This window comes from Trichosurus vulpecula, chromosome 1, assembly GCF_011100635.1.
Source record: "Trichosurus vulpecula isolate mTriVul1 chromosome 1, mTriVul1.pri, whole genome shotgun sequence".
Classification (NCBI taxonomy): Eukaryota; Metazoa; Chordata; class Mammalia; order Diprotodontia; family Phalangeridae; genus Trichosurus; species Trichosurus vulpecula.
In genome coordinates, this window is record NC_050573.1 from 279,986,367 (window position 1) to 280,130,545 (window position 144,179).

At 39.0% G+C, this 144,179-nt stretch overlaps 3 pseudogenes; all 3 read left to right on the forward strand.

Annotated features, from left to right (window-relative positions):
* The first annotated feature begins 3,584 nt into the window (after positions 1–3,584).
* LOC118837113 lies at positions 3,585–72,956 on the forward strand (annotated as a pseudogene).
* An 11,904-nt stretch (positions 72,957–84,860) lies between these two features.
* Positions 84,861–86,135, forward strand: LOC118834753 (annotated as a pseudogene).
* Positions 86,136–87,530: 1,395 nt separating this feature from the next.
* LOC118837124 lies at positions 87,531–89,489 on the forward strand (annotated as a pseudogene).
* The last annotated feature ends 54,690 nt before the right edge of the window (positions 89,490–144,179 follow it).

A 144,179-nucleotide genomic window follows, 5' to 3' on the forward strand; every position in this document is an offset into this window, starting at 1 on the left:
TCCCATCCCAACCTACTTAGCAAGTCATTCCTTCTATCAACAAATAAATAAATGAATGAATAAAAAATTGAATATAGAAATGAATAAGGAAGGAGGCAGTTCTGGAAAACTAACCAGCTTCTCAACTGAGCCTGACAGTATATCCTATATTCCATATACACCTTTACTGTAGTCCCTGTCTACCTGAGGGATCTATACCATTATTCCAGACTTAGAGCACCATCCTTCTACTGAAGATTCACCAAGAGTGGAAAGAATTTAAGTGACAGAAAATTTATCTCTGACATCCACCTCAATGTCCCCCCCTGCCCCAACTATTGGAATACCATGTGACTCAGGATCAATGAAGAGAAAAATCTGGTTTTCTTCCTCCAAATTGTGGTTTTATGCTTGTCTCATCTTTGCTTCCAGGTCTGAAGCTCTCAGATAGAACCAGGAATCCCTAGGCTTGGTACACAAATTCCCCATTGCCTCCACTTAAACAATGTCAAATTCTTGCAACTCCCAACTGGGCCCAGGAACCGGGAACCATTGTTAGGCTCCTGCTCTGCTCAGCATCCTCCACCTATACCCAGCTACCATGATAGCTGTCCACTCTGTCCACTACCTTTTTCTCCTTCCTCAGGGAAGCGTTACAATTGTAACAGTGTTATAGGCCATAGCCAGACCATAGTGTTTCAGAGTCAGTTAACAATTCTCCAGCTGTCTAAGTGATCTTTTTAGTGAGGCCAATAGTCCTTCAAACTGGGAAAGGAGCCCAAACTCCTTTTGGTTGCGAACATCTCAAAACCTGCTGAATTGCCCTTCTCATCCTGAGAACTTCAGTCTTTACTTCTGACCCATGTTTTGCAGGGGTAGTAGTCTAGTTGACAGCAGCTGGTCAAAGCACCATGTTGCCTATATGTCTCTACTAAGGGTGGGCAAAGTGAGCAATCCCTTCTACTTTTGAGGTCTACATTGCAGCAAGATTCTGTGTTAAGGGCAAAACTATCATGCTGCATGCATGATGTTTCACAGATAACACACAGGAGGCACTGGAGGTTTCTGGACTCCAGCCTCTAACAGGTACACTCTTGATCTTGTCACACAGAAAAACAGCTTCAGAGGGGTTAATCATGAGCTTTCTTCTAGTCTAGTCTTCTCACAATCCTACAGCATTCCCTAATCACCCTTCTCACAGGGGCCAGTGAGAAAGGGGTGGGGCAGCTACCCCTACGTCTCGATGGGGTCAATTGAGACAGGCACAGTTTGTGCACTCCCCTAAATCCTCTCAAGCCTCAATGGGGGCCAGTTGAGGCAGGCACATGCATTCCTCTATGCATTACCCTTGGCTTCCCCAACTCACTGACCAATGCCTACCTGTTTTATAGAGCAACAGAAAAAGAAAGCATCTTGCCAACATTACACTCACAAATTAACTTTAGCAATATTATCATTCTGTGCAATAGTAAATATCAATCATGTCACTCCCATATCTCATGGTACAGCCTCAGTAAGACTGTCTGTCATTATGATTCTAAGAATTACTATTTAGGATCCTTGAAACTATTTTGGGAGCTATTTGGGAGCTAACACCTGGAAACTAGACATTCCAGTGGCCATAGATCTTGAGAAACTAAACTCTAAAAGGATAACAAAATAATCCTTACTGACACCTGGTACTCAGTTTCCCTTTTATTCAACAAGAAATGAACAATAGAAAAGAAAAAAATGTTCAGAAAGTGACAGAAATTGAGCAATTTTGTTACTACCATGTTACGTGTATATATGTATATATATAATTCCTATTTTGTTGCTACTTTTTTATAATATATGCATAACAAAAATATAGATTTATATTTGATATTGATTTATTTAATATAGAGTTTGATATATTGATATATTTGATATAGAGTTTACACTCTAATGGGTGCTTTAACGTTTGTGAAGCTAACTTATTTGATTCTCAAATATAACCAAAGTATATAAGTTTATAGTTTCTTATACTCTTTCTTGAATATTGCATATTCTTTGAATATTAAAATATTTTTGACTATTTTAAAGTTCATAATAAAAAAGAAAATTTTCAATACATATACTTCCACAAACATATACATATTTTTCAGCAAGTAGACAGTTCTGAGGGTGAGATGGAGTCGACTTCCTCTCCTGTCTCACACACACACACACACACACACACACACACATACACACACACAAGGGTTGGGGATAGGGTAAAAGGAGGCCGTTTAAACTTCACAGGAGATATGTCTCCCAGATCTGTGTAGTCATACTCTGATTTAAAGCACAGATAGTCTCTTTCTGAAGCAGAGAAATCTGATTACCCCATCTCTGGCTTTCTTGAGCTTTGCTTTGGTGATGCTATCTCTGCTTCCCTGCTCTTGAGCTGTGAGCTTTGGGGCTTCTTTGTGTCTCATTTGGCTAAAATGGGGCAGCCCTGCCTGTGCTTGATTCCTTGGGGTTGTTTTACAATTATCATGTCCAGCATATATACTGTTCCTAAATTGGTTTTATGGCATCCCTCATCTCCCCTACACAGAATGGGGTCTCATATAGTAGGCTCTTAGCACTTATTCAACCAAGTGCAGTTTGGCCTTTGTTTCCTTGATTAAATTAGGAATCTTTGATGGCCTCCTTGCCTCAAGGGAAAGCCTAATTTACATGGGTTTGAGTGACATGTTTGTGACATCTGGGGCTTTTAGACCATGTGGGTTTGAGTCTAATTTTTGTGATGATTTTAGGTCACGTGGGTGAGTCACATGTGTAACTCACCTTTGACCCTGAACAAGATATATAAACCCAGGAGTTGGCTTTCTTTTTTCAGAGCTCTGAGCTGCAGCAGTAGTGACTCGTGACTCTGAGCCAACTGTTGTCAAGCTCCCGGTTGAACTCTGATGTTGGTAAATATGAATTGTATTTGATCTGTTTATAAATGTATGTTTGTAATTTGTTTGTATTTGCTCTGAAGTTCAGCATGCTGGCTTATTCCCCTCAACTAAGTGAATGATATTTATATGCTGGATTAAAGTAAGATGGTTAACCCCTTAACGTTGCTTTCCTTAGTAAAGCAGATCAAAAGAACCTGGGCTTGCAGCATTCTGTGAGCTGGTTCTTGTTGATTTTACACCTCCACAGCAGCTGTTGCAACAAATGGCATTGTCAGCAGGATCTGCATTTTAAAAAGAAAGTATGGCATTTTTGGGGTACTGGGATGGTTGAATGCTTCCCAGTTTTTGGATTGCTCTTTGTATTTGGAGTGGCTATGTTTCTGTGGATCCCCAGGAGCAACAAAAGAGTGAAGGAAAACAGGCTGGTGGAAGTGGGGCCCAGAGCAGGAGATAATCCCTCTTTCTCTCTCCCCACCGTACTAGCACTCTGGAAGAGACAGGCCAGAGGAAAGGCTGTAGGAGAAAAAGCCCACGCATAGGGGAGGGTTGGATGGCCCGAGCTAGGGCTTGAGCTGATAAGACTGGCTCCGGAGGACTGTGCTGAAAGGGTGAATGTTTTGAGATCGTATTGTATGTGGAGTTTTGAAACAGGAGCAGGGAACTGCCTTCTTACAGACTTGAGAGAAAAATAAGAGAATGGCGTTCATGCAGATTTGGCAGGAGCGGCTGGTGAAGAGAGAGAAGAAGCGGATGGTGGCTGCCAACATATTAACCCAGACAGAGCAGAAGACTGCCTGCAAGAGAACTTTGGAAAGGTGAGAGCCGTGAGCTGCCTTCCAGCCGACTTTGGTGAGGTAAGCTCAAAGATGGAGAACTGCCTACATCGAGATCTGGATTCCAGCAGAAGCCAGGAGAGGCCAGCCGGAGCTACTGACCAGGAACCCAGAGGCTTGGAATTCAGCCCTGGGGCAAGATGGAAACTTTGCAGCAAGCAGCTAACTGTATCTCTGTGCTGCTTCCCCCCCACCCCACCCCCTGCCTGTTTGGAACCCAGAAGGGAGGGGTAGATTCATTTATGGTGGGGTGGGGGAAGTGCCTTGGATCCCCAGGGACCCCACCCTGTTGGCCTTATTGCCCAGCCGCCCCTCAAGACTTGGAAGCGGCAATTGGAACAGCTCGGAGAGGACAGACCTCTAATAGACCTTTGTTTGGACTTTTCTTTGAGTTGGGACTTTGGGTACCAAGAGGAAGCATGCAATGGCAGTGTGATGCTCAAGAAGTATTTTATTTGGACATTCTGTATTAGCTAAAGAGATTAACTTGCTTTGACCTGGGGTAGACATTTGAATTGTAAACGAGTATTTGGGAATGGCACTGAATGATATGTTTTTCCTTGTTGTGAATGATATGTTTTAGTTTCCTGCTTGATTGGATCACAATGTATAATGCTTCCATTTGTTCCAGGATCTATGGCCATTTAATTTAGATTTTTGTTAGGCCATGGAACCTGGAAAGGGGTGGAGTATATTGAGAATCAAGACGGTCTCTTAGCACTTATTCAACCAAGTGACCTTGAAGAGTTTGACCTTTGTTTCCTTGATTAAATTAGGAGTCTTTGATGGCCTCCTTGCCTCAAGGGAAAACCTAGTTTACATGGGTTTGAGTAACATGTTTGTGACATCAGAGGCTTTTATACCATGGGTTTAAGTTAATTGTTGAAACAGCATCTCACAAAGTTCAAACACATGAGTGGGATGCAAAAGTTGGAAAGAATTTTTCCCTTAGTGATCCACCCATATCTCTTAGCAGGGATCTCGCAAATAGGGGACTGTATTGGCAGATACAGCCAAAGATCTTCCCATGATTTTCCAGTGAGTTTTACTTGACTTGCTTCACCTTAATTTGGCCATTCTGAGGCATCCCAAACCTCAAGTCCATCATTTTGCAATAGCTTTGCAAAAGGCAGCAGCCATCAGACCATTTTGGGCCTTATGGCAAGCACTAAGTGGAACCATTTGGGCGATGGTGCCAATAATTATTCAAATGCACAGGATGGTCATTGCTGAGTCACACCTCTCCTGCAGCTGTTTCCAGGCTTCCTTAATCTCTTTGACACATCTTATGTTCTCATTTTCCATGCCAGAGTCTCTCAGTTTCCATTTTATTCCAGTAGTTTACCAGGGCTCCTCAAGAGTTCTTTAATTGTTGGGTGACATTTGTGAAGCCTGGAGGTATTGTCAGGCATCCAATTCACCCCATACATTTTATACCTTAGATATCAATTACTGATGGGGTAGAAAGTTCCCTCCTTGGAAGAGATTGCCTTGATAACCACTTGTTATATAAGAGTGATAACTCTCTATGATGCTATTGTGGGAAGTCAGCTCTTTGTGCTGAGTCAGTCTGAGTGACTCCATGTTAAAACCTTGTTTTTAACTTTGAACGGGCAGCAGGTAGCCTGCATAAGATGCTGGTGGCACATGCTCACTAATTCCCTCTCCTCGTGAAACTATAATGAGGGAGGAGCTGAGGCAACCCTAATCCCATCTCCTCATAAATTAGGTGGACTAATCAGAAGCTGAGGCAGCACTAACCCCATCTCCTCATTCAAAACATGGACCAATCAAAATTGTCTTTCTGCTATGTGGAAATTGCTTCCTCCTGTCTATAAAAAACAGCACACAGACTGAACCAAGGGTGGCCCACCCAACGCTTTTTGAATTTTCTGCATGTGGAATTTAATTCTTTTAATTTTCTCAGTTTGCCTCTTTAATCAGGATGAAATCCTAGACAAGGATTTTTTTTAACAATCTATCATCGTTTATACCTGGATGAATATTCCTTAGGCAGTAATAGATTGTGACTATAATAATAATTATCATATTAATCAACCAATAAACAGTTGACTGCCTACTATGTGCCAGGCACCATGCTCAGCACTGGGATTACAAAAAGAGCCAAAAGACAGCCCCTGCCCTCGAAGAGTTTACACTCTAACGGGCGCTTTAAACTAACTTAATTGATTCTCAAAACAACACTGTGGGGGAGTCATTATTGGCCCCATTTTATAGAAGGGAGGATGGAGATGAGTAACTTGCCTAAGGTCACACAGCAAGTATCTGAGGCAGGATTTGAATCTGACCTCCAATCCAGCAAGCCCAAGAGTCCAGCGAACAGTAGTACTCTCTCACCCCCAGATCACTGACCTTGTTTCTAGGGCGATCTCTCCAGTCATTATCAAGAAGCATTGTGGAGTTTTAACCTGATAACTGCTTCTGTAGGTAGATGCTATAGCCCTGCTTCCTCAGCAATCACAGTTATTGATGACCTGGAAAATAAAATTCTCACCACCCAAATCTTCGTTGGTGCCAAATGGTTCAACATTAGAAACACATATGATTTAAAAATGGGAATGCCAGTGAAGAAGATGCTTTACCATCTGCCTCGCTACTGAACGACCACAGGCTAGCCTTCCTATCTGACTTCTAACTGAAACCTCCTCTGTATGTTGTTTCCCCCATTACAATGTGTGTTCCTTGAATTCAGGGATTTCACTTTTCTATTTTTGCCCTCAGTGACTGGCACAGTATTTTGCACATAGTAAATTCTTAATAATTTTTTCCCACTCATCCATTCATCCATTTATTACTGCAACACCCGAATTTCTAGTCTCATATCTTAAACCAATCATCACCTTTATTCTTTGGGGATCAGCAAAGAGTAAAGACAGATATTCCAGATATAGCAGGTAGGTTCCAGTTGAACCATAGGTTTTTAGGGGTGCTCAGGACCCCAAAATATTGAAGCACCGAGTCCTGCCTACTGAATTTGACTCAAGACTTCTCAGCCAAAGAAAAACAAAGTTTATTAAAGATTTGCAGTAATGAGTAGATTCTTAGGGAGCCTGAGCATTTGTGACGCTAATGCCAGGGGGCTGGATTGAATCTAAGCTGAGCTAGATTGAACCTGAGCACCTTCATGGAGGCAAGATGGGATTTACATACAGAAAGATTGTGGGAGGGATTGAGGGGTGGTCAAGTAGTCTGGGGGTGACTAGAGGAGGGGTTTAAGAGAGGGCCTTGAGGAGGAGTCTAAGGAAGATCTTGATGGGATTGGGATGACTCCAGGAAACAAGAGATTGGGATTTTGATGGGATCAAGGGTGGGAAGTAGCCACAGACAATTGCAGAGGTAACAGAGATTTGGGCCTAGTGATAATGGAAGATTTACAGCCAGATCTAGTGGGAAGATTCAAGGAGAGCGCAAGGGGGTTCCCAGAAACTGCACCCCATCACAGTGGCTATCTCAGCAGATTTGGGAAGAAAAGGGTCATCCTATTCACCCATAACTCTGAATTAATGGTGTGACTATCTAACCTACCTATGGAGGATATGATAGATCAGCAATCTCTTTCACACACACACACACACACACACACACACACACACACACACACACTCCTTCCTTTCAAAATCTGTTCCCTTTCCTAATCTATGTCATTGACCACAACTATTAGGGCTTCCCCTCATCGACTTCCCTAGCCAATCTCAGGAGTCTAGTGCAGATGAATCATCATGTGGTAGCCATGATCCTGGGACCTTGAAGGTTGTGACAATAGAATACAAGCTTTAGCAAATGTCACCTAGGCTTTAAGTATGGGTATGATGAGGATGGCATACCTGCCATCCAAACATCAGCCTCATTCAGTTTGGAGAAGTTCATTTCCAGAAGTTTGACTATATATCAATTACTTTAAAAAATATTTTTTGCCCAGAAAATCTTCTTAGAGAAAAGTTCTTAAATGTTTTTTGTGTTGTAGATCCCTTTGGCATACTGGTGAAGCCTAGGGACCCTTCTCAGAATAATGTTTTTGGTAGTAATGGAAGGAAATGCAAAATTTTAATTTAAGATTAATGAAAATAAAGTTGTATTTTTTTCTAAGTTCACAGCAATCTGAAATTTATCCACAGACCCCATGGGAGGCACAGACTCCAGATTAAGAATCCTTCTACAGAGGCATGGAGGAGTTGGGACCTACATTGCTAGTGAGAATACCTCTATGTATGAAATCATTGCTCCATGGATTGAGCATACATACGTGGTTGTTCTATATTAGCAGCAGTTACATTGCATTAGGATAAAATTTTTTTTAAATATCAATTAGTAAAACAGAATTAAAATTTCATATTTTTAATTTAAATGACAAAATGTTAATTTGTGGGCCTCAGTCTCCAAAAAGTATTTTTTTTCTTATTGACTAGTTGTTAAATTATTAACCAGCAAGTTCTCTAGAACTACTTTAAAAAAAATTTTGATCCTAGAAATGTTGGTATCTAATATATCAGAGCTGCTGAGTAACCACAACTTGATTGAAGAAGATAAATATTCTAGAACACTTATTTTAGTTCTTTTTAGAATCTGTCAGTTATTTTTGTGAAGTAAAACAATGATTGTAATTATTTTATTCTAATTGACGATGCTCCTTTCTAAAACCTATATGTGTTATTCTACATCTGTGACTGGTTATGAAAGGGCTTTATCTAGAAATCCTTTCTCATAATGATCAGACCTAGAAACAACGCTGGCAGTTTTCCTTAGGCCGTGGAAAGAGAAAAAGGAGGTATTTTGAGGTTGCAATTGACTTACTTATGGATAAAATGTTATTGAAAATAAAAACTCTCATTCCTTCCAATGCTGGAATAATTTGGCCAGTAAAATCCTGCATAAATTTTCTTTGCTACTTCACTTCTATAAAACTGTTCTCCAGTTAAAATTTTGTTCAAATCTACTTGGTCCATATGATTGCAGAGGTACTGGGATATTTCCTCTATAAAGGAAGGCCTTGGGAAAAGTTTATTCCTCCAGTATCCAGCCAGAGAGGAGAGGCCATTGAGGGAGTTGAAAAAATATTAAGTATCCAAAACTGAGTCAATGTGCATGGTGGTGAGATCTCAGGTGATTGGCTTATCCTGGGGAAACCATGATGTTACCTGGAGTTCCACCAGGCAGAGTTGCTGATGGAAAATGGAGAGTGATAATGATGCCCATAGTACCTACCTTTAACAGGACTATTGTTAGCATCAAATGAGATATACAAAAAGCAGCCTGCAAACTTTAAAATGCTTTATAAATATAAGTTATTATGGCTTAGGCCCTCTTCCCAGAAAAAAAAACCATTAAAAAATTGTATTTATTTTATAGATGCTTATTTATGTACATGTTTTTTCTTCCTAACCAAATGTAAGCTTCTTAAGGCTAGGGACTATTATATTTTTGTCTTTGTGCCCCCAGTGCCTTACAAAGTATCAGGCACACAGGTGCCTAATAAATGCAGATGAGAAGACGAAGGACATAATATTAATAATATTAATTAATTAATTAATAGTAATAAAACATTTCAATAGCACATTTAGTTTGGCAAAGTACTTTACAAATGTCATCTCACTTTATACTTACCACAACCCTGGGAGGAGGTATTACTGCTTTGAGGCAGACAGATGTCAAGTGACTTGCCCAGGGTCACACAACTAGTAAGTTTTCCAGGCTGGATTTGAACTTAGATCTTCCTAACTCTAGGTCCAGCCCTCTATACACTGTGCCACCTACCTGCCTAATCTAGCACAGTTAATTGGCAGAGCTGGGATTCAAACCCTTGTGTTCCGACTCCAAGTGCATTTTGATTTTCACTATACAGTGCTGATCCCCAGCATGCTGCTGTGAAGGAATTGCTTTGTGGACCTTTAAAGTATAGCAACTTCAACTACTATGATTCCTTATGAGGAACATAAACATCCACGAATTTCACTTAAGTAGCCAGCAATGCACATATAAAATGTGGCATTATTGAGGACTCCAGCCCATTATGGAAAAGATTGACTTTGGGGCCTGAGCCTCTCTTGCTCTTGAATCATTTGCACGCTGCTGAATGACAGGTGCACTAACAAGTCCAGGGCATTCCTAGCTACAATTCTGCCACCCAGCTTCTCTATCTCTGTTCTATTTTTATTAGTGAGCATAGCTGAAGACTGACACAAATCTTAGCTTTTTTCATTGTTTCCTTTAAAAATCCTTCTATGGGCCTCAAAATTTCAGTGCTTTCTCTCCAATAAATCTCTGTCCCACTCTCCTCACCTCTTCTTTACCTCCCCCAATCTCTGCCACATTTTGGAAGGTAAATGGAATTTCTCTAGAATCACAGGGCTGGAAGAGAGCTCCTTATCTCCTCCTGCCCATCTCTCTTCCCCTAGGCTTAAAACACACTTAAAACACCCTAGACAGTTGGGCAGCTGCCCTACTTTTAAAGACTTCTAGGGAAAGAAATTGTGTAACATCCCTGTGTGGGAGTAATAAAGTGATCCCTTTTTATTTCTTGCTGTTTTTATTCTCAGTCTTCTGTTGACCCGGGACTAAAACTTCAATTTCAATTTATTCAAGAAGAGCAATATTGTTCAAAAAGAAGCAATTACTGTGGTAGAAAACATAACCTGTGGCTCCGGTGCCTGGTTGATTGAGGCGGTAAAGTGTGTGCTTTGGCTGTAACTGGCAGCCATTAGCGGCCTGGCCAAGGCTTTTTGTGGACCTCAATTTCCCCCGTTCCCTTCCTCTGGTTCAGTGTCTTTTCTTACTTGCTGATATACATTGTGAATTCAGGACACTTAGGTCAGGGATAGAGAAAACAGAGAAGCAGGAAAAAAAAGTTCTCTCTCACCACTTAAGGGTGTTAGTAATACGGTTTTTCAGGTAAAATTGCCCAAGAACAATCAGCAGAGCCTACCAATTCATTCAACAGACATTTCTTAAAGAGACTACTATGTGCAGAGCATGTAGCATACATACATATCAATCAACACACACCTACTGTGGATTAAATCTTTGCCAGGTACTGTGATAAGGGGTGGGGATACAAAGAAACACAAAAATATCCTGTCAGTTTTCAAGGACCTTACAGTCTAATGAAGAGAACATGTAAAAAATATAGGTACACACAAGATACATGCACAGGAGATGGAAAATAATTTTAGAAGAGAAGGCTTTTGCAGCTGGGGGAACAAAGAAAGGCTTACGGCAGAAAGTGGCATTTAATTTGAGTCTTGGAAAGCCAGGGTGTCTTAGAGGTGGGGATAAGGGAGAGCATTCCAAACCTAAGAGATAGTCAATACAAGTGCCTTGAGAAAGGACTTCGACGACTCTGGCAGAAAGCCACTCTGCCTCACTTAAACCCAATTCACGGACAAGTCCGCCCCATGATATCATTGGTCCTCTTTGAAAATGAAGGTTGAAGGACAGCTGGGTAATGTATTGGATAGAGCACTGGCCTTGGAGTCAGAAGGACCTTAGTTCAAATCTGGTCTCAGACACTTGACTAACTGTGTGACCCTGGGCAATTCACTTAACTCCAATTGCCTCCTCCCTGCCCCAAAAAAACAAACAATAACAGAACAACTGAGATAGGAGGTCTAGTGTCATATCTGAGGAGCAGTAAGTAGGTCAGTACATCTAGAATATGTGGAGGACAGTAAAGTGTTAGACTGGAAAGATAAGAGGAGGCCAGCTTGTAAAGAGTTTTAAATGCCTAACAAAAAATTTTCTATTTGATTCTCAAAGAAACAGGAAGAGACTGGAGCTTATTGAGCTGGCAAATAACACGGTCAGACCTGTACTTTAGGAAGACAGCTTTGGGGAAAGTAAGCAGTGTGCAATAGAGAACTATAGTTTCACAAACAATCTTCCCTTTATAATCTAATTTGTAAATGGGCAGCTAGATGATGCAATGGATACAGCACTGGGCTTGGAATCAAGAAGACTCATCTTCCTGAGTTCGAATCTGGCCTCAGACACTTAATAGCTGTGTGACCCTGGGAAAGTCACTTAACACTGTTTGTCTCAGTTCCTCATCTATTTAAAAAATGAGCTAGAGAAAGAAATGACAAACTACTCCAGTATTTTGCCAAGAAAACCCCAAATGGGGTCACAAAGAGTCAGACACAACTGAAACAACTGAACAGCAACAATTTGTAAATGGAAATGCTCCTGTTACTTGGTGTTTAAATTCAGAATTTTAAAATTAAATTAAAAACATAAACAAATGAGAAATAAATGTGAGTGTCCCTCTTAATTCTTCATGGACCTGTGTGTGGCACATAAGAAAATCCTATGTAGGATTATGATTTCCTCATGCCTTCTTTTGAGCTAAGTCTTCCAATTATAGCAATAGAGTAAAAAAATGTCTCAGCCACTGGCAAATCTTTTAAAGAAGAAATTTTCATAATTATTTCATAGAAATTGTTAGGAGAAATGCCAATAAATGTTACTATATTTCTAACAGTTGGATGCCAATTGCAAACCAATAAGTAAGTATCAGTGGCATGTTTCAGATCCAGGAAGTTGTCCATTTTTTTTCCTGAAGTATGTCTCACCTAGGAAGGAAATATAGTCTCCACTCACGGACCTGATCCAAAAACTGATCAGCTTTAATCTGTTCAGTTTTTCCAAACTGAGATGGTTTGCTGCCTTTAGACAGCCCAGTGGCTTCCACTTTCTAGCAACTAACTATAATGATGCTAAACTTAATTTAGACACAGTACAGTGAGCTTAGCTCACTGCAGCTCAGAACTCCCCAAATCAAGAGATCCACTAGCCTCTGCCTCCCTGGTAGCAGGGTTTCTAAGTGTGCACCATTATTCCTCACTTCTATTTAGTCCTGAATTTGATCGTGATGACAAAACTTCAAGGTAAAGTAGAGTAAGCAACATCTAACTAGAAATCATTATGCAATGCCATAGAATCATAAAACTATAATGATAGAAAAGACTTTAAAGGTCATCAAGTCCAACCCCTACCCTAATCATGAATGCTATCTCTAAGATTCCTGAAAAATGATCATTAATTCTCTGCTTGAAGACCTCCAGTGATGAAGAATTCACTATCACTCAGTGAAGTCTATTGCATTTTTGAATAATATTTCATTTTGGAGGAGACAAATTTCTATTTATTAACCTGTCACTGTAACTGCTACCTATTGGTCCTGACTCTTCCTTCTAGAGTCAAGCAGAAGAAGTCTAACCCCTTTTCCATGTATTTTAGGTTGACGTGATGACAAACTTTCTAATAATGAAAGCTCAATCAATAAATTGGCAAGCATTTATTAAGAATCTACTGTATGCCAGTAACTATGCTAGGTGCTGAAAAGATGAAATTATGAAAGAAGGAAAGAAAGGAAGAAAGAATGGAAGGTAGGAAGGAAGGAAGGAGGGAAGAAGAAGAAGAGGGCAAAGAAGGAAGGAAGGAGGGAAGGAAAGAAGGAAGGAAAGAAGGGAAGGAAGGAAGGAAGGAAGGAAAAAAGAAAGAAAGAAAGAAAGAAAGAAAGAAAGAAAGAAAGAAAGAAAGAAAGAAAGAAAGAAAGAAAGAAAGAAAGAAAGAAAGAGGAAGGAAGGAATAAGGAAAGAGAGAAAGAAAAAAGGAAGGAAGAAGAAAGGAAGGAACGAAAGAAAGAAGAAAGAAAGGAAGAAAGGAAGGGAGAGAGAAAGAGGGAGAGAGAGACAGAGAGAAAGAGAGAGAGAGAGAAGAAGGAGGAGGAGGAGGAGGAAGACGAGGAGGAGGAGGAAAGAGCCCTTGCTCCCCAGGAGCTTTCGTACATATGTAAATAGAAATAAAATAAGTACTACATAAACACAAGGCATTTAGGGAAAATCAGCACTAGCAGTCAGGGGAAATCAAGAAAGGCTTTGCACAAAAGGTGCAAAATTCAGCTAACTTTTGAAGAAAGTGAGAGATTCTATTAGACAGAACTGAATAGGGAGTGCATTCCAGGCACAGAGGATTGCCAGGACCAAGAAGTGGAAATGGGATGTGGAGTGTCATGTGTGAGAAAGAGAGAACAGTTAGTTTAGTAAATACAGTGAGAGAAGTAATTTATAATGAGGTCCTTCGTTGGGTCCAGGTTGTGAAGTACTGTTGCAACAATTCGGCTAGCAGCTTCTGTGGGGGTGAAAAACCAACACAAGCCCAACAACAAGAATGCTGCAAGCACAAGTTCTTTTGATCTGTTTTACTAAGGAAAGTAGCATTAAGGGGGTTAACAATCTTATTTCAATCCAACATACAAATATCATTCAGTTAGTTCAGGGGAAAAAGCCAGCACCCTGAACTTCAAAGCAAATACAAACAAATTACAAACATACATTATAAACAGACCAAATACAATCCGTAGTTACCAAGAAACCATCAACATCTGGGTGAGCTGGGAGGCTCTTAAAGCTACCCAGAGTCCTGCGCCTCCAGGAGTGAGAGCCTTTAGCAAATAGCTCTGTTCTCTCTTTTTATACAGTTTTCAGACGTCATCAAACGTCATCTGAGTGACCAGAACTTAGGCACCTACTATTGGCTCTGATCTTAACAACTCCCCTTACGACCCTGAGGACTTCATGCCGACATAGGCTTAGCATCTAGTAATTAGGGGTTTGGGCTTGGGGCTTAGCACCCAATTAGACTCAATCAAAGAGACTTCGTTAATTTATCATTCTAAAACAGTAAAAAAAAAGTCCCAACTTAATTGATATTAAAGTACTTTAAAAGAAAAACAGATATCTTTATAGTCCATCCTTAAGGCAACTGAGAGTTACTGGAGTTTAATGAATAGGAAAATGATATAGTTTGATTTTCACTGAAGGAAAGTATCTTTTGAGTAGAGGATGAATTGGGTTGGGGAGAGACTTTGGACAGGAAGGTTAACCAGGAGGCTCTTACAACAGTCCATAAAACAGGTGAAGAGGTCCTGAACTAATGTGGCAGTTGTGTGAGCAGTGAGGAGATGAATGCTAGAAATGCTGTGGACAAAAACAGGAAAATGACAAGTGTTAAAGAGGATATGAGTAGGTGGACACACTAATGCACAGGGTTTTTTAAATTGTTTTTGTTTTTTTTGATCTGTGAATTGGTGTAGCTATTTTGGAAAGCAATTCGGAACTGTACCCCAAATTTCACTAAACTGTGCAGACCCTTTGACCCAATGATGCAACTATTAGACATATATCCCCCACAAAAAATATCAAAGGAAAAGGGAGAGGACCCATATCTACAAAAAAATATACATACTGCCAATTTTTTGGTCAGAGCGAATAATTAGAAACCAAAGGGGTGCTGAGCAATTGGAGAATGGCTGAGCAAATCATGGAATATGGATGCAATATAACATTATTGCTTCATAATAAATCATGAAAGGGGTAGATTCAGAGAAATCTGAGAAGACTTATATGAACTGATGCAGAGTGAAGTGAGCACAACCAGGAAATCAATGTACACAATTGCTGGCAGCATTGTAAAGAAAAACAATTTTGAAAGATTTTAAACATCCAATTCAATGATGAATCACTAACTTATGAAACATGCTTTCCATATCTTGACAGAGCAGTGATGAACTAGAGGTGCCAAATGAGACATACATTTTCAGACATGGCCAACGTATGAACTTGTTGTTCATGACTGCTTATCTGTTACAAAAGCAATATTATTCACAGTGGGGACAGAGTTTAGGGGGAGGGTTAATGATGGTGATGCTAAAAGCAAAACAAAAAAAAGGAAAATAGATCAAGTAAAATGTTTACAAAATGTGCAGAAAGGCACAGATGAAAGTTCAGAGGAAGATGCAGACAAGTAGGTCAACTTTGGGACTAACATACTGAATTTATCATATGCTTTAAAATAAAAACAAGTTGTATCTAATAAAGATTCAAAGTTTCCTAATCAATCTTTTTTTTCTATTTTTCCTAGTTCATTGAAATATGCAAGTTTGTTAGTGTTTGTCAAGTTCAGGATAAAAAATTAAATTAAATGAAGTTGGATACTTTGTTTTTTTCTCTGAAGCCCTAGTTTTGATTTCTTCAGGGGAGAACTTAATATTTCTTTCCCTGCCTTTAGCTCCTTCCTTGAGTGAAAACCTAGGAGTATATTGTGACTACCAGCAATGGTAGCCTGAACTCTAGAGGAATTGAGGGGGCAGATGTCTCCCTCATAGCTGTTAGTAGCCCCTGTCATCTGCTTTAGGAGTACTCTGGTGCCATTGCCAAGAAATTGCAGAGAGAAAATCATAATAGCAAACAGAGCCTTCTCGGGGAGGCTCAGTCAGGTCTGGAGGAAGAAGAAGGATTTAAAGAATATTCCCTCTTTGCCATTCATTGCTTAAAGTGATGGCCAGTTGCTCACTTACAGAAAATCAGTAGATGTGTCTGTTTCCCCATGTATTTCTACACTAGTGATAGAATAGACCAGAGCCAGCAGTCAAAGATCAGGATTTTATTTTGTAACATGAGAAATCATTGACCAGAATAGAACAGAAAATGAGCACAAAATTGGGCACTGCTGCATGATCCAAGTTCCTAAATACCATATTGCATGTACTTGTATAAGCCCAAACACACACACACACACACACACACACACACACACACACATACATACACACACAGAGCTATAATTCATTTTACCATGAAAGCTATTTTTTCACCTGATGTCTAATATAGATACCATATTTTTACAACCCAGGCAACATTAAATTCAAATTAAAGCACAATTGGGGCAGCTATCTGTCTTGGACATGGGGCATCTATTTCATTTGACCTGACTCTGTTCTCCTCTCTGCCTTGAATGTAAACTCACCCAGCTTAGTATATCTAGCAAACCCATGGCCATGTGTCACATCTACCCAAACCAGACATTTCGCCATCTGCTTTACTGTCACATACTTACCCTCCTGTAATGTGACCCACTTTCTGCCTCTTGTTCAGAACTCTCTTCCCGGGACACCACTTCCCCTATTAGAATGTAAATTCCTTGAGGGCAAGAAGTATCTCACTTTTTATTTGTTTTCCCTGTACCTAGTACAATGCTTGGAGTGCAAAAAGTGCTTAATAAATGCCTTTTCTTTCAAGAAGAAAGAAAGGAAGAATGAAAGAAAGAAGAGAGAGAGAAAGAAAAAGAAAGAAAAAGGAAGAAAAGAAGGGGGGAAGGAGAGAATACTCACCTTTTTTTGTTTTGTTTTTCATTTCAGTAAAATCTAGTTGAGTAATTTCAGTAATAAGTGAAGGGATCTTACCTCACAAGATGAGATGATTTTTTAGTTATAAGTTTGGCCTTGATTGGTGCTGAAACCCTTTACAACACTGAAATGCAGTGTTTCTGTGTATTTCTAAACAGATTACCTTGTGGGTCCCTAGCCATGAGAATGGAACCAATGATGACCTTTTCCAATATTCCATGATCTGAGAGGTTCAGACTTGGCCTGGGAAATGAGGTGAAGCCAGAGTTTACCTAAGGAAGAAAGAAGAGAATAATTTGGCTTGCTCATCACTGATGTTGAAGAAACATTGATAGTAGAGTCTGATTCAATCAAAGTTAACAAGTATTTATTGTGTTTCTATTCTGACCATGGCAGTCTAAGCACATTGGAAGAATTATTTTTTTTAAATTGGAAATGAAGTTGCCACCCTCCAAGGGTTTATGGTCTACTTTGGGAAAAATAATAAATAACTATTAAATGATTCAAGGATATATATGTGACATATAATGTGGTCAAAATACTATATGTGGAAAGAATGAGATGAATTTATACCATTATAAATTCAAGGCGATCATGGAAGGCTTAATAGAGAAGCTGGACCTTGAAGTAAATTTGGATTGATGACAAGAAGGGATGAAAGACATTCCAGATAAAAGGAATGGCTCGAGTAAAAAAAAAAAGAAAAAGAAAGAAGAGTGGGCTGACTCTAGTGGCAGGTTCTTGAGACATAATAAAAGGTATGATTAGCATCCAGTATAAGGGGTTGGCAGGCTCTGGTGGGCAAGTGACTTCACTTAAGAAAGCTTCTGATAATGGTTACCTAAAATAGTATAAGAATTCTTAGGTGCAGATTGAGACAACTCTTGGGAAAAAAGGGAGGCCATTCATGAATATGGAGAGGCTGGGCCTCTTAGAGATCTCCTGAAGTAATTAATTCTAGCCTAAGGCTCTCTCAGACAAATTCCCACATATGAGTTCAAAAGATCTTCTGGTCCACAATGACCAAGGAGCCCCTGGTGATAAAAGGATCATAATAATTGTGTATCACATCCATCATCCTGAAGTTTGGGTATCCATAGCTCAACAACGTCACCTCCTTTTCTCTTTCTCTCATGGATAGCATGTTCTATGTGTCTTCGGTTCTGCCAAACCAACTTAAAGCCATTAGCCTACAATAACTGACTTTTTTTAAAAAAAATATTATTGTCTGGCATATAATTATGAGATAATCATGTTGATAATGTTGTATAATAATAATTACTATTATCATAGATAGCATTTACATAGTACTTGAAGGCTTTCAAAGTACTTTTCATATGCTGTCTCATGGACAACCCTATAGGTCAGGTGCTATTATTAACCTCATTTTATAGATGAGGAAAATGAATCTGAGAGAGGGTCCTTGACTTGCCCAGAGTCACACAGCTAATAAATGGCAGACAGAATTTGAGCTGAAGCTGTCCTGACTCCAAGTTCAACACTCAGTCCCCCTGTGCCACCTGGCAGATGGGTGTACTTTATGGTTGAAGTTCTTTTTTTCTCTTTTTGCATATCTCATTTGATCTAAATAACCACCTTGTACTGCATCCCTACATCCACATCCCATGAGATGAGTAAATTGAAAGTCAGAGAGGTGCCCATATGCCTAATAAATGTCAGAAATAGCATTTGAACCCAAGGCCTCCTGTCTCTAGGTCTAGAGCTCTTCCCAGTACTCCGTACTGCCTGTCCTAATACTTAAGTCTGTAAGAGTAGAAAGCAGGTTTACATAGGGAAACCCATTTGCCTATTGGGGGGTAGGCCATGTTTTCCTTTTCATAACTAAATTTTGCATTTACTCTATTTGAAATGTAGAGTCTGATTTTATTTATGCTACCTATTATAGTCCCACAGCCACAGAAGCAGCTAATTTTTCTAACATGTTTATAATTTCTCTCAAAGAAATAGAGGCTACCAACATATAATAAATATTAAAAATTGGCCAATAATTCACCTTAAAATATGTATGATTGCAGCAAATTCAGGCAACACAATTGTTTTCCTAGTTATTGCTTTTGTTAAGAAATACTGCTTCAGAGTCTACGACAGCCTTGGACAGCAGGCTGGTGAGCCATGTTTTAATGAGAAAGAAAGGATTTCCAACTGCCAACTTAGCTGTTGGCGCCATCTAGTGACCAATTTGTCAGCTAAAAGAAAACGGATTCAAGGTTTTAGATATTATTTTCGCTTCCATACTGGAAACTATTTATATTCTTAGCACTTTCAAAAAATTTTAAATATTTATTCTTTTGGGGGGGCATAATCTGGTTTTCCAAAGGAAATAACTGAAAAGATTAATCATTACAATAGAGAAAAGGAAAGAAAATCTGCATAAAATGTATATTCAGTTGACTTTGAGAAGATACAACTGTTAAATATGTCAACCTAAAGATAAGACTCATAAGTTCATTCAGTTTACTCTTCTCATACTGGAACTGAAATGGTGAATTCATTACAAAACATCCCATCTTTTCATCTGGTGGCCCTGGGAATAGCATAGAAAATGGATCAAGGGTACATTATTTTTAAAAAGCAAAATAAAATAAAATTCTTAATCTTCTCTGGGACACATCATGTTTCACCATCTTCAGAAACTTGTGGGACCATAGGCAGTAGTATTAAGAACAGGTAGTTCTAGAAGCTATAAAAAAGAGGGAGCCTCAATCCCTTTACTTCTTTTGAAATGCTCTTCCTAGGTTTTACAGTCAGATCACATGGAGACTCCTGATGCTATGAACCAACGTTGTATTTAAACAAGTCCCCTCCTGAATTTTGTTTGCTGATGTGGTCAACAGAATTGGTTTCATAGAATTTTTAACCACATAGGACATTATTATGTGTCTGCAAAAGAAGAGGGTGAAATTTAATGAATGAGTTACTGAAGCATACCCAAGATCACAATGGGGAAAACAGTGAGACCTTGCTAAATTGTGTCCTATAGGTGACCAGGAGCTTTACATTGAAAACTCTTCAATAGAGCCCTCTGTAGGAATGTTTTCTTCAAGTCTGGCTTTGCATCAAATGATAACACACACAGACACACAGACACAGACACAGACACAGACACACACACACACACACACACACACACACTTCTTTCCTTCCTAATGTTTTAAGCTCTCTGCTAAGGACTTTGGAGGGAAGGAGGGTCACGGTATATTAACTCAGGCCACAACAGGAAACTTTTAGGGAATTGATAAGCTGTTCCAAAAACACAACAGTTTTTCAATCCCCCCAGGAGCAATAGAGGTCAATGTACCAGTAATGGTGTAAAGTCCGGACTTTGCACTCTGTTACTTGGAGTTCTGTTCTAATGAGTTTGGTGGCACAGTTCCAATCCCTGACTAGGCCAGTTAACTTTACAGATGTATCATCCTGACCTTCATCAGTAGAGCATTTATTTTGAGTTGTTTATCTGTGTAGTAAGTGTGAGTGTCTCTCATGACCAGTGGCATATAGCATTTAGCATTGGGGCCATCCCTAGAGAGGTGGGGGTCCCAGAGCACATCCCCCTATGCTTCTCTTTTCTTCCCCCTGCCTTCAATACTGCTATAAAGGTGAAATTTGATTGTAATTAATATTGAGGGTAGGGGCAGCTAGGTGGTGCAGTGGATAGACTGCATCCTCCTGAGTTCAAATCTGGCCTCGGACACCTGCTAGCTGTGTGACCCTGGGGCAAGTCATTTAACCCTTTTAACCCCATTTGCCTTAGTTTCCTCATCTGTATGATGAACTGGAGAAGGAAATGGCAAACCACTCAGCATCTTTGTCGAGAAAACCCAAAATGGGGTCACAAAGAGTTGGACATGACTAAGCAACAACAAAATATTGAGGGTAGCCTAGATGACGTCAACATCGCCCTGAGCATAGAGAGTGGAAAAGGAAAAGTAGTCTCTCCTGCCAGTCAGCCAGCCTTGTTTCTCCTTGCTCTGAACCACTGGAGTGCTATCTTTGTATCACTCATGGAAGTACTTATCAAATCTTCATTGTCATTTGCATTTATATAGTGCTTGAAGTTTCACAAGGAATTTTATAGAGATGATCTCATTTAATCCTAGCAACAACCCTATAAGGGAGGTACTATATGTATTTTCATGTTGTAGATAAGGACACTGAGATTTAGAGGTTATATTTCTAGCCCTGGAACATTAGAATTAGGAAGCTAGTAACAATTATCGTCCTCATCACCTTCGTCCTCCTTCTCCTCATCATCATTGACATTTTATATTAGTTTACTAAGTGGTTTACATATATTACTACACTTGATCTTCACAATTCTAACCCAGGTTTTCCTAATTCCAAGTCTAAAGCCTCTTTGCATTAAGGTCTGTCTTCATTATCTCCATATCCCAAGCTCCTAACATTGTTGTTCAGTTGGATCTGACTCTTTGTGACCCCATTTGGGGTTTTCTTGGCAAAGATACTGGGGTGGGGGGCAGAGCTAAGATGGTAGCTAGAAAGCAAGGACTTGCTTAAGCTCACCCCCAGATCCCCCCAAACACCCGCAAAAAAATGACTCTGAACAAATTCTAGAACTGTAGAACCCATGAAATTGCTGAGGAAAGCAGGGTTGCAGCCCAGGAAAGCCTGGATGGTCACTGGGTAAGGTCTATTGCACAGAGCTGGGAGTGGAGCGGAGAAGAACCCAGCGTGGGCCACACCAGGACCAACCAGACCTGGAGCCAGGTGGAACAGGGCACAGTGCCCAGAATCAGTGAGCTGTGGCAGTTACCAGACTTCTCAACCCACAAATGCCAAACACAAAAGAGCAGGTTAGTGGAAAGGCGTGAAGAGTGCTCAGTCAGCCCTAGCCCCAGGGTTGCAGAAGTGGAGCAGCTCTGGGGCTGCTTCCAGGGCACCAGCTGTGTTTGCTTGGGGGCCCCAAGCCCACCAGGTGGAAGGCATTAAGCTGCAGATCAGAGCAGGAGTGCAGAGCTTGCTTGGATCTGGGTCGCAATCCAGGTTAGTGTTTCTTGGGGGAGGAGAAGTGCTGATGTGGCAGAGTTTGCTGTGTACAGGTAGCTTTGGAAACAGCAGTGCTTGGCCCCTCAAGCTTGGGACAAAGTGCTCTTTACTCTACAAGCAGTCATATGCTGACAAAAAAGCTCAAGGGTCAAGTAGTTGGCTGGGAACATGGCCAGGCAGCAAAAACGGACTCAGATTCAGACTCAGACTTTGGAATCTTTCTTTGCGACAAAGAAGACCAAAACATACAGCCAGAAGAAGTCAACAAAGTCAAAGAGCCTATATCAAAAGCCTCTAAGAAAAATATGAATTGATCTCAAGCCATGGAAGAAGTCAAAAAGGATTTGGAAAAGCAAGTTAGAGAAGCAGAGGAAAAATTGGGAAGAGAAATGAGAATGATGCAAGAAAACCATGAAAAACAAGTCAATGACTTGCTAAAGGAGACCCAAAAAATACTGAAGAAAATAACACCTTAAAAAATAGACTAACTCAAATGGCAAAAGAGCTCCAAAAAGCCAATGAGGACCATAATGCCTTGAAAGGCAGAATTAGCCAAATGGAAAAGGAGGTCCAAAAGACCACTGAAGAAAATACTACCTTAAAAATTAGACTGGAGCAAGTGGAAGCTAGTGATTTTATGAGAAATCAAGATATTATAAAAGAGAACCAAAGGAATGAAAAAATGGAAGACAATGTGAAATATCTCGTTGGAAAAACCACTGACCTGGAAAATAGATCCAGGAGAGATAATTTAAAAATTATTGGACTACCTGGAAGCCATGATCAAAAAAAAAGAGCCTGGACATCTTCTTTCAAGAAATTATCAAGGAGATCTGCCCCGATATTCTAGAGTCAGAGGGTAAAATAGAAATTGAAAGAATAGATCGATCACCTCTTGAAAAAAATCCCCAAAAGAAAACTCCTAGGAATATTGTCGCCAAATTCCAAAGTTCCCAGATCAAGGAGAAAATATTGCAAGCAGCCAGAAAGAAACAATTTGAGTATTGTGGAAACATAATCAGGATAACCCAAGATCTAGCAGCTTCCACAATAAGGGATCAAAGGGCTTGGAATATGATATTCTGGAGGTTAAAGGAGCTAGAATTAAAACCAAGAATCACCTACCCAGCAAAACTGAGTATCATGCTCCAAGGCAAAATGTGGATTTTCAATAAAATAGAGGACTTTCAAGCTTTCTCAGTGAAAAGAACAGAGCTGAATAGAAAATTTGACTTTCAAACACAAGAATCAAGAGAAGCATGGAAAGGTAAACAAGAAAGAGAAATCCTAAGGGACTTACTAAAGTGGAACTGTTTTGTTTACATTCCTACATGGAAAGATGATGTGTGTAATTCATGAGACCTTTCTTAGTATTAGGGTAGTTGAAGGGAATATACATAGATATAGTCAGAGGATACAGGGTGAGTTGAATATGAACGGATGATATCTAAAAAAAATAAAATAAAATTAAGGGATGAGAGAGGAAGGTATTGAGAGAGGGAGAAAAGGAGAGATAGAATGGGGTAAATTATCTCACATAAAAGTGGCAAGAAAAAGCAGTTCATTGGAAGCGAAGAGGGGGCAGGTGACGGTGATTGAGTGAATCTTGTTCTCATCAGATTTGACTTGAGGAGGGAATACCATACACACTCAATTGGGTATCTTACCCCACATGAAAGTAGGGGGAAGGGGATAAAAAGGGGGGACGATAGAGGGAGGGAAGATGGGGTAAGAAGTAATCAAAAGCAAACACTTTTGAAAAGGGACAGAGTCAAGGGAGAAAATTTAATAAACGGGGACAGGATAGGATGGAGGGAAATATAGTTAGTCTTTCACAACATGACTATTTATGGGAATGTTTTGCATAATGATACATGTGTGACCTATGTTGAATTGCTTGCCTTCTTAGAGAGAGTGGGTGGGGAGGGAAGAGGGTAGAGAATTTGGAACTCAACATTTTAAAATCAGATGATCAAAAGAAAAGTTGTTTTAGTATGCAACTGGGAAATAAGATAAACAGGCAATGGGGCATAGAAATCTATCTTGCCCTACAAGAAAGTAAGGGGAAAAGGGATGGGTGACGGGGAGGGGAGAGTCAGAAGGGAGGGCTGACTGGGGAAAGGGGCAATCAGAATATATGCCATCTTGGAGTGGGGGGAAGGTAGAAACGGGGAGAAAATTTGTAACTCAAAATCTTCTGGAAATCAATGCTGAAAAGTAAAAAAATATTAAATAATAAAGTATAATTTGACATAAAAAAGATACTGGGGTGGCTTGCCATTTTCTTCTCCAGCTCATTTTACAGATGAGGAAACTGAGGCAAACAGGGTTAAGTGACTTGCTCAGGGTCACACAGCTAGTAATTTTCTGAGGCTAGACTTGAACTCTTTTTATAGTATTTTGCAAATTATAGGTGTTCAATAAATGTTCAATAAATATTTATTGAATGAATGAATCTCCCCCTTCTTTCCCCCTCTATGTTGACTGCATATATTGACTATGTATTTGTGATTGTTAAATCTTCCTTTCTTCTCTCCCCTCCCCTCAAGAGAGATCCTGGAATAATGGATCTACAGCGAGAAGGCCTAGATTTGAATACTAGTTCTAGCATGTACTAGTGACATGTCCTTTGCCAAATCATTTCTCTTTTATCTAACTCTTATTTTCCTCTGCTAAGAAATGGGAAAGATGTTTGAACTACCTGCTTCACAAAGTAGTGGTGGTGATCAAAGAAGATAATGTATAGAAAGCATTATATAATCATAAATCGCTATACAAATGTAAGCAACCATTCCTATCAACAATTGCATAGGGCATCTCTTCCCCATTTATTGCCTCCCTGCCCATAACCCCAGCCACCTGGTCCTCCAAGTACCATGCAGAGCCCAAGGGTAGTTGTTCCAATTTGTCATCCTCCAGGGAGGGCTCTGATTATGGGAGACTCTGCAACCATAGAGCAGATGGTTATCCCCACAACGCCTACAGGGGGAGCAGAGACTGAACCTGTGACAGTAACCCCTCATTAGCAAACAGCTCTAAGTGACTAAACCAATAGTCCCCGACTTTACAGCTATGATGCTGCAATGAATTCAATTATTCCCTGATGGCTTGAGGAAAGTTAATGTGCCTTCCTAAAGGCCTGATTTGGCCGCCAGGAATCATCAGCCTGCTTTAGCTACAGCATTCATTGAAGATCTATGGCTATCCCAAGAGCACTGAGCAATATTGTCACCATCCATTCTGGACCCAGCTGTGAGTGGGTGAGGAAGTCCCCGTAGAAAATTAAAACTCATTATGTTTGGGCACCACTGCTGTGATAATGCTTCAGTGGTATCCTGCAGGTCCCAGACAATCCGCTTACCTCTCTAAAGCACGTAGCCTACTACCATTTTATGCCCAAGTAAAATGGAAAATGGAGGTTGATATGGGGGGCTCTAACCTTTTTTTTCATCCCAGTCCAGCAATGCCTGTCAGAGCTCATCAGGGAACATATTTAATGAAGCAATACTTTTAAAGTCACTGGAGTAAACATTCCTGAGTATGACCATGCCACACTTTCTTTTCCACAAAAGACTTGCTAACACAAATGAACAACCTGAAATAGGACTGAAATTCTTAACCTGGGGTGGAGGGGGTAGGGAGAATGAACTTTAAAAAAAAACTATATACATATATATATATATATATATATATATATATACATATATATATATAATAGTATTTAACACAATTGGTTTTCTTTGTGATCCTATACATTTTATTTTATGCATTTAAACACTTTATTCTCAGAAGAGACCTACAGGCTTTATCAGACTACAAAGGGGTCCATGTCACAAAGTAAAGTTTAAGAACCCCAAAAAGCCTCACTCTGCCCCAAATCTGTTAATTGTTTCCCTTCAGATACAACAAGTTCAAACCTCTGTTATAGTCCAGTTAGAGGACAGTTGGAAAAGAGAACTAGGCCAGAGGCCAGATGGCTTTGCTAAGGCTGCAATCTAGTCATGAAATAAGCAGGGACTCAATAATGCATGCTGACATTTTCATAGCGTTTTGCTTCTATTTTTTCTTATTTCATTCTTACAACAATTCTGCTAGGTGATTTCTACAAGTATCACTCTCCTTTTCTCAAATGAGGAAATTCCTAGAGATAAAGGAACTTTTGGCTATGATCACACACCAGCTCAAACACAGGTCTTTCACTTGTAGTTCAACACAATTTTGTCTTTGCCAAGCTGCCTCTGGAATGCAGACCTAAAGGAAATGATGTAGTTAGGTGTTTTCCTTTATATTTCTTTTTATTTGCTTTTCAGGAGTTAAAATGGACAGCAAATCTATGAGTGTATTGATACCTAAGCAGCATGGTACCCTGGAAAGAATACCTGGGTTCGAATCCCAGCTCTGCCAATTTTCCATGGGAATGAACTTCAGAAAGTCACTTAATGTCTTTAGATCTGAGTTTCCTTATCCAGAAAATGAGGAGGTGGGACTAGGTGACTTTCAAGTTTCCTTCTCACTCCACATCTCTGATTTTGATGCTAAAAGGAGCAGTAAAATGGGGCAAGGGTGATTAACAGGTCAGAAAAATAGCTAAGGTAAATTGAGGCAGGCCTAATGCACATTTTCTGGGCAATTAGAATGGGAGCCTAATGACTTTTGAAAATGATTTTTAACATTGGACATGCTTTATGGCTCCATTAAGTCCTACACTTGCCAATCAATACCTGAAATCTTAAACAAAATTGGCATCTCCTCAGGAGCGTGAATATAATGAAACCCATTATAAAATGTCTGGCTATACCATGGATTAATTTATACTGGAGGTCAAATTGTGAGCCCTAGGTGCTTAGTCATGCATACATAATTATGTACGGGACACACACACACACACACACACACACACACACATCACAGTCATAATGGGATTCAGTTGCCCAGCATTGCCAGGCAAGCATTTAAAAATACCTACTAAGCAAGGCATTGCCCTTAAGTAAGCAGCATTTTTATATTAGAGCTGGAAGGGGCCTAAGAGACCATCCACCAGGGGTTCTTAACCTGGGGTCCAGGAAATTGGTTTTTATTTTTAAAATATTTTGATAATCACATTTCAATGTAATTGTTTTCTTCTGTAACCTTATGTGTTTTATTTTATTCACCTAAACATATGACTCTGAGAAAGGGTCCCTCGGTTTCAACAGATTGTCAAAGGAGTCCATGGCTCAAAAAAAAAATTAAAATCCCCTAGCCCAATTCTACTATTTTACCAATTAGGAAACCAAAACTCAGCAAGGGGATGTGGTTCCCTTCCCCACCCCACCCCCACCACCACGGTCACACAGGAAGCTAGTGACAGAGTCAAGAATAAAATTCAGATCTCCCGACTCAGTGAAATACTTTGTTTTAGCTTTATCCTTTTGGAGGGAGAAAAAAAGCACCTCTTAATCTTGAGAGTTGTTGTTCAATCTTGCATTCTGTTTTTCTTTAGTGAAATGGTTATCCTTGAAAGATTCTGTATAATCAGTGTAGCCAGATTGAATACTCCCTGATGTGAGTTGGGTGCTTGTTTACGGGCGTAAACTAATCTATTTACACTCATATAGTTGGTGATGTTTTTGTCATAAATTTAAGAGCACAATTATCCAACATAAATATTATAGTGGCCACTAGATGGCAGACATAAGTATTAGGCTCAAAAAGTACATTTTGTGGTACATTTTAATTACATTAAGTACATTTTAATTTCTCTCCTTTACCTACACATCTTTGAATTTGTAACAATATTGTGGACCTTAAACCCTTCAGCAAGTAACATCTAGCACCCTATGACAACGTTTGTGGTAAAGTCGACACTGGGCATTCATTCTCTGTTCAGTCCTGCCCCTTTGATAAGGTTATGAGACTTGGGAAGATGGTGATCTGTATGGAGACAATATACCTCTAGCTTTCTCCACTAGCCAACAGAACTAAAACTCTTTGGGCCTTGGAAGACTGATGAGGATATAATGATTTTTTCCCCTACTCTATCTGTCCAGTGATTTTTAAGGGCTTCTGGGTTAAATGCTGTGTTTTCACTTAGTGACTTGGTCAGTGTGTCTAGTTAACAGTGGAATTAAATAAAAGCAGCAAATCCTGAATGCCAGCGAGAAGCTATACTTGGTGGTTATCATCTAAAAGGACCAGTCTCCCCAGAAGCAACTTGTATTATTGTCACCATTTAATACTGTAACTTGTCTGAAGGAAGTAACAGAGAATTCTGTTTATGTGGAAAAAAATCTCACCACTTCCTCATAGCCACCTTCTTCCAATGACACAGTGAGAATTAGAACCCACTTGATTTGTTCTCCTTGTTGACACAAGTCCAGTGGAACCATTGTGACCTGTTAGGTCTCAGTGGGTGAGGTTCACACATTTTCACCATAATTTATTCACAATAGCCTAGAAGGCTATGCTGGATTTCCCTTCCTGTTTTGTTTGTCCTCTCTTCTCTGGAAAACAACATAAAAAAGGTTCTACTTTTAAGCACCACATTGAGGTTTACTGAACTCAGTAACAAAAGGTAATGGTTTAGTCCCGTCACTGACAGACAGTTTAAACAAAGAGAAAGTCCTCAGAATTGTTGTTTATATATTGTTTATAGGAACCCTCACCCATTGCAATTCCAAGTAATGAATGTAATCAAGTGCATTTTCCCTGTTGCAGGTTGCCCAGAAAGGGTAGTCCTTCAGGAGCATAGCTGACAGTTTGTACAGAAGGGATATTTGAGTACTTTAATGGGAAACTGTAAAGGCCCGATAATACTATCTTCAGTGTTGACATTGTATTGGCCCCAGAAATGGCAATTTCAAAGTTTGAAAGTCACTGGTAGACAAAACTGCTGCTACTTTAAGTCCCACAAAGTCCAAAAGTGATTCCAAGTAACTGGCTTGGCAACAGCCAGGCTTCTTTCTTCCCTTTGCACTGAAATACCTCTAATAGCCAGTGCTACAGACTGGTTTCCAGAACAGCCAGTGATGACACCACTGCAGGAAGTCATTAAAATCCAAGTTGCCTCCTTTATTAAAGACATTTCCACTAGAGTTAGAAAATCAGGCAAATTCAAGTGCGAGTTACAAGTTTCACCCCAGGAGCTCTCCATTGTCAACTTGACAGCTGAGTCTTAAGCATCTTTACGGCCCTGAATTTGCAGCTATTCCTTTGACCTACTGTGCTCAGCCAAGTGATTGAAATGACCATGTTTGCAGTATGGCTCCTCCCTAGAAGCTTGGTCTCCAGTGCCAGATCCCTGGCAAAAGAAACCATAGTGAATGGAGTCTAGCAAAACCAAGTCTGTCTGCTGTAATGCAATGTCCACAGCCTCCCATGGGCCCTGCCCCTAGAGCGACAGGCTGCTTTGCCTCCGCAGCCAACTCCATTTGGCAAGCAATGCTTGTGACACAGCAGTGAGCCCAGCTCTATTAATGCTCTTGCCTCGAGGTCTGAGCTACTCCTCCTTTCAATTAATTGGTCCCAGATCGTTTCATTCTTCAGGGCTCTGAATGTCCGGGACAGCTAGCAGGGCTCAGAGGGCTGCATGCTCTCAGATGGCCACTGCCATCACTGCCAAAATGAGCATGCTGCAATGAAGGGTTTAAGGCAAGCATGTCCAAGCATCTTAAGAAATGGCATCTACCCATCTCCCCTTGCCCAGCATGAAGAAAATCCTAGAAACTTCTCCCAGATGATACAACAGCAGATGGATAGCCTTTCTATGGCACTGACTTTCTTAAAGCTAAGGGAATATCTTAAAAGTAGCTTATACTCAAGTGCATTCTAATTTCATATGGTAGCTGAAGAAATGTACCTCTTATGCTTGCCACCATGTCAACTAGAAAAATACATGAAACATGTTCATGCTCTCTTTCCTCTCGATCTTCTCTCTCTGTCTCTCTCTCTGTCTCTTTCTCTGTCTCTGTCTGTCTCTGTCTCTGTCTCTGTCTATCTCTCTCACACACACATACATACATACATACACACACACACACACACACACACACACACACACACCATCAGCATCAGCATAATAGCAATTAGAAACTTTCAAGGAGAAAAGAGGAGAGACTCCTGGATTTCCAGAGGTCTCTTTATGATCTCTGAACTTACAATTTAAGAAGAAACAACATTCTAGCATACAGTGTGGTAGACAACTGGCAGAGCAAAGCTTCACAAACTACATTTTAATGAAGCAAAGCTAACTTAGGCTTTGGCAAAGCTATCTCAAGCTGCCTCTAAACAAGGCCAAAACAACAGGTCAGTCTGGGCAATTTAGTAGGGGAAAAAATCAGTCAAACCAGACGTTTGCCATTGTGCAGTCCCTCAGAAGCAGTTGCTGAACTGACTTTTTAAATAGTTGTGTTGCTATTTTTTTTTAAATTGAAATTTATTTATTTAACATATTTGGTTTTCAGCATTGATTTTCACAACAGTTTGAATTACAAATTTTCTCCCCATTTCTACCCTTCCCCCCACTCCAAGATGGCTTATATTCTGGTTGCCCTGTTCCCCAGTCAGCCCTCCCCTCTATCACCTCCCTCCCCTCTCATCCCCTTTTCCCTTCCTTTCTTGTAGGGCAAGATAAATTTCTACACCCCATTGCCTGTATATCTTGTTTTCTAGTTGCATGAAAAAACTTTTTTTGTTTTTGAACATCTGATTTTAAAACTTTGAGTTCCAAATTCTCTCCCCTCTTCCCTTCCCACCCACCCTCCCTAAGAAGTCAAGCAATTCAACCTAGGCCACACATGTATCATTATGTATAACCCTTCCACAATACTCATGTTGTGAAAGGCTAACTACATTTTGCTCCTTCCCAACCCATCCCGCTTTATTGAATTTTCTCCCTTGACCCTGTCCCCTTTCCAAAGTGTTTGTTTTGATTACTTCCACCCCCATCTGCCCTCCCCTCCATCATTCCCCCCCTTTTATTTTTTTTTTATCTTTCTCCCTCTTCTTTCCTGTGGGGTAAGACACCCAACTGAGTATGTATGGTATTCCCCCTCAGGCCAAATCTGATGAGAGCAAGGTTCACTCATTCCCCCCTCACCTGCCCTCTCCCCCCCTCCCACAGAACTGCTTCCTCTTGCCACCTTTATGTGAGATAATCCACCCCATTCTATCTCTCCCTATCTCCCTCTCTGAGTATGTTGCTCTCTCATCCCTTAATTTCATTTTATTTCTTTTAGATATCTTCCCTTCATCTTCAACTCACCCTGTGTCTGCTCTCTCTCCTTTACATATATATATACACATATATATATATATATACATACATATATAAAAACACATATATATACACATACATACATAAACACATAGATATATATATATACATACACATTCACTTATATATATACATAAACATATACATATATATGCACATATATACATATATATGCATATTCCCTTCAACTACCCTAATACTGAGGTCTCATGAATCATACACATCATCTTTCCATGTAGGAATGTCAACAAAACAGTTCAACTTTAGTAAGTCCCTTGCAATTTCCGTTTCTTGATTACCTTTTCATGCTTCTCTTGATTCTTGGGTTTGAAAGTCAAATTTTCTATTCAGTTCTGGTCTTTTCACTGAGAAAGCTTGAAAGTCCTCTATTTTATTGAAAATCCATATTTTGCCTTGGAACATGATACTCAGTTTTGCTGGGTAGGTGATTCTAGGTTTTAATCCTAGCTCCATTGACCTCCGGAATATCGCATTCCAAGCCCTTCGATCTCTTAATGTAGAAGCTGCCAGATCTTGGGTTATTCTGATTGGGTTTCCATAATACTCAAATTGTTTCTTTCTGGCTGCTTGCAATATTTTCTCCTTGATCTGGGAGCTCTGGAATTTGGCAACAATATTCCTAGGAGATTTCTTTTTGGGATCTATTTGAGAAGGCGATCGATGGATTCTTTCAATTTCTATTTTGCCCTGTGGCTCTAGAATATCAGGGCAGTTCTCCTTGATAATTTCTTGAAAGATGGTATCTAGGCTCTTTTTTTGATCATGGCTTTCAGGTAGTCCAATAATTTTTAAATTCTCTCTCCTGGATCTATTTTCCAGGTCAGTGGTTTTTCCAAGGAGATATTTCACATTGTCTTCCATTTTTTCATTCCTTTGGTTCTGTTTTATAATATCCTGATTTCTCATAAAGTCACTAGCTTCCACTTGCTCCAATCTAATTTTTAAAGTAGTATTTTCTTCAGTGGTCTTTTGGACCTCCTTTTCCATTTGGCTAATTCTGCCTTTCAAGGCATTCTTCTCCTCATTGGCTTTTTGGAGCTCTTTTGCCATTTGAGTTAGTCTGTTTTTTAAGGTGTTGTTTTCTTCAGTGTATTTTTCAGTATTTTTTTGGGTCTCCTTTAGCAAGTCATTGACTTGTTTTTCATGGTTTTCTTGCATCCTTCTCATTTTTCTTCCCAATTTTTCCTCTACTTCTCTGACTTGCTTTTCCAAATCCTTTTTGAGTTCTTCTATGGCCTGGGGCCAGTTCATGTTTTTCTTGGAGGCTTTGGTTGTAGGCTCTATGACTTTGTTGTCTTCTTTAGGCTGTATGTTTTGGTCTTTTTTGTCACCAAAGAAAGAATCCAAAGTCTGAGACTGAATCTGGGTGTGCTTTCGCTGCCTGGCCATATTCCCAACCCACTAACTTGACCCTTGAGTTTTTCAGTGGGGTATGACTGCTTGTAGACTAACGAGTTCTATGTTCCACGTTTGGGGGGGAGGTGCCAGCTCTGAAAGACCCGCACTACACCTTCCCCAAGAACCCCCAGTCCAGACTGGGCTTAGATCTTCAACAGGCTGTTGCACTCCTGCTCTGATCCGCCACTTAATTCCTCCCACCAGGTGGGCCTGGAGCTGGAAGTAACAACAGCTGTAGCTGCCCCACCTCCGCTGCCCCTGGGGCTGGAAGCCGAACCGTGAACTCCTTCCACTCCTGCAGCTTTTCCCACTAACCTTCTCCGCAGTCTTTGGTGTTTGTGGGTTGAGAAGTCTTGTAACTGCCGCAGCTCACTGAATCAGGGCGCTAGGGCGCCCTCCGCCTGGCTTCTGGTCTGGATGGTCCACGCCGCTCAGGCTGGGCTCTGCTCCACTCCGTTCCCAGCTCCCAGCTCCCAGCTCCGTGTGGAATAGACCTCACCCAGAGACCATCCAGGCTGTCCTGGGCTGGAGCCCTGCTTCCCTCTGCTGTTCTGTGGGTTCTGCCGTTCTAGAATTGGTTCAGAGCCATTTTTTATAGGTTTTTGGAGGGACTCGGGTACAGAGCTCACTCTAGTCCCTGCTTACCAGCTGCCATCTTGGCTCCACCCTACCCCTATCCTGTGTTGCTATTTTATAGCAGGCCTGATTACATTTTGTGTTGGGTGAGAAGGCAATTAGCAAGAGTAATTTTGTGTTTCTATAATACATGTGTTTATATATATATTTATTTAGATTGCTTTAATACTCTAGGAATAGGCTCATTGTGTATATTTTATATGTTTATGTGTGTATGTGTATGTATAAATGTGTGTATGTATATCTATAAATAGATGTTTACACATGAACATGTAAGTCCATGAGCCTTTTGATTTGGGGATGTAAGAAAAGCAGAGAGGGAGATTCATAATTAGTAGAGTAAGAATTTTCCTTCTTTGATTTCTCCAGAAGTAACATGGGGTTCTACTTTGGCTATCTTTCCAGCTTGATTTCACCTCATTATCTCTCATATACCTAACAAATGGACTTTCTTACGTTTGCCCCACACAGCATTTCATTTCTCAATTGTGTGCCTTCTCACAAGTCATCTGCTATGACTAGAAAGAAAGTTCTTCCTCTCCACTTATACATCTTGCTATACTTTGTGATGCTCTCTAAGGATCAGGTCAAGGGCCACCTCCTACATGCAATCTTTGCCGAGTCTCTCTAGTTGTTTGTGCTTTACCTCCCCAAAAAGAAAAAATTCTTTTGTGTATGTAACCCAGAACTTCCTGATCCATAGTAGGAATTATGGAGTACTCTATAATTCTTCAAGTCTTCACACTGAGGAGCCTTTTGTGTCTTAAGTATTTCTTTTTAGTGGGGGAAAATAAATAGTATTCACTGTTCTGTGGTGAGCATTTTTGCACTCTCTTTTCTGGGAGCCCATAGACATGAGCCATACTTAAGTACTAAGCGATTGTCTTTGGGGTTCTGGATTGGAGACATAGAGATTCTGAAATGATAAGAAAAGAGCCTCGTTACTCTTTCAGAGGAGAAGCTTCTGCAAGAAAAGAATGGCATCTACAGGAATCCAGAGCAGGGGGCTTCTTAGTAAGAAAGGGCAAGTGACATTGTTCCCCTGGAACCAGTGAAATCTGTTGCTGTTTAGATAGAATAATTTGGGCGAGGGAAGGAGGCACTAACTAGGGGAAAAGATTAGGAAAAGTCTTTCTGTAGAAGGTGTTGCTTGAGCTGAGCTTTAAAGGATATAGCAAGAAGAAGATATGAGGAAGAAGAGTATTCTGGACACAGGAGATAACTTGGGCAAAGACAGAAAAGTGGGAGATGGAATGTCATGTATGGGGCAAAAGCAGGAAGGTCATTTCAGCTGGGCCATGAAGGGAACTAATGTGAAATAAGTCTAGAAATGCTAATTGGAACTACATGCCAGTTCTGTAGAAAACAACTATAATGGGAAGTATAATAGGGACAGGGATAGGCAATGAGCAAGCACAACTCACGATCCAACATGGAAGAGGCTGGGGAGTTTGTTTCTGGAAAGGCATGAAGGCATGGAAGGAAGTTCTCCACTCCCTCACATGGAACATGCACAGACATCCTGTAACTCATTTTGGTCAGCTAATGGGGTGATGAAGAGATGGATTGTTGATTGAATTCATAACCAGAACTAGGGGCCACTCAAAAGACACTAACGAACAAGATGAAGAAGAAATGGGTTGCTGATTGAATTCATAGCCAGAACTAGGGTCCACTAAAGACGCTAACAAGATGATGAAGAAATGGGTTGTTGATTGAATTCATAGCCAGAACTAGGGTACATTCAAAAGACACTAACAAGATGATGAAGAAATTGGTTGTTGATTGAATTCATAGCCAGAACTAGGGTCCACTAAAGACACTAACAAGATGATGAAGAAATGGGTTGTTGATTGAATTCATAGCCAGAACTAGGGTCCATTCAAAGGACACTAACAAGATGATGAAGAAATTGGTTGTTGATTGAATTCATAGCCAGAACTAGGGTCCACTAAAGACACTAACAAGATGATGAAGAAATGGATTGTTGATTGAATTCATAGCCAGAACTAGGATCCATTCAAAAGACACTAACTAACAAGACAAAACGTCTTCTAAGCTCCCTGCTTGGCATGGTCAGCTGAGGGAGGGGAGGGAGAGAATAAGAATTGGCAAAGTGCTTACTAAGTGCTGGATACTGAGCTAAGTGCTTTATAAATGTTGTTTCATTTGATCCTTAAAACAACCCTGTGAGATAGTCATCATTATTACCTCCATTTTGCAGTTAGGAAACAGGCAAAAAGAGGCTAAGTGACTTATTCAAGGTTTACAGCTATTAGGTGTTTGAGGCTGGATTTGAACTCAGGTGCATCATAACTCCAGGCCCAGGAATCTATCCATTGCAAGACCCAGATGCCTCAAGTGAGGGGGAAAAAAACTAAGCCTTCAGTGGGGAAAGATACCTTAGGACTTTATCTCCCTACCAGGAGTACCACATGAAGCTTGTTGTTCTTTCTCTCAATGTTGTATCTAACTTTAAGGTGATGGCAACTGGAAGGGAGGACAACAGGACAGCAAGTCCCCAGAAGAACTGGGAATGGGTCATACCAGCTTTTGTGGCTACCAGTCAAGCAATAAGTCTCTGCAGAATGATTAGAGGGAGCAAACCCATCGAGATCTGAGAAAAGGACTCATCCAGTGGCCATACTGCATCAGGAAGTAAACCTGAATAGGGTAAGAAGGTGTAAACTAGGTGTAAACTATGTAGAAAGAGTTACTACATAGAAAGAGTGGTAAGTCTGAGGGTCTTCCCCCCACAGGGACTGAGACAGTAATACAAATCTCTCATTTTACAATGAAAAAAATTGTGGCCTGAAGAGATAAAGTGACTTACATGGGCAGGTCACAGAGGTGGGACTCAAATCCAGGTCTTATGTCCTCAGAATCAGTCTTTTCACTGTTAGGTTTCCATGAAGTTTCAGCTCATAAACTTTTTTCAACATTAACAGGGTATTTTGTTTGTTTCTTTGGATTTTTTTTGGTCTACCTGTTTTTGTCTCTCTTCCATCCCCAACCCCTTTCCTCAGCTAAGTATTGTGGTTGTGTTGCTTACAGGGTTTTGGTTGAACAAAGGAAGTTTGTACCTTCCTGGAGTCCATGTTATGCATGGAAATCAATCCAGAAAGGGAGCAAAGGGCCAAGGCTAAGTATTCAATAAGGGAGATTAAAAGACCAAGAGCAAGAAGCAGAACTAAGGAATCAAGACAGAGTGGACAAAGGTCTATTAAACCTCAGAATGGGGGTTCTGATAGCTTATTTTATATGCCCAATGTTCCACAGTTTACATAGTCATTCATATGCACAAGCATTGCCCCTGCCTTAATAGTACCTATGAAGTATTCTGTTACCATACATATGGTGGGATCCAAGCAAGAATCAGCTCTTGGCTAAGCCAATAAGTAACCAGGGGCTACCGTTCTAAATTTATTACCATAAAGGAAGAAGGAACTGACAGTAATGACCCTGAATGAAGTAAAGGAGGGGACATCAATGCTGAAAGTACTCTTTAATCAACTAGAATCTTGGGAGTTCTTAGAGGAGCCATATGGCACAATGGAAAGAACTCTGACCTCAGAGTCAAATCTTGCCTTAGACACTTCCTAGTTATGTGATCATGAGAGTAAGTCATCTAACCTCTCTGATTCCTGCACAAAGTACAGTGCCTGGCACATGATAGGTACTTAATAAATGTTTATTGATTGACTGATTATCAGTTTTATCACCTATAAAATGGGGGTGATACCTGTAGCAAGAGACAGAGTGGCTTAGCGAATAGTCAACCTCAGAGCCAATAGGACATCATTTCAAGCCTTGCTTATGACCCATTGGCTATGAGATCCTAGGTAAGTATCTTAATATCTATGTGCCTCTAGCAACTTTGTAAGGCTGCAAGTTGCAGAGAAGATGATGATCATGTAGAAGAAATAACCTATAGTGATGAAATCACATATCTAATGAAAAAAATGCTAATGGTAGCTACCTTACAGCATTTCTGCAAGGATAGATAGAAAGGATAGAAATACTGTATGCTGGGGATTTTGTTTACAGAGATGAGATGAAAGCCAAAAGGTTAATAATGTATCAGAGGAGGTTACAAAACCTAAAATGGATACCCATCACCTCATTGGAGGATGCACCCCATCATAGACTAACTAGTCTGTGTGCTTTCCATGCTCCTAGGACTTAAACAGGTCGGATTAGACACATAACATAAGTTCCCAAGTTTGATAAATAGCTTCCCAATGTTCTTTAACCTCTGCTATGCTATTTCACATTGTTGTGAAACAGTTACATAATTGAGACTCCCTACAAGGCATTTTACATGAAACCAGTTTTGTTCTGCTCAGATGAAACCCAGATCTTCAGTGTATAATGATGGAGCCTCAGATCTCTTGTCTGTGGTGTTAGTAATAACAGAAATGTTTAAGCATAGTCCGTTCACCTAAGCTCAGCATTGTCCCAATCACAGAGTACCAGGCTGGGCACTTTTACATGTATCTATCTATCTATCTATCCATCCATCCATGCATCTATCTATCTATCTATCTATCTATCTATCTATCTATCTATCTATCTCCTCCACTTTGGTTCCTTTTAGTATTCTTGGGTCAAGAATGAGGTTCCATTCTCGGCTTTCAGCTTACAGCTTATCTGAGCTAAACCCTTCTGTTTGCCTTTCTTTTCCCCAGTTGCGCTTTCAAAAAGACAGGCCTTGGGACCACTCCATGTTCTGTCCCAGAAAAATTTCTTTGCTATCAAGTCTGTAAAAGGAATGTTCAAAACGTGATAACTATATTCCTTTTGGTCACACCCCACCCAGCCATATGTTGTTGTTTTTTTCAGCACACTTAGGATTTTTGCAGGATGGCAATATGTTGTTTTTTTTGTTGTCGCTTGTTTTGAAGTGCTGTTTTTTTAGTCCTCCGGTCGTGAGAAACATGCCACATTTCCTGGGGCAGCCCCCTGACCAGCTACCATGTTTTCTGGGACGAGGCTGGTATCTGTCCAGCATCTTTCAAGACAAGGGAAGATATGCCCAGGCCAAGTTATATCACGTAATCATTCCCTGGAGTCACATAAGCAGTTAGACAATCAGCTGTCATTTTGATTCCCCCCAAAAAATGAATTTGGCCAAGGCCCTGATTCCTAACTATAGCCCTTAGAAACGTGGGTGGAAAAGTCGCTCTTGCGGGTTTGCCTTAATGTTTTTATCCAGTTCTCTTCAAAGTCAAATTGTTCATTGAATCCCAGAGCTAAGCAGCACCAGCTTAAAAAAGTTTATCTTCTCTTGGATTAATCTATAAAGAGAATTATTTTTACATGCTCAAGTTGGGGATCTTTTGCCTTCAGGCCATGGGAAATCAAAAGACAGTGTGGCACAGTGGATAGAAGACCAAACTTAGAGGCAAGAAGATACGAATTCAAGTCCTACTTCAGACACGTATTAGCTATGAGGCCTTGGACAAGTGATTTAACCTCTCAGGGCCCCGTAGGCAATCCTCTAAGATGATGAGTTATTGCAGAGTTGATGATCTCCATCAAGAAAGGGACCTTCACACACTGATAAATCATAGATTGTAAACAAAATTAGAACAGCATATTTCACCACTCTCTAGAAACTCATTGGGGTGTTATATTTTGCATTGAGAACTTGTTTCTGCAGCTGATGCTCCTCGTATCACTTATTGCATATGTGACCTTGGAGAAGCTAATTTACTAATCTTGTACTTAGTTCTCCATCTATAAAATTGAGGAGCTTGGACCAGGTAGTGTTCTAGGTCTCTTGTGGGACTAGATCAATGATGCAAGAGGTAGTTGTCCTACTGTCACCATCCTGATGGTTCTTACTGCAGTCGGTCCTTACCAAAAGTTACTGTTATATAGCCTCTTGCTGGAATTGGAAAATCTACTCTACTTCTACTCTAAATTTGGGATGCTGGGGAAGCTGTATCATGGTTAGACTACACAAGTGGGAGAAGATTTAATCAGTCAATCAATTAGCAGGCATTTTTAAGGGTCTACCATGTGCCAGATACTGTACCTTCAGTCAGGGACTCCTCAGGAGTGATACTTACTTGTACCTGATGGGAAAGTCAGGTAAGGCATTGAGACCAGTGAAGATGTTACATCCCCAAACCTACTCTCTAGCTTTGATTTATTAGCACTATCTTTTTAGGAATTGAAATAGAATTTTAAGAAGGATATTGTCAAGCTAGTCCATCCAAGGGAGAGTGACCCAGATGGTGAGGGTACATAAAACCATATCATGCAGTTGAAGGAACTAGGAGTGCTTATTCTGGACAAAAAGCAACATAGAACACCATGCCTGCAATCAGGAAGAGGTTGTTGTTCAGTGATTTCAGTCACGTCCATCTCTTCATGACCCCTGTTAGGGTTTCCTTGGCAGTTTGCCATTTCCTTTTTCAGATCAATTTACAGATAAGGAAACTGAGGCAAACAGGGTTAAGTGACTTGCCCAGGAAGATGAGTCTGCTTGACTCCACGCCCCATGCTCTCTGCCCTATGGCCTCACCTAGCTGTCCTGGAGTCAGGAAGAAATGAGGTCAAATTCGGCCTCAGATACTTACATGCTGTGTGATCCTGGGCAAGTCATTTAACTTCTCTTAGTCTCCTCAGTTTCTTCAAGTGTAAAATGGGGATAATAATAGCACCTAATTCCCAGGTTGTTGTGAGGATGAAATGAGATGATTGTAAAACAGAACAATGTCTGGTAGATAGTAAGTATTATATATTGTTAGTTATATTAGTATTATTACTTAGAGGATTGTCAAGGAGAAGAAGAATCAGATATGTTCTTCTTCATCCCAGATGAATGGGTGGAAGGTAGGCTGGAGGAAAGCAGACTTTAGTTCAATATAAAGCAAAACCTTATAAACAATTAGAGTCACCCAGACAAGGGATGGACTGTTTCTAGGGGAAGGAAATGTGCTTTTGTTAGAGGTTTTCAAGTAGAAAGAAAAGAAAGAGACAGGAAGAAAGAAAAGAAGGAAGAAAGGAAGGAAGGAGGAAAGGAAGGAAGGAAGAAAGGAAGGAAGGAAGGAAGGAAGGAAGGAAGGAAGGAAGGAAGGAAGGAAGGAAGGAAGGAAGGAAGAAAGGAAGGAAGAAAAAGAAAGAAAGAAAGAGAGGGAAGGAGGGAGGGAGGAAGGAAGGAAGGAAGGAAAGGTAAGAAAGAACAATCATGGTCTGAGTGAGAGGTGGGATGGTTGAGTAGAAACAGACCTTTTCAAATATAGATCACCAGCACTGATTCCACTCCTCTTTTACCAGCTTCTTCATTGAAAGAGAGGAAAAGAGACAGAGTTGAAGAGTAAAGAGAGTAAAAAGCATAATAAGTAGAAGGAAATGCACAATTAACAATTATTACTGTAAATATAAATGAGATGAACTCACCCATAAAAAGGAAAAGGATATTCACATGGTTTAGAAAGCAGAATCTAACAATATGTTGTTTACAAGAAAAAACACTTGAAACACAAATATTCACATGGAGTTAATGTGAAAGTCTAGGGAAGAATTTATTAATGCTTCATTTGAGCTCAGAAAAGGGGAGGCAGTAATCATGATCTCAAATAAGTAACAGTAATGAGATTAAAACAGTTGAGAAAGAAATTCACACTATACTAAAATGTACAACAGATAATGAAAAAAGGTTACTATTTTGGGCACAGCATCTAAGTATTCAAAGAAAAAATAAATCAAATTACAGGGAGAAACCAATAGCAAAGCTAAAATATTTGAGATCCTCAACATACCTCATTCAGACGTAAGCAAACACTTAAAAAATTTATACAAGAAATTAAAGATCTGAATACAATTTTAGAAAAGTTAAATATGATTATTACTAATTGCTGAAAAGGAATTGAAAATTTACATATTAGTCAGCTATGTAGGTCACCTTTACAAAAACTGATAATTTGCTAGGGTATAAAAATGTCACATACAAATGTAGAAAGCCAGAAATAATAAATACATCCTTCAAGTCACACAACAGAATAAAAATTAAAATCAATAAAGCACATCTGAAGAAAGAATTCTAATTTAAGTAGAGACTAAATTATCTAATCCTAAAGATTTGGTGGCTAGAAGAACAAATTATTTAACAAAATTGAAAGTTAAAAAAATAAATTGATAAATTAAATGAAGAGCTGTTATTTAAAAAAAACTAACAGGTAATCTAATTTTTTAAATGCCAGTATAAATTTTTTTTTAAATTACAATGAATGAAAAGGAAATGATGAATGAATAAGTAAATAAAGGGAAAGCATTTATTAAATGCTTGCTATGTGTCAGACATTACTTAGTATTAGGTTTACAAATACAGAAAGAAAAACAACCCCTTTTCTCAAGGAGCTTAAATTTTAATAAGTGAAGACATCACATAAAGGGTGGTAGCCAGAGAAGTGTATCTTGGACTAGAAAGTCACAGGACTTTATGAGCAGAGCAGGGTAACTGACAGACATGTCCTTTACAAGAATGACAATGTTGATTTGGTAATTATTCCAAGATTGAAGGGTACTATTTCCAGAAAGCAGCAAGGATCCTAGTGGGTCTGTGACTAGCTTATAATGGAGAAATCTCACAAATAAGTTTCAAGCAGGCAAGATCTGGAGAATTGGATTACAGATAGTATAGGCAAAGAGGCCATTGAAATGAATAACTTATATGAAATAGATTTATATTTATAACAATATATACTAAACAGATTAATATAACAAGATATAGAGAAATTAAATAAATTGGACTCCAGAAAAAAATTGAACAACATCTAAACTAACACATAAAGGAAAAAGAAATCCCTAGGACCAGTTATATTTACAAGTGAATTTTACAAAATGTTCAAAGTACAATTGATTCCAATATTATATAAATTGATTGCAAAAAAAATAAGAAAAGAGAAGAATCTACCAAATCCTTTCTATGACACAAACACAATTTAGATACCTAATCTAGGATGAAACAAAACAGAGAATGAAAACCATAGGCCAATATCCCTTATTAATATTGAAGCAAAAACATAGAATAAAATATTAGCAAAGAGGCTACTACAACATAATTAAAAGATTATATACAATGATCAAGATGAATTAATACCAAAGATAATACTAATGGGAAGATTATTATATGATCAACTCTGACCCCTGGTTTTAGTTTCTAATCCCTTCTGTGCAAAAAGTTCAGAAAGTTTAAGACCTCCAAGAAGTATAAATACCAGAGCTCCCATCCAGCATGCACCTGGAACCTTGGAAACTCCAAATACTTTTTTTTGTTTTTAACACTGGTTTCCTATATTTCTTTAAAAAATGAGTATGTTAAGTAACAGGAAATGGAAAAAACCCATCTTTTTCCCAAAACTTTAGTAAAGTCATAAAATGAGCATTAAAGCAAGAGACAAAAGCAACATAGGGGTTTCTTGCTTCTTTCTATGATAGGAGAGAATTGTAGGTAGTTGTCTGCCTGTTATCTTAAGGATATGCAGATATACCCATGCCCAGTAGAGGTCTTAGAGTGGGAAGGTCACTTGGTGACCTCATCAGCTCCCATGAATTTAATTAACCTCTATTCAAAGTGTGTGCAGCTCTATATTCCCAGTCCCAGTCTCTCTCCTGAGCTACAGTTATTCATTACCAAATGCTTATTGGACCCTGAGCTCAGTGTCCAATACACATCAACTCAATATACCTAAAACTAAGCCTCATTGTCTTTCACACCAAAACTACTCTTCTTTTGAATGTCCCTGTTTCTGTTGAGAACATCACCATCTTTCCTTTAACTATATTCTCACAGTCAAACAACTGTTAATTAAAAATGCACTCAACAAATTCCTTTATTTTATGCTATTGACCGGGTAAGCTTTATTGATATACTTATAAGTCAAAGTAGTACTACATTAAGGAATCTGGATTTTTAAAATTTTTTTGAAGATTTTAGAGAAGCAAAGAAAAATTTGAAAAGAAATCACAACCTTTCCAGTAAAACAAAGAAAATTATGTCGAATGTTCTGTATTCTCCATAGTTACAAACATGTACAACATCAAACACTTCATTCTTCCTCTACTCTCCAGCTTTTCCCTCTATCCATTGCTAGCCCAGGGACATGAATGCCAAAAGAAAAACACAAACAAGACAACCCCTCATAGCTCACTAAATACAACTTATGCTTCTCTGAACTTAGTCGCATGAGTTTCTTTTTGCAGCTATCATTACCAGCTATTTCTACTCCTTCAATTTATCAATTCCTTAATCCTTGTGAAGGCTAATTTATGTATCTGGGTACTTGATTCTATCTCCTGTGGCCTCCTCCAGTCTCTTGCAATATTTTCTTTCATACATCTTCAATTTCTTACTCTTCATTGTTAGTAAACATATCTGAAATTCAACATTGCCTCCTCCTCTGCCAAATCCCTTTCCTTCATTCTTGTGGCCAGTAAAGCCACTTTATTATCTCTCTCTTCCTTTTCATAGCCAACTTCTTCACAAAGTTATCTCCATCCAATGCCACAACTTCCTTGCAATTTGTGCACAACCAACTGCACAGATTGCACAGACTTCTATCTTCACTTTACAGAATCTTTTCTGTCAAAGGTAACCAATGAAGAATGATGATAATGATGATGATGGTGATGATGATGGTGGTGGTGACAATGATGATGCAAGGAAGTGATGGAAACAGTGTGACCCATCACTCTGTTTGGCTTTTAAAGCCCATCATAAACTTGCCCCTTCCTACTTTTCCAGGCTTTTAAAACCTTATTTTCCTCCATGCTAAAATCCAGTGACACTGGCCTTCTTGCTGTTTCTAGCAAAAGATACTACATTCCTAGCTTTCAGAAGTCTCAGCTAAGACCTTACCTTTTACAAGAAGCTGTTTCCAATTCCCCTCAGTGTTAGTGCCTTCCTTTGGATATTATTACATCCAAATTAAGTCATATATATCTTGTCTGTACATAATTGTTTATATGTGGTCTCTTCCCATTAGATTGCTCCTTGAGGGCAGGAACTTTTTTTTTGCTTTTCTTTATATCACTAGTTCTTAGAATGGTGCCTGGCTTGTTGACTTGACTCTACTTCAAAGCAATAAAAATTTACTATCTGTGGAACACATAAGAAGACATGATCTGATGGCTAGAATTATGTATCAGAAACTTAACTCTCATGATACTGATAAACCATCAATTGCCAAGCTACAACTATAGACTTCAAAATATTTATGTTGATGGACTCAACCAACTGCACAGGAATTGAATCATTAGTACAGGTGGACCTGTTGCCCAAAATCATGTAGACATAACATTAAGTAATAAAAATTAATAAAATATTTAATAGATATTGTTATATCAAATGTTCATAATATCCAAGCTATATAGAATAAAAAATATTCAAAACATAGTGACCTACCCAAGAATTGTTTCTAGGGGAACAGGATTAGGTCTACTAATGGAGTTACGCTGAAGATGCTTTTAGTTAGTCTACAGAGGATGAGATTACATCCAAATATTTTTATTTAATCTTTAAAAGTATTTATTTTAGCCACTTGTGCAGTAGCCCATAGTACATTAAATATAAAGTAAATAGCAGCAAGTTAGTGATTTGTCCCAAGACTATTTCTGTCTGAACTGCACCACAAGTGAAAATGAGATAAATATAAAAATAATAATTAGCAGCACTTTTTAGCATTTGAGAAACATTTCAGAAATATTTTCTCTTCTGATGCTCACAACAATCTTGTGAGGAAAGCATTTATAAATATACATATATACATATATGTATATACACATACATAAAACCATCCTGTTTTACACATGAGGAAACAGTCTCAGAGAAGTTAGGTAATTTACTCATGGTTGTGTAGCTAGCAAATGTCAGACTAGGATTTGAACACTAGTCCTCCTGACTCTAAATTCAGTGCCTTACTACATCATGCTGCCTTCCTTTAACAGAACAATTATGTGAACCATCCTGTAAATTCCCATAGTCCCTTTGGAAACAAGTGTCAGATATTCAGCCTTTCTGCAGATGGTGCTACCTAGTACCAGTGTTTTAAGACAGTTAACAGTGCTGGAGAGAAGAACATTTTTGGTGAAAAACCCATCATCCAAGTCAGGATTTTAGAATTTTTTGTGGTTTTGAAGGGAACCTAAAGGGTCTTTTAGTTGACCACCTCTCATTTTACAATTGATAAAACTAAGGGAAAAATTAGTTATTTTTGTCTTTGTATTTCTGGCACAAAGTGCCTCACATACAGTAGGCATTTAATAAATGTTTGTGTAAGGTAAAGTGATTTGCCCAAACTCAAAAAGGCAGTAGGTACTAGAGTTGAACCCAGGCCCTCTGACTCCAAATTCATTGCTCTTTCCAATATGCCATAGGGTTCAGATTAAGTAAGCCATTAAGTTAGGCTAGATGAAGACAACATTTGGAAAATCAAATCCAGAAGTTAAGGTAGAAAATTGAGTTCTTAAAAGAACTTTCAAAGTCAGGGAGTCAACATGAATGTTGAAATAACAAATTACCCTATGAAGAGGAGCCTTTGACAAGACAATATTTTTGTCCCTTGGGCCTCCTCAGATCAATCAGAATTCTTCTTAGGCTGCTGGAAGAATCCACAATGATGCTTAAAACCCTTATTAAAAAGCAAAGTTTGTGGAGGGGTACAGCGCCAATGTGATACCCACAGTGGCTGCTGCTGCTATGAATATGCCAGTGTAGTTCTGAATCGCAAAATATAGCAGACCCTCTTCATTGAAGACAGAACCAAAATATTTATTCCAACACCAGAAAGCCAAATCCATAATAGCAACAAAGAAATCTATATACATTACCAATGTAGAGAGCACCGACATCCCCAAGCCTTCCATCTGTTAGGGCCTTCCCACAAAGGAACTCCCTTAAGCCAAATCACTCCCTCTCTCACATGCGCTAGTTCCTCTGCCTTCTCTCTCCTTCCCAGCTCTGACTGCTCTGTCTCACTTCCTGCTCCACCCCTTCCTGTTCCACCCATCCTGCAAGCTCCTCCCACAACATGCTCATATGACTCAGACTCATGTGACTCAGGCAGGTCACATGGGTCTATTAGCAGATGGGAAAGATCTTCCCATTGCATTAACAATAAAATAACAATACAAGGGGAGAGGACAAGAAGCTATTAGTAGTCATCTACACCTCTCCAATTTATCAAATTGCCTCATTGTTGGCTGTGCTTTACAAATATTATCTCATTTGAGCCTCACAGCAACCCTGGGTGGTAGGTGCTATTATCATCCCCACTTTAGAGTTGAAAAAACTGAGGCAGGCAGAAGTGAAGTGGTCAAGGCACGTAGCTAGTAAGCGTCTGAAGCTGGAGTTGAACTCAGGTCTTCCTGACTCCAAGGTCCAGAGTTCCATCCACTGCACCATGTAGCTGCTTCTCATTTACCTCATCACCAGGAGACTGAAGCTGCTGCCTTGCTCCTAGAACACCAGAAATTCAAGACATAGACCCGTGAGCCTAACCATCCATCTCATTCAGACTGGGAGTATTCCCATATCAACCAGGCTAAAGACTACAACTTTAGCCAAACTGCTACTCGATCACAAATTTACTTCTGGCTCCAAATAGACTAAAATATATATGTGCCACCAACTTGGAGAAAATAGAAACAGTTGAACAGAAGTAATAAAAATTGTATAGCTTCTTGGCTTCCTCGGACATATTTTTTTCAATTCATGTGCTCTCTATCCCACTGTGATGAATGCTAACTACAGTAAAAGGGTGTGTGTGTGTGTCTGTCTGTCTGTCTGTCTGTCTGTCTTTGTGTCTGTGTGTGTTTAAGCTATGTTGAGGGTGAGAGAAAGCTCAAAGAAGGGACAGAATGGCTTGGTGTTTGAGGAGGAATGGAAACAAGCAACAGAGAGAAGGAAGAACAGCTCAATTTTTATGTTCCTTCTTTTTCTGCCAAGGAAAATTATTCTTGGAATTGGAATGATAGAAAAAAAAATGATTAATGGAGAGTTGAGGTGTGACTCTGGTCAAGTCTCTTTACCTCCGTAGGCCTTTTTCTCACCTATAAAATTAGGGGTGGGGGGTGGTTGGACTACCTAGTCTCTGTGTTTCCTTTCAGCTCCAAATCTAAATCTATGATCCCAGGAGAGTGTCTAACTGTTCTCAATCCAAGTCACAGGATAAATGAGTTTGTTTACATCTTGAATGAAACACTAGTAAATGTGACTGCTGATACTATCAATGATCTTTGAAAAACCTAAGAGAAGAGGCAAGGTACCTCAGAACTAAGAAGTCAATTGTCTGCAATTCTCAAAAAGGGGAGAGAGGTCTATAAGTAGTAGGCTGCTGGTCTTGATTTCAATTCCTGTGAAATTCTAAAATACCCTATGAAAATTATACTATTAAAGGGATGGTTTTAAGTTTCAAAAAGAGAAGCAATACTTTTAAAAGGCCGATATAGCTTCATTATTTTTTCTTTTTTAAATTTATTTAATATATTTAGTTTTCAGCATTGGTTTTCACAAGAGTTTGAATTACAAATTTTCTCCCCATTTCTACCCTCCCGCCCACTCCAAGATGGTGTATATTCTGGTTGCCCCATTCCCCAGTCAGCCCTCCCATCTGTCACCCCACTCCCCTCCCATCCCCCATTCTATTCTTCTCTTGTAGGGCAAGATAAATTTCTATGCCCCGTTGCCTGTGTATCTTATTTCCTAGTTGCATGCAAAAACTTTTTTTGTTCTTGAATGTCTGTTTTTAAAACTTTGAGTTCCAAATTCTCTCACCTCTTCCCTCCCCAAGAAGGTAAGCAATTTAACATAGGCCACATGCGTATCATTATGTATAACCCTTCCACAATACTCATGTTGTGAAAGACTAACTATATTTTGCTCCTTCCCAGCCCATCCCCCTTTGTTGAATTTTCTCCCTTGGCCCTGTCCCCTTTTGAAAGTGTTTGTTTTTGATTACCTCCACCCCCATCTGCCCTCCCCTCCATCATCCCCCCGCTTTTTTTATCTTCTTCCCTCTTCTTTCCTGTGGGGTAAGATACCCAATTGGGTATGTATGGTATTCCCTCCTCAGGCCAAATCTGTTGAGAGCAAGATTCATTCATTCCCCCCTCACCTGCCCTCTCCCCTCCTCCCACAGAACTGCTTCCTCTTGCCACCTTTATGTGAGATAATCCACCCCATTCTATCTCTCCCTATCTCCCTCTCTCAATATGTTCCTCTCTCATCCCTTAATTGGATTTTATTTCTTTTAGATATCTTCCCTTCATCTTCAACTCACCCTGTGTCCTCTCTCTCTCTCTCTCTCTCTCTCTCTCTCTCTCTCTCTTTCTCTCTCTCTCTCTCTCTCTCTCTCTCTCTCTCTCTCTCTCTATATATATATATATATATATATATATATATATATATATATATATATATATACACATATATATATACATACACACACATAGATATATACATACATACACATTCACTTATATATATATATATACATAAACATATATACATATATGCATATTTCCTTCAGCTACCCTTATACTGAGGTCTCATGAATCATACATGTCATCTTTCCATGTAGGTATGTAAACAAAATATAGCTTCATTATGAACAGGCTGTATCAAGTGAACATAATTTCCTTTCTAGACAAGGCAACTAAAGTGTTAAATTAGGAGAATACAAGAGATGCTGTCCTGAAATTTTGACCAAACATTTAACAAAGCCTCCTATGCTTCCTTTCTGAACAAGATAGAAAGATGTGGACTTCAAGATGGATTTGGAACTGGTTGAATGACTGGACCCAAAGAGTAGCAATTATGCAGCCAGGCAATCATTTGGAGTGGATATGTCTCTAAATTTGCACATCTCACATTTCTTTTGAGCTACTTCAATGCTGCTTTGCCCACAGAGTACAGCACCTTCTTTGATGTGGGCACTCTCTAAAAGTCTCTGATGTCTCACAATCGATTCCGAAGTTCTTCAGAGAGACCTTGAGAATGTCCCTGTATTGCTTCTTCTGACCTCCATGTGAGCTTTTGCCTTTTGTGAGTTCTCCATCTTTTAGGCAAATGTGTGTTTCACATTTGAACAATATGGCCAACGAGAGTTGCACTCTCTGCAGCAGAGTTTGTATGCTTGGGAATTCAGCTTGAGAAAGTACTTCAGTGTCAGGTACTTTATCTTGCCAGGTGATCTTCAGAATCTTCCTAAGACAATTCAAATGGAATCAGTTCAGTTTCCTGTCCTGGCACTGGTATACTGTCCAGGTTTCACAGGAATACAACAAAGAGGTCAGTAGACCTCTGTAGACCTCCAGTTTGGTAGGCAGTCTAGTACCTCTTGTACTTCCCAAACACTGAGCTAGCTCTGGCAATGTGTGTCAACCTCATTATCAGTGTTTACATCCCTGGAAAGTATACTGCCAAGGTAAGCGAACCTAGCCACAGCATTCATGTTTTCTCCATTTGCTGTAACCAGTGGTTCCATGTATGGATGGTGTGGTGCTGGCTGGTGGAGAACCTCTGTCTTCTTGATGTTAATTGTTAGGTCAAAATTCACACAAGCAGCAGAGAATCAATCCATACTTTGTTGCATCTCAGCCTCAAAGGCTTCATTGATGGACACAAAGAGACATATTTTGGACATGTCCAACTTGAGAACTCATTGTATTTGACTATGCATGTTTATTACAAGGGTTTTGTTTTTCTTTCTTTTTTTCAGCTGGGAAAGAGTTGTGAAGAGGAATCAATAAAACCTTCTCCCTTTTCCCCTGAAAAAAGAAGATAAAGCAAAGAGGATCATTTCAAACTGTATACGGTCCAGAAAACATGGCAGTACAACAATTTGTTTGGAAAAAAAATCTCAGGGGTTTAATGGAAACTCCATGTAGGTCAATGGTATTACAAGGCACAAAAAAAATAAAAAGCCAAAGCCCCCTTAGGCTATATTAAGAGCTACATAATGTCCAGGGAGTTAGTGGTCCTGCTGAATTCTGCCTAGATCACCCCTCATTTAGAGTACTGTGTTCAGTGTATCTTAGGAAAGATATAGAAAGCCCAAAAAGTGTGATGAGGAGTCCACAAGGACAAGAGCCACAGCAGTCTTCAAATATTGGAAACACTGTCAGGTGGAAGAGGGACTGAACTTACTCTGCTTGGCCATAGAGAGTGGGAGCAATGGATAGTTTGATGTACCATAGAACTTCCTAACAATTAGTTGTTGAAAAATATGCTTAACTGCCTCAGCTAGGTGTCACAGGGAATAGAATTCAAATCCATCCTCAGACACACACTGTGTGAACCTGGGCAAATCACTTAACCCTGTTTGCCCCAGTTTCCTCATCCATAGAATGAGCTGGAGAAGGAAATGGCAAACCACTCCGGTATCTTTGCCAAGAAAATCCTAAATGGGGTCACAAAGAGTTGGGCAGCACTGAAACAAATAAACACCACCAACAACAACAATACAATACTTCACTGCCTCATGAGGGAGAAGTTTTCCCACTCACTGGTGGTCTTCAAGCAGAGGCTAGACGAGGGATATTCCTATGGAGACGTCTTAGTCTGGATTAGATTTGATTGGTTGGTGTTTGAGGTTTCTTTTATGAATAAGTTCTCAAGGAATTCTGACGCTTCTAAAATTCCAAAGATATTAGTTCCTCACAAATATGGAAAATGACATCTCTCTCACAAGAAGGAACCACAGACTCCTTCATTTTTTTCACTCCTTAAGCTTGTAATAGCACATTAGCCAAAAGCATTCCTTTAGTAGGACTAAATCAATGGTCCATAAGGAAGCATTGGTGCCTTCTTTCACTATTTATCAAGAGAAAATACCTTCTTCTGAGGATATTAGTGGCTTTGTTCTATATATCTAAAAAATGGCCCTCTCAGAGGTCTCTGTGTTCAGCCTGCATCCCACTCCCCTGCATGGGCTACTGATCAAATAGAAAATTTTCCCCCTCATTTCTCAATTAAGGCAAATGGCAACCATCCATAGTCCACCTCCTTAGTCAGGTTAAGGCCACTCTTACACACAACACAAGGTCCCTTCCTTCCCCTCCTCTTCTTCCATTTGCATGTTACAAACTACCCCTGGGCATTAAGACAACATGACATAAGAATATATTTTCTAAATTTGCATAAAATGAGAACTTCACAGATGGGCAACACATGCTTCCCATAAGTCCAGTGTGAAAATGGCTCTATATCACTTGTCGCTATACACATTCTTTCCACATTTCTGGCACATGTACATCTTAAACAAACAGGAATTGCGACAAGAAAAACAGATGGGCAACCAAAAAAAAAAGTTTCCAAGGCACGCATCCCAAAATTCTTCCTTGAACATGGTACTACACCACTTGTCACAATAAAATCTGAAAGAACTTTGGGTATTAAACAGAAAAGTCTCTGCTGGAGAGCAGAGCACAAGATATGCATTTCCATAACTCAGCAAGACATGTGGAAACACCTTTGCCTCCCCCAATGGTTGGGTGACAAGTTCCAATCCTTCCTCTGGCATCTCAGCTGCTCTGCCGAGTTCGTGGGGAGGTGGACTGAAATAGTAAAGTAAAGGGATCTGAGTTTTCAAGGTGGAAAGAACTAGAGAAACCATTCTGAGCACTGTTTCTTTTTGCTTGTGCACGTATGCCGAGAAATGTCATAACTAGCGAGTAGCAATGGTCGAAAACATATTTTATCCTCCACACATTGTCAAGCCTAGCTGTTGATTTTTATTCTGAAGCTCTACTTCAGGGGGTTATGCCCACCAGATATAGGCACCCTCCTATTGATCTGCATTCTGTAGTGATCCTAGCAAAGGTCTCCGTGGCTGAGTCTTCCAAGGGAATATGAATTATGAGCTTTACCTCCATCCCTAAAAACAAGGGGCTCCACAAGAGATGTCAGTGTTCAAAACAGGTAGAAGGGCAGGCTTGTCAGTCAATAAGTATTTATTAAGCACTTAGCATGTGCCAGTGACTGTGCTAAGTGCTGGGGTTATAAATAAAGACATAAAAGTCCCTGCTTTCAAGAAGTCCACATTCTAATAGGAGCAATAGCATGTAAATAAAATGGAGGGTGATTTCAAAAGAAAGGGGCTAGCAGCCATGGGAAGAGAAAAAGGCTTCCTGCAGAAGGTAGGATTTGACCTGAGTCTTGAAGAAAGCCAGGAACACTAAAGGGCAGAAGCGGCACCATCCGTAGAGGATCGGGGGAAAAAGGCATTAAGAAGTCTGAGAGAACTCTCTTTCCAACTCTAACTTGATATGATTCAACACATATTTGTGTGTGACTTATGTGTCCCCATACTACCTGTACAATATTGTCTGAAATGATTTTCCAGGTAAAATAAAGCTATTATCACCTTTATGGTTTTTGTATCTTGACTCTTCCCTTTGGACTTCTCCCCGACTGTTCTCATTGATCTCCCTCACCAGAATTTTACCAAAGAGGGTGGGTAGAGGGGAAGACATAGAAAATTTTTCAATTCAGCAGTTTAGGACACATTTATAAATCATGAAGCTAATATTTGCAAAGGACTTACTAGCTGTGGGACCCTGGACAAATCACTTAACCACTGTGTGCCATAGGCAGCTCTTCAGGACTTACCTACAAAGTCACAGATGGGTTGCAATCTGCATTGATGATGAGTTCCCTACACTGAGGAAATTGCAGGTCCTTCACATGGTCCTATATGCTCAAGATCATAAGTTCAGAGCTGGACTGGATCTTAGAAGACATCTAATATAACCAACTCCCCCACCCCCATTTTACAGATGAGGAAACTGAGAACAGAGAGGTGGCATTACTTACCCATTGTCATGTAGATAGTAAATAGGAAAGTCAAAATTTGAGTCCCAGGTCTCCTGATTCCAAATCTAATACCCTTCCCACTGTCCCTTTGGGGAATTATTCTAGGCAATGGGGATGCCATTATATGAAATGAAATATATTCCTCCTAGGATAATGAAAATTCTTCAAGAGCAGGTAATGTTTCATTTTTAATTTTCTATCCCAACTACACAGAGCCTTGCATATAGTAAGCATTTAATAATATAAATGTTTGTTGAATTGATGCTCTTAACAGATAAGCAAATACCACTCATTATAATGTAAGACAAAGAATCACTAGAGAAACAAGGGAAGGCTTCATAGAGGAGCTAGTAAGAATTTGGAAAGATGAAGTAGAGTGGAAACGTATTTCATGCATGGGGGATGATGGTGGGTGCAAGCATAAAGGTAAGAGAAGAGATGTCAAGTATTAAAAATAGCTTGTGGTGTAATTTCATTAGAACAAATTGTTTGTGAAGAACCAGAAATATGACATGAAGCTGGAAAAGTGGGTTGGAGTCAAATTTTGTACAAAGCCTTGAAAATTGTGCAGAGGAGTTTGTGGTTTGTCTTGAAGGCAACAGGGAGCCACTGAAGATTTTTTGAACAGACAAATGACCACGGGCATCTTTGATTTCTTAGTATAAAGAAATGTTTCCATCTGTTGAGGGTACAGAGGCCAGGTATAAAGTATGGAGCTTGAGGAGAGAGGTTTAAAATAGTTACTGTGAAGAAGGTAAAAAATATCAACCGGGAAAGAACAATGGTTTTTGGACAGCAGTGAGGGTGCAGGTGAGTGCAGTATCAAAGGGTCAGACATCCAGAGATAGAAGGGATGTCATAAGTCACTTAGTGCTACTCCCTGATTTTACAGATTGTGTAACTAAGGTCTAAGGAGGTGATGGAGTTTGCCAAAACTCATAACATAAGTGACTGAGCTGGAATTTGAAACCAGGTTATCTGCCTTCAGAACTAAATAATATGAATTTGTAACAGACTCATTTGACATAATTTCACCCAGCAGCATTTCACAGCATTGAAGAAGGAGCAGAAAAGTTGGTGTTGAGGGTGGCCCAGGGTGGAAGATTGGCTGTTGTTGTTTGTCCTTCATTCTCTAAGAGGACCTGTGCCATCAGGAGGTTGATATCTTGACTCGCAAGTGATTTGGATTTGAGTGAGGCAGAGCTGTGCAAAGTCATCAGCCTCACTTTCTCCTCCAGAGTCATCAGAGTCCAGTGGCAAGACATAGGTGAGGATGAGTGGCAATGGCCCCAGATGCAGTGGAGACACTGGCCTTTTTAAGCTAAGATCATGCTTGGCAACAGAACAGGGACCAACCAATTGATTTGGAGTTGTAGGACATAAACCATGGAACCAAGGAAGGAAAGCAGGACCAAAAAAGCATTAAGAGACTGTAAGTATAGTGAGGGATGGAAGGAGCAGAGGTCATGTTAAGAATAAAAATTATTTTAGGAGCAATGAGTCAGAGGCAGATATGGAAAGATAGGAGATTTGTGATAATGTGGAGTGAGGACTTAAAGAATACTCTAGGTCATGTCATGTTGTGTCAGGTTATATTGTATTAAGTAACAGCAACAGCAATTGGATATAAGAGGAACACATTAGAATATTTGGGAATATTTTAGAGAATGAGTTCTCCTGCCCTTTTCCCTGTATCAAGAGGAGTGTTAATCAAGAAACATTTATTAAGTGCCTTTCTATGGTTAGGTACTGTGCTTAGCATAAAAACACAAAACACAAGCCCAGTCCTCACTAAGTATACATGCTAATTGGGGAGAAAACATGCAAATAAATAGGCACAATAACCATAAAAGCAAAGGCTCATCGATAAAGCAATCCACTATTCGTCATCTTCTGGGTGTCCTAGCTACTTTGTGTAGATGGAACCATGAGTAGACTGGAAAGAGATGCAAATTGTGGATAAGAGGAAAGCAGTCAAGGCCCAATCGAAATCACTGAAATGCACCTAATGTTTACAAAGATTTTAGGAAGAGATTTTAGAGAATATCTAGTGCATACCCTCTCAGGGCAGTGTCCTCTTTCTGTGTCTAGGCTTAAGCACTGGAAAATGCTGACCCAGTTTGATGTAGGAAGGCTTCCTAAGATATTGCACACTAACCAAAGTGGAATTGATTTCAGGGCTGATATTTTGGGTAGGGAGAATAGACAGACTTGATGGTTCAGTGGCTAGAGTGCCAGGAAGACCTGAGTTCAAATCCAGCCTCAGATACTTACTATCTGTAGAGACCTGGACAAGTCTCTTAACCCTGTTTGCCTCAATTTCCTCATCTGTAAAATGAGCTGGAGAAGCAAATGGCAAACCACTCCAGTGGGTTTTTTTTTGCCAAGAAAACCCCAAATGAGGTTGCAAAGAGTTGAATATGACCGAACACGTAGACAAACACTTATTTGGTAGGATTGCAGGGTTATACAGAACTGGTTCAAGCAGCAGCTGAGCTCTTCTTTCACTGTTGCTTCAACTTCCCTTAACAGAAAAGAATAGCTTTGGTTCTACTTTTTGATATAAGGCTACACATACACACAGACACACACACACACAGACACACACACACACACACACTCCTACATATATACACGTACATATATTTCCCTTGAGAGAGGTAGATAACACAATAATTTAAACACATCTGCATTCATACAAAAGTTCAGGAAGTGGTATGAGAGTCTTTCTTGAAAAGTGGTTTGTATAAGCAGGAGGAGAATATTTCAAATCAAGATGGGGTGGGGGAGGGGAAATTAATGAAAGTGAAATCGGCACCAAAAAGGGAGGAAGGGGTGCCAAAGACAAAATTTGTCCACATTACCTATCTAATTTGTGCTTAGGACCAGCTGCCCATGGAGGCCACACCATGAACTCAGTATCTATATAATATGGTATCTAACCAAATAAGATTCACCAATGATTCCCTTGTCAAGGGAATGCTGAATGATTTTGCCTCCTTCCACACATGTCAGATATTCAGGAATCCCCATAAGTCGGAACAATGATCACCCAATATACACTCACATTCAGAGATGCATTGTTGTGGTTTGTCCTTCATTTTCAAAGAGGACAAGTGATAATGGGTGATGTCTTGACTTATGTGTAAATTGGATTTAAATGAGGTAGAGTTGCACAAAGTCATCAGCCTCACTCTATTCCTGAGTTGTTGGAGTCCAGTGCCAAGACAAAACTAAGGATGCCTGGTGATGACTCGGGATGAAGTGGTAGACCTTGGCATCTTCGATGTCTGACCAAGCTCTACAAGCTCCATAACACATGCTCCGGCTGCCTTCATAGCCACTGGAACAAATTGTTCCCATCTGCCCATTTCACCAGGGTGAAGTCTTCACATACTTGAGGTATATACCGCCCCCCCCCACACACACTTATGGGTTTGTGGCCCTTTGGTTACCTTCTACCTGGTTTAGCCTCTCTACTGAGATCGTTTTACCCAAGCGTGGCAACTGTGCATGCTTCAGTTTCTTGGAGCCACAGGTGAGAGCTGAGTGCCAGGTGAACCAAAAGTGAATGAGCAACCCCTCATACAAGGTATTCTACTCCTTCTTGAACACTCTAAACATCCCAGAAGTGCATCACAATGGGACAGAAGAATAAGCAGAGAAAAAAGGATATATCTTATTTGGCAATTAGGCCAGAACTGGGGTGGGGTGGAAGAGAGGGCAACTCTTCTTGTGAGAAGAGTTTGGGACTGAATTGAGTGTTAATCAAGCAGGAAGTAAATGGTCAAGCCAGATGGATAATAGCATTACTCAGAGCAAGGAAACCCTGAAATTCAAGTGTGTGAGATGAGCCTGGAACATACTTTGTAAGCCTTAGACTAAGAATCTTGGATGAGGAGGCAAGATCTCAGGAAAACCAGGGAGATGATGGCATGCCTGCCTCAACGTTTCCCCCTCGAGTACTATCTTTATGGCAAGTGTTTATGTTCTCTACCTCCACCCTAACTCAATGTGCTGGTCTGGTCATAAGCTGGGGTCACTCTGCACCCTGTGATTCAGCTGTGCCAGTAAGGTTAAACAGAAAAATACTTTACCATATAGGTCAAGATTGCTTATCCACATACTTCAAAAAAGTCACATATGTGGTCTGTTATATAATAGAGAAAAAAATCCTTACAATGTCCTGTGAAGATAGCTTTTAACCTTGTTGTCCTCCTTATCTGCAAAAATAAAATCTAGAAGCACGGAAAGTTAAACCAGAAAGAGAAATCATAAAGGACTTATTAAAGTTAAACTGTTTGTATTCCTACATGGAAAGATGTTATTTGTAACTCATGGAAAAATGTTATTTGTAACTCATGAGACCTTTCTCAGTACTAGAGTAGTTGGAGGAAATATATACATACATACACACACATATACATATACATACATATGTATATACATATATATACATATACATACACAGAGGGCACAGGGTGAGTTGAATATGATGGGATGATACCTAAAAAACAAAATTAAGGGGTGAGAGAGGAACTTACTGGGACAAGGAGAAAGGGAGAGGCACAATGAGGTAAATGATCTCACATAAAAGAGTCAAGAAAAAGCTTTTACAATGCGGGGGAAGAAAGGGGAAGTGAGAGGGAATAAGTGAACCTTACTCTCATCAGATTTGGCTTAATGAGAGAATAATATACACATTCAATTGGGTATAGAAATCTATCTTACTCTATAGGAAAGTAGGAGGGAAGGGGATAAGAGGATGATAGAAAAGAGAGCAGATTGGGGGAGGGGGTAATCAGAAGCAAACACTTTTGAGGAGAGACAGGGTCAAAAGAGAGAAAAGAATAAATGGAGGGGTGGGATAGGATGGAGGGAAATATAGCTAGTCTTTCACAACATGACTATAATGGAAGTGTTTTGCAAGACTACACATGTATAACCTATATCAAATTGCTTGCCTTCTCAATGAGGGCTGGTGGGGAGGGAGGAGGGAAGAGAATTTGGAACTCCAAATTTTAAAAATGAATGTTAAAAAGTTTTTACATGCAACTGGGAAATAAGATATACACAAAATGGGGTATAGAAATCTACCTTGCCCTACAGGACCATAGAAGTGAAGGGGATAAGAGAAGGGGAGTAATAGAATGGAGAGCAGATTGGGGGAAGGGGTAATCAGAATGCATGCTGTCTTGAGGTGGGGAGAGGGGAGAGACAGGGGAGGAAATTTGGAACTCAAAATCTTGTGGAAGCAAATGTTGGAAACTAAAAATAAATTAATAAATAAAAAGAAAAAAAAATTCTAGGGTCCCATTGGGCACCATTTCAATGACTGTAGCTTTTCTTATTAACAAGTACTATATCAGTAAGGCAAGATTCATGTCCTCAAGGATGACCATGAACATGGCTATATGGTTAGGAATCACAAAGTATAAAACCTCTCTAGGTAGAAGGCAGAGGAAGTATAACATTTATTTAGACTCCACAGGATGAAATCCCAAGACCAGCTATTCCAATTCGAGATAGCAGTAATTATATTCCAAAACCAGTAAGCCTACCTCAATGTAGCAACAAGGAAATTAGAACACAGTATTATAGCAAGGAACCAAGTCATCCTGTAACTTTCCCTTCTGCTAGGGCCTTCCCGTAAACACTGACAGATCCTAACTGTCCAATTGCCTGCATTCTCTCCTTCCCTCAGTTCTCTGGTCTCTGAAGTTCCTTAGCTTCCATTCTCTGCTCTGCACTCTCTCTGCAGCTCTGTGGACTCTGAGCTCCTACTCCTTCTCTTTAGGATGAATTCTGACTTCTGTAGCTCTCTGCAGATTCTACTGCTCTCAGTTCTGGGATCTCTTTATATACAGTCCTAGACAGCACCTGATTGGCTAGAACTCAGGCCTCTGATTGGCTGCATTCATGATTGACTAGAACTCAGTGCACATACCATCAGCTCAGGCCTTAGCAATTCCTTTTAGGGTCCTAAGGGCTTTGCACCCAAATCAGCTTAGTACCTAGTAAGTAGAGGCTTTAGGCTACTTACAAACAAAGATATAATTAGGCCTTCCCACCTAGGCCCACCTGAGACCTATCAAATGGGTGGGGAAGATCTTTGATCACATTAATACTACAAGTACTTATACAAATTGAGGATGGATCTTAGCCTGTTTCAGGCAATTTATGACTAAAACCTTAGTGGATATGTAAAAGGATCAACCTGCTCCATCATTAGTCTTTTCATTCTGCAACTATCAAGAGGCAGGACAACTTTGAGCTGACTCCTAGAGCCAAGCCTCTTGGAATTCTTAGTTTCCTTCAAAGTTTAGATCAAGTTTGGTCTTCTTTATGAAGCCTCTTTTCATCTCCCCAGTTGCTAATTCTCCTCACATTATCTTGTAAAGATTTTGTATATACTTATTTACATATATTCATATGTTGTCTCCCCAATAGAATGAAAGCCCCCTGAGGATTTACATTACATTTTTAATTTTGTATTCCCAGTCCTTAGCACTGGACCTTATATGTAATGGACCTTAATAAATGCTTGTTGGTTGACTGGTTCATTATCCATACTGTCTTCCTAATGTATGTGCTTCTAACTGCAAGAATATTTGTTCTCCCATACACATGTTTTCAAGGCATGGTCATTCTTCCCATTGGGGCTGTGGGAGACTGACATGAGGGTAATGAGGAGACTGTGTTTTTCTTTATTTCTTACTATTCTTTTGATTAAATATCTCTGAATTGAACTAATTGTGTCCTATCTGATTAATAAAAGTAAATGTGATGAACATGAATGGTGGTTTTGAGTGCATATGAATCCACACAGCACTTCACTCTGGTATAGCCTACTTGCAGGCTTAATATGGGAAAGAGGAGCACCAAAGGTGCTACACACAGTATAGTAGTTGTGGGGAACTTCAATTACTCAATATGAGTCAGACTAGATGGCCACTGAGATCCTTCCTAACATGGCTATTCTGTACTTCTATGAAGCAAGGGCATGCAACAGAAGAGGAACATAAAGCATTGCGCATTCACAATGGTAAGAAGAAAGGCAGGAATACTAAAGGTCAGAATGTCCTGAAACAGCAAAAAGGAGCATTTCAGTTATATCCTGAGACAGCAAAAAGGGGCATATCAGTTAATGGGAAAGAACAAGTTCAAAGAGGGCTAGGACCCATATTTGGGGTGGATATGATGATGATAAAGTGATAGAGAGAAGGCAGAATTGTTCAACTCATTTTGTTTCTGTTTTCTCTGACAAAGAAAATGATTTTGGGGTTGGAAGAAAAACAGAATGAAAATAACTAATCAGCTGGCATTTGATACCCAAGATATTTAAGGAGATAGTAAGAGAACAGTTAGCTCCCCTTAATGAGTTCAAGTCAGCAGGCTCAGATGAGCAAACTGGCCGTTGTGATTGCTGAACCACTATTAGAGATCTTTTTAAGGTCATGGAAAATAGAAGAGGCACCATAGGACTAGAGAAGAGCAAATGTCTCAGTTTTGCAAAAAGTAAAGACCACTAAATCTGAAAATTATATGCCAGCATGCCTGGCTTGGATACCTGACAAAATTCTAGGATGTATTGTAGAGAAGGTGAAATTTGGTTGGTCTGAAATACATCATCGGAGATAAGTGGACTGTAAGTCTAATGTGAGTGAACAATATGATATGGCAGCCAAGAAAGCTCAAGTGATTTTAGGAAGAATTGAGAAAGGCAGAGCAAAGATATTTTGGAGGGTGGAAGTGGTGGAACAGAAAAACAGCTCAGCTGAGGTCTCCTAACATCCCCCTCCAAACAACTTTAAAATAATGCCTCAAATCAAATTCTAGAGTGGCAGAGCCAATGAAACATCAGAGTGAGACATTTTTTTCAACCCAAAACAACATAGAAGTTCAGAAAGAGAAGTCTGTGACATGGGGGAGGAGGCGGTCCCAGAGGCTACGTAGATGAAACGCCAGTGGTGGGACTATGTGGTGGTGGTGACAGAAGCAGCACCAGCTTGAGGAGTTCTCAGCCAGGGGACCTGGCAACTGGTCAGAAAGAGATTACAGGGGACCCTATGCTAGCACTGGACATAGGACCAGATGCTATTTGGCAGCTCCATTACTTATACCCACTTCTGGGTCAAAGTCTGAGGGTGGAGAGGATCACTTTCAGTCCAGAGGCAGAGGGATCCTAGAGGCACAACTGTTTGGCAGCTCCATTACCCATACCCAATTCAGGGTCATAGCAAAAGGACAGGGAAGAGAAATTTTGGTCAAGAGGGAGTAGAAGCCCTGAAGGACAGTATCACTTGCAGCCCCAAGGGATCAGGGATTCTGAGAAACAGTGTTGTTTCCAATCCCAAAGTAACCAAAAGGGATCAGGGGCCTTTCCTGGGTAAGGAATGGTGTGTAAACCAGGAAAGCAGTGAACACACCTCTCCAGAGACCACAACTTGGAAGCACCAAAAACTACCAAACCCTCAGGATTGGTTCTGAAAACAGCCTAAAGATTGAGACAGTGTCCCCACCACCACCACCCCAATACACATGTGCACACATGCATGCGCAACATTAACATGAAGTAACAAAACAAGAACTTGGTTGGAAAAAATTGAGCAAAAAAAAAAAACAAAAAAACACCTGACCATAAAAAGCTACTATTGTTACAGGGAAGATCAAGACACAAATTCAGAAGGAGACAATGAAGTCAAAACAGCTTCAAGCAAAGCCTCAAAAGGAAAAAAAATGAGCCCAACAAGAATTCCTAGAAGAGCTAAAAATTATTTTAAAAATCAAATAAGAATGCTAGAGGAAAAGTTAGGCAAAGAAATGAAAGCAAAGAAAAAATTATTAAAAAACATTAACTGCTTGGTAAAAGAGGCACAAAAAACTGAAGAAAATACCAACTTAAAAACAGAATTGGCCAAATGAAAAAAGAGGTACAAAAATTCACTGATGAAAATAACTCCCTGAAAAGCAGAAGTGGCCAAATGGAAAAAGAAGTGTAAAAGCTCACTGAAGAAAATAATTCCTGGGAGAATGGGGAAGAGAGAGGAAAAATAGGGGAGGGGAATTACCTCACATAAAAGAGGAAGAGTTTTTACAGTGAAGAGGAAAACGGGGTGGGGGGGGTGGCAGGGGAGGCAATGCTTGAACTTCATTTACATCGAATTGTTTCAAACAGGGAAATACACATATACCATATACATGTACATTTATGTATGTATATCCATATCTATACACACACATATACTCAATTGTAACAGTAATCTATTTTACCCAAAAGGCAAGTAGGAAGGGAAAGAGAAAAGAGAAAGAGAAAGTGATAAAAAGGAGGGCACATAAACATAGGTCGTGGTTAGAAGCAAAATAGGCCTGAGAGGAGGAATAGAATAAAAAGAGAGACAGAAAGATAAACAGAAGAAAACAGTATGGAGGGAAATGAACAGCTAGTAATCATAAGTGTGAATGTGAATAAGATAAACTCACCCATAAAATCAAAGTGAATAGCAGAATTGATCAGAAACCAGAACCCAAAAACATGTTGTTTATAAGAAGCATGTGTGAAATAGGGAAACACACAAAGAGTTAAGATAAAAGCCTGGAGTAAAATCTATCATGCATCAGTTGAAGTAAAAAAGGCAGGGGTAGCAATCATGATATCACACAAAGGAAAAGCAAAAAAAGAGACCTAATTGAAACAGATAAACAAGGAAACTAAATTTTTCTAAAAGGAACCAAAGAGCAGAGCACCAAAATCTTTAAAGGAAAAGTTATGTGAGTTACAAAAGGAAATAGCCAGGAAAATTATACTAGTGGGAGGCCTCAAACTTCCCCTGTGAGAGCTTCACAAATTAACCATAAATAAGAAAGAAGTCAGGGAGATGAATTGAATCTTAGAAAAGTTAGATGTGATAGTCATCTGAAAAAAAACTGAGCAGGAATAGAAAGGAGCGTACCTCTTGTACATGGCACCTTCACAAAAACTGATCATGTATTAGGGCATAAAACTTTACAACCAAATAAAGAAAAGCAGAAATATCAAGTGCACCCATTTCAGACTGTGATGCAATAAAAATTACATTCAACAAAAGACCATGTAAGTAGAGATTAAAAGTTATTTGAAAACTAAACAGTCTAATCCTAAAGAATAAGTGGGTCAAAGAACATCATAGAAACAACCAATAATTTCATTAGAGAGAATGACAACAATGAAACAACATTCCAAAATTTGTGGGATGCAGCCAAAGCAGTACTTAGGAGAATATTTATATATCCAAATGCATACATCAATAAAACAGAGAGAAAGCAGATCAACTAATTGGACATACAACTAAAAAAAACTAGAAAAAGAAGAAATTAAAAATCCCCAATTAAACACCAAAATTGAAATTCTGAAAAATCAAAGGATAGATTAATAAAATTGAAATTAAAAAAAAATTGAATGAAACTAGGAGCTGGTTTTGGTGGGAGGAGGGGAGAAGGATGATATGGATAAATCAGTGGTTAATTTGATTTAAAAAATAAAGAAAACCAAATTACCAGTCTCAAAAATAAAAAGGGTGAATGAACCACCAATACAGATGAAATTAAAGCAATTATTAGGAGTTATTTTGCCCAATCATATGACAGTAAAATCGATGATCTGAATAAAATGGATGATTGTTTATAAAAATATAAACTGCCCGGATTAACAGAAGAGGACACAGAATACTTAAGTAACCCTATCCGAGAAAACTATATTGAGGGAGCAGGGCCTGGAGCAGGGAGCCCTGCTGGGGCCTCAGGTATGGGAATTGCAGCCCCTGTGGCCTCCACAGTCCATGTCCCAAGGCATGGAGGCAGCAGCTGTGGCAGCTCGGGGAACCAGGGGTAGTTCTGTGACCACCAAAGCTCTGTTCCTGGCTTTGAGGCCAGCGTGATGGTGCTGAGCCATCTACTCTTCTACTTGAAGCTTCTCATTCAGGTTGGTCATGAACCACTGCCTCCCACCGTAGGGACCAATGTGCTAGGGAGGAAGATCTACCTGCCCAATTTCTTCACCTATGCCAAATACATCATGCAGGAGGATGAGAAGAGGAAATTGTTCTGAGGACTGAGTCTAAGGCTTATGTCTAGTGCTCTCTCCACCCTGCCCTGGGGCAGGGTGAAAAAGGTTTCCCTTTGAAGGAGTTAGAATATATATCCAATAAGGATGGCATGAAGACATCACTGAGGAAGGTGGTGAAAGAGACTTCCCATTATGAGATGGTGATGCAGTGTGTATCCAGGGTGCTCTCTCACCCCCCGCACATCATCTCAATGTGCTGTATGATCTAGTTTATGGGATGGGAGGTAAAATATGGTGGTGTGCTGAGCTTCACTGAGGAGATTTTCAAAGAAGAAGAGTTGCTGGGGTCCTTTGTGGGCTTGATACCTTATCTCCTGGAAGATGTGATCTTCTCGTGGGATTGTTACCTCTTCGTTCACTTCATCAATGCCTACCTGGTGGAGACAGTTTCAGCCAAGCCCTGGCAGTTTGGACTTAAACCAGGTTTGTAATGGGGATTGCAGTGAGCATGGTGACCTACTCTTTCCTCCTGGTTGGGGACCTCATGGCTGTCAACAGCTGTGGGTTGCTGGTGGGCCTCCCTCCCTATTTTCCTGTGTTCAAGTCCTGGATTCAGTTTTATTAATCTCTCCTTTGATTTTCAAGATTTCCAATTTTGTGTTTAATTGGGGATTTTTAATTTGTTCTTTTTCTAGTTTTTTTTTCTTTTAGTTGCACACCCAGTTCATTAATCTGCTCTCTCTATTTTATTGATGTAAAGATTTAGAGATAAAAATTTTCCCCTAAGTACTGCTCTGGCTGCATCCCATAAATTTGTCATTCTCTCTGATGAAACTATTGATCGTTTCTGTGTTTGCTTACTTTTTCTTTGAGCCACTCATGCTTTCAGATTGGATTATTTAGTTTCCAATTAATTTTAATCTATCTTTCCATGGTCCTTTATTAAGTTTGTTAATGTCTTTTTAATGTCTTCTTAATATTATTAATTTCCACTTGCCCAATTCTAATTTTTAAGAAATCATTTTCGTCAGTGAGGTTTTTAACCTCCTTTTCCATTTGGCCAATTCTACTTTTTAAGGAGTTACTTTCTTCAGTGAACTTTTATACATCTTTTTTTTTCCATTTTCTGTACATCCTTTATCAAGCTGTTGTCTCTTTTCATGATTCTCTTGCATCCCTCTCATTTCTTTTCCCAATTCTTTTTCTATTTCTCTTATTTGATTTTTTAAATCTTTTTTGAATTCTTCTAATTCTTCTTGGATCTGATACCAATTTACGTATTTTCTTTGAGGATTCAAAGGTAGGCATTTTGACACAGTTTTCCTTTGCTGAGTTTGTGTTTTTATCTTTTCTGTCACTATTATAACCTTCTATGATCAGGTTCTTTGTGGTTTTTTGCTTATTTTTTCAGTCTATTTTGTGACTTTTATGTTGAAGTCAGATTTTATTCCTCTGTTGGATGGGTCAGTGCCTCAGGCTTCTTGCACAGGGTTTCAGGACCTTGCCACTGGGCTTTGCTGGAATAAGGGGGATCAGGGGCTATTGTGCCTTAACCCTGGGTTGTGCCAGGGTCCTTGGGGCCTTGCTACTGATCTGTGTTGGGGGCTTCTGGGCCTGCCTTCTGGTCTGTCCTGGGGCTCAGGGCCTGCCTCCTGGCTTGCCAATATTGTGCCTTGCTGGATTGCACTCCCCTTTTACCCCAGGGAGACAGATCTTTCCTGTTGACCTTTTAAGGTATCTTGGACTGGAAAATTGTTTCTCCTTTTGTTTGTTCTGCTATTACAGAATTTGTTTTGAGGCATTATTTTATAGTTTTTCGGAGGTGAATTTGAAAAAGTTCAGGTGAGTTCCTTTCTTATTCTGCCATTTTGGATCCACCTTCTTTTTAAGAGGATAAAGTTTCAAAAGAAGCAAATTTAAGCTTGGTTTGAGGAAGAAATTCTAACAAATCTGAGCCATTTCAAAGGAGAAAGGGCTGCCTTAGCCTGAGGAAGCTCCCTTTCACTGGAACACTCCAATAAAAGACTAGAGGAGGCCTTTTCAGGTTAATTGTTAAGGGGAATTCTTGTTGAGATTTAGTCTAAACTAGAAAGCCTCTCAATTTCCTTCCAGCTTTCATATTGTATGTTGCTGTAAAATTTAGAGAGAGAGAGAGGTGGCAGTGAGAAAAAAACAGTAGATGGTGCCAGCAAACCAGCTTAGCTAACTACACAAAAACTGAAGCATTCTCCTAAAACAAGAGTCCTCTGGGAAGCAAAATTGATTCTGATTTCTGGGACTAGACCCGTGGTAGCACACCATTTGTTGCTGTTCAGTCGTTTTTCAATCATGTCCCATTCTTTGTGACCCTCATTTGGGGTTTTCTTGGCAGAGATACTGAAATGCTTTACCGTTTCCTGCTCCAGCTCATTTTATAGAGGAGGAAACTGAGGCAAATGGGGTTACGTCACTTGCCTAGAGTCACGTGGCTATTGAGTGTCTGAGGCTAGATTTGAACTCACAAAGAGGAATCTTCCTGACTCAAGGCCTGGTGCTCTATCCACTGCTCCACCTAGCTACCAAAACAAAGACATATGTGCTTGTTGTTAATGTTTAGTCATTTTTGGTTGCATCCAACTCTTTTTTATCCTTTTTGGGGTTTTCTTGTCAAAGAGACTGGTTTGACATTTCCTTCTCCAGCTCATTTTACAGGTGAAGAAACTGAAACAAACAGGGTTGAGTGACTCACCAAGAGTCCCACAGCTAGCAAGCGTCTGAAGCCAGATTTGAACTCAGGATGATGAGTGTTCCTGACTCCAGGCCCAGGGCTCTATCCACTGCACTACCTAGTTTCCCCACCACACCATTAGTTTGCCTATTTTTAGCATTTGGGGTGGGAGGAAGGGGAGATGAAAGGGGAATGGGCAGCAAAAGAGCCGAAGACAAGAAAACAAATTGATATGAAAACTCAATTTTTAAAAAAATAAACAACAAATTTTCCAGAAAATATCTTGCACTCTGTCAATATTCTGGAGCCAATATGTATCCTATAGTCAACAAAGACAATAGACCCTCTATGTCTATGGCCACAGCATTCTACAATGAGAACTAATGTTGAAAAGAACGACCCTGAGTCCCTCTAAGATTCTCAATCACAAAAGAAGATATTTGTCTGATATACTCCATTTACTAACATAGAATGGTAAAAAATGCTTTTCAGGAAAAAAATGATTTCTATAATTAAGAGTGAAACACAAAATCTTTTTAAAAAGCTAACTTTTAACTAGAAAATTCTCTTGACTAGAACCCCTATATACTACACATTCAACTTGTGAGCTTAATAAGGTTACAAAAACCTCAACATTTTCTTTGCTGTACTTAAATATAAAATGCACCATTTTTGAAGCTTTTACAAATTTCTTATTCATGTTTTGCTTTTGGGATCATCACAGGATCACAAATTTAGCACTCAAAGTGATCCCACAGTCCATCTGATCAAACTCCCTTCATTTACAGTTATATCAGTATAGCAAGATTCATGACCTTGAGGATGACCATGAACATGCCTGAATGGTTTGGAATCACAAAGTATGAAAAACTCTAGATGTAGAAGGCAGAGGAAGTATAACATTTATTCAGACTCCAGAGGATCAAATCCAAGAACCAATACCCCCAATTCAATATAGTAGCAATTATATTCCCAAACCAGTAAGCCCACCTCAATGTAGTAACAAGGAAATTATAACACAATATTATAGCAAGGAACCAAGTCATCCTGTAACCTTCCCCCCTGCTAGGGCCTTCCTGTAAACAATCATTCATGTATCCTAACTCTCCGCTCAGCGCTCTCTTCTGCAGCTCTGCTGATGCAGGTTATCTCAATGTCTGCTCTTCAATGTCCTCTTGATGTCTGCTGCCTCAATGTCTTCCTCTCATTTCTGCTGCTCTTAGTTCTGCTGCTCCTAGTCCTGCTCTCAGCTCTGTTCCTCTTCAATTCTCTTCTCCTCTTCAAATCTGCTCTTCTTCAATTCTGTCTTCTCTTTTTATACAGTCCTAGCCAGCATCTGATTGGCTAGAACTCAGGTCTCTGGTTGGCCGAATTCATGATTGAGTAGAACTCAATGCACATACCACTGGCTCCGGCCTTAGCAATTCTTTTTAGGGTCCTAAGGGCTTCATGCCCAAATCACTTAGTACCTGGTAAGTAGAGGCTTTAGGCCTACTTAGAACCAAAGATATAATCAGGCTTTCCCACCTAGGCCCACCTGAAGCCTAATGAATGGATGGGGAAGATCTTTGATCTACAAGTACTTACACAAATTGAGGATGGATCTTAGCTTGTTTCAGGCAATTTATGACTGAAAACTTAGTGGGTTAATAAAAGGATCAACCTGCCTCATCATCAGTCTTTTCATTCTGCAACTGTGGAGAGGCAGAACTTTGAGCTGACTCCTAGAGCCAAGCCTCTTGGAATTCTTAGTTTCCTTCAAAGCTTAGATCAAGTTTGGCCTTCTTTATGAAGCCTTTTTTCATCTCCCCAGTTGCTAATTTTCCTCCCATTACCTTGTAAAGATTTCCTATATATTTATTTACCTATGCCCACATGGACTTAGCACCTAGTAAGTAGGGGCTTTAGGCCTACTTAAAAAGATGTAATATAAATCCTCAGGGAGCTTTCATTCTATTGGTGAGACAACACATAAATATAGGTACAAACAAAGATATAATCAATTTTTCCCATCTGAATGAGTGGGGAAGATCTTTGATTACATTAATGCTACAAACAGTTGAAGAAATTCACTTGCCCAAGATCATATGTGTGGGCTTTTAACCCAAGTCCTCCAAATTCCATTCAGTGCCCTTTTCCAATGCACCACACTGCCTCAGTCATTAAAATTAGCTTTCATAACCTAAGAATACACCAACTAATAGAAGAGAAAGGCATGTGCATTGAGAGGGAAGAGTGAGTCAACTTTCAGAATAGGCTTCATAGGGTGGTGGACTCAAAGTCTAAGTAAAAGCTGGGTTCAAGTCCCGCCAGTGACACATACTGATGGGGTAACCCTGGGAAATCACCTAACTTCTTAGTGCCCCAAGCAACCATGAGACTGTAAGTTGTAAAATAGGTGCTATTCTGCATTGTAGAGGGAATTCCCATATTGGGAGTTCACTATATACCAATGAAATTATAGGAGAGACAGAGAGACAGGCAGGGAGACAGATATACAGAGAGACAGAGAGAGAGACAGAAAAAGATACAGAGAGACAGCGACAAGGCAGAAAGATATAGAGAAAGGCAGAGAAAGAAACAAGGAGACAGATATATAGACAGCTGCAGACAGACAGAGACAGAGATACAGAAAGACAAAGAGAGATAAAGACATAGAGATGGGAAAACAGAGATAGAGAGATAGAAATAGAGACAGAGACAGACAGAAACAAAGAAACAGACACAGAGATAGAGAGACAAAAAGACAAGTGAGTAGAAAAGCAGAGACACAAAGACATAGAAAGACAGAGACAAAGAATTAGAGACAGACAGATGTAATGGTCATAGAACTAGTCTCCAAATCAAGGAGACCTGGATTCAAGCCCTACCTCCGACACACACAGGCTGGTATGACTTAGAGCAAATGACTTAACCTCTCAATATCCCAGGCATTTCCCTGAGGCCATAAATTGTAAAACAGGTGCATATCTTCATTGATAGAGAAATTTCCTCATCCCAGAATTGCCTATTACCAATGAAATCCAAAGTCTAGTTTTGTTGTTGTTTAATTTTTAAGCCAGCTTTGGATGAAAAATATTGCCACAGATGAATTATAATAGAGATAACACATGCTGAACCATCTTGGCAACCTCAGAAGAGCCATTTTAGGGTGGTCGATTAGCCAGTCAGTCTCTACAAAATGTTGGCTGCCAGTGTGTACGGCTTAGGGGCAATTCAGAGTAGTATGAGATATATTCTCTATTTTTAAAAGAATGCATAAAGTCAATAATCTTAGAACGATTAAAAAATTAACTCTTCCTAATCCTGGAGGTACTTAAATATGGGAATAGTGGGAATTTGTAGATTCAGACTATTAGAACTTGAAGGAAAATTAAAGATCATTTAGTCAAACGCTCTTATTTTACAGAGAAGGAAACACAGTCCCAGAGAGGTGAAATGGTTTGTTTAGGACAAAAAGTGGTTCAGCCAAAAGTAGAGAGGATCAGATAACTTCAGAGGTCCTTTCCAACACTCTGAATATGAGCCGATGACACTAGGTCTTCTAGTCCCTGGGAATACTGTGTTTTCAATCATACTATTCAATCATACCTTCAATAAAGGACATGGTTTTGACAATGCCTCTTAGTATCCTGATTTTCAGAGAAATTGAGTTCCTTTATTCATCAATTTGGCACACCTTTCAAATCCAAATGTGCTTTAGAAAATAATTCCTTCTCTGGGTATAGAAGGGTGTTTAGATTTATGGGAATGGAAGGATAGGGGAGGGAACCTTGGAGGCGGGTAGGCAAGTAATAGGAGGGCAAGGTAGTCGGTAGAAGTAAAGTAGAGGAATCAGGAGGGATAGGAAACAAGAGATATGCACAAATATAAAAACAAAGATCAGGAGTAGAATTTTTTTTGGAAAGTGTATGTCTATATATGTACAAATATATGTATATGTGTATGTATATATCTAAAGTTATAGAGAAATATATCTAAACTTTATTGTAGCCTTCAGGGAGGGGGGTAGGAGGAGGAAAAAAAGAACAAAGTAAAAAAGTACACAGAGAACAAAAGAAAACTCATGAGGAAGCAAATAAAAGATGGACAATCCTCAACACAACATGTATTATTTATCATACAGGCTTTCTTGAAATGAAAATCTATTGTTACATATTTTGAATCCTCTCTTACGTTCTGCTATGCATATGACATGTTTTTTTTTCTTTCTTATTTTGTAAGCAAAATTAAAGAAAAATATACCAAAAACTAAAAAAGTAAATAATTATAGATAGAAACCTTTAAAAAATAAAATAACAAATAACAAAAAAAGAAATATAAAAATAAAAACTAAAAGAAATTTTAAAAATTAAATTAATAAAATAGAAAAGCATGCATTCTCCTCTATCTCACTAATGGAGAACTCAAGTACAGTTTACTTCAAGGTTGTAGGGTATAGAGCTAGAAGTTACTTTTTGAGATTATCTAGATTGACCCACCTCACTGCCCCCTCAGGTATGGAATCTGCAGCCTGAACAGGTAAGGTAACATGCACACAGGTCATACAGCTAGTAAATAGCAGGACTGGAGTTTGAAACCAGGGCATAGGATCATGGATTCAGATCTGGAAAGGGTCCTGGGGACAATCTAGTACAATCTTTTTTCTTTTACAGATGAGAAAACTGAGGCCAGGAGAATCTGAGTGACTCCCCCAAAGTCAAGTAGGTAGGATAAGGCAGGTGTGAGATTTAAACTTGGGTTCTCTGACTCCAGATCCATTGTTCTCTCCCTATGCCATGCTGCCTCAATCTTCCAACTATAAATCCATGGCTCTTTCCATTCCACTAAGTCTTCTTTATTTTAAAAAACAGGGAAACAAGGAAACCTAGGAGCAAGAATACTAATCAGGATGTGGCTTATTCTGTGTTCATCAGCAGGATTTCCAGGAAGCACATATCCAGGTGTGTGCAACCAGTACGAGGTCTGTGTGTGCATTTGCATAGATTTGCATCCGTTTTGTTTGTTCTTCCCAAGCATAGGTACTATGTGGACTACTCTCAGACATTCTTGCCAAGAGAAATGTACCAAGTTATCATCTATTTTTGATGTTATTTTCTCTTCTCTTCCTTCTCACCCACTTGGTTGCTATTGATGATTCTTAACACTAGGAATATGTTACAGGAAGGATTAAGAGAGAAACCAAGTTTTGAAAAAGAATGAGGGGGTAGGGAAAGGCAGCAAAGGCCAATAAAAATCTCTACCAGGCCAATTATGGACTCAAGCCAGTTTACGGAGCACTAGCTTAATATATTATTGGCATTGATTAAAAGCCAAACAAAAATACCAAAGTAGCCGTTAAATATTTCTTGACTTCAAGTTGGGGAAAGCTTCTTGAACAAACTGATCTTGGGTTTACTGACATGTAAATTTATAATCTTTTAGCCTGATTTGTAAGGCTCACCTAGAAGGAAACTGGAAAGGAATTCTTTGGCAAGTCCCTTGTGAGTCCATCAAGTGAGCCCAAAAGTCACAGTTAGAAACATTTCTGAACTAAAGCAGACCAAAAGAAGCAGAGCATTTCTTGCCAAGAGCAGCTGTGGTGATGGAATTATAACTCTGCAACATTGGACAACAGCTCCAACCCCACCCCACTCACACAGACATATACATGGTACACTGAGAAGAAGAGTTTAAGTAGTCCTTTAAAATAGGAAGACGGGTTCCATTGAATTGCAATTTGGTAATAAACCAATATTTGTCAAACACGTGAGAAGTGAATAAGTTGCAGACACAACTTCTATACATGTGAATCCCTCAGCTAAAATACATTTGAAGGGTGGTTGGGTGTGAGTGTATGTGTGTGTGTGTGTGTATGTGTATGTATGTGTGTGTGTTGTTAACTACTTTACAGTTTAAAAAAATAGTACTTGACATTTGGAAGTGAAATGATATGTGTAAAGCATTAGTCAGATGGTGTCTCTTGCTTTATTGAATGAGCTCTTTGGAGCTTGAATAATTTCATTCTGGATCTCAGTGTCATTACAGTTTCAAGGAGGGGGAGCACAAGTAATTTTGTTCCTATAACACCTGAAATTTGTGAATTCTTTTTTAATGATAGAATTGGTGAAACTAATGATACAGTGTAAGTCCTAAATGTGAGAGTTTTGAGTGGAGAATCCAATTAACAACAACAAAAACCTTCCTTGAATTAGAGTATATAATATTGAGGGTTTATATTATACCTTTGTTCCACATGTTTCCAGGGGTTTTAGATCTCTGTGACTTTGTGGGTTGTCATATACTGGAAAGAACGCTGATCTAGAAGTTAAGAGACCTGGGTTGGAAATCTATATCTGCCACTTAACTGCTTTGTGATTGGGGGGAGGGGAATGTATGGGGTGTTCAGGGAGTACCAGCACCTCTGGTGTGAGTGCTTGCTGAGCACTTTTCTGGGCTACTCATCCACCTTTGGTATCCACCTATTACCCAACTCTCACCCATGGCTTCAAGAAACTATAGTATGTGCAGTGACCACACCCCAGTAAAACCATCATGGCAGACAGGCTAAACCAGGTTAAGGGTAACTGATAGGCCTCAAACCCATCAGTGAATTAAGGGGATGTCCTCAAGCATGTGAAGACTTCCCTGGTGGAATGGGTAGATGACAACAATTTCTTCCAACAGCTAGGAAGGTGGCTTTGTGGAGCACTTAGAGCTTGGTCAGACATTGAAGATGCTAAGGTAATCCCCCGCATTCTGAGCCATTACCAGTCATCCTGACTTTTGTCTTACCACTGAACTTCAATGACTCTGGAAGAGAAAGAGAGGCTGACAACTTTATGCAGCTCTGCCTTATTTTAATTCAATTCACTAGCAAGTCAAGGATGAACAACAATGTGACTTTGGGCAAGTTGCTTGATCTATACACATGCTAATTTCCTTATCTGTAAAATGAAGGAGATGAATTAAATGAAATGTAACTAAAGGATTGAGAGGAAGTGGGCATAGTAGACAGAACACTTATCTTGGAGTCAGGAAAAGTAGTTCAAATCCTGCCTCAGATATCAACTACCTGTGTGACACTAAGCAACTTATTTTTCCTCACAGATGCTCAATTTCCTCATCTATAAAATGGAGATTATAATATTTGTACCACCTACCTACAGAGGTTGCTGTAAACTTTAAAGCAATATGGCAATATAAGCCTTCCTTATCTAAGGTCCCTATTGCCTCTAAGAATTTATGATTCTCTGCAAGATAGGGAAGAATCGGGTCACAGTATGCAGCTTTATTGGTATATTCAAATTAGTGAAACACAGTTATATTAAATCGCTGCCCATAGTCACAAAATTTAGGAGACAAATGGACTTGTGGGCTAGATCCCAACACTGATATCAACATCTTGAGAACTTTCAGAATGTACTACGTAATATAACAATAAGTATCTTTTTACACATCTTACAAGCTGTTGATTGTGCCAAATTCACTACATTTCCCCCAAATGGCAGTTGGGCAGTTGGGCAGTGAGTCAAATCTGGCAGTGAGTCAAAAATATTTGTTGTGTAAATTTAGCCATTGCTGTCAAAGACTGGGATGAAGGAGTATGGATGGTTCAGCAAACAACAATCACTGCTAATGAAAAAAATCTCCAAGCATATATCCTGCTTTTGGTAGGTCAGGGTCTTTATCTTTGTCACCAAAGGAAAGCCTGCAATTTATTGATCGGTTCTAAAAAGGTAGATATGCTTATATTTAATATATATGTAATATTTCATATATTAATACTATGATGTAATGTATATCATATGACATATATAATATATAACATGTACTTTGCCAATTCTGATGAACATTATAAATGAGAAAATTTTAAAAATACATGGCCTTTTTTCTTATGTCAGTATATCTGGAAATAGTTATACAGGATTGCTTAAACGCAAAGACAAGCTGAATTTACTTATTAAGTCATGTTAATTAAAAATAATTATATTGAGTTAGTGGACAATCCAAACTCCTTTGCAACTGGGATTGTTTCATTCTTCCCCTATTCAATTGTAAGCTTCTTGAGAGTAGGAACATCTTGTTTTCTTGTTTTCTTATCTGCAATGTCTAGCACATAGTAAGTGCTGAGAAATCTGTTTAGTATTTTTAAAATTTAATTTAATTTATTTTTTGTTATATTTTACCTTCCAAATTGTCTCTCCCGCTCCTTTCCCACCCTGCACTAGAGAAGGCCACAATTTCACACACACACACACACACACACACACACACACACACACACACACACACATAGATGTAATATCATACTATGCATACTTCTATTTATCCATTCTTTCTCTGGAGGTAGATAGCATCTTCCTTAATAAGTCCTTTGTAGCTGATTTGAGTATTTATAATATTTGGAATAACTTAGCTGTTCCCAGTTGTTCTTTGAACAATATTGCTGTTACTATAAACGACATTACCTTGGTTATGCTCATTCTACTCTTCATTATTTTATGCAAGTCTTTCCACGTTTTTCCTAAAATCAACCAGCTCATCGTCTCTTACAGCACAGTAGTATTTTTTTTAAATTTATTTAACATATTTAGTTTTCAGCATTGATTTTCACAAGAATTTGGATTACAAATTTTCTCCCCATTTCTACCCTCCCCCCACTCCAAGATGGCATATATTCTGGTTGCCCTGTTCCCCAGTCAGCGCTCCCCTCTGTCACCCCACTCCCCTCTCATCCCCTTTTCCCTTCCTTTCTTGTAGGGCAAGATAAATTTTTACTCCCCATTGCCTGTGTATCTTATTTTCTTGTTGCATGCAAAAACATTTTTGTTTGTTTTTGAACATCTGTTTTTAAAACTTTGAGTTCCAAATTCTCTCCCCTCTTCCCTTCCCACCCACCCTCCCTAAGAAGTCAAGCAATTCAACAAAGGCCACATGTGTATCATTATATATAACCCTTCCACAATACTCATGTTGTGAAAGACTAACTATATTTTGCTCCTTCCCAACCCATCCCCCTTTATTGAATTTTCTCCCTTGACCCTGTCCCCTTTCCAAAGTGTTTGTTTTTGATTACCTCCTCCCCCATCTGCCCTCCCCTCCATCGCCCCCCCCCCATTTTTTTTATCTTCTTCCCTCTTCTTTCCTGTGGGGTAAGATTCCCAATTGGGTATGTATGGTATTCCCTCCTTAGGCCAAATTTGATGAGAGCAATGTTCACTCATTCCCCCCTCATCCGCCCTCTCCCCTCCTCCCACAGAACTGCTTCCTCTTGCCACCTTTATGGGAGATAATCCATCCCATTCTATCTCTCCTTATCTCCCTCTCTCAGTATGTTCCTCTCTCATCCCTTAATTTGATTTTATTTCTTTTAGATATCTTCCCTTCATCTTCATCTCACCCTGTGTCCTCTCTCTCCCTCTCTCCCTCCCTCTCTCTCTCTCTCTCTCTCTCTCTCTCTCTCTCTCTCTCTCTATATATATATATATATATATATATATATATATATATATATATACATACACACATAGATATATACATACATACACATTCACCCATATATATACATAAACATATATGTATGCATATTCCCTTCAGCTACCCTAATACTTAGGTCTCATGAATCATACACATCATCTTTCCATGTGGGAATGTCAACAAAACAGTTCACCTTTAGTAAGTCCCTTGCAATTTCTTTTTCTTGTTCTTTTTCTTGATTGCCTTTTCATGCTTCTCTTGATTCTTGTGTTTGAAAGTCAAATTTTCTATTCAGTTCTGGTCTTTTCACTGAGAAAGCTTGAAAGTCCCCTATTTTATTGAAAATCCATATTTTGCCTTGGAGCATGATACTCAGTTTTGCTGGGTAGGTGATGCTAGGTTTTAATCCTAGCTCCATTGACCTCTGGAATATCATATTCCAAGCCCTTCGATCTCTTAATGTAGAGGCTGCCAGATCTTGGGTTATTCTGATTGGGTTTCCACAATACTCAAATTGTTTCTTTCTGGCTGCTTGCAGTATTTTCTCCTTGATCTGGGAGCTCTGGAATTTGGCAACAATATTCCTGGGAGATTTCTTTTTGGGATCTATTTGAGGAGGCGATCGATGGATTCTTTCAATTTCTATTTTGCCCTGTGGCTCTAGAATATCAGGGCAGTTCTCCTTGATAATTTCTTGAAAGATGATATCTAGGCTCTTTTTTTATCATGGCTTTCAGGTAGTCCAATAATTTTTAAATTATCTCTCCTGGATCTATTTTCCAGGTCAGTGGTTTTTCCAATGAGATATTTCACATTATCTTCCATTTTTTCATTCCTTTGGTTCTGTTTTATAATATCTTGATTTCTCATAAAATCACTAGCTTCCACTTGCTCCAATCTCATTTTTAAAATATTATTTTCTTCAGTGGTCTTTTGGACCTCCTTTTCCATTTGGCTAATTCTGCCTTTCAAGGCATTCTTCTCCTCATTGGCTTTTTGGAGCTCTTTTGCCATTTGAGTTAGTCTGTTTTTTAAGGTGTTGTTTTCTTCAGTGTATTTTTCGGTATTTTTTGGGTCTCCTTTAGCAAGTCATTGACTTGTTTTTCATGGTTTTCTCGCATCCTTCTCATTTCTCTTCCCAATTTTTCCTCTACTTCTCTAACTTGCTTTTCCAAATCCTTTTTAGCACAGTAGTATTCTATCACAGCCATATACCACAACTTCTTTAGCCATTCCCCAGTTGGTTGGAAGCCCCGCCATTTCTAGTTCTTTGCCACCACAAAAAGAGATGCTATAAACATTTTAGAACATATGAGTTTTTTCCTTTTTCCTTGATCACCTTGGGAAACACACCTAATTAGTGGTTTTGCTTGGTCAAAGTGTACACACAGTTTCATAACTCTTTGGGCACACTTGCAGATTGCTCTCCCAAATGGTTGGATCAGTTCACAATTCAACCAACAGTGTATTAATGTTCAAATTTTTCTACATCCCCTCCAACACTTGTCATTTTTCCTTTCTATCATTTTAGCCAATCTGATAGATGTGAGATGATATCTCAAAGTTGTTTTAATCTGCATATCTCTAATCAATAATGTTTTAAAGCATTTTTCATATCACTACATATAGTTTTCATTTCTTCATTGGAAAACTGCCTATTAACATCCTTTGACCATTTATCAATTGGGGAATGAATCATATTCTTACAAATTTCACAAACTCCTATTATTGGGTATCGTACTAGTAAGAACCTCTCTGGAGTCACAGCCTAGCAACTGCTTCTATGGGTACTAGAGCTTCTATGTCCTTAGTAGCTACAACTACAAAATAAAATTCTTAACACCAAAATCCAAATACTTCAACATCAGAAATGGAGAAGATTATCGGAAAAGATTACATTAAAGAAAATTCATTACTGTTTATTTTGACACTGCACTCTAAAGACCATGGGACCTTTCCATCCATCTGTCTCGAAGCTAAAAAAACCTCCGTATGTGTTGCCTCCACTATTAGAATGTGAGTTCTTTTAAGGAAAGTCTGGTTTTTTTTCCTTTGTCTACCCAGAACTTAGCACAATGTCTGGTACATAGTTAATGCTTTGTTCAAGTTTGTCTGTTAACTGCTTTGCCATGATAAATGGCTTAATAAATGTTTTTTCTTCATTCATTTATGGTATTTCCTAAGCTTTCTTGACCTATTTGATGCATTTGACACAATCTCCTTCCTTCCTGCCAACTGTAGGTTTTCCTGGAAGCTGTGTCCTGGGACATCTTCTCTTCTCCCTCTACTCTCTCTTTCTTGGTAGTTTCATTAGATTTCTATGGATTTAACTATCATTTTATGCAGATGACTTACATATCTATATATTCACTCTCTCTCCCCTGAGCTTCAGTCCCATATCACCAATGATCTATTGGACATTTCAAAGTCTGTGTTCCAGAGACACATCAAGTTCTAAATATGCCAAACTAAATTTATCTTTCCCCCCAAATTCATTCTTTCCCAAACTTCTCATTTTACGTCAAAGACACTCCACTCTTATAGAGAAGGGGCTAGCCATTTCCACCAACTACCTACCAATTGCATCCACAGGGCAGGCAAGCAAGCCTAAATAAAGTAGTAAGGCACCTTGGAGGATAGACAGGAGGCATCATGTTCCAGAAAAGTCAAATTTCTATAATCACCTCATGTTCCTTCAGATCCCAATGGAGGCACCTCAGGAACCTGAATCCAAGAGCCTGCAAAATAGTTATACTTCCAGCACAGTACCTGCAGCCATTATCCTGGGAATTCACCACTGTTGAAATACAGCTTGGAAACTATTCCTGCAGATGCTACAGCCACAGATACCGAAGATGCAGAAAAAGTTCTTTCCACCAAAGTCCTTGGCACTGTCAAATGGTTTAACATAAGAAAATGATATATTTTTATCAGTAATAATAACATTAAAGGAGAGGCATTACCATCTACTTTGCCACTGTACCCTAAAGACCATGGAACCTTTCCATCTGCCTTGCAGCTAAAACCTTCCATATGTATTGTCTCCTCTATTAGAATGTGAGCTCCTTGAGATCAGAGACTAGCTTACTTTTCAATTTTTGCTTCTAACATTGAGCACAGTCCTTTGCATGTGGTGTGTACGTAATACATTTTCACGAATTCACTCATTCACCCATTATCCCAAGTTCATTAACTCAGCATTATCCTTGAATCTTCACTTTCCCTTACCCCAATCTAATAAAAATGTTGACAAATCCTGCCATTTCTATCTCTACATCAGATCTTTAATCTTGCCTCTTTTCTCCACTCATACAAGCACCACTTTGGTTCAGGCTCTCATCACCTCACATAGATTATTGTAAGAATCTCCTACTTGGTGTCCCTGCCTCAAAATTCTCCCCACTTCCTTCATCCTACACACTGCTGCCAAACTGAGTTTCCCTAAGTACAGATATAACAGTCACTGTCCTACTAAATAAATTCCAGTGATTCTCTGTTGTACCTAGGATGAAATAGAAACTCCTCTGTTTAGTTTTTAAACCCCTACACAACTTGGTCCCATCTTGTGATTTCATTCTCTTTGGACATTTTACCCCATCCTATACTCTGCCATCCAGGAAAAATGACCTTCTCTGTGTTTCTCTCACAATACAGTCCATCTCCCTCTTCCACATCTTTGCATTGGCCCTTCTCCTATGCCTAAAATATACTCCTTCCTTACTTCCATTTCATATGATTTCTCTCTTCCTTCAAGACAAAGCTCAATGACTACCCTGTTGGGTTTTAAAGCCTTTCATAACCTGTCCCCTTCCTACCTCTCTAGTCTTATTACACGTCATTCCTCTCCCTGTGCTCTGTGAGTTAGTGACACTGGCCTCTTTGCTATTCCTTAAACAAGACACCCCATCTCCTGGCTCCATGTATTCTCATTGGCTGCCCATTCCTGGAATTCTCTCCCTCCTCTTCTCCATCTCTTGGCTTCCTTGCCTTCCTTCAAGTGTCAACTAAAGTCTCACCTTTTGCAAAAAAAAAGCCTTTTTTGAACTCCTTTAATTTCATCAGCATTAAGGAATGCTGATGCCTTCCTTCTGACATTACCTGCAATTTATACTGTATATAGCTGGTTTGTACATAGTCATTTGAATGCTGTTTTCCCCATCAGAATGTGAACTCCGTGAGGGCTAGGGCTGCTTTTTGCCTTCTTTGTATTCCTAATGCTTAGCACAATGTGGGGCACAGAGTAAGTGCTTACTGAATGCTTGTTGACTTGACTTATATGAAGCTTTTCTTGTTCTCCCCACTTGCTAGGGTTTTCCATCCAAAATTTTGATGTAATTATTCTGTATTAGATAGATAGATAGATAGATAGACAGGTAGATAGACATCGATAGATATAGATATAAATGTGTGTGTGTGTGTGTGTGTGTATATATATATGTGTATATATATATATATATATATATATACGTATATATAAATATATATATATATATATACTTATTGTCTTTCCCATTAGAATTTAAGACCCTCCAAAGAGACATTATTTCATTTTTTCTTCTTGCATCTCTAGTGCTTAGAATAGTACCTGGTACACTGGAAGCTCATGTAAATGTTTATTGATTGATTGCTAACGTATCCAATTTCCTGATGTATTGCTGCAGCGCTAGGCTCTCAAAGCCATTATTACATTCCCTTCAGCTTTGTGATGCCATCATTTACAATCAATTCTACATCATCCATACCTGGATTACCCATTACTTTACCTGGCAAATTTTTAATCCCATGCTAACTTCCCAAGCTATTGAGCAAACTAAAGAACTATAAATTACTTTTCTGTACCATCAGCAAGTATGCACTTAGGAGGACAAGCATATTTTAGTATTATCATGGAAAAGCAAAGTGAAGGAGCTAAATCTGTTGTAGTAAACATTCTAATAATGGAATTCTAAAACCTAAAAGAAATGATTTGTTAGATTACTTGCCAGCTTGGCTTTTCTTTACCATTGGCTGACCATCTACATTAGTCTATACAGCATGCAATCTAGGGTGTATTTGAATGGACTCTTTAGCTCTTAAAGTCAGCGCTCATTATTCAAATTTTCTGAGAACTTACGGGCGTTTCTCTAAGATGGAATTCACCATAATAATATAAAATCTTTCCAATCTGAAGGTTACAATATATTTAGGTGTTTAGGAGTAGAAAATAATACAGAACAAGCGGACAAAAATCTATTAGAATTCTTCTCATCTTAAAGAGAGTATATTTCATGATAGTGCTCATTGGCATTTCACAATGACCCTTGATTTTTTTTAATTGAGGTCATGTACTCTGTAAGTCACCTGCGCTATTCTCTTTTCAGTATGTCTGACAGAGAGCGCCAGTGTGTGGTGAGTTGCAGTTTCTGAAGCTGCCCCTGCTCAGATCAGGTTTGACTTCGATGTTTTTGTTTTTTGTTTTTGTTTTTGCTTCAAATTTATTTGGCATATTGGCATATTCTTGGTTTGGTTTTCACATGCCCAACATCTCTGGGAATACGTTATTTATAAGTGGAAATAATGTAGCGTAACCTTTCCATTTAAAAGATTAGTAAATGTCCATCACAGTTGAACAAGGCAAAAGTAACAGGGGGCCTTGTGAATAAAGTGAAACAAAATAAATAAATAAAGCTCTGAGAGGGAATGGGGCTACAGATATTTATTCTTTTCTTGGGATCTAAAGAGATCTGGGTCAGAAAGTTCACTGTGTGCTCATTTAATTCACTCTCTTTGAATAACCACACAATAGAAAATAGGTTGAAAGCTGAGAGCCTGAAAACAAAACCTTTGCAGATAGACTATTCTGCGGCTGACACTTAGTGGTAACTGTGCAGTACTACAGTTTTTGACCTGTGTTCCAGGAATCCTCAGGAACATGGCTTGACGGGTCAGTTTCTGGCCTGGGTCTGAGCTAACCAATGTCCCCTCAGGAGTGGGGAGCATCTTTTTGGTAAATGCTACCAGGCTCTCAAGTACTTGGAGCTTGGCTTTATTTCTTCCCAAGTTTAAACTGGACTATTTGATTCGTCTGTGATAGTGTCACAAGGAAACTCCAAAGCATGGGAAGAAGCAGATAAACATAGGTTTTATTCCTCAATAGACAGAATTCTCTCACTTAATTAAATCAAGGGTGATTAATATGAATGGAGACTGAGGAGACTGCACTGAGGAAAAAAAATCATGCAAGAAAAAATTTTAAAGTCTACATGAACTTTAAAGCTGATTTAAGAGAAGAAAGAAGAGTAGAGGGTCCCCCAGGGGCAGTGCAGGTAGACAAGATGAGAGAAACTAGCGAATAGAGGTCTACAATTTTGAGTAGCATTCAGGGAAAACAATGAAAATTTGGGGAGAACTAAGAATTTATTTTAACTAATAGCTCTGGTTTCATCAGCCACTCAGTTTTTGTTTGTTGTTTATTTTGTTTTTATCTGAGCTACTAACAGGGCATGGGTTTTAGCTCCATTAGAATCCTAGGTCTGGAGCTAGCTGAGGTCAATATTGTCCAATCCAATCATTTTATAGTGAGGAAACATAAGCCCAACAGGTTAAGTGACATGCCTAGATAACAGGAGGGATAATTGACATGCTTTGGCCACATAATGAGAATATGAGAGTCATTGGAAAAGACCCTGATGTTAGGAAAAATTGAAAGCAAAAGAAAAAAGGGGGATGGTGGAGGATGAGATGGATAGATATTGTCATGGAAACAATGAACATGAGTTATGCTGTGGTCCATGGGGTCACAAAAAGTCAGACATGACTGAATGACTGAAAAACAACAACCAACAACAAAATTGGCATAGCCAGAATTTGAACTCAAAGCCTATGATTTCAAGTTCATCCCTCTTTCCATTGTCCCTTCTGGTACAGAGGGCAAAAAGACTGGCAGCAAAAAAAGGTAAAACAGGGCACTAGATTATTGAACCCTGGACTTTTAAATACTAGCATTTAGAACTGGAAGGAACGTTAGAGATCATCTGTTCAACTCCCTGAGTTTATAAATGAGGAAACTGAATAGCAATAGCAGAGCTAGGATTATAACCCAGATCCTCTTTCTCCAAATCCAATGTTCTTTCTACTAAACTCATGGCAAAGCTGAACATCAACTGTGAATTGCATTCAGCAAGGCATTAGACTTCTCCATGTGAACCTTGGCCCAAAGACTCAAGCAACTAAGATCAGCTACTTCCAACTCAGTCTTAATGATGACCACACATTTATGACAATAAAAGAAGCTACATCAGCAGCAAAATAAATAAATAGATAAACTGGATTTGAAAAGACAGAAAATTTGCAATACTGTGTTCTTATTACAAGACATTTAACATCTTTGTTGTTCAGGTTTTCAGTCACATATGACTCTTTGTGAGTCCACCTGGGATTTTCTTGACAAAGATACTGGAGTGGTTTGCCATTTCCTTTTCCAGCTCATTTTACAGATGACAAAACTGAGGCAAACAGGGTTAAGTGATGAACACAGGTCCTCTTGACTCAAGGGCTGATGATCCACTGTGCCACCCAGCTGCTATCATCCCTGGCAGAAGTCTAATAGGGCAACTCAAAATCGTGTTGAAAGCAGATTTGATCACTGAGTAATAATACCCACTGCTTTCACTGTCCAGTGTTAAAGCATTTTAGCATCCTCTTCTCTGGTCATATTCCACCCAAATGACCTTTTCCTTAAGGAAGTTTCACATTCAGTTCTCGTTTTCAGAAAATCATAGATTAAGAGCTATAAAGGACCATGGAGATCATCATAATATATTGCTTGGCACATAGTAAGCATTCTGCAAATGCTTGTTGTCATTGTTGTTGTTATCTAGTCCAACCCTCTCACTTTACATTATGAAGAAACTGAGGCCCAGAAAGATTAAGTTATTTGCTTTAAGTCACATAGGTAGTATATGTCAGAGCTGGGATTTGAACTCACATCCTTCAACTCTCAAGTTATGTGCCATCCATCTTCTGTCTTTTTCATCCTTTCACTCAACCCAAATGAACAATAACTAATGCCTATCCAGGCCTTTCAGAGACTCATCTTTAAGTAAAGATATCAGGGTTTGCCTCCTTCTCTGCTCTCAACATCCCAACCTCCATATGAAGACATTATGTTCAGAGGGCTCCATTTCTAGTCCCTTTTCATCTAGTAGATAATACATGCCACCTCAAATACAAAAATATCAGATGAGAGTTTTCAGGGAGGTTTCTCAGTCAAGTAAAACTTCAGATCAGCTCATTAATGTCTTGGTTTATTGTTTGGAAGTATTCAGTTTGGTTCACTTAAATACGGTTTTTCATCATTAAACATTTCTTAGTCCTTGTCATTTTTTACCTTTTGCAGCAGTCAGCACTTGCGATTCCCCCTTCCTCCTGGATGGGCTCTCTCACCTTGGCTTCAGTTGTGCTGTTCTCTCCTGGTTTCTTCCCATTTACCTGAATCTTCTTTCCTGGTGTCCTTTGAAAGGTCATTATTCTTCTCCCATTAAGAATGGCTGTGCTCGGACTATTCCGATTGCATCCAGCTCTCCTGCATCGACATGATGAGTTTCACTACCGGCTCCACCACCTTCTTCACGAATTGATGCTCCCTGGGCTCTGTCCAGGTGCCCAGCCACTGGGTCCGGCCGGCCAGCAGCGCCAGCAGCGCCGCCAGCAGAGTCTATGCAGGTGCCGGTGGTTCTGGCTCCCGAATCTCTATGGCCGGCACCACCAGGTTCCACGAGAGCTGGGGGGGAGGGGCGCGGTGCCTGGGGCCTGATGGTGGGGCTGGTCGGGATCGGGGGATCCAAGGGGAGAAGGAGACCATGCATGACCTCCTCACCTTCTCTCTGGAGAGTGTGCAGAGCCTGGAGACCGAGAATTATAAACTAGAAGGGAAACTCAGGGAGCATATGGACAAGAAGAGACCTCAGATCAGAGAAGGGGGGCCCTGTTTCAAGATAATTGAGGGTCTGTGGGCGCAGATCTATACAAGCTCAGTGGACAATGCCAGAATCATCTTACAGATTGATAATGTCCTATGGTGTCTGATGACTTCAGAGTCAAGTAGGAAGCAGAGGTGGCTATGAGACAGTCTGTAGAAAGTGACATCAACAGTCTCCAGAAGGTCATTAATGACACCAAAGTGATCAGGCTGCAACTGGAGACAGAGATTGAAACCCTGAAAGAAGAGCTGTTCTTCATGAAGAAGAACCATGAGGAGAAGGTGAATTCTCTACAAGCTCAAATTGCAGACTCTGGGATGACTGTGGAGGTGGACTCTCCCAAATCTCAGGACTTGGGCAAGGTCGTGGCTAATATCTGAGCCCAGTATGATGCTCTGGCTCAGAAGAACAAAGAGGGGCTTGACAAATACTGGTCCCAGCAGATCGAGGAGAGCACTGTGGCAATCAACACAAGATCTGAAGAGGTGGAAGCAGCCTGAAATACTGTCACCGAGCTGAAATGTACAGTCCAGTCCCTAGAGATTGACCTGGATTCCCTTCGAAATTTGAAAACCAGCTTGGAGGACAGCCTGAGGGAGGTGGAGACCTGCTATGCTATCCAGATGGAGCAGATCAATACAGCCCTGCTACACCTGGAGGCAGAGCTGGGGCAGACATGAACAGAGGGGCAGCACCAGGCCCAGGAATACAAGGGGTTCAACATTAAGGTCAAACTTGAAGTAGAGATCCACACCTATAGAAACTTGCTGGAGAATGAGGAGTGCCTTGGACAACAGCAGCAGTTTCTTACATAAGACCAGCACTCGGAGGACTGTACACAACAAAGTGGTGGCAGAGACCAATGACACCAAAGTCTTGCGGCATTAGGGCCATAAACTGAAGACCTGGACTGAGTCAGGAAGTTAATAAAGGCTCTTTAGTTGCTTAAAAAAATGGCTATGCTCCAAAGTTCTCCCTTGGGTCCCCTCTGTCTGTACTTTCTTCTTTGGTGATCTCACTTAGCCCCATTATTCCAATGATTACTTCTTTGCAGAGAATTCTCAAATCTATGTGTTCATCCCTAATGTCTTCCCTGAACTTAAATCGTCCACCACTAACTGCCTAATGGATGTCTCTACTTGGATATCCCACCAACATCTAAAATCTAGCATCCATCAAACTTAACCTGTAATTTTCCCTCCTATACTTAACCCTTGCCACTAAATTCCCCATTTCTCTTAAGAGCAGCACAGCCCACCAATCTGCAGGCTCAAAATGAGGAGCCATCTTTGAATGTTCCATTTCCCTCATTGTTCCCTCTCCAGCCAAACTGTTGTCAAATCTCATAAAATGTGTCTCTACAAAATCACCTGTATCTTTCCCCCCCTCTCTGCATATATAGGGCCACTAACCAATTCATTCCTTCATCATCTCATTTCTGGAATGTTGCAATAACCTTTAATTTGTTATTCTTTTTTTTCAGGCTCTCCCCTTCTCAATTTTCATATAGCTGCCAAAATAATCTTACTGGTGTACAGGATAACAATATTTCCTCACTCAAAAGCCTTCAGCGGTTTCCTATTGCCTGTAGGAAAATATGTGAATTCCATTTTAAAAGTTGTATTCTTTCCTTTTACATATCATATTACATTAATTCCCAATATAATAACCAACCATTATCACCAAAGAACACTTCCTGGTACCAAGATGAACAGTTAAGCAAAGCTGACAAACATAGTACATGCAACACTCAGTACCCATAGCTTCTCACCTCTCTACCAAGAGGAAGGAAGTGTGCTTCATCATCTCTTTTCTGGGATCGTTTGGTCACTGTGTTTAACCTGACTTTAACCAACATCTTTATTTACATTATTTCATAATTTTGCATATTATTCTGCTATTTCTGTTTTTTTTTCATTCCACATAAGTTTATACAAATCTTCTTATGCTGAATTGTTTCGGTAAAGGGAGTTTCCTCATCCATTAGTTACCCATATCATTGAAATCAGAAGTCTGGTCCCTATTCCTATTTCCAGTGACTATATAAATGATCTTTGATATAATGTAGAGGGTAAGAGAGGTGCCTCAGAATTGGAAAAGAGTAAATGCTGTCCCAATTGTCCAGAAAGCAAAGAGAAGAAAATCTTCAAACTACATGCTACTGAGCTTGCCTCTGGCCTCTGACTAAATTCTAAAAAGTATTATTTAAAATCTGGGTAGTAAATATGTAGAAAATGAAATAATAGGCACAAAGATCTAAAATCACTACATCAAGAACATGCCATGCCGGACAAACCTTATCCCCTTTCGGGGCAGGATTCCTTGCGCAGGTTGATGAGGGGTATGTCAGATTTTATCAAACATTTGACAAAATCTCTCATGCTCTTCTTGTGGAACTGATGGAGATATGTAGGTTAGATGATAATAGATTTAGGCAGATTCAGAAATGGCTAAAAAAGTAACCATTAGTGGGTTGATTTCAGCTTGGACCAAAATCTGTGGTGAAGTTCCACTCCCATCTATCCTGAGCAGCACAGCACAGTTGATAGACTTATTGAAATGGAGTCAAGAAGGTTTGGGATCAAATACTGCCTGTGATGCTTTGCAACTATGGGCCCATGATCAAGTTATTTAACTTTTCTGAGCCATGGTTTCCCATAAAATAGTAATAACAATTTCTTCAGGACTTATCTGGATCAGGATGTTGAGGGGCTTAAACAAAATAATATATGTAAAGGTCTGAACCAATGTGGAGCTCGGCCTGTGGAGTTACAGTTAAGCCTGACAAAGCCTCACCAGCAGAGCAGGAGCCCTCAACACTGATGGATGTGCTAGGAGAGATTAAAGAACTGGAGACTGAGACCTGACCAGTGCTAGGCAGTAGAATCTCCAAGAAGCTCTCTTACCCTCAAAGCTTTGCAAAATAATAACGTTAAAATCCATCACTGCATGCTCACAGCATGTACAACCCAAAAGGCAAAGAACTAGTAAGACTGTATTTAGCATGTAATTCAGAATACCATAAAAGTCAGAAAGAAAGAAAAAAAGAAAGGGAGGGAGGGAGGAGGGGAGGGAGGGAGGAGGGAAGGAAGAAGAGGAGGAAGGAAAGGAGAAAGAAAGAAAAAGAAAGAAAGAAAGAAAAAAGAAAGAAAGAAAGAAAAAAGAAAGAAAGAAAGAAAAAAGAAAGATGGAAGGAAAGAAGGAAGGAAAGGAGGGAGGGAGGGAAGAAGTAAGGAAAAAAGGAAAGAAGGGAGGAAGGAAGGAAGGAAGGAAACAAATGCTTGTTTTGATTGTGGAAATATGCAGTTTTAAAAACTGTCAATCAAAGGATTTCTTTTAAAAAAAAGGAAGCTGGATGCAAGGAATAAATACAGTGACAATTTTGGGGACTGTATTATCTTTACAAGAGACTTTATCCCGATCCTAAAGGTGAGATTCCAGATGAGATGGTCTAGAGCATAGTTTGGGAAGATTGGTTCCATGGAAGGCATCTTAGATGTCATTGCTCCGGAGAATGAGGATTGCCAAGAGTTGGCAGGCCAGTTCTTCACGAAATGTCCTTCCTTTTTGGAGCCTTATGTTGCCCAGTTGGTAGTACCTACAATCACCCAATAAAAACTGCTGAAAATGATGAGCCAGAGCTGAACATGAATTGAATGAAAAATCAGAAAGTCATTAAGACTGAACATCATGCAAATTATCATGAAAATATCCACCATAGAGAATGTCTAGACAAGGGAAAAGAGATTTTCATGGTAGAGAATAAAGCAAAGCCATTTGATGAGCCATCTCCCAGCTTTGGTTCTGCTCTACAAAGAGTTTCCATGAATGAACAGCAGAATACAAAATCACATTCAGGCTGAAAACTGGAAGATCTGAGAACCAAAAGGTACATAAAGGAAGAAAGATACTAACATCTATCGTCCCCTCCTCAATAGGTATAACAAGTTGTGTATTCATTTCAACTATATGAAAATATATAGAGATCTAGCTAGGAGAACTATTCTTGCCAGATGACCCATATGTCCTGGTCTATGAGAACAAAAGCAAAAGTGACAGGGAACAGAGGAAAGATACCCTTTAATGGCTATACTTAGCAGCATGAATAGAGGCCAGCAAGTAGAATTTATCTGGGAACAGAATGATTTAAAGATTGAACTTAAAGACTGTCTCAAGAGATTTACTGAGGAAAGAATGGTTCTGAAAAGGACACAGTTCTATGAAGTTCTATCGAGAATTTAGTCAAGAAACTGACTAGTTAGTTGGGAAGGAATATCGCTGTGAATAGACTAACACAAAAGCTTTTAATTTCAGGCCAAGTAGGAATGCCAAAATAAGGCAAATTTTTAGCTGTTTGACTTCCTCTTCACCATACTTGTCTCCAGCCTCACCCAGCCTTCCACTGTTACCAACATTCTATTACTTTAATGATGACTATGAAGATTCCAGTTTTACTGCCATTGATTCCTATTTTGGATCAATTAAATGTAAGTCTGGTATTGACCCTTATTTCCTACAGACTCCCCCCCCCCCATTATCAATTATGGTTTTTTTTAAGTTTTGGGGAATTTGATTTCATTTTAAGGAAAAGTTGCCAGGGTTATAGCTCCTTTGCTCTTGCCTAGTACTGGGTATTAAATTTATTAAATCCTCATGGTTATTTTTGGATTTTTAATGTCATCAAGCATTCTCATGAGCTTACCTTGAAAACTGGCCTATTTTAAAATTATAATGTTTTGGAAATACTATTACCAGAGTCCCAGAAAACTGTGGATTTCCAAACCCATGCTGATGCAAATATAGGGTATTAGGAAAGTCTTAATGTAGTTTTAAGCTATTAAAGTTTATTAAAACTGCGATAAACCTTTCTTCAGGATACTTTGAATGTACTATATATACTAAACATATATGTGTATGTGTGTGTCAGTCACTCAGTCAACTTTATTAAGCACCTATTAGGTGCCAGGTTCTGTGCTAAGCATTGGGGGTGCCAAAAGAGGCAAAAGACAATCCATGCTCTCAAGGAGCTCTGAATCTAATGGGGGAGACAATAAACAAATATGTACAAACAAGCCATGTATAGAGGGAAAACAGAAATAATTTAGAGAGGGAAGGCACTAGAATTAAGAGAGGTTAGGAAATAATTCCTGTAGAAGATGGAATATTAATTGGGACTTGAAGGAAGCCAGGGAAGCCAATAAGAAAAGATGAAGAGGGCAATAGGAAGAGCATTCCAGGCATAGGGAAGGCAAGAGCAAATGCTCAGAGCTGGGGGATGGACTGTCTTGTTTAAGGAACATTAAGGAGCCAAGTGTCACTAGATTAAACACTAAATGGACGGGGGAGGGGAAAGTAAAGTGTAAAAAGACTGGAAGGGGAAATAATTAGGCTATGAAGAGCTTTGAATGCCAAGCACAGGATTTTATGTTTTATCCTGGAGATGATAAAGGGCTACTGTAGTTTACTGAAGAGGGGATGACATGAATCTGTACTTTAGGAAAATCACTTTGGCAGCTGAATGGAAAATTGAATGAAGTGGGAAGAGACTTGAAACAGATAGACCCACTAGTGGGCTATTACAGTAGTCCAAGCATTAGTGCATAAAAAAGGAAAATCTAATGAGCCACCCAATCTTTGATGTTGCAAGCCTCTATTAGCTATTTGGGGAGCTGCCACACACACACACACACACACACACACACACACACACACACCCCACAAGCTGATCTAGAATCACAGATAGCTGGTGGAGATCTATCCACTTTAACACCTAGAGGAATCAAGGCCTTCTTATCCTTTCTCCAGACCCACTGAGACCTCTGGTGGCTAAAGGAATATGCTTCAATAAAGCTCATTCAGATGTGTAAGTTCTGTACATGTAGTGTTTCTATTTTTCTTGTATATGTGGTGAATTTGTTACCAAGTCACTCAATTGCTATTACATGTAGGAAAGTAAGTAGATAAGTGAATCTGATAAATTCCTCTTTTAAATTATTTGCTATGGAACCCAAAAACAACACTAACCCATTTGATAAAATAAAGGCTGTTAAACAAAAGTACAGTTGGACAGTCATGGTGTTTTAAAGTTTGCAAAGCTTGACACACACCTAATTTTAGCTTCATAACAACCCTGCCAGGTAGGTATCATAAGTTGCATCATCCTGATTCTACCTAGATGATGGCTATTTATTCAATGATGGTTAAATACACATGAAAGTGGGGCTCAGAGACGATGTAAGCATTAGACTTCCTGACTCCCAGTCCAGCACCCTATGCATTATGTCACATAGTAAACATAGAGGGTTTCCTAATTTCAGATACTATACTATTTTTACCTGTCATTTAGGTTCCCAGCTTAAAATTTCATGGCTATTAATCCACTGATTATTTTTCTTTGGAGGCAGGATGAATTGTTGCTGTTGCTGCTGCTTCTTTTTATTTTTTGCTGTGGACGGTAACCAGTACCTTTGTTGTTGTTTAGTCATTTCAGTCACATCTGACTCTTCATGACCCCATTTTGGGGTTTTCTTGGCAGAGATATTGGTGTATCATACCATTTCCTTCTCTAGCTCATTTGACAAATGAGGAAACTGAGGCCAACAGAGTTAAATGGCTTGCCCAGCTAGAAAGTGTCAGAGGCCAGATTTGAATCTTTCCGTGTCCTGGTCCAGTGCTCTATGCACTATGCTATCTAGCTGCCTTATCAACCAATATCTATTAGGAATTAAATAAGTCAACTGGTGCCTACTAAGAATCATAATTTTCTATGATATAACTTTGCTATTCTACTGGAAGGCACTCCTTATTCAATTGTTCACCTTCTTTGATCTTTGCTTCATGCCAGAATCTGTCTTGGATTCACCACAAACCTTTCAGATAAGGATCTTTATTATTCTCTTTTCTTTAGATTCTTCCATTCTCGTGTGTTCTTCTATCACCTATACATGATTACCAAATACTTCTTTTCCTAAAATGTTTACCTTCAGGATAGTTTAAGTTGTCTTGCTTCCGTCTCAAATCATTATAGCCAAATCTGTGGTCTTTTTCCCCAAGTCATCTATCTCCACATTCTACCTGGTTGTTCTCATACCATTCTAACAGATTCCTAGTCTCCCCCAAACAAGGTTATCTTTATTTTTTTCTCCCCAACCACTCTCAACACCAGCCTAAGTCAATTGCTGAATCCATCTCCTCCTGTCTCAGTAAAAATAATTCAAATCCTCCATCAGTATGATCGGTGACCCTACCAATACATCCCCAATCCAATGATAACAACACTTCCTCTTTGCTTGCCTCTAAGTCTCCAGCTTTCTTCCATATCAAACCCCGCTTATTCCACATTGGTTATTCTGATGATAATATCCCACTGTCCATGGCAGGCTATTAATCGACTGAATTTTTTTTGGAGGCAGGATGAGCTTCTTTTATTTTTGTTAATTTTGTAAGGCTTCCAGTTAACTTCTCCTTCAAAAGCAAGTTCAAATCCATCTTTTGGAATCTTTCTAGTAAATATCTTTACCATGTATTAGAGCATCTCCTGCTATATTCTAGCACTTCTATTTTAGCCATGATTCTCTTAAGCACCTAGGCCTGGAGAAAGGATGGACTGGGCCTGCCAGCTCATTGGTCATTTCACTTCTTTTCTCTGTAAGTTCACTTATGCTGAGAGAGAGAGATACTTAAAGAAAAACGTACCCAAAACTTTCTCCTTGGGAAAATGGAATGGAAGAGAGAGGGGAGTAGGCTTTCTGGCTGCTTGATATCTGTGAATTAGGACAGAAAGGAGAATAAACTTTCCAGCTTACCTTGAATTTGATCTTTACCTTATTTTGTTGAAAGTTTGATTAACCCCTTCTCAGAGCACCAGACAGGAATAGACATTCATTCATTCAAAAACATTTATTCAGTTCCTACTACGTATAGGAGTACTATGCTAAATTGTAGGTGTCTTCAGTTGAGCCACAAAATAGAGTCTGTTCTGACATAAGGAAACATTTAGGGTCTTAAGTAGAGTGGTTTCTCTAACTGAGGCAGTGGCACAAAAGAGATTGAATGATTTGTTGAAGCTCACACAGGTCATGATAGAGTGAAGACTCAAATTCAGGTCCTCTTAATTAACCATAATTCTTTCCTTCCATTGCACCATGCGGTCTCTTTAACTATAGTTAACACTTACTAAGTATCGGTATGCTAGGCAGGCTACCACATATAAATTCAATACTCATCATGACACTTAGAACTCTGGAGTCATTACCAGGACTTTTTGTCATTAAAAAGAGACCTACACTAGAGCCCCTCAACCAAGAGATCAAGACCTATTAGTAGATCTAGAAGATACCTGCACCACACAAAACCCATCTCTACATTACCCTTCTAGTATCCCCTCCCCTATCCATATTTTGTTAGGACTCTGGCAGATGAAATAATAATGATAACCACAACAACAACAATAGCATTTATATAGCAGTTTAAAAATTGCAAAGTGCTCTATAAATATCTCCTTTTATCCTGACCACAACCCTTGGAAAAAAATGCTAGTATCCTCATTTTATGAATGAGGAAATTGAAAGAAATGGGGGTTAAATAACTTGCCCAAGACCATACAACTAGTAAATTTCTGATGCTGGATTTGAACTCAGGTCTTACTGATTCAAGGTCCAGAATTCTATCTATTGTGCCCTCTAGCTGCCAGGAGAGTACAGCCAGCTATCCATAGTGTTATGGTCCCTCAGAAAACTTATATTTTTATAATGCTTTAAGGTTTGTCAAAGACTAGATAGATAGATAGATAGATGTAGATATAGATTGATATAGATTGACATAGATAAATAGATTTACATATAGGCTTCTTGTATCCTCACAATAGCCCTCTGAGCTAAGTAGTATAAATATATTAGGATCCTCATTTTACAGATAAAGAAACTATGCCTCAGAGAGGTAAAGTGACTTGCCCACAGTCACATAGCTAGAAAGCATCAGGCCTGGGATCAGAACTGAAGTTCTTCTGAATGCAAGTCCAGTTTTATTTCCAATATACTACATTACCTGTCAAGTAATTTACTGTCATCATTTTTTCTCACCTATCCCCTTTCCCGTGACCTTAAGACTTCAGAGAAATGACTGTTTGTTCACTATTTCAGTATTGTTGTCCTTGTATAAATCGTTCTCCTGGTTCTTCCTCTTTCACTCTGCATCTCTTTTTCCGTGTCTCCCCAGGTTTCTCTGAAATCATCTTTTTGTCATTACTTATGACATGATAGTATTCTATTACAGTCACTAGTAAAGTCACTACCATAACTAGTTCAGCCATTCCCCAAGTGATGGCATCACTTTAGTTCCCAGTTCTTTACCACCAGAAAAAGAGCTCCTATGAGCATTTCTGTAAAAGAGAAGCTTATCCTAACAAAAAAACATAGATACCATGATGGTATCTTCTTGCAATTCTTCAACCTATGGAGAGATTGACTATAGCATGAGAATGAAGTTTTAAGCTGTACATGGTCATGGCTTGGACAAATTTTATGGTCTGATGAGAATATTTTCAGGCTAATTTTTTAACTTGTCTTCAAGAAAGCTTGCAGTATAGTTATCACGCTTGCATAATAATCATGCACTATAATAAGTGTCCCTTCATCCCAAGGGGAAATTGCAATTATAGAGATTATTCTCCTAGGCCCATCTCCACTACTTAGCACTTCTTGTCTTTGGGAACTCATTTAGCACAATAGAGCCTACAGATCTGATTGGGCTTGTCATTGCCAAGTATACTCTTTGAGTTCCTTTGCAGCTTAATTACCAGTCTATTTTATTTGTTCATTCAGGGTTGTTTAGCCAATTCCCCTTATTCATATGGGCAATGTAACATATGGTTGCTATTTTAGTTGCACTAGAATGTTTTAAAATTAAATAGCTGAAAATATATCTGAATAATATGCTTGGAAAGTTGTACATATATAAAAATTGATGGTCATACTCTATATGTCATCCTCATGACCTGTACTTTCTTCATCATCTTTTTTAATATTAAATTATTTTTTCAGTTAGCAAAAATCAGCCCTGTCTCCCTTCCTAACCAAACCTTCCTTCCAACTTGGAATTAAAGAAAAACAAAACCCACATTACAAACATGTATAGTCAGGTAAAAGAAATTTCTGCTTTGACCGCATCTTCCACCCCACCCAAAAATGTCTCATTCTGCACTCTGAGTCCATCTGTCTATTAGGATGTTGGTAGCATGTTTCATCATTAGTCCTCTGGAACTGTGGTCGGGCATTATGCTGACCAAGTCCCTAAATTTTACAAAGTTGTTTATATTTATGACATGTCGTCATTGTCTATATTGTTATCCTGGTTCTTTTCACTTCACTCTACATGAGTTAATCTAAGGCTTTCCAGATTTTTCTGAAACTATCCCTTTCATCATTTTTTATAGTATGCAATATATAGAAAACAATAGAATTCTATTGCATTTATATATTGTAACTTGTTTATCCATTCCTCAATTGATGGGAATCCTCTCAGATTGCCATTCTTTGCCACTTCAAAAAGAACTATAAATATTTATTTTGTATATTGTTAGGGTTTGTTTTATTTTGGACTACTCCTTTGTCTAACGTATCCTTCCCCTCATTCCCCCTCCCCTCTTTTCCCCTTTCCCTCCTATTTCCCTGTGGAGTGAAATATACTTCTGTAACCAACTCTCTCTGTGTGATTATTCTCTCTTTTTACTACTTCAGATGAGAGTGAGGTGCAAGTGTCAACCACTCCCTGTAACATATAGTGCACACACAAATCTAATTTACCATTATTCATAATAACTAGTGTGATGGAAACATTAATTAGATTTATACTTCATAATGTGAGCAATCAAATTTTATTAATCAAATGCCTGCAAACATTATATTATATATTAGACAATACAAACATTAACTCACTAGGAACAAACCACCGACCTGATTTCCTAGATCTTTTCAGTAAGTATGTCTCATATTCTTAATCAATGACAAGGTTCCCTCTCTACCCAGATGGAGGTCATGTTTCTCATTCTGAGGTAGTTGTCTGGCAAGGCAGAAAATTTCCATCAGTCAATCAATTTGTGAACACAGGGATGCTTGAGTCTCAAGTGAAAGGTATAAGGGGTGAGAGTGCAAGATATAGTCTCAGTCACAACCCAAGATCAGGCTGAAGACTGGGGGGCTCTGGTAGGGGTTTTTATAGTTCTGTCTGTGGGCATTTTCCAAATTCTGATTGAAAATTGATTACCTACACTTATAATAAAAGGAACTTATCAATCAAAGAAAACATCATTAGCAAGTGTCACTTGTTCACCAGATTGGGGAGACACATCATTAGCAGTTGTTTGCCACATCTGGGGGACATACACATCACTCATAGTTTACCAATTTGGGTAAAACACACATATTAGAAAACTATTAGTCATTATCTTATGATAGAAAAACAACTTACATTACAATTATTCAGTCACAAAACGGAAGCTAAAAATAAAATGGAGTAGCTTATGTCAAGGCAACAAATTTATTCTCACTACCCTACCATCACCCCCTCCTCCTTGTTTATATAGATGCCTACTTGATTATGTGCACACTGGTTATGTGAGATAATTTTTCTCTAAGCTTTTTTTCCCTTTCTCCCTTTCCTCTTTCCTTCTTCTCTAAAGATAATCAAGATATAACAGCATTACTACCAGGCCTTGTGTAATAGGATTCCCTCCCATGAACACTGATGATGATACAGTTTAGAGGAGATACATATCTTATTTCCTTATATTTAAATATAAACTCTTTATCCACATTTAGTCCCATATGACTATTTGTGTTTACCTTTTGACTCTTGTGTTTGAACTTCAAAGTTTCCACAAAACTCTGAGCTTTTCGTCATGAATGTTTAGAAGCCCTCTATTTCATTTAAGATTCATATTTTCTTTTCTAGGATTACACTGTTTTTCTGGTTAAGTTGTTTTTGGTGGCAAGCCTATATCCTTTCACTACTGGAATATGTATTCCAGACTCTCCACTTCTTTATGGTAGTGGCTACTAAATTGTGTGTGATCCTGAATTTGGCCCATTGGTACTTTAACTCTTTCTTTTTGGTTGCTTTTAATATTTTTTCTTTGTACCTGACTGCCACCTAGATTTGGGCATTTGTTACATCCTTTGGGCTCTGTGTATGAAAGTAAATAAAATGGAGCATAGATAAAATTGTATAATTGGTGAAATAATACTTGTACCAGTCTTATGGGGTTATGGTGGGGATTAAATAGGATGATGAGTGTAAATTTTTTTTTTACAGTAAAGTAGTATTTCGTTCAGGAAAAAAAATTTCTTTGACTTGGAAGCACTGGATTTTAGAAATAATGGTCCTGAGAATTTTCATTTTGGTGTTTCTTTTCAGAGGTAATTTTAATTTTTTCTATTCTATTTTGCCTTCTGGTTCAAAGAGATCTCAGCAGTTTTCTCTTAAAATTCTTTGAAATGTGATGTCTCAGCTCTGTTTTCTTTATCACGGAATTTAGCTAGTTCAATGATTCTTAAATTTTGGTGCCTTATATTTTCATCTTTTGGCTTTGTTTTCTTCTCATGGAGTTGATGGCTTCTATTTTGTCCATTCTTCTCACGTACTTCCTAAGACTTGATGTTAGGGCTGGGTTCTGCACACTTCTGAAGGGAAGGTCTCGACTGGTCCTGTTGCTGCTTTCCTAGAGTATTGAGTATTATGTTACTACATGTTATGTTATGTTATTCCATGATCTCAGAAAAAAAAACTTGAACTAGGCAATCTGAAACTTTGCTGTGCTACCAAAGTAATCTGGTCCAGGGCAAAATCTGACTACTGCCTACTTGATCGGAGTTCTGCACAGTCCTGACCTGGATTTAAGTCTAAGTAACAGTACACTGTGGCTGGATCCAGCTACTGTCAGCCAGTTGGGAAAAGGAAACAAGAAAGCTACAGTTTCTCCTTTGGTCTGGGGTTCCTGCCCTAGTTATTCCTCTGAAGGCATTAGTCTGAAAGTTATATCTGAGATCTTACTCTGCTCCTGGTGTCTGAGCTACATCATACTGCTTGCTTCTGATATTGTTTCTACAACAATTTTTTACCCCTAAATGCCACTCTTTAACACAAATCATCTCCTCAGTCCACACTGGATCTGTGACCAGAAACTGCCTAGTGGGCAACAAAACTAACAAACAGGACCCTTTCCCATTGTAGTGGCCTGGTATGGGTCTGGGATCTCCTCTTACTTTGATGAAAAACCTCTCTTTGGGTGCTTGAATGATTTAGGCAGCTGTTTCTGGATAGACCCTGAACCCAGGACCCACAGACCTCTCTGTCTTCTTTTACTGACCTTGACTGAAAAGTGACTAACTGTGACTTTTTCTTGGATTTCTTCATTAGGATTTATTGTTGTTGTTCAGTCATTTCAGTCTCATTTGACTCTTTGTGAAACCATTTGGGGTTTTCTTGGCAGAGATACTTGAGGTTTGCCATTTCCTTCTCTAGCTCATTTTATATATGAGGAAACTGAGGCAAACAGGGTTACATGACTTGTCCAGGGTCACACAGCTAATAAATGTCTGAGGCAAGATTTGAACTCAATAATTCCTGATTCCAGTCCTGGCACTCTATGGAGTGCACCACCCAGCTGCCCCCATCAGGGACATCCCATGAGGATTTTGTCTGGGGCATTTCTTGATCTATTGAGGAGAGGTTTTGTTTATTTGATTTTGGTTGGAGGGTACGGCATTGGGTATGTGTGTGTTTTGAAGTGAGGATGGTGAAGAAGAAGGCTCATTATACTGATCCCTCCTACTTTGTCTTCTTGGCTCCACCTCTGCCCACTTATACATCTTCCAAAGCCCAGTCTAGATGCTACTTCCTCCAGGAAACCATTCTTGATTGCTTAAGTGATTTCTCCTTCCTGTGATTTCTCAGAGCACATTACTCATAGATTTTTATGTACTTATAATAATCTATTTTGATTAAAGTTATTTGTATACATGTCTTATGTCTCTTTACTAGAAAGTACTCAAAGCCTATAGTCAGAGGACCAGGGTTTAAATTTTGGTTCTACCACTGAAATACTTTGTGATGCTGGGCAAGTCACAACCAATGTGGTCTCAGTCTCTCCATCTTTAATGTGAGAGAGTTAGTGTAGATAAGGAATTCTTAACTTTTCTATGTCATAAATCCTTTTGGCAGTCTGATAAAGTCTATAGAGCCCTTCTCATAAAAATACTTTTAAATACATAAAATGAAATACATAACATTACAAAAGAAAGCAGTTGAACTAAAACACAGCTATCAAGATATTAAAAACCCAAATTTACATACCTCTGAAACCAAAACCTAGGTCCATGGACTTCACTCGAGTTAAGAACTCCTAGTATAGATGGTCCCTTAGATCCCATTGAGCTTAAAAATCTATGCTCTCTATCATCCTTGACAGCAGGGACTGAGTCTTATTTATCTTTGGACTCCAATATCTATCATAATGGCTTGTGCATAATACATTTTTGTTAACTAAATTAATTAATGGATAAAACGGCATGAACTGATATCTTCTGAGACTTTGGTGGCCGATGTCCCTTTTTTCTAAGGAAAGTAAAATATTTTATAAGTATTTTCACTGTTATCACAACTATCAGCAACAGGTAGAATCAGACTCCGGGCATTTTCAGCACCTACACCATCTTAGGAAAATAAGTCTATGACAGAATAGGGAGGAGGGGACATTGAATCTTTCTCAATCAATGAGGGCTAGGCTCAGTAATCTCATGGTGTTATTTCACTCCTTTCCTTCTTGTACAACTTGAACTCTAGTTCAATTCTAGATGGTACAGTACTCTCAACCTCCTCTGAGATGGTAGTATCGATGGAGTTTGTGAGGGAAATGAAATATACAGAAACAGCAGCTACTCATCTAAATTCCCATTGTATGATAAGTTACTCCTACATCAGGTATTTTTTGTGATACTTAGCAGTGGCTAGCTCTTCATTCTTGATGGAAATTCATTCTCCAGCTCTAGAGCTGTTGATCCTGCAAATAAGTATTCCTGTCTGGCTGAAACTTCATACAGATACCCTTTTCCCTTACCACCACTGACTTCTCAAGATGGTCCTCTGACTTTACCCTCTTCTTACTCAGGTTTGGAGAACAGGTGTTCCAAGTTCTACCTTCTTGACACTGATCATGACTCTCCTAAGGAAGATGTCATGATGGAAGATAACTATACTATACAAATATAGAAAAAAGTGCATTTAAGAGTTACAAAATATATAATTAGTGACTTTTACCTGTGGGTCCTAGAAGCTATTGTGTGCACAGCAGCCACACCCCAGTAAAACTCAGCACACAGGCTGAACCAGGTGGAAGCTAACCAACAGGTCTCAAACCCATTCGTGAGTAAGGGGGATGTCTACCACAGACATGTGAAAACTCCCCCTAGCCAAATGGGTGTATGAGTACAACTTGTTCCGATGACCATGAAGGTGGCTGAAGCACGGGAGCACTTAGACTTGGTCAGACATCAAAGACCCCAAGGTCATCCATGGCATCCCCAGAATTGGACTTCAATGACTCAGGAAGAGAGAGCCAGCTGATGACTTTGCACAACTCTGCCTCACTTAAATCCAATTCATGCGCAAGTCAAGAAATCACCCTGTGATGTCATTAGTCATTAGTCTTCTAAAACTAAGAAAGAAAAACAACAATATCTAACATTGAACATTCATAGTCTCCCACCTGAACAGAAATTGAGTAGTAATAGAATTTTTCTGGGGCTAGGTTTGGTCAGGTTTTTTGTTCTTTCCGTTGGTATTACTGTAGTCATCATAAATATTGTTTTCTTATCAGTGTATACTAAGTTCTCCATGCTTCTAATTCTTCATGTGTCATTTTCAACAATATAGTGGAGCACAAAAGCTGTCTACCTGTCATCCTCTACCCTCACCATGTGACCATCTCATCTTCTTTACTGATCATATATTTCCCTGATGGGGTCCTATTCTTCTGCTCTTTGAATTTCCTCATTTGTTATCCGTTGCAGCCTATTCATATCCATCATATACTTTTCCCACTGCCCTCCAGGTAGTATTCATTTTCAGTTCAGGTTAACCATCCAACTTCATGTCATAATATGTATATCCTTACACTTGGTCTAATCCAGCTGCTTTTCCCGTTTTTGTTCTCGTTAGTGCCATTTCTAGCTCCTCTATAAACACATCTAGGTCTTTGACATTAGGGCTCAAATGTGGTGACTTTACTGTCCCTGATAACAAAAACATTGTTATAAAAATCTTCACTGATATTTTCCATGTTTCTTATGTTAGTTGTCTCTCCATTTTCATTCTTGGGGCTATTTATAGCCCCAAGATTTTGCTTATAAAGTCCCTTTGCCAAGGTTTCTTTACCCTGGATTCACCTCCCACTGTTCACTGTACCGCCATCAAATTCTTTGTAAGAATTTACAAATGAGTTTATATTCCAACCCAGCATTCCAAGTGTGTGCAGTATAATGTGATTTCTAGGCCCTGCAGGGTTCCTTGTTATGGCAATGGATTTAATTATTATAATCAGTGTCGATGTAATTTTACCATCCATTACCCATTTTTCATTATCAAATCACTTGTTCAGGATAGAGTTGTTTCCATTTTATGCCATATTTTTTTCTCATTACTATTCTTTCTTCCATCTCTTCTAATTTTTACCAATGCTCTATCCGTTTGGCAGTCTAACTGTACAAAGAGCTGATTCAGAAACAATTCTTACATCAGCAATGAGTCTTTTTCTGTGTGATGAGATATGATCAATTTAGTTTTTAATAATGTTATTTGGTGTCATAATGTTTATGGAGGGGGGGGGAGCCGGGATAAGATCTTCCCTGCCTATTAATAGGCCTCATGTGGAGCCCATTAAGGGAAGCTTGCTTGCTTATAGGAAGGCTCACACACCTTTTGTTAATAAGCTAATTAGGCAATGAGTCAGGTTGTGATGCCTTCTGGCTCTGAGCCTATTAGATGAAAGAGCATATATTTGTGAGAGGTGAGCTTTTGCTTTGGGGGTTTGCTTATGAGAATGATATTGTGATTCCCTGGTTGAGACTCTGAGTTGCCATATGTTCAGAGCTCCCCGACTCCTCAGAGGTAAAGGCTCTCTCGATTCAGTGGTGCATGTAAAGCTTTGATTCAGGCAGTAGAGACCTGTCTGTTGGTCTTTATTTCAATTTGTATTTTTTCTATGTAATTAAAAAAGATTGTTGGCCTCTTTTAAGTTGCTTTCCTTAGTAAAGCAGATCTAAGAACCTATAGTAGCAGCCATTCCGGGTATGCCAGTGTGGTTGCTGTTACAGGTGTTTGCCATTTTTCATTGTCTGCTTTTCTGTCTAGAACAAAGTGTTCATAGAGTAGAGGCATGAGCCTCCTGTATAGTCTACAAGTGTTTTCCCCTCTCATTTCTTATTCCTTACCAATGTTTCCTGACCAATTTGTCATTTTTATCTCTTTCTACCTTTTCACTGGAGTCACTAGCATTACAGTGTATACTAACTTGGAGAGCTTTACTGTTCAATATAGACTTTCTCTTCATCCTCTACAATAAATGTTGGTGCAAAGTCCAACCCATATCCAGCCAAAAATCCTCATGACAACCTATCAGAAAAATAGAGAGTGTCTTTCAGTGTGTGAGTGTTGGGGGGCCGGGGATCCACTACCTCCTAGGGCAGACTGAACTTTGAACTAAGTTAAATAGTTCTAATTGTTGGAAAGTATTTGTTTTTTTCTGGCATCAAGCATAAGTTTGCCTCTTTATAACTTCCATTTATTTTTCTACCTCTGTTCTCTGTGGCCAAAAAGAGCAAATGTAATCCATTTTCCAAATGGCAGTCCTTCAAAAACTTGGAGACAGCTATCATGTCCCCCTTGAATCTTCTCTACTTCAGGCTAAACATCCCCCAGCACCTTCAACCGATGCACACATGGCATGGACCCCAGCACTTTCACCATTTTGGTTACTCTTTTCTGGACACTTGACTTTCTTAACTTGACTTTCTCCTTCTTGGACTGTGATATCCAGAACTGAATGTATATATGATCTGGCTGGAATAGATTACAGAAGGACTATCCAACCCCCCCCCCCCCTCCCTTCACCCCACAACATGCACACACACACTTCCCAGTATCAGGTTAAGTGTTTTGGGCTGCTCCAACACTGCTAATTCATAATGAGCTTGAGATATCCTTTCAAAAGCCAAATAATCCAATGATAACTCAGTAACAAAGCAGGGTTAGTGGAAAGGTACTTTCCAAGAATTGGACAGAATCGACCCTTAAGGAAGGAACTTTTATTAAACATATATATACATATGCATATATATATGAATTTTATTCAATCTTGCAGTGACACTGACAATCACACATGAACATGCATCGTTCCTTATGCCTCAGTATGAGTGATTTGACAGGCTTGCCATCGAGGGCACATTTTTCAATTTGACAAACTTCTTTCATGACCCTAAAAAGCCCCATGCTTGTACTGAATGAAATGATCAGGCCATTAGCCAAAGCTGTTTTCAGTAATAGCACCCTAACTAGACAGAGAGAACTCTCATCTTCATCGAATACCTACTTAATCATCTAAATACAGTACAAGCTGTTTACTTGGTCGCTGATTTTCTTGAAACACCACAAGACTTCATTAGTTGAATTACTGCCTAAATGTCTATCTTAGAAATAGGCACTGCTGAGCATTATTTATGGGTGTCAAGGCCTTAAATGATTCAGATGCAGCTCCACTCACATCCTCTATAATTATCAACACCAAAGAGAACATATTTTAGAGAACAAGATGTTAAATTAATGTCTGAAAATTTATAAAACAAAATCTGTGCAGCTTTGCTCTTCAACCCCCCCTCCCCAACTCAAAACCTCCCCCAGAAAGTTCTCAATGGATCTCAGCAGACTCCTAATGGTTTCATCAGGAAACTTTTGTTAGGCAGGGGGTTCTGGAGGGACAAATTGGGTTAGTATTTGGCATAACAATAAAAAGATGGTTTGGACATACATAGTTCTGTTTCTTGGGGCTATGGAATTAATCTAGATCAGAGGTTCTTTGCCTGGGGACTCCCAATGGATCTGTGAATAGATTTTAGGGAGTACTTGAATTTGGATGAGAAAAAAAAATCTTTATTTTTACAAACATTTAATTGAATTTTCATATTTTTCAATTGTGAATGTAGACAACAACTCGGAGCAGGGGCCCAATTGGCCTTACCAGTCTTCTAAGTTCAAGATATACAATAGGCTAAGAATCCCTCATTTAAATCATCCCTAAAATCTCTTCCTCCATTCAAAGTCTGGGGCTCTAGGACTTACTGAATTTTACATGGGCACATTTAGTTATCAAATCCCTTTCATGTTTTGTGTATGATGCGGTTACCAGGCCCCTCCTCAACCGCATGTATATTACACATATCTTTTTTTGATTGTTAGCAGAGTATATCTTAAATATGTTTAATGTGAAAAGAATTTTTGTAACTATTAACTTGTGAAGAGCAGGAGATTCAATAAGAATTATAACAGAAGGTGAAAGACATTGAATCAGGCCTGATGGGAAGGGAGAAGTATGTTATACTGTGCAGAGAGCAGGAACACATCAGTGAAAGAAAGAGATTAATGGAGTATTCAGCAGAATTGGACTGTTCAAAGTTATAGGCCATCTAAAACTCAAGAAAAGTTATTTCAAGGAGATTTCTATGGCAGTAAGTGTGTTTCAAAGGCAGTAGCGCTGCACAGCATGGCAAAGATCTGTCTGCAGCATTCATCCTGAATCAGAGGTAAGATCTGGATAAAGAAGATAGAAAGGACCCATCATTCTTTAGTGACCAAGGCTTCTGATGAATAGGGCTCCAATTTGACCTGAGAATATGAGAATGAAAATAGAAGAAAGCCAGAGTTCTCAAGACTCTAGGCAAGAGAATAAAATGGACTCTAAAAACACCATGTATTACCACCCTTCTATATAATTTAGAGCCTAATTAGGTTGAGGTAGCATTGAATCATGGCAGAGGAATTTAGGAGGTACTAAGAGCCCTAGTAATCCTTTATCATGTAAAAACCAAAGGATAATAATACTGAGTTATCAAAATAATTAGCTAAAATAGGAAACTACCAGTTTTGCCTGCTTCCTCCTCCTTCCATAGCAGCCCATTTGAGTTCATTTTGGCATACTTTGGATCCTCCCCAACAATCACCTATTGGTATCATAGGGCTCTGTCTACACCCAAATAGGGTGGTGTCTAAGCTCCCCACCCTCACAGGACCCTGTGTCTTCAAATCTGAGGTCTTTGCCTGACTGAATTTGCTGTAGGAAATTAATGTATTATGCTGCTTGCCTCGGGAGTCAGAAATGCTCATTACAGTTGATATAGTCGGTGACTTGAGGTTCCTAACACTGTAGGAATATAACCTATAGCACTCTTAATATGCTCAGTGTATCTGAAGAGTCAATATAGGGAGGGAAACATTTAAAAGGTCAAGGCCATTGCCCAAAGAGGAGACCATCTTTAGATGGTGTCTACAGAAAACCAATGGCAAAAATACAATTTTTGCTATTGGGGAGCCCTTAGAATTTTGGTCACAGGTTTTTCAATTTAAGGTTAAATGCTTCAAATGACTTAATTTTGTTGATAACTGATCCCATGGAACACTACCCTTGTGGACAAAGGGTATGGCACTTTTAAGCAGGAATCATATACATTGTTAGACAAATTTTCTGAACTGAATGTTTTGGCTCATTGTTTTTTTTCATCACAACAGATATTTCAGTGGGGGGAAAGTGTTGGGAAGTGATTGTAAAGACCTTTCTAAATATAGCGACAACGGCATCAATTTGTTTTTTAATGAACCTTGTGAGAAATTGAAAAAGTCATTTTACTGAAGTTCCTAAGGAAAGAAATTACAAATATTCACACCAGAAGGACACACAGAGATCTTCTAATTCAACCCCAGCATTTTATTAATGAGGAAATTGAGACTCAGGAGGTGAAACAATTGGCTAAGATTACACATCTTGTTAGTGGTAAAGGCAATGCTACAACCTGTGTCTCTATCCTTAGCGGAATATTCTTCCCATTACACCCCCCAGCCTCTCCATTCCTTTGCCTACAATTTCAAGTGTTTCTGCCATTACTTCCATATTGATGCCAAGAATTTATGACATTGAAGTGATGCCCTCCAGATACAGACACCGTTATGAGCCTGCAGACTCAGATCACAGGAATTTAGAATAGTTCAAGGAAGCCTCTTGGGGACTTCTTCATCATCACCTTTTTCCAGTTCTTGAAGTAAAAACAAAAAAAGGTAGCACTTTTTCAGGATTAATAGAAAAGCCACTCTTTCTTTCTTTAGCAAAATTGTTGTCTGGTTTGTCTTTTCGTATATTCTATACTGAACAGAAAAACAAAGGCAAATTCCTTCTAGTCTAGGTCACAGTTGACTATCTTAAAGAAACTAGGTTTGAATTTGTATAGGTAAATAGAGTCATAGTAGAATTATCCCATAACCTGTCATATAAACCACATACTGTGTATTTCAGATTCAGGAATGTCTATTTCATTCTAGGTCTGTGATTAGCTAATTTGGAAAAATTGTAAATTTAAAAAATCAACTACCTATGAATGTTCTTAAATCTCCCTTAAGGATGATTTTTTTAAGATTGATTAGTTCAGTGGAAAGTGTGCTGAATTTAGTCAAACGATCTTGGTTCAAGTCAAATGACTTTGAGTCAAGCGACCTGGCTTTGCATGTCCCTAAGCAAGTCACTCATCTCTCTGGGACTGGTTTCCTCATATGAACATCAGCTCTAAATCTATAATCCTGTGATTTAAGTACAACTCTCTGGAAGAATTCACATCCTCAGGCCACTGAAAGGAAGTAACTGAACGTCATCTACTACTGTACTTACTGTGTACCTGACCTGTGCTAAATGCTGATCATATAAATACATGCAAAACAAATTGTATCTAAACAATGAGGACTCTGGGCCCAGCTCTACAGTGCTTCATTCCCCTCCTGACTATGCTTGTGACTGATCATCTACGTTGTGCCTCCTACCAACGTCTTTCAGCTCCCTTTTGTTTTTGATTTTTTTTTCATTATTTGTATCATTAGCACTTAGCACAGTACCTGGTATACAGTAGTACTTAATAAATTTTATTGCCTGTTTCCTAGACTATAGAAATGTACTGTTAATTGGACTCCATACCTCCAATCTCTCCTCTCTCCAATTTATCATCCATAGAGCTGCCCAAACTGGTGTGTGTGTGTGCGTGTGCGTGCATGTTCATGTGTGTGTGTGTGTGTGTGTTTGGTGAGAGTTAAGTGACTTGCCCAGGGTCACACAACTAGCAAATGTCAAGTGTGTGAGGTCAGATATGAACTCAAGTCCTCCTGATTCCAGGGACCATGCTCTATTCACCGCACCACCTAGCTGCCCCTAAACTGATATTTCTAAAGCGCAGGCTCATGACCATTTCACCTCCCTGCTCAAAATGTTCCCTATTGCTCCTACTAGGACAGGCAAGTCAGTCTAGATGAAACAGCAAAACAATCTAGGGTGGGACAGGAGGAGGCATATGCCAGGCTGAGTTAATCACTACCACCATCTCCCCTTAAGGAGACAGTCCAGGACTTTGCACCAAAGAGTCCAAGGAATAACAGCATTTCCACCCCTTCCCCTAAGAGGTCCTGCTTCCAGCCTTTCTCTCAAAACCATCACCCCCTTAAGAAATCCCTGTGGAAATTCAATGTGGCAACTCCCTTTCCTGGTATTGAAGTCCCTGTCACCTGTAAGAAATGGGGGGAGCAGTTTTGTTTCCACAGAGTTGAAAGTATTGCTCTTGCTCCCCGTCCCACCCCACCCCACCCCCCAGCTTTAGCAGAAACCAAGCCTCTGGTGGGTCAGGTGAAAGGTTAGATGTATGCTTAAATAAGCCATTTGAGAGGGCATAACATAAGCAGTCAGGGGTTTGCATCTGGCCAATGAAGAGCCTGGCGGGAGCTTCGATGTGGTGGGTCAATAAAAGCATTGGCGTCCGTCTGAGTCCTTTGTACTGTCTCCTGTACTCTGTTCAGGGGATGTACCCATTTATCAGGAGGAATAAATGTAAGAATAATTAAAAACCTTCTTGCCTTTGAACAAGCATTGTTTATTTCCTAGACAATGTAAGTATGTTTCTAACACTCCTTAGCAGCCACAGCTACTAAAGCCCTGAGAAAAGAGAGGCCTCAAACCAAGGTCCCTGGCATCTATAAAATGGTTCAGCATCAGGACACTAATACAACTCTATCAGTGTTAGTAAAGAAGATGCATTATCATCTCCTTTGCCAGTGCCCTAAAGACCACTGGACCTTTCCATCCAAAAAGCTGTCGAAACCTCCTACATGTATTGTCTCCTCCTATTGATGCAGAATGGGAGCTCCTTGAGATAAAGAACTATCTCACTTTTTATTTGTATCCCCAGCCATTAGCACACTACTTTGTACATAGTAAGCACTTAATAAATGCTTTTTCACTCATTCATAGCTTCTAAGATAAACTATTTTTTTATCAGTTAAAGCCATTACAATCTGACTCCAACCTATCTTTCCACATTTATTTCCCATTACTCCTTTAACATTCCAGCCAAACTGGCTTGCTGCTGTTCCCACTACTGATCATTCTGTCTTCTGCCCCATGTCTTTGCATAGACTGTTCCCCACACTTCTCCCCCCTCACTTCTCCCCCCTCACTTCCCTCTGTAGGGAATATCTAGCACTATTCCTTGCTCAGTACAAGAAGTACTTCCTACATAAGGCCCTTTAATCCTTAGAATCATTATCAGTCCCACCCACAAAGCTACTATGCATATAGTTTACATTTCCTTATCTACATGTTTTATTTTGTGAGTACAAAAATCCCCAGAGACAGAGTTTCTGGGTAATTAACAACCTCTTTATTAATTAGGCTAGCAAATAGTCAATAAATTGATGGTGAGTGGTTTCTCTTGGTAACCAAAGACAAAACCATGAAGATCTCTGAATGCTTAAGAACCTTTGGAAAAAGAAGTGCCCTACAGGTGAAAATCAGCCTTGTTTGATGAACAACTGATGAGGGGTGGCTTGATGAGGAGAACTAAAAGTCTTCAGCACTTCCTGCTGAGAAAATGGCTTGATCATGAGACTCGGTTCCACCTAGATCACTCTGGTTCGTTTTCTCCTTCATAAACTGGGCCACCCTAAATTCTAATGGAGGGTTCCAAAGAGAGGGGCTTATTTTCTAAGGGCAGGAATTCACTCAGGTTAGATTCTCTTTGTAAGGTCTTATGGTGCACCCAAGATCAAGAAGCACGCACCTGGAGGATTTGGGCAATTTCATCTATCAGTAATGTCTTTCAGAGACTGACTAAGTGACCTTCCCGGCCTGAATGAGGAAATAAAGGGAAAAAAAAGCTTCAATCCTAATTCAACATATAACAGAAAATAATAATTTCTCTCAGTTTCCCTTCCTCTAATATGTGAGCTTCTTAAGGGCAAGCAATGCATGATTTTCGTTTTTGTACCTCCAACATCTGGCACAGTTATAAGACTATAGATCTAGAGCTGACAACAACCATCGTTTTTACAGATGAAGAAACTGAGGACCAGAATGTTGTCATTCACCCAAAGTCACATAGGTATTAAATATCAGAAGGAGATTTGAACCTAGGACCTTTGACTCCAGAACAAGAGCTCTATTATACTATGCTATCTGGAACATGTTGTTGTTGGTGAATCATTTCAGTTGTGTCTGATTCTTAGTGAACTCATTTGGAGTTTTCTTAGCAAAGATACTGCAATGATTTGCCATCCCCTTCTCCCTCATTTACAGATGAGGAACTGAGACCGACAGGATTAAGTCACTTGCCCAGGATCACACAGCTAGTGAGTGTCTGAGACAGGATTTGAACTCAGGAAGATGAGTCTTCCTGACTCCTGTCCTGGCCCTGGACATAATAGACACTTAATGACTGCTTAATTTAACTTCATTGGAGATATGTCCTATGTCTTCATAACTATGGCCCTTGCCTAATTAGGGGAAGCAGACTAGCAAGTTTGAAACAAATAGAGATAAATTAAAAAGTAGCATACCCTTAAGTTTTAAGTGAAGGGGTCCAAGTGTAGTAAAGATGCATAGAGCAATGAGATCGGTGCAAGTAAGAGCAATTGACAAAGACAATGTTGAATGGGTAGGATTTGAACTGAGCCTTGAAGGATGGCTATGATTTGGACAAGTTAAAATAGACTTGCCTGGGGTCCAGGTGGGAGCAGTTTCCAAGTTGTAGGAGCAACAAGAACAAAGTATAGAGGTGGGAATTTGTATTGTATATATGAGGAATAATGAGGACTCCCTGACTAGAACAGAGTTCATGCTAGGTGAGTTGTAGAGAAATAAAATTAGAATAAGTAAGACACACAGAAATTTTAAAGGGCCTTGAGGTCTAGAGCTCTATATGGGCTGGAGTAGACATAAAACACTTCGATGAAGAGTTAGTTACTGAAGGATAGGTAGACAGAGGAGATGGCAAGAAGCTGTCTGATATAGAGGAAGTGATGAATTGACAAGTGATAAAACAAATTAATGAAGCAATAGGCATTTAAGTTGGCTCAAAGGAGATAGTGTGTGCAAAGTACTTTATAAACCTCAAAGCACTATAGAAATGTAAGTTGTTATTTATTATGATTATTATTGTTCCCATTACCAAGTTGGCAGTGCCCTCATATCACCTGGACAAATTACAAAGGATTCACCTTAATAATTTTACAACGTGTGGTACTCTACGGAAAATGTGTTTATCATTGTATTTCTCCCCCGTGGGTTTGGATGGAATCATACCTGGCCAGCTGATTGGGGAAGCACATCCTCTGAGTGCATCTGCAAGCTGCTCTTCTTTAGCATTGCTCCTGCACCATCATATTGGCTACTGCCTGTTAACAGTGATTGATTAGCTAATGCTTCACAGGTAGGTGGAGAGTATTTATTTCCTCCATGCTTATGGATGGGAAGAGCAGCTACAGATCAGTTAAATGTCTTCTCCAAGGTCATCCAGCAAGTTTGAAGGGCAGAGCTGGAGTGAGAATGTAGATTCCCTTACTTTCCCTGCCTCGTGCAGTCCACTGAGCAACACTGCCTCTCTGCACGATAACATAACATGCCAACAGGGCAGATGTTGGTATGTCACCCTGGTCATTCATCAAGCCAAAAAACTCCAAGAAGATTCAGTTACAAAGAAAGGGCTATTAAACAAAGAGTTCCAATGCAGGTGTCCCCCAAATCTTCTATTCAAATGAGGATCCAGAAGTCAAGGTTTATGTGGTCACCACTTCTTAATCCAATGCTGGTTTACCTGCTGCTCAACATATGTCTAGGTCACCTTCTTTTGGCCTACCATCAGTGGCTATATAGGCAAGGAGTGAAAATTCATTTTATAAATATCCTAAACAAAACCAGTCAGAACAGGAACCTACATATTCCATGGAATTATCAGTGCACCACTTCACTCCATTAGCACAGATAATTAAAAGTTGACTTTAAATATCCTTAATACAATTGGATGCAGTTGCATTGATCTTCAAGAAACAAATTTTTATTTGAGAGGTTGAATGAAAGTTTGGGTCTGACATTACCTGATTGCTTAGAGTCCATTCCAGGACTAATATCTGCTAATGTCGTAAATATTTTCCTGCACAAGTGACATGTAGTGAAAAGGAGAATGCATCAGGATTCATAATCTGGGTTCTCTGACAGTAGGAAGGAATTCAGAATATCTTTTAGAAACAATCTACCTAGATGATCCAAAATGGAGCTATTTTTGAAATAGAATATCAGATATAGAAGGGTCGTCAGAGACCATTGAAACTAAGCTGGCCTCATTTATTGCTATGGAAACTGAGGTCCATAATATAGAAGGAAAAAAAACATCTAATAATAGAACCATGGCTGAGTCTAATCTCTCTAATACATTTCTAATCCATCAAGTCTAATCTCTCTTGTTTTATTGGCAAGAAACTGAGAGCTACAATGTAGAAGAAGAAGAAAATCTAACATTAGAACTAGACTCTCCCTTTCCTAAGGAGACCCTCTGTTTGGTACTAACACTCAGTAACTAGGGCAGGGTTCAGTCCTGCAGAATCTTAACCTCTAAAGAGAGGGATCAGACTTCTTTGTCCCATGTTTTGACTCATTATACCCCCACCATGGCACTCCAGTACAATTTGTTTAAACTTGACTTTAGGCTCATGCTTAGGATCTCCCCAAAAGGAGTAAGTAGGATGGGTAATCCACGTACCAAATGAATCATGTATGAAACAGGAGTGTGTTTCTTACATACAAAAGAAATGTTAACCACAAAACACAAGTGTACATTGACAGAAAGACTTAAATATCAGTAGTAAGCTCTGCTGTACTCTCCTAGTAGGATGATATTTAAAACTCACCTAAATAATAAGGCACCTGTAAGATTGCTAAGTGGTATCACTTTCATATTGATATCTCTGTAATGCCAAGCCAAGACTTGGGATTAACCTCTTGTCATTGGTCTCTGCTCCAAGAGTGCTGGAATTATTGTTGCTAAGGACTACTCCCCATGACTGGTCAACTCCAACCAAAAGACCTGGTATTGCCAAACCTCTCTAACTCACAAGATGGACTCGAAGATTAGACAAATTTATCTTGCAATCAATATTCTGTACATAAGAACAAAAACTAGGAAAGAACAAATTTGCAAGAGCCCACCTCAAATCCATGATGAGGCTTGCCTAGGAAGGACATAGGCTCAACTGCCAGCTGCTCATGTCACATGGCAGGCAAAGTTGGAGACACAATAAGCTGCTCTTCCCCATTTTTCCTCATGGGAATGAGCGCTACATAGTTCTGAAATATCTGTAGTCAGAAAGAGATGAGAGTATGAGATATTATCACTTAATTTTAAAGATCTACTAAGTCATCGGATCTTCTCTTTCAGTTGTCAGGAAGGTTTCTCTTTTCCAAGGTCTCACAGCTAGTGATGACATGGAGCAACTGGCATCAGGACTCTTGATTCCTAGTGCATTAACTCTTTCCATTATAATCCAATTCTATAAGTAGTTATTAAGCACTTTCTTCATGCAAATACATTCTTTTACTCGTTGAGGATATAAAGATAAAAAATAAGCAAGAAATCTTATCTTCAAGGAGCCTGCATTCTGGCTGGGTGGTCACCTGGAATCTTATACCCAAAGCCGAGGGCCTAAACCACTCTTGGTCTATAGTTCCAGGTAGGGACAAGAACCATGTCAACTTGGTATGGAAACAAAGCATGTGGCATAGTATGATACCATCTGTGGACACTCCATAATTACCTCTGTGCTTCCCTTCAGGCGCTCAAATGGTCTACTAAAATTGATGGTGGGGGAAATGGAATAACATGTAGCTAGGCAAATGCACACAAAGTAATGTGAAGAAGACAGCATTACCGACCAGGGAGATCAAAAAGATTAATCATTTAAGAGACAGCTCCTAAGCTAAGCCTCAGAGGAAGTTAGGGCTCCAAAGAGGTGGAGGAGAAGGGATGCATTTTGTATTTAGGTACAACACACAGACATAGCAGATTGAATGCCAAGTTTGGACTAGTAGGCCAGTTTGGGTGGGAAGGAGAAGGGGTACAATGTGAAATAAGCCTGGAAAAGTAAGTTGGGACCAGATTGTGGAGGGTTTTAAGAAACAGACTGAGGAATGTGTCTTTCATCCTAGAAGTAATAGAGAGTTCCTCATGGTTCTTGAATGTCATCATGGTCAAATTTGTGCTTTGGGAAGATTATTTTGGCAGCTATGTCAAAGGTAGATTGGAGAGGAGTAAGACTGGAGGCAGAGATACTATTTACAAGTCCAATAAGATAGTCTAGGAAAGAAGTAACGAAGGTCTAAAGCAGAGTAGTGGGCTATGTGGGTGGAGAGGATCGATTGATCTATCCACAGGTGTTAATTGAGCTTCTATATGGCAGGCACTGTGCTAGGTTCCAGGGATACAAAGGACAAAAAAGGAAAAAAAAAATTCTTGACCATAAGGAATTTATATTCTATCGAGAGAGACAACCTGGGCATACTTAAACATATACAAAATATATAAAAAATAAATACACAAACACAAGATAGTTGAGGGGTATGAGCATCTGGGAGGATCAGAAAAGGTCTCATTTTGAAGATGACAAGAGCTGAGGCTTAAAGGAACCTAGTGATTCTAAGAGGTAGAGGTGAGAAGGGAGTGCCTTCCAGGCATGGAGGAGAGCCTGTGCAAAGATATGGAAGTGGGAGATAGAGGGTTAAATGCTAGGAACAGCAAGAAGTGATTATGTGAAGGGAAGCAAGGTAGCAATGAGTTTGGAGATAGAGGTTGTAATCATTTTTGGGAAGGCCTTTAAATGCAGATAGAAGAGTTGTATCTGAGAGAAGGAAATGGATATTACTTCTCTATTCACTTATCTGTGGGTCTCACTTAGTCTACAAATGAACCCAATATTCAAGCAGCTTTAACTACAATTCACAAGATTTTACCTGAAGGAAATGTCAAGGAAAGTCTACATTTGAGATTTCGTAGCACCAAAACTGATCAATGCCCCAGCCTGACATATCGATTTTCAAGAGACCTTTTGACCGCTTGAAGTAAAACAGCAAATATTTATGAAGTGTCCACAGGTAACATTATGTTATGGACCTATACAGAGCTGACATGGATCTTGTCCTTAGCTGGAACTAAACCAAGAGTGGTTCCACGGGTGGGGAACCTGTGGTCTTGAAGCCACATGCGACTCTCTAGGTCCTCAAGTGAGGCTCTTAGGGTCACATGTGGTCTCAAGGCCACAGGTTCCCCCACCTCTGGAACTTTAGGCTCTAGGCTTGAGAGATAAGATTCCAAGTGATTCCTCTGATCCCGTTACACTATTTTTTGAGTCAAGACTATATTCTATCTTACAGATTTCATGTAACTATGATTTCCTATTACCAAAGAAAGTAGACTTCAGTATCTGAATAGTAGAAATACAAATTCTGATTAAAATGAAGAAAATGTATCTCTAATGGAATTTTTCCATAACATTTAAACTACACTGTGCTTCCCTGTCAAAATTTGCTGATTTCTAGAATATGCTACAAAACTCCAATTTTAAAAACACCTGCTTTTAATGAGGTTCAATGAATTTGACTGTATTTAATGTGACCCTGTCCTTTTTCTGATTGCAGAAGTTGTCTGTTAATTATTGCTATAAGGAGGTTGTGATCAGGGTTAACAATGTCACCAACCATCCCTCTTAGATTTCCTGCTACATTTCATTCTGAGCTACCAAGTATTGACACCGAGAACTTCTATTTGGTTCTTTAGTGAATGGCTATTTGGGCCAAATCATTCGTTCTATAATTTGCAGATTTTAAAGAGCTATGTAAGAATGAGTGATTTTGACTCTACAATCTTAGGCAAACCACTTTGCCCCAATGGGCCTCATTTTCCTTATGTCTAAAACAAAGGGGATGGACTTTGAACTTCAAGATCCTGCAAGTTGACATTTTGCCAAAATGTAGACATTTGGGAAGAAAAAGGAAATTGAAAAAGAAGGCCACAAAATGCCCTGATATTTCAGAATGAGGAATGAGACACAGGGAAAACTCAGAGGCTGGCATTGTCAAGTGATGATACTTGGGTACATGCAGACTGAGCCTACCAAAGGAAGCATTTTTAACATTGGGGTTCCTAAAAATTTTTGTCCTTATGGTGTCTGCCTCCATTTAATTAGCGACAAAGGGAAGGATAAGATAGTCTTTGATCATGATTCATTGGCAAACTCTCAAGAAGCTATGGCTCAAAAATCATCCCTCAACTCAATGAAAAATATTTGGAATCAGTTCCCTCTACCTCTGGAATTCATGCTCTAAATAGGATTTCAGAATCAATCTCTACACTTGTCTCACAAGCTAAATCAGCAGACAATGGCTTGTTCCCTTCCTGGCTTCCTCTCCTGATGCAAAGCCCATTCCAGTAGTATTTTCAGCTCTGTAAATAAACAATTAAGACAACACCAATTCTGCCTACTTGTGCTATTTTATTATTCAAAATGCTTGTCATACGTCTCTACGTGAAGACACAGAGAGCAAGCATTGAGTAAGCGCAAAGTGCCAAGTCCTGTGTTAAGTGCTAACAATCTAAGCAACTAGAGAAGAGAGAACACTGTAGAGGAGTTTGGAAGGGTAATTATATTCATTCATTCATTCATTCAATGAACATCTACTTACTAAGTGCCCAGATGTGATGATTCTACCTTTCTGACACTCAGCCTGTGAATTAAATCAGTGAATAGTTAAGAAATAAGCCAAAAGAGGAAAGAGCCCATTTCAAGTGTCCTATTATGAGCAGAATTTCTTTAAACAGCATGCTTTTATCAGTGCACAGGGGCCATTGAATACATAGAGGCCTCAGTCTTTGCACAGGATGAGGAGGCCAAATTTTCCAATGCATCTTGGTCCAGTGGAGAGTGTGTTAAATTTAGTGAGATAATCTGACTTCAATTCCTGGCTTTGCATGTCTCTAAGCAAGTCACTTCATCTCTCTGGAACTCAGTTTCTTCATGTGTAAAACCAGCTCTAAATCTATAATCCTGTGATTTTATGTCAAATGCTTGGGAAGAATTAACATCTTCAAGTCACTGAAAGGAAGGCCTGAAACCTCCCATCACCCCTGCAGCATTGTCTACTAGTTGTATGGTCTTGGTAATATGAGTGGGGGGGTGTTTGAATTTGGAGGATAGTCTTCTTGGCCTGGAATCAGGAAGACTCGTCTTCCTGAGTTCAAACCTGCCCTCAGACACTTAACTAGTGGTGTGACTCTTAGTAAGTCACTTAACCTCATTTGCCTTAGTTTCTTCATCTGTAAAATGAGCTGGAGGAGGAAATGGCAAACCACTCCAGTATCTTTGCCAAGAAAACCCCAAATGGGGTCAAGGAGAGTCAGACACACTTGACAGAAGACTGAAAATGACAAATAGTTAAGAAAGAAGGCCAGTGACATTACCCCCTTCACTTCATGGATATTTGGGTGGGGAAAGAAAGAAAGAAAGAAAGAAAGGAAGGAAGAAGGAAGGAAGGAAGGAAGAAAGAAAGAAAGAAAGAAAAGAAAAGAAGAAAGAAAGAAAGAAAGAAGAAAGAAAGAAAGAAAAGAAGAAAGAAAGGAAGGAAGGAAGGAAGGAAGGAAGGAAGAAAGGAAAGAAAGGAAAGAAAGAAAGAAGAAAAGAAGGAAAGAAAGAAAGAGACAGAAAGAAGGAAGGGAGGAAGGAAGGAAGGAATCTAAATAGTAAATTCCAAGTTAATTGAGCAGCCTCTGGCCATCAAAATTTACCTTCCTTTGGAGAGGAGAGGGAGAGGATGAGGATGAGCTGAGTTAGCCAACTGTCTGAGTCCCCATTCAGGCAGCTCAGACTAATCACAGCATGTACCATATTTCCCCATGTATAAGATGCACCTTAATTTTGGGGCCCGAAATTTGAAAAAAAATGTATTACATAAAGTTATTGAACTCAAGTTTTATTCATCTGCTCATAGCTTTCAGGCATCTTCTGGGCAAATCTGGGGTGTGTATGCATGCTTAGTCCATTCCGTTTCATGAACTTGAAGCACCAATTGTGTCCTCCTTTGAAATCAGTAACTTCTTTTACATCATCAGTTCTTCTTGCTTCATGCTGAACCATCTTTGTGGGCACAGGAATTCCAATTGTCCTTTGCTCTTCAATCCATATCTTCAGTTCCCTCTCTAAATCAGGCCAGTTTGCTGACTTTTTTCTCATGGTCTTCTTCTGCCTTGGCTTTTTTCAGTAGGGTTTCTTCTTCCTCTAGCCAGTCTCAGATTGTTTTCTCAGTTGGAGGAGGACCAAGCTTACATTCAGCAGTACGATTTCCATTTACTTTTGCAAACTGGATCACTTTTAACTTGAATTCGGCACTGTACGAAAATCTTTTCTGAGCCATTTCTGGGCAGAACGTGGCAAAACATAACCTAATATACTGGTAACAAATGAGAAACAATGAGTGCAAAGACAACAAGTGCGAAAAAGCGGGAAATGCAAGTAAAAAAATCTACAACCACTGTATAAGACACACCCAGTTTTTAGACCCCAAATTTTTCAGAAAATGGTGCATCTTATACATGGGGAAATACGGTAATACCTTTTCCAAACTCATCTATTTCTTGTTTCTGACCAGGTGGTCTTTGTATTTGTCCTTCATTCTTGAAGAGGACCATGACATCAGGGAAATGATGACATGACTTGCAGTTGACTTGATTTAAGTGAGGGAGGGCTGTGCAAGGTCACTAGCCTCACTTTCTCCTCCAGAGCCATCTGGGTCCAGTGAATATATTTGACTTCCTTCCTTCCTTCCTTCCTTCCTTCCTTCCTTCCTTCCTTCCTTCCTTCCTCTCTTCCTATCTTTCTTCCTTTCTTCCTTTTCTCAAAGACCAAGCCTTTAACCCATTTCTGGAGCTCACAGGTTAGAGCACAGTAGGTCCCTGCCCAAGCTCTACTTAATGGCTATATTTTGGCTCAGAGTGAATGTCAATGGTAACTGTTTCTCTTATCACCAGCAACCCTGATGGTCTTCCCCTCCCAGTTTGATTTTTTTTTTATTTTTTTATTTAGTTTATTTATTTATTTTCATTTTCAACATTTTCTTCGATAAGTTTTTAATTTTCTCCCCCTCTCTCCCCAAGACAGCAGGCAGTCTGATATGGGCTTCATTCCTGTTAAACACATTTTCATGTTGCGTGGAAGAATTATAACAAATGGGAGAAACCATGAGAAACAAAACAAAACAAAAGTGAAAAGAGTCTGCTTCACTCTGCATTCTGACTGCATAGTTCTTTTTCTGGATATGGATGGCACCTTCCATCATGAGTCCTATGGAAAAGTTTTAGGTCCTTGAATTGTTGAGAAGGTCTAAGTCTATCAAAATCAGTCCTCACACAGTGTGGCTGTTGCTGTGTACAATGTTCTCCTGGTTCTGCTCACCTCACTCATCATCAATTCATAGAAGTCATTCCAGGTTTTCCTGAAGTCTGCCTGCTCATCATTTCTTATAGCACAATAGTATTCCATTACATTCATATACCACAACTTGTTCAACCACTCCCCAATTCATAGGCATCCCTTCGATTTCCAGTTCTTGGCCACCACAAAAAAAGCTGCTATAAATATTTTTGTACATGTGGGTCCTTTTCCCATTTTTATGATCTCTTCAGGATACAGCTGTAGAAGCAATATTGCTGGGTCAAAGGGTATGCACATTTTCATAGCCCTTTGGGCATAGTTCTAAATTGCTCTCCAGAATGGTTGAACCACCTCACAGCTCCACTAACAATGAATTAGTGTTCCAACTTTCCTACATCTTCTCCAACATTTATCATTTTCCTATTTTTTCATGTTAGCCAATATGATAGGTGTGATGTGGTACCTCAGAGTTGTTTTGATTTGCTTCTCTCTAATCAATAGTGATTTAGAGCATTTTTTCATATGACTATAGATAGCTTTAATTTCTTCCTCTGAAAACTGTCTGTTCATATCCTTTGAGCATTTATCAATTGGGGAATTACTTGTATTCTTGCAAATTTGACTCAGTTCTCTATATATTTTAGAAATGAGGCCTTTATCAGAGATACTTGTAAAAATTCATTCTCAGTTTTCTGCTTCCCTCCTAATCTTGGTTGCATTGGCTTTGTTTGTACAAAAACTTTTCAATTTAATGTAATCAAAATCATCCATTTTGCATTTCATAGTGTTCTCTATCTCTTGTTTGGTCATGATTTTTTTTTTAATTAAAAGGGCCATTCCTTGACTCACTTCTTAAAGAGGCCTATTCACTGAATAGGCATTTGAAAAGGTTTTAGCCTAAAAGGGGCAGGGTATCACATTGCATCCTGGGCTACCTCCAGTCATCCTGATGAATATCTGGCCACTGGACCCAGATGGCTCTGGAGGAGAAAGGGAGGCTGGTGACCTTGCACAACCCTCCCTCACTCAAATCAAAGTCAACTGCAAGTCATGTCATCATTTACTTGATGTCATGGTACTCTTCAAAAATGAAGGACAAACACAGTGATTTGGGTAGTGACAGAGGCAAGTCAATATAAATCATAGAGCTGGAAGAGATCATAAAGATAAAGGACTTCTCATTTTTTGCCTTTGTATATCCCAGTGCTTCCCAGAATGCCTGGCACAAGGTAAATATTTAATGTTTGCTTAATTGAATTAAATTTTGTAATCTAATGCCCTTGCTTTGCATGTGAAAAGACTAGTTCAAGACATTCTGGTGATTTGCCCAAAGTTAACAGATAATAAATAAGGAAGTAGTTTTATATAATAGAAAGAGACCTGGTCGTTGGGTTAGAGGATTCGAATTCAAATTCCTTTCATATTCTTACTAGCTTTGTAATCTTAAGCAAGTGACTTAACTCCTTGAGCCTCAGTGTCCTCAACTGTAAAATAAGGAGGTTGGACTAGATGGCCTCAGAGCTCCCTTCTAGCTCTCATTCTATGATCCTAAGTGACCCAGCTCAGACTCAACCTCAGGGAGCTTTGACCTTTTAGACAAGTCCTCTTTCTTCCCTCTTGTCTTTTAACCCAAGATAACAGCTCAGGAGATACATATTTATTTATCATAGTACGTCCATCAAAACTGATGTCATGTCCTCCTGGCACTATTTATTTCTTCCAAACGTTTCAGTCGATAAACTATCACAACAAGAAAAAGCTTTCATAAGACTAGAACCCCTCATTTTTTCCCATACTCCTCCTCAAAAACAGACCTCAAAGTAGTTGTCACTAGTAGCTGGGACCTCACCTTTACTGCCAAAAAAAAAAACAATAGACGTCAAAACACTCTCAGGTTTATGGCCACTCAAATCTTTATGGAAATTGCAGTGTCATCTCCAGGAGGCATGTAATAACTTGCACCACAGAAGAGAAAGAATAAAGCTCTGATTAATTAAAAGTGTCAGGTGCATATTAAAAATCTTGTTGGACTTTAAACCAGTAAGTGACAGGATTTGTAAAGCAGAGTGATTTAAGCAATTGACCCACTGTGGCATTGTTAGATTCGAAACCTGTCTGACTAGTTGTCGTCATCAGAAAATGGCATCCACAAAGAGGAGGGGCTCTTTGTAATGCCCCTCAACTTCATCTATTGCTTTACAATGTAAACAAACCCTCAAAATGAATCAAGCTCTCTCTCTCTCTCTCTCTCTCTCTTTCTCTCTCTCTCTCTCTCTCTCTCTCTCTCTCTCTCTCTCTCTGTTTCTCTCTCTCAATCTCTCTCTGTTTCTCTCAATCTTTCTCTCAATACTCTCTCTGTTTCTCTCAATCTCTCTCTCTCAATCTTTCTCTCAATAGTCTCTCTCTCTCTCTCTCTCTCTCTCTCTCTCTCTCTCTCTTCTCAGTCTCATGTTGCTGCCTGGTCAAAAAGACAATTTTATCTAACTAAGTTATAGATCATTAAGCTGAAAAAAAAAGTTTGCCTGTTACTGCTGTTTTACCATCTTGCCCCATCTTGTCTCATTAGCAGAAACTGATTGAGCATGAAGGTGTTCTCTGGCTGTCAGTAGATAAAGTAGGTGCTCTTGGCTTTCATCTGTTCTGAATTCTCCTTGTCTCATTATCTTCCCAAGGTCAGATTCTTTGACACAGGGACTGCTTGCTTAGCACTCCATTCTGGTAATTACTTGCCTGGCAATCTTAACCATAAGTGGGTTGTATGTGTGTGGCACCAAGTAACGATTCAGATTAAGAGCCCCAATAATTCAACATCAATAGTGTACAAACAACTATTAGAAGTTTGGTGTTGTTGAACCATGTGATTTCTTCCATTGACATCTGTGGGGTGGGGGGGAAATCAATCACTTTAGGGGAATATATACATTTTGAGAGTTAGACCATCCCCTCAACTACTTCCTAGAGGAAATTGTGAACTACAGATTACGTTAAGCTCAAGAGTAGGTTACGTGTAAAGCAAACATAGATCAATATGCTTGGAATCAGGAATCAATCTGTCAACAAATGTGTATTAACCACCTCCTATATGCCTAGAACTGTGCTAGGGGATTGGGATACATAGACAGAAATCAAATAGTTCTTGCCCTCAAAGAGCTCAACTGGGGGGAAAACAATACATACACATTTAAAAAAAAACTATACAAAAGAAATACACTATAATTCTGAGGACAGGTTGTAGTAACTGGAGAGATCAGGCAAGTATGCACATAGGAATTGATGTTTGTGTTCAGTTTTGAAAGAAGGGTGAGGCTTTTGAGAGTTGAAAAGGAAGAAGGAATAATTATAACCACGGATAGTAGCCTTTGCAAAGGCATGAAGGCACAAAGTATAATGTCATCTGTCAGGAACTGAAAAAAAAGACAAATTTGCTTGACTCTAGAGTATGTGAAAAAAAAACGTGAAATGAATTTGTAAATTGCATCTGATATGGACTACATGTGTGACCCTAAGAAAGCTATTTAACCACTATGTGCCTGGTAGGCAGTCTCCAGTTGAGTGTTCCTGAGATCTGTGTTTGGCTCTATGCTGTCTAAAATTTTGATCAATGATTTGCATTAAAAGCAAAGGTGGCATGCTGATCAAGTTTCCAGATAACACACGACTGGGAAGGAGAGCTAATAGAACCCAAAAAGAGTTTAGCAGGCTAGAACACTGGGCCAAATTTTAAAAGAAAAATTTAATAAGGGTAAATGTAAAGTCAAACTTTGACTCAAAAAACCAACTTCATAACACAAAATTGGGAAATTTGGTAAGAGGATTTTAGGGAACTTCATGGTTGATATGTTAATAGTACAAAATGGACATCAAGAGCAGATAAGTTGAAGTCAAACTGAGGTCTTTCAGATGTCAGCCCTTGCACTCCAAATTCAACTACAGGCACTTACTAGCTGTATGATCTTATCACTATCTGCCTAAGTTTTCTCCCCTGTAAAATGGGGATAATAATATCACCTAGCTCCTACTGGTGTTTTGAGGATCAAATGAGATTATATTTTAAGAATATAAGAAGTGTTTAGCCCAGCGTCTGGTTCATAGTTGACCCTCTACAAATGTTTTGTTGTTTTTGCCATTTAGTCATTTCAGTTGTGTCTGACTCTTCACGACCCCATCGGGTATTTTCTTGGCAATGATATTGGAATTGTTTGCCATTTCCTTTTCCAGCTCATTTTACAGATGAAGAAACTCAAGCAAACAGGCTTAAGTGAATTCCCCAGGGTCACACTGCTCATAAGTGCCTGAGGCTGGATTTGAACTCAGGTCTTCCTGACTCCAGGCCCAGTGTTCTATCTATTGTACCACCTAGCTGCCATATAAATGTTAATTTATTGTTATTATTATTAATATTATTTTGGATAGCATTAAGATAATCATAGTTCCCAGGAATAAGGAGGTGACAGTACCACTGTACAATGCCTTATTCAGAACACATCTAAAGTATCATGCTCAGTTCTGAATAACATTTCTTAGGAAAAACACTGATAGGGAGTCCAAAGAAGAGCAATATGGATGGTAAATGTTCATGCCAAGTCAGAAATTTTTGAAAATAATATGTTTAGGCTGGAGAAGAGATGTAGGGGAGATGGGATGGGGATGAGACTGTTGTGTAGAAAGGGGGAAGGGAAAACTAAGAGGATTGAGTAGAATATGACTGATGCCAAGAATTTGGCTTGATGATAGGAAAATCTGATTGATAATTCCAGTTACAACAAGTGGAATGGCTGCTGCAGGGGTTAATGGGCTCCCCCTCCTAGAAATCATTAAGCAAGGATAGATCACTACTTGGTAGAGGGCATACTTATTCAGAAATGCATTGGATTCGATGGCTACTAGGGTTCCTTCTAAATGACATTTTATGAGACTTTGCCAAACATCTCTGCTAACGTTCCCTACTATTAATTCTTTTCCACAGTGGGTGGATCAGCATCAGCACTCACAATCTGAATTCAGTGATATGATTTCTTATGCATTGTACATTTGAAGTCTAGACTAGCTTCATGTTTTACCAAGTATTGGACACTATAATCTATAAAATAATACTTTTTTGTCTTCCTCAATTTTGAAGGTAATTGAAAATCAATTGTTTCCAAGATGCTTAAACTATTGGCTGTGTTTTTTCTTTCTTTTCCCCCCATTTTCATTAGAGTACTAGCAAACTTTTCTTCAGGCAAAAATACTGGATTTATGACATACGAATAAGGCCTTTGCCAGATGAGATCCATGTAGATGCTAGGAAGTAACAGAGATATGTCTTGCTATCCCATGAATTTACTTTTGCTATGGCTCCCACATTTTGCCTGCCTTTTATAGGGTGAGAGACCATCTCATGATCTTGGAAATAAAATCCAAAGAGAATCCATTATCATAAAACATCACCCGATGGTCTTATCATATCACTTGACAGTTTCATGTTTGTTAAGGTTGAGTTAGTGTTTCTATTACAAACCTTATTTAGTGGAGGAAGGGGAATGGGAAAGAAGAGGAGAGATGAGCTAATATGTCAGCCATGTACAATGACAAGTGACCAACTAGCATAGGACTTTTAAATAGTGACAACTGAGGGAAACAGAATTTAGTCCATGGTTTTAAGAGATAATACTGAATAATAAGATGAACAAAGAATTATTTGAAAATGTAATACTATATGTAGTGGTACATTTTGCTAGGCACAAAGGAATGTAGTCTGCTTTCAATTATCCATACTGTAGGGGGAGAGAAAAGATCCAGAGAAGTGGACTAGAAAGAAAAATGGACTAGTCAGAGGAAATTGGCTCTAGGACCTGAATCAAGTCACATGCCATCTTTGAGTATCACTTTCATCATCTGTAAAATGAGGATAAATATGCCAACTTCACTGGGTGTTGTTAGGGTTACTTTTTTAAGACATGTGAAAGTGTTGGGTTCTTGGAGTTAGGAGACCTAACGTTGAATCTCAACTCCTCCGTGTATTAGCTTTGGGATGTCAAACTAGCTATTTAACCCTGAACCTTTGTTGTCTCACAGACAAAATGGGGATGATGATAATTGTTCTATCTGCCTCCTAGAGTCAGTGTGAAGAAAGCAGTGTGTAAACTTTAAAATAGTATATAAATACGGTATTACTATATGAACTACTTTTACAGGTTATGCAAAAAAGAATATACCAAAATATGGGGGTTTTTAGGTTTGGAATTCAATCATAGTTTCTCCTTCTCTGCTGCTCTCTCTGTTTCTCTCTGTCTCTGTCTTTCTCTGTCTCTGTCTCTCTGTCTGTCTGCCTGTCTCTCTCTGTCTCTCTCTCTCTGTCTCTCTCTCTCTCTCTGTCTCTCTCTCTCTCTCTCACACACACACACACACACACACACACACACACACACACACACACACATGCACATCTGACAATAATATCCCTATGTCTTGTTTTTTTCCTCTCCTGGCTCGTCTTCTATCCTGTCCACAGAAGTGCCAGCACAGAATGGTGATTAGGACTAGCACGAGGACCAAGGAAGAGAAAGATTCTGAATGTGGATCTCAAAAAGCTTAAAATAAAAGGCCAGACTGAGTCATTGTTTCTATGGAGAGCAAAAATCCAAGGATATCTTTCCCCTGCTTCCACTGGAAAATCAGAAGAACTTACTCTGCCATTTATTAACTACTATTCAATGAATCGCTTATCTTTTCTGAGACTCACTTTGATCATCTGTAAAATGGACATAATTATGCTTTCCTTGGTGGGTTGCTGAGAAGATCAAGTGAAAGTCTTGGGGTCAGAAAATTGATTAATGTTTTATTTCTTAAGACTTTCTTCCACTGGTAACAGGAGTGAGGATTCAGTCAGGGAGGTCAGTATGAGATCAGCAGAGAAGACACAGGAAGCATCCAACTGTTATTTGAATCATCTTATTGTGGTCTTTTGTGGTAGCTATGTAGATCTGCCATTTAAAAATTATGTAATACTGTTAATGACTCCAAGCTTCTCTCTGAAACAAAGGCCCATGTTTTTAATGATATTTATCCAGGGTTAGCCAGGGTAGCACTAAGGTAGTAGGTGTCTTGGCCAACTCAATCTTTCAGCTTTGGTCTTCTAAATCCAAATCCTTATAGAAAAATAATTAATCATAATTGATTATTAATAATAAATTCCCCATTCATATGTTGTTGGTGGAGGCATGAATTGGTAGAACCAATTTGGAAATCAGTTTAGGATTTGAGACATATGCCCCAAAAAGAGCAGGTATGAAAATAGAGTCCTATATACAACAAAATATTCACACCAGTACTTTTGGTGGTAGCAAAGAACTGGAAATTAAGTGTATGTCCATCCATTTGGCAATGGCTAAGCAAATTATAGTATATATGCATTGCAGAATATTACTGCACCATAAGAAACAATGAACGTAAAAATTTCAGAAATGTGTGGGAAGAATTGGATGGTCTGCTGCAGAGCAAGGTAAATAAAATCAATAAAACAATACACACAATTACTACAATTATGTAAATGGAAAGAAAAAATGAATGCTATGTAATTATAATGACCAAGCTTGGACCCAGAGAACAGTGAGAAAATGTACCTCTCTCCCATTTCATAAGAGCTGGAATATTGTATATTCTATCGAATTCAACTGATCTGTTGGATTGGTTTTTCTAAACTCTCCCCACTTCCTTTGTCACAAATTGCTCGGTGGGGACGGATAAAAGAAGAATATATTTGGAAGTGAGTATAATATAATACTATCTAGTAATTTTTTTTAAATATTTAAATACTGAGGAGAGCTTGTGTAAGTGTTCTATTTTTTTCCCGAAGTTACAAGGGTTACCATTAAGGCAAAGAGAAATTCCCCAAGGTTATTACCCTGGGAGAGTTCACCAATTGCTAAAGAATACAAATTTCAAAAAAGCAACAAATGACTGCTCCTGACAGGAGGAGAATAAATATGCTTTTGTATATCCACAAGAAAATAATTGCTGCCCACTTACGATTTCATCACTTAGCATTCCTCAAACATCCACAATGCATTAGACGCCAGAAGAATAAAATCGAACACAAAACTAGAGAGATAAGAAACCAACATGGATCACTGCGGGAGGAAAACCATATTTCTTTCTCTGACCTTATAAATCCTTTGGCCTGTAATAAGCTTTTATTATAGTCTGATTTATGCAATTCATTTCAACAAAAATATTAATTAATAATAGCTGATGTGTATTTAGCATTTTGAGGTTTGTTGAGCACTTGGCTCACATCTCATTTAATCCTCACTACAGCCCTAGTGCTAAATGCTAGAAGTATTATTATTTCTATATAACAAATAAGGAAGCTAAGGCCTTACAGAAGTTAAGTGGCTCACCAGGGTGCCACATCTAATAAGTATTAGAGGCAAGATTCAAATACCCATTGCATGCAAAGGAACGGTTCCAGGCAATGGGAGAGACTCAAAGAAAATACAGAACATATATCGTGATGATTCTGCAGCTACTGGATACTAAAATATTTTCAAATGAATATGTTCTCCCATTGATATGTATCTTTCCTTCTGGGCCAGACAGTCCTGTGTGACTTTTGTCTGTACCCTGCCATAAATTCTCTACAATTGGACTTACACGATGAGTTGGGGGGGGCCTCCTTCACTTCTTCCTAACTAAAGGTACCTTCAGAGCACATAGGTTGCATGTCAATTTTCCTCTGCTCTTACCTCTGGATTATCCTATCTTCTTTTTCACTTTAATACTTCTTTAATGTCATCCTTTACTCTGCTTTTCCTCCATCGTACCTTATTTGTTACATATTGCTCCCTACTCTCAGCCATTATATGCCTGTCCAGTGCCTTCCGGGTAATACTCATTTTCAGGTTCATAAGATCTCAGAGACAAAACTGAACCTTAGAGGTAAGCCAGTCCAAACCTCCTCATTCTACAATAAGGAAATTGAGATCCAGAGACAAGTTTCTGGGGAGAAAAAAGGGAGTGTAGAATGAAGGAATAAAGCACTAATTGGTTGTGGTGCTTGCTGTCCTTCATTACTTGAAGAGGACCAAAAATGACATCACTATGTTGGGGTCAATGTACACTGTATCCAACTGTGACTGATCAGACCAATAAGAGCTTGTAAGGCTCTACCACAGGTCAGGCACAAATAGTACATATGAATATTTGCAATGGAGATGTCTCTAAATTTGCACATCTCAGGGTTTGGGTTGGGTTGATTTTGTTTCTTTGCTTGTTTGTTTTACCTACTGTGATTCTGCTTTACTCATAGAGCACAGTGCCTTTTTTGACATGGGCCTATGCTGGGCAGTCCTGTGCATATAACCCAGAAGATTTCAGTCAGCTTTTGTATGAGCACCAGACACCCTGCATTGTAAATCTCTGATGGAATACAATGGGCACCAGGCATTATGCCACATGAGAGGAGCCTAATGGCATTCGAAACATCTTCATCACTTGGAAGCTCAGGTAGAAAGAGACTGACTTCAACCTAATGTATACAGTCAATAGCTTGAGCATTGGTTAATGACAGTCTGTTGAGAACAACATAGAAGCGTTCAGCCCATCACTCCAGTATGAAGTCCTTATCAGTAATCAATGCGGCTCTATCAGTGCTGAGTAGTTGAGATGCACCATACGTTCATGGCCCATAAAACACTTGTTTATGACAGTAAAGAAACAACTTAAGGTGCACCCAGGTGAAGTGGGGAGAAGCGGAAAGAGTTGTTCATTTATTGCACACCCTCTACAGCAATGCATCTGCATTGGCCTAGACCTTCAGCTATACAGGATCAATCTGAATAGTCTATGCCTACCAGCAGAAGGAAGCTTTCATCATTTTCCCTTCTCTCTTCCAAGGTAGCAGTAGTATCCATTGTCTTCCTTTCTTCCCTTAGCAAGTCAAAAAAAATGAACCCATCTCAGTGCTACCCTTGGTGCTGCCATCATTAAGTTGCTCTCACTCACTTTGGGGAATCTCTGGAGAGGGAGATAGAACCTCCTCTGCTCAGCTGCCTCTGTCCCAGAGATAAGAATACAATACGTTCCTAATCTCTGTCTTTTTTTTTTTCTTGCAGATTCAAACCCAGTTTCATTCCACTAAGGGGAGGAGAGGAAGAGAATAGAATTACCAAGATACCTAAATGTCCTTCAAAATATTTGTCTTGTGGAGCTCCTAGCTCTGCCTCTCCCTGTGGGGTATTACACGTATAATCCATGAGTTTCAAAATGTCAGATGAAACACTACTCAATTAACAAATAGAGTGCCCATGGAGTGTACAAGTATACTGTGCTATGTCCTCAATGAATTTCCTAGGAGTTAAGAATTGTTTTGCCTTTGTTTAGTAGAGAGGCAATGTGACTTTAATGGAGTACACTGAACTAGTAGTCAGAGGATCTGAGTTTGAGTCTTGACTGCCACTCCCTAGTTGTATGGCCTTAGAGATGTTATTTAATCTGCACTCAGTTTCCTCTTCTGTAAAGTGGGGGTGATAATAGCCAATATTTAGCAAGTGCTTTAATGCTAAATACACTTGGGGCCACGTGTAGCCCATGACAGAAATAGATTAAAATGTAATTGAGAAATATTTTTAAAATAACTAAAAATATATCATAGATCACACTACATCTTAAAATTAATTATTTCATTTTAATATTCATTAAAAATTTTTGAGTTCTGAATTATCTCCTTTCCTCCAGTCCAACTATGTATGTGAAATCATGTAGAACATATTTCCATATTAGCCATGTTACAAAAAAGCAAGAAAAATAAAGTAAAAATTTATACTTCAATCTGCACTCAGAATTCTTCAGTTCTCTCGATAGATAGATAGGTAGATAGAGATAGATAGATAGATGGACAGACAGACAGACAGCATTTTTCATCATGGGACCTTCAGAATGTAACATTCCATTTTAAACCTAAGTCAATGGAGGGATCCTTATGCACAGATTAGTGGCCTCATTTCTATGTGATATGATTGCTTTAATGTATTCAAAATGCTTTATATTTACATTACTTGATTTTGATCCTCATCGGTCTTATGACATAAATACTATTTTGTTGTCCAGACCTATGACTTGATGGGAGGTTGAAGGGCTCAAAGCAGAAAACTCCCAGTGTCCCAAAACAAATCTCAGCAACTTATCTATATATTACAGTCTTAGAGACTTGCCTGAGGGTATTGAGAGACTATGTAAGCTGCTCTTGATCATAAACTTAAAAATGTATGTCACTGGCAGAACTTGAACCCTGATTATCCTGGCTGGCCTTCAATCAGAAAATCATAGATAGAGTGCCAGAAAAAATCTCCTAAGCCAATTCCCTCATTTTACAGATGAAGAATCTACTAAATTGCTAGGCTTCTTCAGGTATGATTCTTAATTTCCAAGTAAAGAAACTGAAGTCCACATAGGTTAAAAGACTCATTTAGTATAAATCCATCAGTCAATCAACAAGTAATAAGGACCTACTATGTGTCAGGTACTGTGCTTGGCAATAGGGTGCAAATATAATGGATGAAGCCATACCTACTTGAAAGAAGCTCACATTTTAATGGCAGAGAACACAGGGAGATATATAGATATACACAGAACAAATGTAAACAAAATAAACACAAATTAGTTAAACAGAAGGTACTTTGAGAGAAAACTCTAGTAATGAAGAGGAACTAGAAAACCTTCATAGAGAAGGTTTTTAATTATATCATGAAACATAGGGTTCTATGAAACTGAAGTAAAAAGTGAGTGCATTCCAGAATGGAGAACATATCCAGGGCTAGGCCATGGGGACAGGAAGTGGAGTATTATGTGAGAGGATCAAAAAAGGGCCATTTTGGCTGGATTGTCATGAAGTACAATGACACTGGAAAGATGGGTTGGGACCATGTTGTGTAGGGTTTCAAAAGCTAAACAGAGGCATTTATATTTGATTCTAGAGACAAAAGGAAGCCTAAACTGGAATTTATTGAATAGGGAAGCTACATGGTAGGATTACACTTAAAGAAAATCACTTTAGCGGCAGTTTAAGAGATGGGCTGGAGTGGGGAGAGATTTGAGGCACCAATTATGAGAATGTTGCAAAAATCTAGGAGGTGATGGTGGCTTGAACTATGGTAGGAGCGGTACGAGTGTAGACAAGGGGTCAAATGCAAGGGGAGAAGTCAATCGACCAATATTTATTAAGCACTAACTATGTTCCAGGCACTGTGCTAAGGACTGGAGAGGATGAGGAAGTAGAAACAGCAAGATTTGGATATGTGGGGTGGAGGGGAGTAAAGAACTGGGGATAATGCCAAAGTAATGAATATAAGAGTCTTGGAGGAATGGTGGTGCCTTCAACATAATAATAAATTTTGAGAGGAAGGTAGACTTGGGAGGGAGGGGAGGATGGCAAGATACTGAGTTCAGTTTTAGACATATTCATTGAAGATGTCTCCTGAAAATTGAGTTTGAAAGGTCCAATAGACAACCACTGGTAATGTAGGCGTGAAGCTTAAAGATTGGAGCTCGGTGGCAGAGTCAGCTAGGTGGCTCAGGGGAGACCTCAGTTCAAATCCAGCCCCAAATACTTACTAGTTGTATGACCCTGGGCAAATCACTCAACTCTGTTTTCCCTACTCCAGGAGAGAAGGAAATGACAAACTGCTCCACTATCTTTGCCAAGAAAACCCCATGGACAGACAGCATTGGCAATGGTCCACAGGGTTGCAAGAGTCAGAGACAACTAAACCACAACAACAATATAGATGTGGGAGTCAGCAGCATAGAGCTCATGATTACATCCATGATAACATATCATCATGAAGTTATTGTCAGAGGCAAAATTCATACCCAGGTTTATTCTACCTTCAAGTCCACTACTTTTACCTGCTGTACCTCTATTGAATCCATGCCACAGGGGTGCTCATCATGAAGTGTTTTGTTCAGTGCAAAGCACTGTATAACTGTAACCTATTTTTTAACTATGATCTAGGGACATCCCTCTCCTTTCATATGAAGGATTCTCTTGCATGTATAATTGAAAGCATATGTATCACGGTAATGGCTCGTGCTACTGGCAGATAACAGCACTCGGGTTTCTGTGATTATTAGTAAAGCCATAATTCTTACTAAAATGGAGATTTCAGATAGTATAAAAACAGAAGTTAAGACTCCTCTAAGGACCAAAAGAAGATTATTTACTAAATGTTTTATTCATGCAGGTTAGCAATTCCACTTTATACTATTCTTCACTTGTTTTATTGATCTTGACTCACCCTTGATCCTAAAAGTGATATTGAAAATATATCTGTCATCGTAGCTGAAGCTGCATTTTCTTGCATCTGTCACCTTTCCAGTTAGATAAAAGATATCCAGATACTAATCTTAGGACAGTGCTTTTCTGTAGTGTAGTAAACTTTATGATGACTTTAACAAATCTTTTTAATACTTCAGGAATTTAAAATAGTGGCCTTGGAAAACTGTAAGCTCAGGAAAAATCAAGCCAACCAGGGACAGGAGGGTGGTTAGATGAAGTACAGAACTTTTTGCGTGGGTTCAGTTCAATTCAAACATGCATCCAGAGCTGTCTGGAAGACACGATGATGGACACTGGGAATACAAAGAACAATAGTCATTGTGGGGGTAGGTTACACAGTGGTTAGCGCACTGGACTTGGAGTCAGAATGTCTTGAGTTCAAGCACTAACTGTTGAATCTGGGCAAGTCACTTAACATCTCTGTACCTGTACCTCATTTTCTTCTTAAGTAAAACAGGGTTCATAATAGCACCTACCTCAGAGGGTCGTTATGAGGATCAAATGAGATAATATTTATAATGTGCTTCATAAAAAATGCAGTAACATATAAATTCTAGCAGTTATTAAGGAACTACTTACTAAAATTTTTTCTGGCTTACTCAATTTGTACTAAATTTTTATAAAATTTGAAGATTTTATGCTCCTCAAAGAATGAAATCCACAATCTATGAATATGAGTGGTTTTGCTTGAAGATATAGGGGGTGACCTCTTTAAAGAGCAGCCATAGTAGAAATTATATTACAAGAAATGAGGAATCTGCTCTGAAATTGAGTCATTCACTTACAAATTTGCTTCTTTCTTCATAGAGATAAATATATCATTGTCAACACAATTCCACATCTATGCAAACTGAGCAAGAGAAATATATGTCTGACTTCTAATGTTATGGACTAGAGCAAGGATGAAAGGGAATTTCTGCCTTTCTTTGGAGAAGATTTTATGTTCATTCCTCTTTATTGTTTAGTTATATGAATGAGATAGCATTCCATTAGCATTAAATAAATGAAGTAAACAAGTATTTATGAAGCAACCAAAATTTCTCCTAGTTGAGCAGGGAACACACAAGTAGGAGAAGTCCCATTTCTATCGAGTAGGGATGAAGCTTGCACACATGAAAAGATGAGAATACTGTGGGACAATAAGTGTAAAAAAGATTGTATGTATTTTAGAATGTCCTACAGAGATTAAATTATCAATTGATTGATTTTGTAGGAAATAAGAATGTTTTTATGACCATCTCTCCCATAAATTCTCATAATCCAAAACTGGAATGACAACCAACTAAGATTTGTTGTGTATGGAGCAAGTAGAATGGGTAAGGAGCTGAGCAGGGAGTTAGGACAAAATCTATGCTGCTGAAGGCTTGGCTGTTGCTAGGAAAGGGGAAATCAGGATTATGTCCACCACAGGGAGGAAGTACAGCAAGGCATGAAGCCACTGCCCCCTGAGGTCCACTATAGGGAGAAGGGCTTAGTAGGGCAGGAAACTGAGACCTGTGCTATCTGTATCTTCTTCATTCCTAGCCACTGGAAGAAGCATGTTGTGGCTTAAGGCTATTGCCAGAGATGGAGCAGGAAAGGAAAGAGATGACAGCATTAAGGGGAATCTTGCTATGGGACAGTACTATCCACATTTCTCTAAATTTCTTTGCCTGAGCCAAACTTACTCTACTTACAGCTTTGAGGGGAAGAAAGTAAAATTATTTTAGGATGGTGGCCTTGTGAGCTTAAATTCTCCACTTTATTTTTTGGTAAATTTTATTATTTATTTTAAACTTGAATAAAAAAACAAGAAAAGAAAAATAAAACATTGCCATGTATACAGCAGAACATAAGAGAGTATTCAATATAAAAGAAGAAATGTCCATTTCAAGAAAACCTATATAATAAATACTACACATTGTTTTCAAAGCTACCCAGCTTTTCTTTGCTTCCTTGTAGGTTTTCTTTTGTTCTCTGATGTGCACTTTTTACTTTAGTTTCCTGCCCCCCTTCCTCTCCCACCCTCGCCCTAAAGAAGACTATAATTAATTATGAAGATACACACATACATATACATAGATATCCATAAACATCCACATATACACTCATACACATATATGTGAAACCATATTACACTTGTTCCCACTTGTCGTCTATTTCTACGGATAGCACCTTCTTTCATAAGTCCAAGTCTTTCCATGTTTTTCTAAATCAACAAGATCATCATTTCATACACCAACAGCAATATTTCTACCCAATCGTATCTTACCTGAAAGATTGTCTATAAAAATTTTTTCCAAATTTTCTGCATTCTTTCTATTCTTGGCTGCATATATTTTATTCATACAAGAATTTTTTAATTTAAAATAATCAAAATTATCCATTTTATACTTTAATAATGTTCTCACCTTATAATATAGTTTAAGGTCTGATGCTACTTAATCTACTTCCTTTACATCTTTTCCCCTGCTTTCTTTGAACTCCCTGACCTTTTGTTATTCTATATGAACTTTGTTATTATTTTTCTAACTTGGTAAGATAATTTTTTAGTAATTTAATTGGGATGGCATCAAATAAGTAGATTAGTTAGGCAAAATTGCCTATTTTAAAAGTTAGATTGGCTTTAACTACTCATGAACTTCAAATATTCAGATCTGACTTTATTTGTATAAAAAGTATTTTATGTTTATATTCATATTATTTCTGTGTCTCTTAAGGCAGATATACTTTCAGGTATTTTATTCTGTCTAGTTACTTTAAGTTGTCTAAAACAATATTAAATAATATTGCTGACACAATATAGTTTCCCTATTTTTCTCTTTTGATTAAATATATTTTAGCTTTGATTTTGTCTGAGATCATGATTACTACCCCAGCTTTTTTTACATAATAAATTCTACTCCTACCATTTATTTTGTCTTTGTGTGTATCTCTCATTTTTATTCTGTTTCCTAAAAGCAACGTACTGTTGAATTCCAATTTTTAATCTGCCATCCATTTCCATTTTATGGGTAAATTCATCCCTTCACATTCTAAACCATAATTACTTGTTGTGTATTTTCCTCCTTACTATTTTTCCTCACTATCCTTCTCCCCCTATTCCTATCCCTCCTCACCTTGCTCTCCTATTCCTTAATCTACCCACCCTTTCAAGAGTCCCTCCCTTATCGTCTCCCTTTGTTCTATCTCCTTGCCCTCTTATATATTTCTGTTTTTAGAAGACTTTTATATCTTTCTCAATATCTATGTTGTTCCCTCTTTAACCCATTCCCAATGAAAGTAAGTTTCCATCACTACTGCCTTCCCCCTACTAGCTTCTTCTGTCACCTCATCATACACAGCTCAGCCCAAGCCTTTTTTGCAAACTACCCAAATAATTATGACAGTCATAAGAGTATTGATAACATTTTTACCTAAAATAAATAAATAATTTTACTTGAGTCCCTTATAATTGGTCTTTAATGTTTACATTAAATTTCTCCTGGATGTTATATGTTGAATTTTCATTTAAGTTCTGAGTTTTTGTCACAAATACCTGAAAGTCTTTCAATTCATTAAATATTCATTTTTTTGTTTGGGATTATAATTATCTTTGCTAGGTAAATTACCCTTGGTCATAACCCCAGCTATTTTGCTCTGTGAAATATAGTATTCTGAGACTTACAGTCCTTCAATGTAGAAGCTTCTAGGTCTTGTGGAATCTTTACTATAGCTAGATGATATATAAATTTTTTTTCTTGTTGCTTCCAATATTTTCTCCTTAACCTGGGAGCTTTGAAACTTGGCTATGATATTCCTGTAAGTTTTCCTCTTGGGATTTCTTTCAGGTGATGATTGGTGGATTTTTTTCTATTTTCATTTTGTCTTCTTGTTCTAGAAGTTCAGGGCAATTTTCCTTGGTAATTTCTTGTAATATTGAATCAAGAATCTTTTTAATCATAATTTTCAGGTAGACTGACTATTCTTATATTGTTTCTCCTCAATCTATTCTCCAGAGTAGTTGTTTTTCTGATGAGATGTTTCACATTCTCTTCTATTTTTTCATTCCTTTGATCTTGTTTTATGATTTCTTGGTGCCTTACAATGTCATCATCTTCCTTTTTCCCAATTCTAGTTTTTGAGGAATTATTTTCTTCCTTAAGTTTTTGATTGTCTATTTCAAGTTGTTGATTTTCTTTTCACAATTTTACTGATTTTCTTGGATTGCTCTTATTTTTTTCTAATTTTTCCTAACTCTCTCTTATTTTTTATTAATTTTTTTAAGTTCCTTCAAGAACTCTTTTTATGCTTGGGACCATTTGACATTTCTCATTGAAAAAGGAGTGCCTTTTTTTGCTCCATTGTCTTCCTCCGAATACAATCTTCTCTATCCCCATAGTAGCTATCTGTAAGTGGCTTTTTCTCTTTTGCTAACTCATTTTTTTTGTTTTACTTTGTTTTTAGCAGCATTAGTGTAATGAAGTTATCGTTCCAAGGTGTGGGGGCTGATGCCCCAAGTCTCAGGTCCTTCTTATTGTTATCTTCTGAGGTCTGTCCTGGGGCTCAACCTTGGGCTCTCCACAGCTAGGTCTCCTAGCCACACTGTCTTGCAAATCATCTTATTCCTTGTGGTCCCTCTGGTGGCTACATATTATAGCTGTCTTCTCTGCCCTGGAACTGAAACCAGGGATTCTGCTCTCCTGCACGTGTCCACAACCAGCAGGTACTGCTGCTGCATTCACCAGGTGTGTGCTAGCTCCTTCTCCCCTGCAGCAACAGCCTAGGATGTGTCTGGTCAGAAAAGCTGTGCTTGGCACACCTTGACAGTGGAAGGTCCTTCTCCTACTCATCCTCCCACATTGACTGTTTGATGACAGTTTTTAATGCAGGGGCTGCCTCCCAACCCAGCTGCCCCAGGGCTTGTTGTCTGTTGATTCTGCAGAGTCAGCCTGGAGGTGTTTGCCCTCCACCCCTCAGGTCAGGTCTTTCCTGGGGTCTTCTCCAATTGTCTTAGAAGAACAACTGCTTAACCCTATTATTTATTTCTGCTGCTCTACATTCCCTCTGAGATGATACTCCGTCTCTTTTTGCCCAGGAAATTTAGAGTTGTGTGAGGTAAATAAAATGTGAAGACTTCACAGGGAAGACATGTATAAACATATATCCATATCTATACTAAGAAATATTTAAAAATCAAGAAATAGGGAAATAAGGAAGTGGAAAAATTCTGAGGCCATGAGAGTCTGATGGCTCAGCCTCTGGGAAAGTTTACCCTGAAACTTTTTGTGCTTTCTTCTGGTTCTGGTTTAAAGATTTGCTCAGTAAGAATAGGGTCACTGTGACCTGCTTTCCTTTGCTGTAAAAGTACTGTAGAAGAATGGAGAGGGTCTCCCCCTCCCCTTATCCTATTCTCCTTCTTTAGATTCATAGATGTCACCTCAGTTGTAATCATTAACTAAGGGAATGGGAATTGGAGTTTCTGTGCCTCCATTTTCCAGTTCTTTGTCTAGCTTTCGTGCTCAGATTGTAAACCCACCTCCCAGCCAGTGGTGAGAAGGGTCAGAGGTGGGCAGGAATTCTCTTGTGTTAGGTATAATTATTGGTGCTTTGCCTCTTGTAAAGAGTCTTCCTTGCTAGATCTGTTCTGGCAGAGGACACCCTATTCTTGAGAATTGAATAAAATTTATTTCTGTTCCCACCCTGAGATGACTCCTTCTTATAAATTAACTTTTTAATTGGTGAGGGTCTTTCATCACACACAGAGTGGAAGGTTTTCTGACCTACTCCACCATCTCTCCAGAATTCTCTCCCACTTGTTTTAAGATTAAAAAAAAACATGGAAGTTCTTCAAGCAAAGGTTAGATAGCCACTTGGAGCAGTGGATAAAGTGCTGGGCTTGGAATCAAGAAAATTCATCTTAAAATGAGCTGGAGAAGGAAATGCGAAACCACTCCAGTGTCTTAGCCAAGAAAACCTCAAATGGGGTCATCAAGAGTCCAACATGACTGAAAAACAGCTGAGCAACAACAAAAAGCAATTATTCTTATTGAGGAATAGGTTTGACTAGAAGGACTCTGAGGTCCCTCTTCCGAGTTTGTAATTCTGTGATATTTAAAGGGGGAAAGCTGGAAATGGAAAGGACATGGATAGAAAAGAAAGCACAGGCAAGAACCATGTAATACTTGGTCTGGGTTCTCAAATTTACATTTAAATGTCTAGCCATTAAAGTAGAGAGGAAGAAAAGCTATTGTATTTGTAGTCAGGAGATCTAGGGCTAAAGTATGTATTGAAATATAAGCCATTTGATTCTCCTTTTGTGTGCCTAATATGTGGGAGAGGTACTCTTAAGATTTTGATTTTCATTATTGTGTATTTGTGTGTTTGTACTCAGCCAGTAATTTCCTCTAGCAATTCAAGTGTTTTTATAATTCCCATTAAATACTTTTCTCTCAAACCAAAATTATGTGAATTTACTGAGGAGTGGCCACCCTACCAAATATTCTCCTGACCAAAGCCTTGGAAAATCCTGGGAGTACTATCTCTCAAAAGATTTGGGGGTATGACAAATTCTTTTAGCACAGGGGGTTACCCAGTTTTGCATTAATTTATCTTATGATGTGCTACATCATAAGGTAAATCATGTTTTCAAATAATTATAATTATTAGAAAGTTTCTCCTTGCATTGGGCCAAAATCTGCCTCACAAGAACACTGATCCATTGGTCCTAGCTCTAACTTATGGAGCTATTCAAAACAAATCTAATCCCTCTTGCACATCAGAGTCCTTTAATTGTTTAAAGACAGGTCTAATATCTCTACTAAATCTTCAGACTTTACACCCCCTCCTTCTATAATTCTTCATATGTTATGGTTTCTGAACAAATTCCTCATCACCCTTTTCTGGATATATTCAAATGGACAATAACACTCCTAAAAGTGCGATGTCTAAAACTGAGCCCACTATTCAGGATATGTTTGATCAGCTTAGAGGACAATAGAGGTATTACCTTGTGTTGAGTATAGTGCTTACATTAAAGAAGACTGATAGTGTGATTTGTGGCCTATTGTAACTCATATTGAGCTTATAGATAACTAAGTCCCCTGTTGTCTTTTTCACACAAATCCTGTTAAATCCAAGAAGCCTGCATCTGGGACTTGGGTAGTTGATTTTTTTTAACCTGAATGTGGAATTTTATATTTACCTTCATTAAATTTCATCTTCTTTACTTTAACCCATTCATATGAGTCAGTCTATTGAAGCCCTACTCAGTCATCTAATGTAATGGTTTAAAAATATTTTTAATCATGTCCCCCACCAGTAAAAAGTTTTTAAGCATGCATACACAATATATGTATATTTTTATTTATAAATTGGGGTAGCTAGGTGGCGCAGTGCATAGAGCACCAGGCCTGAAGTCAGGAAGACTTGTCTTCATGAGTTCAAATCTGGCCTTAGACACTTACTGGCTGTATAACCCTGGGTTTTCTCATTTGTAAAATGAGTTGGAGAAGTAAATGACAAACCACTCCAAAATCTTTGCCAAGAAAACTCCACATGGTGTCACAAAGAGTCAGACATGACTAAAACAACTGAACAACAAAAATGTTTATAAATTATACATCTATACTACATTTTAAGATATAATAAAACACAAATTTTAAAGGATGACATGAAAAGAAATAAATTCTTCTTCTTACTACTACTACTACTACTACTACTACCATCTAGTATTTATACAGCTCTTTAAGTTTTACAAAAAACTTTGTACATATTAACTGATTTGAACCTTGCAACAACCCTGTGAGGTAGGTGATATAATTATCTCTATTCTCCAGGGTGTTCCTAAAGTCTGGACACATAGGCAATTGATGGCAAAGTGGAGTTATAGCACCAAGTTCACGCAAATCTTGCAAAGAGCATCAACATTTGCATCACAAATGATGGAAATCATATTGAAGATGTTATTTCTTAATATTCTAATTAAATAAAAACTGTATTCATTTCATTTCTTGAAAATATACATTTTTTCCCTATGTGTCCAGACTTTAGGAACACCCTGTAAAGACAAACTGAGACTGATAAAGCTTAAGTGATTTGCTCAGGGTCACACAGATAGTAAGTGAGGCAGGACATGAACTCCAATATTTTGGACTCCAAGCCTAGCACTCTATGCAAGGTACCCAGCCAGCTACTAAAAAAAAAAAATTGTGTTCACAATTATGTAGCATTTAAAGCTTTGCAAGGTACTATATAAACATTATCTCATTTTATTCTCACCATAACCCTCAGAAGTAGGCAGTATTATTATTCTCATTTAATAATTAAGGAAACTGAGGCAGTGTTTAAGTGATTTGCTCAGTTGGACACCTAGTAAATGGCTGAGGCTGAATTCGAACTCAGGTCTTGTTGACTCCAGGCCCAGTTATCATCTACTATACTATCCGGCTCTCTAAATTTTAGATTTTATTATGAACAATATTTTATATGATTCATTATGCTTCATTATTTTGGAAACTCTTGATTTAAGACATTGTGATATGGCGACTCAAAGGTCTGCCTTTATGTTTGGTTTATTGCAGGCCTGCACAATACATGGCTCTTGGGCCACTTGCGGCCCACCAAAGGATTTTGGGCAGCCCTTGAAAAATGTAGAAGATGTAAAGAAGGTAAAGATGTACCAAGTGCTTTGTCCATGCCTCCCTTAACCCGCTTTCCCCTAGTCACAATTGTACTGATCATGTAACTTGGCAGGTGGGCTGCCGCTTTGCACTCTCTCCTGTTTGTGACATGACCTGCAGCAACCCATTATCATCAGTGTGTGTCTAGTCTGAGAGGAGCAAGAGTCATATCTTTTCACTGTTTTCAGTCATTACTGGCCTTGAGCAGGGACAAAGTGAGAGCAGCCATGGGCCAAAGCCTCTAGTGCCTGCTATGCAATAATCGACAACATGAAGTCTTCTTCCCTTCCCTCGCTACCCAGCTGCCCTCTAAGTGACATGAGTGTCTGGTGCTCTTTCCAAGGTTAGACACTCAGTTCAGTATGTCTTTGTATGTGAGCAGTTGCTGTGGAGATTTTTTGGTTCTAACATTAAAGTTTTGGGGATGACTTTGTAAAATGGGTAATAAAAAGAAACAGAAGATTGAGTCAGAACATAGAGTGTTTAATCCAGAGCAGACAAATAAATACTCGTTTACTTACATGAGAGACAAAATATTGTGCCTTGTTTGATGAGAAGTAATAGCCATTCCAAAGGAATACAATCTTTGTTGCCATCTCCAATCAAAATATCCTGACTGAAGTAAATTGGACACCAATGCAAAACAAAACATCCAAATTGTTGAAAAATCTCAATGGAGAACTATGGTTTTTTTGAGAAAGTAAACTCAGAAAATGAGGTGGCTGCTAAGTTAGTTTTCAGATTTCTAAAAAGAAATCTATTTCAAACATGATTCCCAGGTATGATGAACTGATGGCTGACAAGAAGTGTAGTACGTCCCATGAAGTAAATGTAAACAGTAAGAAAACCTGAAAAATGTATTAAAACTTGTACCTCTTAGCAAAGTAATTTTTAACATGAATGTGATTTCATGATAAATAAAAATCTTAAGTAGTAAATATAATTAATTAATACTAACTGAAATTTCCTTTTTCAAATATGGTTTATTTGCAAAACAGCATTATTGTTCATTATACCTTTACTTGGAAAGTGAGCCACTGAAAACCTACATATGGTCCGAAGTTTAGCCTATTTTAATTTTGACGCCTACTTACTGCCAAGTCGTGCCAGTCTGTTATAGACTAAGGGTAAGGTCATTACAAATGCAAATGTAAAATAAAACTACTCAGTTCTAGCCTGGGTGCTACCCAAACATTCTAACTACATATTCTCAGCAAATGTATCTTGGATAGACACAGTGAATAGAGAATGACCTGAGCCCTTTTAATAATCGAAAGCTTCTCATTGACACAAAGGTCCATTTTATCACCAAAAGTCTTCCAGAAATACTATACATCTGTGAATCATGGAATAATAAGATTTAGATCAGAAAGTGGCCTCAGAGAGTATCTAATCCAACATCTTTTTACAGAGGAGTAAACTAAGACCGAGAGAAATTAAGTGAATTTTTCCAAGTTCACATAGCTAGTAAGTCTCTCACCTGGGTTTTGAACCCAAATCCATTGCTCCTAATGCTGTAACAACTTGCATCTGAAAAGCTGAAACTGAGATTTATCTAAAGGGCAATGGAAACATGCATGGTGGGAGTGACATTTATTAAGCACCTACTATGTGCCAGACACTGTGTTAAATGCTAGGGATACAAGTATAAATAAAAACTAAGACAGTCCCTGACCTCAAGGAGCTTACAATTTTTTTGTTTGGTTTTGTTTTTTAATTTTATTTTATTTTAGACTGAAGGGCCCCAACGCAAATACAGAATAGAAAAAAGTATTAAAACATATCATAAACTTGAATAATGAAACTTAAATACAAAGTAAGAAAGAAAAAAAGCATGTCATGTACATAGCAGAACGTAAGAGAGGATTCAAAATATATAACAATGGATTTTCATTTCAAGAAAGCCTGCCTATATGATAAATAATACATGTTGTGTTGAGAACTGTCCATCTTTTCTTTGCTTCCTTGGGAGTTTTCTTTTGTTCTCTGCTTGCACTTTTTTACTTTGTTCTTTTTTTCCCTGCCCCCAATTCACCCCCAAAGATTACAATAAAGTTTAGATATGTTTCTCTATAGCTATAGATATATAATACACATATATAGACATATACTTTCCCAAACATACTCTACTGCCAATCTTTGTTTTTATATTTGTGTGTATCTCTTGTTTCCTATCCCTCCTGATTCTTCTACTTTATTGGACGGACTACCTTGCCCTCCTATTACTTGCCTACCCCGCTCCAAGGATCCCTCCCCTATGCTCCCATTCCCAGGATGATGTCAGGAGTGGAAGAGGAAGCACTATACCATGTTGAGTAAAACCCCTTGGGAGAACTTAAGGATGATTGAAGATAGTTGAGGACAGGACCAACGCTGGATGGCAAGGCATGGATGGGTTATGATAGGCATCACCTATGTGATGAGAGCAGAGACCCAATGGATAAGAGTCACATAGTTCTTCAGACTTAGCTTGGTCCATGATATTCTCTAAGCCTGGAGCGTTTGGCTTCCTTGTGACTCCTCAAAGAGAATGGACTCTCCGACCCATGCCTCTCACCACTAAACCTTCCAACTTGGAATTTACTGTCTTGGGATCCCTGTATCAAACTCATTCACTTCTGCACTCCAAGGCACTGCTAGCCAGTCAGGAAGAAGAAAGTGAATGGTAAAGTTTAGGTAATTCTGCCCCTAATACTTCCCTAATTGCCAACTTGTCTAACTTTCTTACTCTCCCTTTACTTCTCCTCCCCCACTCCAATCCTACCCCTTGTCGGGAATTTTGTTTTCCTCTGATGGCAGTTCTGCCTCCAAATCCTTTGGTGGTGAATCTTCCTATTGATTTCCCAGCCAAGCAAATTCTGGGTAGTAGATAGAGCCCTATACTCAAAG